The 112,828-nt window shown below is 39.6% G+C and overlaps 5 protein-coding genes and 1 long non-coding RNA gene across 8 annotated transcripts; 2 read left to right on the top strand and 4 right to left on the bottom strand.

The window, feature by feature from the left end:
- The first annotated feature begins 5,441 nt into the window (after positions 1-5,441).
- Positions 5,442-9,755, top strand: serp2 (stress-associated endoplasmic reticulum protein family member 2). The gene is made up of 3 exons (XM_036565459.1): positions 5,442-6,009; positions 9,131-9,203; positions 9,358-9,755. Exons 1-3 carry the CDS (start codon positions 5,926-5,928, stop codon positions 9,396-9,398), a joined length of 198 nt encoding a protein of 65 aa, XP_036421352.1. The 5' UTR covers positions 5,442-5,925; the 3' UTR covers positions 9,399-9,755.
- A 432-nt stretch (positions 9,756-10,187) lies between these two features.
- Positions 10,188-50,696, bottom strand: tsc22d1 (TSC22 domain family, member 1). Of its 3 annotated transcripts, none has more exons than XM_036565452.1 (3): positions 47,341-50,696; positions 12,913-12,964; positions 10,188-11,630 (listed from the first exon to the last, which is right to left on the bottom strand). In XM_036565452.1, the coding sequence occupies exons 1-3, from the start codon at positions 50,091-50,093 to the stop codon at positions 11,376-11,378; spliced, it is 3,060 nt and encodes a 1,019-aa protein (XP_036421345.1). In that variant the 5' UTR covers positions 50,094-50,696; the 3' UTR covers positions 10,188-11,375. The 3 variants fall into 3 exon arrangements, with proteins under 3 accessions (XP_036421345.1, XP_036421346.1, XP_036421348.1); XM_036565453.1 differs by lacking the exon at positions 47,341-50,696 and adding an exon at positions 18,655-18,953; XM_036565455.1 differs by lacking the exon at positions 47,341-50,696 and adding an exon at positions 13,508-13,830.
- Positions 50,697-55,958: 5,262 nt separating this feature from the next.
- Positions 55,959-75,320, top strand: gtf2f2b (general transcription factor IIF, polypeptide 2b). Its single transcript, XM_036565511.1, has 8 exons — positions 55,959-56,027; positions 56,166-56,239; positions 56,332-56,350; positions 57,056-57,200; positions 72,715-72,796; positions 72,883-72,982; positions 73,056-73,199; positions 75,139-75,320. The coding sequence occupies exons 1-8, from the start codon at positions 55,959-55,961 to the stop codon at positions 75,268-75,270; spliced, it is 765 nt and encodes a 254-aa protein (XP_036421404.1). The 3' UTR covers positions 75,271-75,320.
- kctd4 (potassium channel tetramerization domain containing 4) lies at positions 63,521-64,917 on the bottom strand. The gene has a single exon (XM_036565491.1). It carries the CDS (start codon positions 64,847-64,849, stop codon positions 64,073-64,075), a length of 777 nt encoding a protein of 258 aa, XP_036421384.1. The 5' UTR covers positions 64,850-64,917; the 3' UTR covers positions 63,521-64,072.
- Positions 75,321-75,646: 326 nt separating the features above from the next.
- Positions 75,647-78,503, bottom strand: LOC118804905. Its single transcript, XR_005007021.1, has 6 exons — positions 78,350-78,503; positions 77,565-77,667; positions 77,296-77,359; positions 76,495-76,533; positions 76,061-76,141; positions 75,647-75,936 (listed from the first exon to the last, which is right to left on the bottom strand). It is a non-coding gene; the product is annotated as an uncharacterized LOC118804905 (long non-coding RNA).
- Positions 78,504-103,240: 24,737 nt separating this feature from the next.
- On the bottom strand, positions 103,241-106,091 carry vgll3 (vestigial-like family member 3). The gene is made up of 4 exons (XM_036565468.1): positions 105,781-106,091; positions 104,787-105,108; positions 104,036-104,524; positions 103,241-103,925 (listed from the first exon to the last, which is right to left on the bottom strand). The coding sequence occupies exons 1-4, from the start codon at positions 105,904-105,906 to the stop codon at positions 103,885-103,887; spliced, it is 978 nt and encodes a 325-aa protein (XP_036421361.1). The 5' UTR covers positions 105,907-106,091; the 3' UTR covers positions 103,241-103,884.
- Positions 106,092-112,828: the final 6,737 nt, after the last annotated feature.

Genomic DNA, 112,828 nt, shown 5'->3' on the forward strand with positions numbered 1-112,828 from the left:
GCTGAGGGCTTCAGGCTATTTTGAAAGAACAGTGTGAACACCTTTGAACCCTAGATTTATTATTGTTTTTAATCTTAAAATATGATAATAAAGACTGAAGATGAATAAAACATGAATAAGATTTATTAGATAGTAATGTCTGTAATGTCAATACCTACTATAAAACGTGATTTGTGCAGTTTTGAGAGTGAAAAACTACAGTGTGGCCCCATATAGGGGTCCTTAGGGCCTAAGGGGTACATTAAAACAAAATAAGTTTACTTTCTGGAAATCTGATTTCTATGTAACTATGTAAGAGTCCCTTTGTGTAATTTTAACACAAGCAGAATAGAAGACTAAATTTAAATTAAAACAAGCTATGACATTCTACTAGCATGAAGTAACAGTATTAAAAGGAATATGGCTTTACTGACTTCATTAAAGTCAACCTGAAATCAAAATTGACTGGTTTATTTTGTTGGTTCATGTGCCTGGCATTTGCATGGTGTGGTTTTGCCAACTGGAGAGCAGTTCATTCATCGCTCTGACACAGCGGCCCAGTCTCATACCAAACTCTACTGCCTTGTCCTATTCATGCTGTCACTGAAGCTAACTTCCATTCTTCCATAGCACTCCTGCAGCTACATTCCCAGTAGTCATCCACAAGCCAGCCAATGAAACAAATATTCCTCATATCATAACCTTTGTTTCCACAGTTTTTATTTATGCAAGTCCTCCATTCTAATTGATGCACACAAAAGCCACTAACGCGAAAGTAGTTCTCCCTTGTGGAGAATGCTCAGCTTGCTAAACATGAGTAATCGTATGTTACAAGCCAGGTCCAGACAGCTGGACAATGCATATTACCGGCATTAAGCACATCATAAACAGCATTTTTTTCAAAATGAGTTCTCTCAAATGGAGTTTGAAATTTAGCGCCTCAGTTGTATTAGCATGCTGTGTTACGTTAGCCATGCTTACTAAACCTGGCAGTGATAAAACATCTTCTGAGTATCGATTACATCACCGTACACTAGTGGGCAGGGAAAAAATATTAACCAATAATATCATGTTTCATCTCCCGCTCTCACCAACCCTGCTTATCATTGTGCGAAACAATGACAGAGACCTTCCCTAATACCATATTTCATTTGTAAATATGTTGTTGTTTCTGATTCACGTTCACTTTAATGCAAAGTTAAACATCATCGGATACTGCAATAACATGACAGAGTTGGGAATAAAGATGATTTTGCTTTTTATTGATACCATCCAGCAGTAATATCATCACACACACCTGGAGTCAGTACCTGTAACACTGTCCACTTTCAGATGTTTTTGATGCCCTGATCTTATCCCGTTTAAATTCATGCAATAGCTCTTTTTTTTTTTATAAATCACAACTCTATAGCAATATCTGGATGTTTAGTTAGCAAACCATGCTGTACATCAGCAGACTTGCCTATTTACTTCTTAGTTTACTTATTATCCAGGCCAATCAGCATTCTACAAAGAAATCAGCCCGTCTTAGCCCTCTCAGACAGGCTACCTGTAATTTGACTGTCCCAGAGAGACAGAGGTGACACAATAGCTCCCAGACGGCCGTGTGGTGACAAAAGAGCCAGATGGTGCTGGGAACAGAGCTGTGAAAGATCTCTGAGCTTCAGCTTGTTCAGTGGGGAAAAGTGTACGGTATCCCCCCACAAAGTTCGTGCTGAAACAGTGCTGGGCTAACAAAGCACCTCCACTAGCCTCCAGAGAAAGAAAGAGTGAGGAGGTACACCAGAGCCCAGCGGAAGCACTTAACCCACTTTTCCATCATGACCTAAATATCTGCTGGAGCTTCACATGTCCAAATCCCAGCTGACTGTGTTGTACGTATGCTTGTGCTTAATTTGGCTGGTTTGAGGGAGGAACGTGGCTCACACAACCTGCTCTTGCCCACAAAAATACATGTTGACTACTTCTGTACTTCTCCTGGCACTGGCTGATGTAACTCCAGTGGAACAAAGGAGGATGTGCCAGGTCCAAACAAGAACAGACAGCTTCACCTTCGTTTGCTAACTTATCCTGACATTGGTTCATCCATTTGTTGCTGTTTGTATTCTTTGTATCTTCGTCTTGTCATGGTGATACACCTGGATTAGGAATGACTTGCTAAGTATGCATCTTAAAGTAATTCAGAGTATTTTGATGTGAAACGGTTCATTGTAGAAAAAAACGTATTGCTTTACACTGGGGGTGATAGGAACCAAGGGTCGTGGGTACTATTTTGCCTTACAACTCTCTGCATGTACCTCTCTGCCATGAATGGATTTAAAAGGCATGTTTTAGGGCACAATCATATCTCAAAACTATCATTAAACAATGTTTCAGACAATAGGCAGCATATACATAACCTTTTCTGTCTTAGGAATGACTTATTGCATGGTTGAAATGTTTCTCTTTCCCTTCATTACCATTACACCACCTAGACAGTTAACACAAGGCAGATTGGGTGCATGAGTTCATGCTGTTTTTGCCAAATTCTCACCCTACCATCTGAGTGCCTCAGCAGATATCAAGATTTATCAGACCAGGCAATGATTTTCCAGTCTTCCAATGTCTGGTTTTGGTGAACCTGTGCAGCTTTTCTTGGCTGACAAAAGTGGAACCCAACATGGTCTTCTGCTGTTGTACCCATTCTCCTTAAGGTCCGACATGCTGAGCATTCTGAGGTGCTTTTCTGCTTACCACAATTGTACAGAGTGGTTATCTGAGTTACCATAGCCTTTCTGTCAGCTCAAACCAGTATTGTCACTCTCCGTTGGCCTCTCTCATTAAAAAGGTGTTTCCGTATCTATGTGATTTTAAGCACTGCATTGCTGCCATACTATTAGCTGATTAGATAAAAAGATGAATGAGTAGGTGTACAGGTGTTCCTAATCAAGTGCACGGTATAGCCCACGGCAAATACTGTAATGCATTGGCAATGCATTCTTGATTACTCTGGAAAGGATATAGATTATCTCCTGTAATCAAATTTGCATAAAAGATGAAAGATATGAGAGTGGGGGGAATCTCCAAATCACTCTCTTCACATCAATCACTACCTTCACTCTGCTAGGCCATGACAGTTTCAGATAACTGCTAAAGGTCTTTTTTTTTTTAAACATTTTTTTGTATTTGGGCCTGTTTTGTATGATTTTAATTAGTACTATCATTATTCAGTTTAATATAAACTATCAGCTGAAAATATGAAAACATTAAATGCAAGTCATCTTTCAACACTGCTTTTTTTCCTGAAGTGATCAAATGCTGTTTGTTTCAGCATGATGCTCTCAATGACCGACCTGTTTTTGTTTGTTTGTGGGTGTGTATTTGTGAGTAAGCACAGCAGGTATGCTGTTTTTTGCACTCTGACATTTCTATCTGCTTCACATCTAACTATTCATGACATGTTGTCAGTTTTTTGACAGGCCTTAAGTTTCAAAGTTGCAATACCACTTTTTTGCTTGCTTGGATTAGCATGTTTTCCTTACCTGAACATTACTTGCAGAGGACACAGATGTATTTCTTTGAGATTAAGAGCATAATTATGGGGGGTAATTTGAGGGTAAACAGATCTGAATCTAGGTCAGACACTTCCTCCAATTTCAGCTCAAAAACAACATTCTTGAATATTCCATGGGTTTTTGCCACCCGGCCACAGTGGCGTACTTTCAGTCAGGCGACTGGATTGTGCTACAGGAGCCTGCCGGAGATAAATTCTTAGCCAGAGACAATTTTCACAAACACAATGATTGAAGACAAAATGAAATGTTCTCAAGAGAACTGAGAGTCTTTTGTTGAAACTTAATGGGGAATATTCCTGGGAAAGTACAAACAGATAGGGCAATGATCTTGTTTTGATGCCTGTGTTGTGTTCAGGGACTTGAGACAGAAGGCCATTGTGCTGAGGGCAGATGAGAGGGAAGAGAGGAGCAAAAGCAGAAGAAGGATGTGGATGCCCACCTGTTCACAGTGAGCTTCTGCATTCTGGGGAAAAATAATGCTTGTGGACGTGTGAAAAAGAAATCTGTGACAGCGAGAGAAAAACAGAATTTGTGGCTCCAACAGTGGATGAGTTACCAACTACTGAGTGACTTTTACTTGCTGACAGAAGGCATCGGACTGCCTACTCCTCTCCTTGTCTGATGCATCTGTTTTCTTGCTGGTTTTGTTTTTCTGTGTGAAGTAACGCGACCTAGAATTCAAACCATGTGCCATATCTTGAGACAAATAAACACAAAAACCAAGAGAATAACTCAGTGGTGAAAAGAAGAGGAAAATGTCTGACCTTATAATTAGTGTGATCCCAGTCTAGTGCTGCTATGTTGGCTGCTACATAAAAAGGGGAAAGGGGCAACCAGTCAGTATTATGAGACAGTGAATAAGCCTCTAACTTAATGCACTAGCATGAGACATAAAGGGGGACTGCCTTTGAAGCTGCAATTCTCTGAGGGCAGGGACCTCATTATAGACAGATATGTGTGTGTAAAGGATAACAAAGTCTATCATGTATAATCATGTCCAATCCTTCTTCTTTTTGGTTACACTGTAATGAGAATTCCATCTGCGAGTAGCCCTAGACCTGGCAGTACAGGCTTGCTGCTGCAATACACACTTTCTTTAGTATTTCTGCTTACTGGGGTACTCCACTTCAAAATTATTAAATCATTAACATGTAAACAAAGTCATTAAGAATATTTGATGTGAAATGCTCTGTTGTAGAGAAACTTACTGAGTCAGAATTGTTGACTTGTGGTGATAGGAAACGTGTGAAGTTGCCTTAAGATGCCTCTAAAAAGCTACCTCACTCAAGAAATGGGTACAAATACGCTGCCTGAGACAGTTTATGATAGTTTCAGATTTTCGCCTAAAAATGAAACTACAGGTCTTTTAGGGAAACTAATACTAATGCTGTCAGGGAGGCATATCTTAGCAGGAGAAACCATCACATGCGCCATTGTAAAGCTCAAAATATGCAATGTTCAGGCTAAATGCCAGCTGTGAAGACTAAAATCAGTGATGAACCACAATTTAAAGCTTTAAACAGCAAAGCTAATTGGTTAGCTGGGACAGGCTAGTCGTTTGTGAGTGTGATTCATTCAAAATGACACCATATTAGCTGTTTTATAGCTTTATAGCTGCTTTCCTCTAAGTGTGAGAGCATTGTGCTTGATTATGTGTGTGATAAAATGCAGTTTTTCTTTTTGGTGATGTTGTAATGTGCATTCCTTTGGCCAGTGAATTAGCTTCCTGCACTGTAAAGGCAGATGCTGCTCACACAGCCTCAATGCAGTTGCTAAGCAACCGTTCTTATCTCTTTAGAGCTCTGCTGCAGAAACACTATTCTCAACTGATTTATTTCACTCCTTCACAACAAGTGGAAATCTCCTTTCGGCGTGACGTATACCGATCACAGAGACAAGATAATCGAACATAAATCGTTTTCCCAACACATGGGGAAACTTCTGCCACAGGCACGCCACTGCTTATCCACAAGAGCAACGACACATTAAAGTAATAACGTCACCTCTGTGGTAAAATGTTGTAGGACAATGCCGGGCTAGCTAACTAAATTAGAGGGCTGGTGATTCATACAGCTGATGTGTCTCTATTTCAAGAGTGAAACTCCACCGGTTCAGAACAGCCCGTCTCTAAGAATTATAATAAGAACAGAACTGGTCAGCCAGGGTAATGAGCAGAAGGCTAGGAAGGCTAGAACCGAGAAATGAAGGAGAGCTTCAGTTAGTGTCTTGCTCGCCCCTTCACTCGTTTTTTTTATGGAGGCGCTCTTCCCTCTTCTATCTGGCTTTTCGGGGAGCAGGTGCTAGAAATAGAGGTTAAGCATCTCCACACATAAAGCTATACGGTGTGGTTTTTACGGTGTCGAGTTATTGATCCGCCTAATCGGAACGGAAGATGGTAGCCAAACAAAGGATTCGGATGGCCAACGAGAAGCACAGCAAAAACATCACTCAGAGGGGCAACGTTGCTAAGACGCTGGTAAGACGTGGATTTTAATGTGCTCTGTGATAATTCGTCGGTATTGAGCAGGATATCGTGCTCAGATGTCTGTTTTTGAAAGCGATAACGTTAGTCAGCTAGTGATTTGGCATTCATCTGTCATCACTCGTTTATCACGACGGCGTTAAACCGAGCTTACTATTAAGTCACTGTTCGTGCCTACAAAGCCTGTTTAGGTTTTCCAGATAGAAAGTTTTAATATCCATACAGCCTGATAGTCGTTTGAGGAGCCATTAGGAGTCCATCATAGTCTTCATCAGATTATTGACGTCTACATCAGGTTATTAGTCCTAGTGGTAGGTTACTCTATTCCAGATGATGTAGCCAGAGAATGGTTAAATTATGCAGTCGTTTCGCACAAACCTTATTGGCTTTTTGCTAAAGGCCTCTGTTCAGCTGTCAATGCAGTAGTGATACTAAACCTAAGCTGAAGGGCTGAAATAAATGCATTTGTACATAAGGCTTTTGTAAACTGCAGTGCAAGCCAGTGGTCACGCCCTCTCATATGTGGCAATACATATGGCCACGTTCAGCGTAATTAGGCCTACATAACTGTTTGGACATTACAGTGAGGGCTGACAATACAGTATGGCAACTAGTAAGAGGTGTACATAGTCAGAGACTTGTTGAAATGAAATATGTTGTCCATTAAGACACAGTGCAGGTGAACAGTGTTGTTTTATCCGTGTGGCAGGTGTTGTTGAATTTGCATGGTTACCATAGACTTTAGCCCAAAATCAAACAGGTCACAGATAGTTTTTACCTCTTAAAAAGACACATTTCATGGTGTAAGTGCAAGTGGCACTGCTGCCTTACTGTAAAGCTAAAGGCAAGAGAGGGGACTGAACACACTGTATGGTGCTTGCCTCAGTTCCTCGATTGCCAGCCAACGCTATCACCTGGACTCCATGTTCCACCCTATTAGAATCAATCTTTCTCGTTAAGAGAGAAGAGATGCCATTTCCAGTGGGATTGTCACACCATGGATGTCCAGTGTGTCTCAGCCATGTTATTAAAAAATTATTAAATACATAGACGCAGACAGTATCTTGTTAGACGGATATCACCCGGTTTACATTCAGTTTCCAGCTGTCTGCCCTCAGGCTGTCAGTTCAGGGTCCCTAATTACAAGAAATCCAGGTCCAGACAGTCCTTTGTCTCACAGGTATTTTCATTCTAAATATGAACAATAACCAGCAATGTTAGCACCGTTCAAGTACCAGCAGGCTGGTTCTATCTCTTATTGTCTTTGGCTGTGTTTTTATGGTGTCTGTGAAGTGCTGAGTAATGTTTGCTTGTAAGATAGTGCTGTATTTTAAGAGGTCCTTTCCTTTGTGTTGTGGCCTGAACTAAGGCTTCCTCTGTTTACATAAACTACCAGTCAAATGTTTGGACACACCCGATTGAATGTTATGCACGTGATTGTAAATACATTTTTATCTAAAGGTTTATTTAAACACATTTAATTTGTTTGTAAGCCAAATGCAAAATGTGAAGATGTTTGAATTTATTTCCAGAGCAAGTTTAAAAACTTATTATTTTTTTTAAAAACTCCACCAAGTGGATTTCAGGTAGCTAACCAGTGCTCAGCCTATTTTCAACATAAGGGTGTTCTTAAGGCCAAGTTTCCCAGATAATTCTTTTATAATTATTTTATAGTTTTGATTTATAAATTGTTATTCTAAAATGTGGAAAATATTTTTGTTCTTTTAGTTGGTGTATCTAAATGTTTTTACTGATAGTGTAATTTCAAAATGGTTTTCACATTTTTCATGCTGCATTCCATTTTCCTTCATGGGGAGCAATAAAGCAAGTAATAACTTGGAGCTGCCAGCGTATAACAGTTCATTATCATGTCATTGGGCACTTAAGTGTGTTTGAGTAAGTGAATAAGATGCTGGAGAGTAGCCAGTCATAACAGGCTGTTACAAAACATTGACTGCATTTAACTTCTTCAGAGTTCAGTCATCTTTATAGTTAACTGTGTGATGATCCTCCAAAATGTCAGTTTGTTATAATAAGGCAGGATGTAAATATCAATGTTTCATTTAACTAAAATTTTAGTTCAAAACGTTTTGTTGATTTTCTAAGTGAAAGTTAGTTCACATCCACTTCAGAGAACATACTGCTTCCCATTTTAATGCAGAATTCATGTTTGGATTTTCTGAATTTTGGAATATTTTGGAAAAAAATAAATAATGTGGCTTGTGCAAAAATGATGGGACATTTTATTCTGTTTTTTCCACAATGTTAAAATAAGCAAAAAATAGAAATTTTACACCAAATTTGTCATGAAAATGCCATATTTAATTGTGTTCCCTGAGGGTTGTGTCAACTTATTTTAATTTTTACAAAATATATAATTTGACAGTGGGTGTTCAGACCTTTGCCTATAACTGTTCAGTGGCTGAATGCTGTAGCATTGTAATGTCCACTGTTCTAGGGACAATTTCTCTGTTATTTTCAATGATGACACACTGAAAATGCATTAAATCCAAGGACATTGCAGAGGTCAAAGTCACTGGAAAGTAGCAGCCACATTTCAACCATACCACATAGTAGTTGTTTGGAGCCAGTGGACACATGGCAACAAGTGTCAGGGCCCATATTCATAAAGCTTTTCTGATCTAAGATCAGATCCCTCTCTTATTTACAATGACAGTAACAGGTCCTAGATCAGCACTCCCACTTTGAGAAGCTTGAATACTGGCCCAGGTGTGAATGCTACAGCTTTAAAACCTGAGTTGTTTAAAAGTGCACCTAAACTTGGGGGACTGATACAATTTAAGATGTTAAGTGCACAGGGCTTAGGAGGCATCTAAATTTTGTTTGAAAAAAATGTATAGATATCTAAGTGTGTAGCAAATACTTGCGTAATGTCTGTGAATTTAACACAAATTGACAGTTTCAAAATGAATGAAATTGAATAGAACTATGATAAAGCCAGATTTCTCAAATGAAATAATCACTGTTTGACAGATTGCGTACCTTTTTCAGATCCTAGGGGAAAATAACCCAATCCAGACATGCAGAAATCAAGTGTTCAGTAGTACTTCTGTTGTGCTGAAGGCCATTTTCTTGTTTTCTGATTACCTTGTAGCGACCACAAGAGGAGAAATATCCAGTGGGGCCGTGGCTTTTGGCACTCTTCGTATTTGTTGTTTGTGGTTCAGGTATAATTTAACACTCTTATTAATCGACTCGTATGCTGTTTAAACCTCCCAGTTAGGGCATCATGCATGCTGTGATGGAGACAAAATAATGCTGTAATTGAGTTGGAACTCTCCTGGATGTGAGTTATTCCTTACCTCTCTCGTTTCTTCTCAGCCATCTTTCAGATCATTCAGAGCATCCGGATGGGCATATGAGCTCCAGCACGGTCCGCGTCCTCTACCTTACACGCCCATGAGAGCCAAGGCTGTGATGCACAATCTGTGGGAAACCTGGAGGCTTTAGGATTCTGAATGTGAGCTGTATGCTAAGGAGCCAAGTCCTGTGTACAGTACAGAACATCGTCAATCACTTGTTTACAATGTACCAGGACCACAGGAACAAGTGCTTTTCTACAGAACCATTGTGGCTGGCGTTGCCCCCTTATGTCACATCATGGATCATATTTGTTTCTGCAATAGATAGCGTGCTTTTGTGATCATTAACTATGTGCCACAATCTGTTTCTATATTTGTCCTGTAAGAACTTTTTCAAATAAATTACACATTTGGGAAGTGTCTGGTATCACTTCTGCTTCTGCAAATACAGAAAACCCTCAGGTTTTTTGTTTCAAGAGAGCAGATCTGAGTTTTTCCAGAGGCTGCGGAAGTACAATATTAGGTAAACGAAACAAAAGAAATTGGAACGTGCCACCAAACAGCAAAACTGGCCGTTATTCAGAATTCACTGGATAAATCAAGCAAGAGCCGCCGACTGGGCAGCTCCAGTTGTTCACAGCAGGACCACAGCCTTTAAAACTGTTTTATGAAACTCTTGCTTTGCAACTGAAGTCATGAGCCAGTGCCAACAATAAATGAAATAGAAGTTTGTTGAGCTTACGTGATCATCTTTGATAACCATGGTGGTGCCAAATCTGTTGTTTCTGCTTACAGTTCTTAAAGATTCTGAAGAAACCCACAGCATAGCATTCATACATAAGCCTTATATTCTCAGTCATTGTTCCTTAAACATTTTATTGAAAGTTGTGAAGTGCAATTGAACTATTTTACACCTTATCTCCTAAGCATACAACTTATACATATAATGCAATAATAATAATGCATATCAGATTGTAATGATATTCAGAATAACTGTAAGTTAAAGGTTTGATCTCCAGATTACTTCACTGTCAAAATGGAAACAGAAATCACATGGGTGCAATATACTTCAAATAACTTCAAGTGAACAGTGGTTTACAGTAGGTATTAACACAGCCAAGAAGTTGAGTAGTTGTCTTTTTCATGTAAATATTCTAAGACTGTTACGTCCATTCATGTATAACAGCATAAAAAAGATGGTCAAATGTCTCAGGCAAGCCAACAACCTCATCTTTAGTTTGTACAACCTAAATAGCGTCTCTTAGTGTTTCTCGCAATATCACTATTTTACATATTACTTACACTAAATATACAAGAATATACAAGAGCCTTCCCCCTTTCACTCATTCAACTCATCTCATTGCCTTTTTCCTCTGATTCCTGCGAGTGCCACTGCACTGGTAAAGCAGCTGTGAAGCCACAATAGAGAGAAAGATGAATTCAGTCTTAAATACTGTAAATTATTATCTCCTCTTAGGCAACTTTACTCCCTTCATTCACCCAGGTATAATGATGACACTAATGCAAATATTGGGGTCAAAATCTCATTCACCTTCCTCATACGTGATGCTGCACTGATTAGTTGTTCATCAAAGACTTGTCACATTCGTCATCATTAAAGTGCTTGCTTTTTGCAGCCTAAAAAAATAAGACTGTGGTCAGCATTTCCACTACAAAAGTAAGCGAGGCATGGAAACACCCTTACAAAGCCAGATTTACCACTGAAAAACGACATCACTTAAAATCCTTTAGACACAGGCACAGTGATTCTTTTGAGTTGTGTCCATCTTGATTTTTCCTCCCAACTGACAGTCACAGTCCATGGAGTTTGGCAATATCCAACATGTTAACAACGTACTGGACTGTCAGTAAGTGTGTACAGCGTCTCATTGTAGCCTTTGTCAAGTTTTGAGACTTTAAATATGTGCAAATTTTTCTGAAAGAATCCTCCTGTGAGTGAGGCATACTTGATCTTTAACATCAGTCTGTTTCAGTTCGGTTAACCACTCAGTCCCCATCACAGGGAACACTTGTGTGCTATGCTGAGGGTCCAGAGTTCTGTGCAGAGAGCTGGGCCACGGCTGGCTGCTGCGCCCCCTGTGTGGATGATGGTGGTGAGCCACTTTGAACTTGTGCCTGGAACTGTGCAAGCTGCTCCGGACTGGCTAGGTTCTTCAGCAGGTTGTTTTCCTGCTCCAATTGAGAGTTTCTTTCTATTAGTTCTTTGATCTGTTCTTTCAAGACCTCCACCTCCTCCCGAACAGCATACATCAAGTGACTCTTCACTAGATCCTGAAATCAAAGAATAAACATTGGAGGATACAGAGTTCAGTACAATCAGAGATATGAACGATAGCAAACACATATCAAATACGTTTCACTGTTTCAAAACCGTGTACCTCAATTTTTGGTGTTTTTATTTATGCATCAAGAAAACAGTCCAAAATCACTTTGTATAATGTCATTACATGAACTTTGAATTACATTAACTTTTTTTGTGTGCGTGGGTGTCTGTGTGTGATAAGCACCTTAGAAAATGTGGAGATATATATATATATATACACACACACACACACACACACACACACACACACACATCACACATCACATATATATATATATATATATATATATATATATATATATATATAGAAAAAAAACAAAACATTCTTAACCTTTAATGTAAGATTTCATTCTAAGTTTGGTAATTTTGGACCTTTTTTTCTGACAGAATGTACATTGATCGTTTTATATCATCACTATTCCAGCTACTTCTCTACGTGCAGCATAGATAATGTGGACTGGAAACACTGTAATTATTACAACATATAAATAAATCAATCGCAGTGTGTGAGAAACTCTCAGAGTGAATCTGACCGGGCGCTCAGTGAAGTCAGAGAGGGGCCACCTGCACACCTCCACTGGGCTTCACTACAGCACAGCGTCATCGACATAACAAAATGGCCGGCCCACTCTGAGCCCAGCCAATCAGAGCCCGAGATATTTTTAACTGGGTGTAAAAGCTTCGAGCTTTGCCTAGCAACAGTAACGAAGCACAGAGTGGCGTGAGCGGAGTCCACACATTCAGACAGATTCAGACACAACTGAACTATTCTCTGTTTTCCCCACACATTTCAGCACATTAGTTTACTATCCGAGCAATATCAACCTGGAAAGCTAACTGCTAGCTCTAAACTGTTAACCACCACACGCGCGCGATCAAGAAGTGGTCGTTAAATTCCTGAAACGTGTGGAGTTAAACTGTATTCAAGGAGCTGCCGAGAAAATATCGGAGCTCCATCACTTCTAACGCCAGTATCCAGTTACAACACAACGACATGCCTGAATGAGACCAACTAAGACATTAGGAAGAACAGTGCAGCGTCAAAGCGCCGTGAGCAGAAGGCGATGTCTGCCTGAGCTCTGCTCTGGTGTGCCAATGTTGATTATGTAATTCATTCAGTTACCGCGGACGCTAAAACAAGACTGTAAGTATTACCAATCAAAATGTACCACCAGATTTAGCTGATAAAGCTGCTTTATTATGTGTAGTAAGAAATTAAAGCACACTTACCATTGCTTGTTCGATTTTGTTGTCTATGGCCACAACACTGGCACCCGAAGAACTGAAAAACAAATCCAACAAAGCAAATCATTAATCCCAGAGTAAAAACCCAAGGCCAAAAACACAGCAGCCCACTGTGTACAAATACTACACATTTAAGACAAAGATTTTCTCTTTGGTCGTGAGATGCTAACAGGACACTGCTATTAACTGACTGCTCTTTCTATTTACGAGAACAAAAAACGTGTCCAAGGGCATCTATCGTAAAATAGACAACTGGAGAAAAAGAACAAATTGCAAAACTATATTTGCATATTTTTAACCACATATATACATATACACGTAGCATCAAGAGGAAAGGCATCGAGTACAAGGGCAAGCAGTCTAGCCTACACTGATTTAGCATGGAAATGGACACGGAAACTCGATTAAAACAAAACCAGCAGGCTTCGATTAAAGTGATTAACCACGTTGTTGTATTATTTTAACCTTAGGACCAGGTGGACAATCACTGAAGGCTGCATACAGTGAATGTGGTGCATCTCTTGCTACACCACCTAGAGATTAAGGCATTCCCTCTTAAAACACACGTTTATTATTTTACCTATTGTCGAGCCTCACGGACGAAGTTTCGGTTCCCAGCAACGATGATAAAAACGATATTGAAAAATTTCTCAGCTGACATACACCAAGATCCATCGCCACCGAGTAGCACTGAGAATTCATGCTATTTCATCCATATATACCGACGCGGAGGCGAGAAAATAAAAGCTCTTTGGATTGAGCGAGTGTTACATAGCTCTGCCCCAGGTTTCAGCGGTCAAACGGCGTGAAAAGGGGACCTTCGTAAAGAAAGCCCTGCGTTTCAGGAGACCATACATCCACCACGGCTGCACAAAGAATCTCCAAGGTCAGCTCATCCCTGCTCTGGTGAAAATCTGCAGCCTGGGCTATTTGCATAATTTATCCAAGAAAAACAGCGCAGCTCAGCACCCTATTGGTAGAGGGAGAAACGGATTTGACTAATTTATGCGGTAACGCCTCCACTTCAAGCTCAGTCGACCCAACACGCATAATATATTCAGAACGCGGCTTCCTCATAAGGAGATTCCGGTTAGAGGAGGAACAATGCATTTCGCTCCGAGTGTAACACACAAAACTAAACAACCTCAATCTTCAGTGGGACATACAACTTATTTTAATATGTCAAGTCTTCATGAATAGCCTCATAAATACTGAAGACTTTCATAAAAATACATAGATCATTTTTCTGTAATTTGAACCCCAACCTGCAAGCGCACACATGCTTGAAATTTTAACATGAATATGCTGCCACCTGTTGGCAGTGAGTGGAACAACCGCAGGCTGTAAAATGACTGCTGTTATTTAAGATGCAAAACCATCACACGCACGCTTTCTAAAGTCAAAGTATTATTGAAAAGTGTACCATTAGTGAATTTGAGAAGCAAATTAGTGAACCAATGATGTGAGCTCTCACTTTCCAGTGGTGTGATTTACAGTATTCAAATTCGCACATGCTCTGAAGACCTAATAAGCCTGAAGCCAAGAAGAGGCCAAAATAAATTAGCAAGGACACCCTTGCAGTATTCAAAAAATGTGTATGTTCATTTATTAGACCAAATAGGATGCTCAAGAGAGTCCTGGCAACAAACAATAGACTTTTAGTCTTTCATCAACAACTTGATGTAAAGGCCCTGCCACGCTGGCCCACACAGACATTAGTCAATTATTAGTCACACACACACACACACATATACATATATATACACATATACATATACATACATACATACATACATATATACATATATATATATATATATATATATATATATATATATATATATATATATATATATATATGCACACACATAGATAGATTAGATAGATAGATAGATAGATAGATACACACACACGCTTTGACCAGAATGCCAAGAAATGAAATTATATCCAGGAGGAACTTCGAGTTGGCAGGATGCACTTAATTAAATGTTCCCTTGTAAAGTGTTCCTTGGATGTTAGCCAGAATTTTATGCCATGTCACATGACATGTCAAAATGATCTAGATGCATTCACAGCACAAACGGGCAATACTGTAATTACACAGCACACAAATATGCTCTGAGCATTAACTTGCTTTGTGAAAGCTGATCATATTTGCATAACTCTTATACTCTCAGTAAAGCCGCTGTAATTTTGTTGCATTTACTGCTCAAGTCTTTGATTTGTGCTTCTTGTATTAGAAAATTAGGGTATTTATGAAATATTCCAGGACAGGATTATGTTTATAAATTTGTTGTGCTTTTGTTCACTTTCTTTAGGGAACGTAATTGCACCAGTTTTTGTCTTGACTCCAGGCTTATTTTATTTTTCTACTTTAAAATGTACAGTTAGGAAAAGGTTCAAATATGCCCCTTTAGCATGAGAAAGGGAATGTAATGTAAGTTTAAAAGTTATTTCAGTATTAGACCTTAAGGACCACATTGTTCCTTTGAGGGTACGTTTACAGTGTTTGTACTGGGGCAAACACCACCTGTGAAGTAACCTTTCTTCTGACACAGGAGTATGTACAGGATTTGGGACAGTTGAATTTGATCCAAGATGAGCACGTCTGATTAGACCCTTTATAAAGATCAGACCTGAATTACAGTGTGACTGAATGAGAGACACATACTACAGCTAATCCTCACTATGCCAAACTATCTATAGTCTCAGTCTCAGAAGTTCTGCCCACAAAGGTACATAACTATGTCTATATCTACATGTCTGTTTGTACGCGCTTCCATGCACTGGCTCTCATCAATCTAATGGTTGACAAACTTTTGCTAGCAGCTGCCTGCTCTTCACACCATGACAGCAATGAGCTTTAGGAGCAAGATTTAGTTGCCACACAAACACGGTGAAGTTCATAGCATCGCATATTTAAAACTTATTCAGTATGCCTTCAGAAGCAAAAACAATAAATTAAATATTTTCAGGTTTGATGAAAGGCATCAGTCAGATCCCCTTTTCATATTAATGCTACAGGCAATTAGCCTCAAAGGCAACAAAACCCACCATACTCTTACAGCAGTTAGAAGTCTGGCTTATGAAACTACTGTGAATTTAATGCCGCCTCTCATACCTTTTAAATCAACCAGTAAACCGTCTGTTGAAAATAAAAACGTGAGTCACAGGGACCTGCATGTCAGCACATATGAGCCAAAAGGAGAGCTGCATTCTCTGTACCAAGCAAGTAGTATGAGTAGTAGGGGTGCGGGAAAAACTTGATTCTTAAATGCATCGCGATGCGGACGTGAATGATTCTGAATCGATTCATAAATGTCAAAAATCGATTTTCTAAATATTTAATTTAAAACGTAACGTTGACGGAACACAAAAGGCGGAACTTGGAAGTGCGGAAGTGCAGCGCCCGGACAGTCTGTGGCGGCACATAACAAAAACACAACTGGACGAGTGAGAAATCCGACCGGCACCCTGTGCATTAAAGCCAGGTTAGATCAGGAGTCACAACACAAATGATAAGAAGAGACATTTTGTCCTTTCAACAAAAATCAAACCACCTTGGGAGCCTCAACACTTAATGTCCAGCATGTCTTGGTATGGGATAATGTCCTAGTATAGGCTAAACAATATAAACGAGAGCGCAGATCTACTTTGCTCTGCTTTAAGCTTCGCCTACAGCCGCTTTCCTCCCATCTCCGCCAGAAAACTTCTCTTCAAAACTAGAAGAGTTTCTTGTAAAATGTCTCAGCATCCGGCTGTTTTACGAGGCTGAAGTCGCTTCTCATTGGCTTCTCGTTCTAATTTTCCTGTTCCAAGGTGGACCATTTAAGGTGGAACGGGAAAATTCGAAAGAGAAGCGACTTCATTTTCGCAACTTTTTAGAGAAAGACAGTCTCTCATTGCAGATTTAACCAACCGCGCTGCTTATAAATGCGAATAAGTCCTCCAAATGTTCGTCTTAATCTCTGTTTTTTCGTTCGCTACCGGCGAGGCCAGACCTCGGGGCTATGTGACCTGCTGTCTGCTGTCTGTTCGCAGTCAGCCGAGATTCAACGTCCAGTCTCGAAAATGGGGGGGGGGGCCACAACGAGACCAAAACCGAAGTTATAAGATCACTAAAGAAAACGGGAAGGATGGCTGTAACGTGCTGTGTGGACACCCATTACCACTGGATCTCAATTCACCCTAACAGCGCATTTTATCGCAGATGAGTGGCAGCAGCGTCTCTGAATGAGAGCCTTCTAGTTCACTTGCCACATCACCTCCATTTGATTTATTAATAAAATATATTTTAGATATTTAAAGCAAAGTATTTGTAATGATCCATAATGCATTTACAGTATGGATCATTACAAATACTTTGCTTTAAAACTACTAAGTTTTTAGACAGTAGGAAGATAGAAATCCTGTATAGAGAAAAAAAGATGCATCGAGATGCATCGATAATTGTTTTATAACCGCATCGCAGCCCTCTGAATCGTAATCGAATCGAATCGTGAGGTGCCTAAAGATTCCCTCCCCTAATGAGTAGTATGAATGGAAGATATACAGCCCACTCCAATAGGTCCAGAGTTAAAAAACATCTTAGCCATAAGTAAATAACATAATAGTCATTTCAGCTGCACCTTAGTTGGGTGGCACTTATAAGCCATCATCAGACAAACTGCATACCATACAACCTCTTGAAATATTTTAATTCTCACAGCTTCACTGGAGTTCACGATTATCAAGGTTTGTATACTATATACTGTAGTCTGTTTTGGTGTACAGTAAATATAGACCACTTATCCCAATTAAACGTAGCAGCACATCAAATGAGGACAAATTCCAAGCAGCTCATGGCTCGACAAGCTCTTCCGGGGTTCTTTGACTGGAATGAGATTTAAGCAATTACAGAGCCCAAATATACCTCTTCTCTCCATGGCCTGACCTCAGTGTGTAAATACCATTCTCAGACTACAGTCTTTCAAATGACTTACTGCATGCTGACGCTCAATCTTCCCATCACACAAACTCCAAAACCACCTTACTGTTTTAGGAGCAACCACAGTGCACCCACACAGACAATGTCTAAACAGACCATGACTCAAGCGACCCAATCTTAATTAGCATGCTACCCTCAGTGTTGTGTTGATGACAATGCAAACCGAACACAACACAACATGACAAACTGCAGCCAAAACAGTGCAGTTAATGATCAAAAAACACAGACTATAGATGATAAAGAGTCTGCTGACCAACTGTGGTGTGAGTAGAAAAATTGGGTTCCAGTGTCTCCACATAAAAATGTATAATGTGTATAATTATTTACTGAGAAATGCTCACTCAATTTGAGCTCAACTGTGTAAACATGTGCCAGATTAGGGGGAGTGGGGAGAGTTACACTAACAGACTGTACTGCCACCTGAAAGGCAAGGCAACTGCATCTTGAAAACTGTGGAATTAAATCTTACAATTTTTTTTTATTACAAGGTTTAAATGAAGAACAAAAGTGTCTGAAACAGTGATCTACTATTCAAAATGATTACTAATAAAGTCATGATATGTGATTACACATACCACGTTCAGTGAATGCAATTCAAATGTATAATTCTGTTTAAATTATTCTTCCATCACAGGACAAAAACTGTAAGCTTGCCACCTACAAGCTTAAACAGCTGCATTTGCTTCAAGTACTAAAAACAATGTTAAACATTTGCTCTTTTCAGCTGTAAGGAGGTTTACCTCTTCAAATGCTGTTCCAACTCCCAGAACAATAGCTTCATGGCCATTTCGTCCCGGCCCCGCACTTGGATAACTGTTTCTCTCATTGATTTGTCAGTCAGTGCGCCCCCAAAAACAGAATTTATTCCACCACTCTCCACAACGCTCAAACGCAAACACATCGGTGCATTGACCAGTATTTTCCACTTGGTATCTCAGAGAACTGGCAGAGAAATGCAGAAAGGCTGGGTGAGGGTTGCATGTGCCTCCTTCTGATTGTCTCCACTGTGCTGGCTTTGTACGTCTTACAGGCAGATTCGCGAGTGATTGATCGAAAACAAGAGCTAGGCGGCTGTGATGTCATGTCATGTGACTCGGTGTTACATAAACCTTCAGCAGAGATTAAGATCTTCCCAATGATCAGTATTTTTACAAGTTGATGCTTAGGAGGCTGCCGCCCACACTGCCTCAGCGGCCACCCAAATCTCACCTATCCTAGCCCTCTCTCTGCTCCTCCTCTTTTCCCTGCATGGCAGCGTGCAGTTCTACCCTTCTCTAACTGGCGCTGTGTGGAGAGACAGGCCCCTGCACTTCAGCCTGGACTTATCTTGTCACTTCTCATCAGTATTGTAGCCCAACGCAGGCTTAGAGTGCCCACGGCTAATGAAGCACGCACACGTCTCCCCAGGCTTAGGCCGCTCGCAGTGAAAAAAACAATACAGAGCTGAACAATAGGAGGGATTGTACCTGGTCAAAGAGCACTGAGTGGGGGCTCTGGATGGTGCAGAGATGCAGCTGTGCTTAGATGCTTCTTTATGAGCTTCAAACACATCATCAGCATGAACACAGTGACTGTAGATTTCTACTTTAGGCAAGCGCATCCAATACTGACAGCCTTGTGTGGCTGGCTATGGGGTACAGGATGCACCCTCTGCTTTGTGGAATTGTGACACAGACAAATGAGAGCCACATTGCCACTCTGCGTGAGAGTGTGTTTCATTTTGCCATTTGGGCTGACAGCAGCAGGTTGTACAACAGAGCTCCATCCTGTATTCTCCAGCTCCCACTCTCACAGTGCAGCACACACAGAAAAAACTGGACGGCCTCAGCACGTTTCACCCGATTAGCAAGAAAAGAAGCATGTGAGAACTGCTCTAATGTGAATCCCCACTGGACACGACTGTTGCTTAGTGCGAGTTCTACATAAATGGGTTTCTAAGAAGATGCTGGAAGCACAAGGGTGTGATGTACTTTTATTCAAGGTCACGCTTGTCAAATTCTGGAACACAGTAACCATGTTTATGAGACTTATATCTAGGTTATGGTCTTTTCCTTCATATACAGTTTATAAGTTCCACAAAGTTACTTTTCATTGTTGTGTACATGGATACTTAAATTTTCAATTTAAGGCTAATACACTGCATTTTGCACAGGTTTGACACCAGTCAAAACTCAATATGTAGTAAACATACACATTTGTGTTTCCTCCCTTAACACGAACACAAAATTTTATTTTGCTCACCCTTGAACCGCTTTGTTATTGCATGACCTGACAGCATCTCCCAGTGATACACCAAACATTGTGATATTTTTCATGTATCTGACAATGATGGACGATGATGCCATAAGTAACAAGCTATAAAATATAGAAACTGGGATAAACATTTACCTGGATAAGCATTACTAAGAAATCTAACATTTCTGTAGAGTTACAAATGCAGTAAAATTCTTCAAAAATGCAAACATTTTAGCACAGCAGCCCAGCATAGGCTAAACATTATACTCCTCTAGACTATAATAAATGCATCAAGGATGGGTTTGAAATATCGGTTAAATCTAAACATCTGTCTGATGCAGATAAATTTTTAATTGATTAACTGCCATTACAGATATGATTCTGATATTACTGCGCATCCCCAATAACTCCTATACAAATTCCAAGGGGCTAAACAGGTTTGCTCTTCAGAATAAGATGCTGACATGTTGCCACAAGCAGATAATTAGGTATTCTGTATAATACTGGGACTTGTACAGAAGAACGTAGTGTGAAGGATTATAAACAATAATAAGGAATTTGCTTTCAGTGGACATCAGAAGATACCAAGTGAATGTCCTATGATCATGTAATAGAGAAACAGAAAACACCTCCTTTATGTTGCGTGGGTATACAGTGTTTAAAGAAGTGTGAATGGCCACAGGCTTACTCACATGTTAGTAGTTATATAACTGCGCCAGTGTGCATACAGAGGCAGCAGGTATAAGTAATGTGGAATGAAACCTGGCATTAGCAGGATTAGCCCAAAGACAAAACAGCCCAGGAAGAAGACCCAAATCACTGAAGTGGACTCTTCTGCAAAAGGCATGAAGAAAGTGCCTGCAGTTACAACAGTAGAGGCTTTCTTGTCTCGCTGCTGTTGTAGCAGCACCAGCTCGCGCCTTCCCTCCCTTTGTCTGGAACCACTGTAGCCTTTATATAAAGTGACAGTTAAGGCACTGTTGTGATGTAAGATGTGGATATCATGAATGCAACTTCTGTGTCCTTCTCTATGGAATACAGTATTAATGATCCACAACTACATAAACATGCACTGTTCTAAATTCAAAACTCAAATACAGTAGTACAGTGAAGACTTTCTAGTGAAGCAGGCAGGCATTAAACATGGTGTAGACAAGCTCCAGTTAGCTGATCAAGTGAGACAATAGCTGCGACGTGACCGATTTGCGGGAACCATGAGGGGGTTGTTTACATTGTACACGATGTTCTTGATACAGACGGCCAGTCAAGCGCAAGCATTACTTCCACTCGAACTCCTAATGCGATTTGTCGACTTTGCTGTATGTTTGCCGACACAGTCAAGATGTGGAATTTCCTCATCTGGGGCTGCCCTTAAAAGAATAAGAATTTATAGCAATGAACTTACAAGTGTGTATTTTCAAATGCACCCCATCTTTGTAGTTTCATCCATTTTCAAATCCATCTGAAAGATGTTTAATAGTCTGCACCCCACATCAAAGCAAGTAAAGTAAATCTCTGCAAATCCAGGCTAGCCCAGACATTTGAAACTTGTAGATTTTCTATAGCTACAGCTCTCACTATGGCTCATAACAATATTGTGGTCTAAAATGCCACAGTCCAACAAAAGTCAGCAGTATAATGCTTAGATCCTTAACTATAAATCAGTTACTGTGAGAAAGCCCTCTAGAAAGCTTAATTGCATCTTTCGTTTCATGCCTTTTTCCTTTTGAAATTATTGTCTGCCATATGCTTTATTAGTTTGGATAAATGCAGCAGCTGACCAAAAGCTCCCAACAGCACAATCACTTGATTGGGAGCCAAGGCATGTGTGGAGGAGACATTTACATTCCCAGTGTTACCACATAAAACTAACAGGCATGTGACAAAAAGGAAAGCAGTTAACCATCCCACAAGGCAGATGGCTCTTATGTTTTAGGCTCGTGTGCAACCGCTGGGAACACTGTGTTTATCAGTATTGGCTAAGAATACTACGGCATCCTGAGATACAGCACAGAAAACAGCATTAAAATCGCCTCCTTACATACAATGTACCTCTAGCTATCCTATACAATGTACACTGCAGGTGAATAAAGTATTAAAATAGCACACAATGATTTCAGTTGTGGCACAAAGTACTGACTTAAAATAGTTATTACGAATTTTAAAAGTTACAATTCAAAATCAAGTAATCCTTTGAATTACCGATATTGTTAAACCCAAAAACAATTCTTGTATATATTTAGCCCAGTTAAACGTCATCGGCCTGACGTTTTTCTACACTACTTTTTTTGGTGCCTCTTTTCTACTATAGGGCGAGTTGTCCATTTTCCCAGACCCTCTGAGCTCACTACCCCGCCCTCCCTCTCTCTCTCCCCCCATCTGTCACGTCAGTCCGTGACGACTGTTTCTCTCCCTGCTGCTCTGTCCTAATTCCAAGAGGAACATTAACAGGCAACACCAACCGGCAGGATCCAGTCTGCTCACGACTGACAAGCCCTCCCTTCAAAACTCTAACAGAATCTGTGTATCGCCACTGCATCATAGTCTTGTGCTGGCTTGTGTGTGAACACAGACCTGCAGCACTGCAGCTGCTCTGTAGGCTAAACATCAAAAATGTAACAGTAGCCAATGCTGAGGTAGCGTCAAAAGTAGAGAACGAACTTTACAGCAGAGGAGAGTCAGTAGATCCCACCATAATAAGCCACTAAATATCATGTACATCACATTAATTATTATTACAATCAGTTCATATTGTTCTTCAAGGCCTGATTTCCAGTGTTCTGTTGTGGCACAAAGGAAAATGTGCCTCACATGAGATGTTACATGTATCGTTCACGAGTCCAAGGTGATTGCAAATGATCACTGAGAAGAGAGTAATATGACATAGTACGGTATGGTACATTCGCATGTTTGCAGACTGACACACTGAATCAAGTCAGCAATCCACAAAGACACATAGCAAAGCTAGGTGGGCAGTAAGAGCACTGAGAGTCAAAAGATGTTGCATCAAACCTCAGATGCTTCAAAAGACTGGTTTTGTTGAAACTTGCAAGGAATGGGCACAAAGCTTTCAAATGGAATTAATTAACCAATAAGCAAATACAACATTTACAATTATCAAACAAGCATCAGACAATGAGCATGTATTTATCTGGATGAATCTGCAGTTGAGGAATAACCTGGATGATGCAACAGACAGAGAAATAAACTACTAAAACATATCCACACCCCATTCCTGTGCATTTCCAGTGCACAAAAGCGGTGCATGAAAAGGATACTACACATGCCAATATATTTTATTAAACATGCTCAAAATTCTAAACCAATAAAAAAAAATATCTAGGTCACAATGGAGATGCTAATTAAGCAGCCAGGTGTGGGTGGAGGAGTGGAGAAGAAAGTTCTAGGTCGCTGAGCGATTCTGTCTATTAGGAGTCTGCAGGAATCTCTCCTTCCTCCCCTCAGCCTCACAGACAATAGCAATACCTAGCTATCCATCCTTCAGTTGTGGCTCAGGGTGACCTTTTAACCCTTTCCAAACTGGTAAGGGTTACATAAAGAAACCTCAAGCACAGCCTGTACCCACTGCGTTACATAACAGCTGTTCATTTGGTGAGGGACCCCCTGTTTGCACTAATCTCTCATAGCACAGGAACATGGAGCATGGCTGCACTCCCCTCTCTAGGCCCTCTCTTTTGTGCCCTTTTGTTAGAGCAGGAAGGGGGTGTGGGCACAGGGCGATCGGGCACACTGCCTCCTTCCGCAAGCCTGGCAGGAGAACAGAGGTGTGCTGTTTACTGAAGAGAGGGCTGTGGCCATGCAGGACTGAGGAATGCTTCAGTAAGAGAGCGTCAGTGTTCTGGGAAAAGATTGCAACTGTGGCCTGAGATCAAATGTTCAATACACTAATATAATGCATCACAATAGTAGGAACTACAGTTAAAACGCTTCAGCTAAAAAAGCTTCAGTTTAATATAAAGTTGTGAGAAAAGCAAAGTACCGAATTGCAGCGACACGGCTCATGACCTGGGTGACAGGGTGATTTAATCGGATATCGGAGATGACTGACAAGTAAGGCAATAATTGCTGTGCTAGGAAAGAGAGCTGATGAAGTAGAGAGGACCAATTTAAATTAATTTAACATGTTTACTGTTAGAAATATCACAGGGGATCTAGAGCCGAATTCCAGAGTTACTCCAACATAATTGTTTTTAATATGTAAAACACTTGGACATGACTTTGGTACTCACACATTTGGATTATGAGTCTAAAGCAAACAAGACGGCCTCAGAATCCTGTGCTTGTTCAAACTGTGTCAAAAAAGACCATCAACACTGTTACTCCTAACTTCTAAGAATGCTAAGGAATGTGTACTAGATACATGGTCTAAAGTAGATGTGTGGTTAAAGGAGGCTGACGCACTAATTCAAATTCAGGCACAACAAAAATGAACGCAAAGTAATCACAGTGTGCACTCAATCCCTTTTCTTTATCTCCAAAGGACTGTGTTTTTGTGGAGCCGAAATTACTCCATAAACCAAATGGTGAGGGCAAGTACTTAATGAATTCACTCCAGTTCATTTACAGTTTATTGCAGCTGGCATCCATCAAGATTTAAGATTTATTTAGCAATATGGCCTTGAGACCTAATCTCTTGCACTGAGGAATGTCATTACCAGACAAGAATCATGCCTGAGCAAGTTACAGTGCAACGTAAAAGAAAATTTAGGCAATCATTCATTGCAATAAAGAGGGTGTGTTACAATCAGTGAGCAATACACTACTCACATAAAAAACATACAACTTGACAGCATTAAATGCCTCAATATAGTATTCAGTCTACACAACAAGATTTGATCACAAAGCTGTGACAGTTGAAAATGTTAAGCCGTGAAGGTGCTTAACATTTTCACTGAAGATTAAATGTAGCTAGCAGGTAACCAAAGTAGCTACTTTTGTTAATGGACGGAAATGCACCTTCTGGAATAGACAGAAACGGAAGGTAAGTGGACTTTTCAGACCGCTGCAAAGTAATTTCCATGACATGCTTTAAAGCTTTTGTTGACCTGTCAACACATCATGTGAGTGTAGTGCTTTAACACTTGTGTGTCATATCCCTGATCACTACTCTATCTCATTTAACACAATGTCAAAGAGACCAGTATCCCTGATTACTGCAGGATTACATCAGACGTAAAGCTGTGACGCTCACATCTTTACCATAATCGGGACTTAATCCCTAAGCACTGTTCCAGGCATGGATGAATGTTTGCGCACTGATGTATAAAAAGACTGTGCACTTCTGACAAATGACACCAGACCAAGAAACACAATTCAACTAAAGTGATGGACTTTTCAGAATACAAGACAAAGTTTTTCATTTCTCCGGTAGTGTACTCTTCTCCTCCAGTGAGATTACAGATAAAAATATACTATTTCTCATCAGTAAAGAATACTAAAGCAAATGATGTTTGAATTAAAATTTAACTTGAAATTTAAACTAAAATATAAAATGACAAAAATAGCCATACAACACATACATGTTATATAGTCTGTGCTCAAAACTTATACCATGTAGAGCATTCAAAGTAGCTAAATGCTCTACAACACTCCAGCAATTCCCACCTTCAGGCAAAAGCATTTGGAGTATACTTTGAGTGGGCACTCTGAGCATAATGCTCTGAATTCTGGGGGAAAACACACACACAACAGGGGTTTGGATAGCGTGACCAGAGCATGCGCAAGGGCAGAGCAAATGTATGCACTATAAATCAGTAATGATCAACTAGTAACTCTGAGATCAAAATAAAACAGAAAAAGCCTAGCAAGCTGACCACACTCCAATGCAGTGTGTATTCATTTACTGTAAATGCTTTAGTCTATCCCTTTAAACTGCGGCATGCAGATTCACATATTAGGAGGAGTTATCATCCTCACTTACAGAGCATGCAGCAAGCAGAAAGAGAGAGACAGAGAGAGAGATAAGAGGAGCAGCAGTAGAGTCTAGCCAGTTGTATCTGGTTCATTGTGACCCTGAAGGTCCCTATAGTACAGCTACACAGGACTGCCAGGCATTTCACAGTGAACACATCCATCTTATAAAAAATAAACATAAAACAAAAACATCATTCTGCCAACGTTAAACACTGGACATAGTTGTATTTACACTGTATTATTCTTCCTTAATGTAACGATTTTCTGTGGAAATTTTTACGGGAAGGGATCTTATCTAACGGGTTTTGACTGGATTGTGACAAGCAGGCATTTCAAAATGAACATGCAGTCAGACCTGGATGCCAGTCTACAGTCAACTGTGGAAGACTACACACCCAACGTCTGCACTGGAGGAGGGGAACAAAATCAAAATGATGATGTGTCCAGCATGCCATGAGTCACGAGCTGCTTCCTCCTTCTGTTTCCAATCAAAATAAATGTTATATTTTCAACCTGCGATGCAAGATCTTAACATACTGCTTTAGTGAAACCAACTCCTGACCCTGAGTTTAAATAATGTGACTGCACTGGTAAATATTATTTAGGAATGTGTGAGAGCCTCCTGTGTCTGTCTAAGCTGTGCCTGTTCTCAGCAACATGTCTTTAGTGACTCTAAAGCAAATGTATGCCTGTTTTTCAAAGGCAGAGAAAAATTAAAAATGAGCCGGCGCAAAATGAAACTTTGAAACTTTAGTAAATCGAGCGGAATATATAATGTCAGGCACTTCCACTCTCCACCTCTTTTTTGCGCGATTTTCCTATGTTTTGGGTGGCCCTCCCACAAATGCATGAGGGGGAGAAGCGCAGTCTGCATTTTTCAATGCACACAATGCAGAGACTTTATAGGCTTTTGCACCAGTTTTGCAATACATACAGGCAGAATAGCATCTGAAAATGATGCAAAAGGCTTAGGACATTGGGCCCTGAATGTTTGCCATCTGAACAAATACGAAGAAAAAAATATATAACAGGCCTGAACTTTGATTTAAACTAAGTTTTTAAATTACACAAAAATATCTACTATGATGTTGTAGAGTAGTCTGTCAACCAAGACTGTATCTCCTCAGTATGAAAACAGCTTATGAACATATGAGGCTACAACAGCAAAGCAAAAACCCAAAACCTGTTTTGGCTAATCAATAACTCTGCTGAAAATATACCATACTCACATATAGCACAATTAGCTCCTTAACAACAGCTAATACAGCTACTTCTGTTAGACCATTTTAGACTGGATCTGAGTATTTGGATCTGAATATTTTGAACACTGACACTGAAACACTCCCATTTTACAGTACTTTTTGGAAACATCCTAAATAGCTGATTTAGTAATCAACATTACAAGCTTCACAAAAGCTTAATCATTGTTCAGGGACACATTTTCACTGCACTAAGTCTACGACAAATGTGTTATTCCCTGAGAAGGGTCTCTGCACAAACGTAAAAGTGGAGTAGTATTTCCCTGTCAAAAAGGACTGTCTATTTAAGAAACGCTTTACTCCTTAGGATTAATCTGAATTTGGTAAACTATCCATTAGAGTTCTCCCTGCTCACAAACACACACCTCCATCAGACAAGCTGAAGTGGAGGGTGTCAGAGAATCACCATAGCATGCAGGGCTTTGGTCCACAAGAACAGGCTTGACATACTACTGAAAATGACCTAAAATATGTAAGGTATGTGTTAAATGAAATTACATGCATTATTTTTATAGGTACCGTAACACTTGGGTAAAGTAAGCAAGTTCTAATTAAGTAATTATATTTTATTTACCATAATTTAAGACCTTTGGATACTGATTTCCAATTCATTATACATTCCTGATTAAAAAGACTCTTACTTTTAAATGCATAACAAAAACAATTAAAAAAAAAGAGAAAGACAAAGAGAAATTTCAATGCAGCAATTCTAAGAAACAAGTCTTCTAACATGTGACTAAGCCATAAACGTTTTCTTAGAACGATAACATTTGTATTGTATTGTATTTCTAGGAACTGTTCTAAGAACCTATATAAGTAATAAGATAACAGGCACAGTGGAATCTCTGTGGAATCATGCCAAATCTGTGACCAAGCGAAATAAAGAGAAAAGAAAGAAACATAGAGAACACTGGTTTTGTAATTTGAGATGCTGTGGAAATAGTAACCTTTTGTAGGAATAACTTTTCCCCTCACTGCCCTCTACTCTGCTACTGTAAACAGTCAAATGCCAAACAGAAAAGCTCTTCAGCTCCCATGTTGAAATGACCTTATAACTTTGATAGGTCAGGCAGTAGCCACTCTAACAGTAAATGTGTATAGTAATGAAAGGCATTTCATTTAGAGTATAAGGGTCAATGAACAGTGATTCAGAAAGGCACAGCTTATGACATAAGTAGGTGAAATGATGGGAATGCCATTTCAACTTAATTCAGTGGTGGAACAATGAGAGCTGTTTTGATTATCATAGTCTAAAGGCATATTTCTCCAGTCAAAATATATTTCCTAATTGTATTTCACTACATTCAAGTCAGTGATCTTTCACATCAACAGTTGATAAATTCAGTTTAGCTGACATTTCACCATGATATCACTGTCCAAGATTGTAAATCAAATAGTTGAGTCCATCGTAAGTGTGCAAATATACACACCTTTTCCCATGAACAGCACTAATCTCCTCTCTTACTTAACAAAAGTAAGATGATAATGACAGCATAGAGCTGTCTGAGTCATCACATTTGCACCTCCGTGGAAGTGATAATTTCACTGTACTAACCACTGTGCTCTCCTTCTGTATCAAGAGACTACCTTGGATGTCTTAGACAGTGTACGAAGGCTATGCCTGGATACTTTGTACCATGAAACTATAACTGTAAAAGAGGGAACTTGCTTACAAATGAGTAACTTTCCATTAGACAATGCTTTGGATAAGCAACAGAAATTTGGCAAAGGTGAAATCTCAGGAGATCCAACAGTAACAGTAAAGGTGAATTTGCTGGTGGTATCAGTCTGCCCTCTAGTGTACGTTAGAGGTATTGCCAAGCCTGGGAACAACCTACAACATGGTTCGCAAATAACTTCAGTTTAGGGGCTGTGTTAGTGTCCTGGACCAACAAAATCGACGTGTAATAGACTATTAACACATTAAAAACAGTTATATTTAAAATTGCATTCCTTAATTTATCTGAGAAACAGGAATATTCAAGGTACATTCTACTTGTACTAACAGATAATAAACCACCTATAGATGAAAACAGTGCAATGTCTAATGAAAAAGCTTGAATTTTCAAAGTAGTAATGGCTTCTCCCTTAAAACCCAACAAACACTTAGAAAAAAGAGATTGTTCTCATTAAAATATGAGATTATAATGCAAGATAAACAATTTCTGGTTAAAAATATATTTGTCCTATCAGCAATTCATTTATTTGATCTGTTCTCAGTCACCCTTTTCAGTCACTGTATTTTTCATCTTTGTGTGCCTGACAGTGTTGCTAAATATTACATTCCTTCAGCACTGTTGTTAGCTGTAAACAAATCAAGCACACTAGCTTTCCCTTATATTAATGAGAAAATATGAATCCTCCCTTTTTCACTTAAAATCCATCACTTTATGCACACTTTTCTTTTGCAAAGTAAATGCTTAGTTTGCTAATGAAGAATTCTTGATTCTTAGCACATTATGTTAAGAAGAGCCTGGTCCTGGGTCTACTGCTCTGTAGTGCGCCCCACAGTGGAAAAACTATGAACAGCAGTGTTTTTTTTTCCTTCTTAAACTAAAATGCAGGATTTTTCCAATTCATTGAGTTCATCACACAGGCTGCATTTAAGACTTACTTAGGTGGTGTCTAATAGTGACAAAACGTTCGCAAACAAGTCAGCTTTAGATATCTGTTTGTAAGAGAAAATAAATGTGTAAATCTTATAATACTGTGACCCCCTTGTTATCCCCAAAACGGTTGCAGGTTTGCCTCTAGTTTTGTTGGTGATTTCTGTGAATTAATTACAAGGCAGACCAATCTTGCTTGCTTTGAGAACATAAATGAATAAAGATCTGTTTGGGAGCCAGCTCTAATGGGTGAGCTGAGCTGATTTATCTGACTCACTGAAAAGAGCTGCAATGCCAATCATCAGGGCTGTGTACTGGCAAGAAACTGGCCAAACTATTTTTGTTAGGACATAGGAATGAATTTCCAAAAGCATTTAATGGTTGCATTTGCAAGGCAACATTTAATTTCTATTTACTTTCTGCATCATTCTTTTATGATCTCCCCTCTTCCCTGTGGATCCCTGTTAATTTTCTCTATATACTTCCGTGTTCTATCTCTTCTCCATTCCTTTCTCACCCTCAGTATTTCTGTCACACCGAAGGACAACAAAACTTAACGCTTTCAGTGGTCTGAAAAAAAAGTTAAATATATGAACAGTTCTGAGATAAGAAATGTACCACGTGCAAATGTCATGAGCTTCACAGGGGCTTTAGTAACGTAACCCTGAACTAAATAAAGTCGTCCATGGAATTGCCAGATTTAAAATCTGGATGTAGTGTCACACTAAATGACACGGTTTTCAGTAACAACATGTATTAGGTTCATATGCTTTTAGAAATATATGAATGAAAAAAATTGCCATGTACTACAACAGACACGTTATGCTTTTCCTTTTAATTTATAAACGTTATAATTTATTGTAACATGTCTGAGACAATCACACCAAAGGATAATTTTGAGATTTGCCTTAAAACCTAAAAGAAATCTAATAATAAAGCAGTTTTGACAACAACAGGTCCATGTAAAACAAAGACATGACTAACCATTTACTACTTTTCAAATGATATTTATACTAACTATATTCATTTTTATCTTGTGTCACAGTGAAAATGTAATGTCACGTCAACTAACTGGATATTTTCCAAATCTGTGCTGATACCTATTATATTATATCAGACTGGTGCATCACAAAATTAATGTCAATTTGAGGAGTTTAAATGAATAAGTGATTGGTTTTTGAACATCACTGTCTACCAGCTGATGTGAGATATCCTCCTTCTCAGGGCATTATATGTCTTATACACTTAATGAGCACTTTAAGGACACTATACTAATACTTTGCTCTCAAAAAAGCCTCAATTCTTCTTCGCATGGATTCCACAAGATGTTGTAAATATTCCTTTGAGATTCTAGTCCATGTTGACATGATTGCATCTTGCAATGCCTGCAGATTTTTCAGGTGCACTTCCATGCTGCAAATCTCTTGTTATGCTACATCTCAAATGTGTCCTATTGGATTCAGATGCAGTGACTGAATATTTGGAAGTGCGGAAGTGCAGCGCCCAGAGAGTCTGTGGCAGTACATAACAGAAACAACTGGATGAGCGAGAAATCCGACCAGCTCCCTCTGCATTAAAGCCAGGTTAGGTCAGGAGTCACAACCCAAATGTTAAGAAGAGACATTTTGTCCTTTCAACAAAAATCAAACCACCTTGGGAGCCACAACATTTTATGTCCAGTATGTCTCAGTATGTGATAATGTCCTAGTATAGACTAAACAATATAAACGAAAACGCAGATTTACTTCGCTCTGCTTTAAGTTTCGCCTACAGCTGCTTTCCTCCCATCTCCGCCAGGAAACTTTTCCTCAAAACTAGAGCAGTTTATTGTGAAATGTCTCTCTACGTTTGACTGTTTTACGAGGCTGAAGTCGCTTCTTATTCTCCAGCTTCTCGTTCGAATTTATCCGTCCTACTTTAAATTCTAACTGAGGCGCCGAATGTAAATGCGGTGGAATGGGACAATTCGAAAGAGAAGCGACTGCATCTTCGCCACTTTTTAGTGTGTGACAGCCTCTCGTTGCAGATTTAACGTACCAGGAAACCAACTGCGCTGCTTATAAATGCGAATAACGCATTGCTGCTATGTGACCTACAGTCTGCACGCCGGTTCTCAGTCATTGCGAAACAGGGCTTTCGTGCTGTTTCACACGTCCCGTCTCAAAGATACTTTACTGACACAGCGATCCCCCCCGTCTCTACAACGAGACCAAAACCGAAGTTATAAAATCACTAAAGAAAACGGGTAGAATAGCTGTAACGTGCTGCGTGGACATCCACTGACACTGGATCTTATTTCACCGTAACTGCATTTTATCGCAGATGAGTAGCAGCAGCTTCTCGTGCTCCAAACAAGAGCAGTGAAAGGCAGCCTTGTAGTTCACTTGCCACATCACTTCCATTTCTTTTATTAAAAAAGATATTGGAAGTAAATTCATTATGGATCATTACAAATACTTTGCTTTAAAAGTTCCAAGTCACTTTAAATAACAATAACACCAAGTTACTCAGTCACTTTAAAATGTATGTCTCTACATTCTGTATATATTTTGTGTATATTTAATATATTTCAGTTGGTTTTTCTTGTATTTTTATTTTTACTTATTTACTCTCTGTAGAGTGATTACCTGATCCTCACCATACGCACTTCAATGCATAAATGTCCTGACATGTTGTGCAAATGACAAATAAACTTGAAACTTGAACTCGAAACTTGAGCTCACACAGTGAGAAAATATAAATGCTATATAGGAAAAAAAGATGCATCGATAATCGTTTTATAATCGCATCGCAGCCCTCTGAAACGTAATCGAATCGAATCGTGAGGTGCCTAAAGATTCCCACCCCTAGTCAGCAACAATATTCAGATAGGCTGTGTCATTCAAATGATAATTGATTCGTATTAACAGGTCCAAAGTGCACCAAGAAAACATTCCCCATACCATTATACCACCTCCACGAGCCTGGACTGTTGACACAAGCCAGTCTGGGTCCATGGTAGAGATGAAACAGTTACCGGTTTCACGGTAAACCGTGGTAAAATTAATGACGGTTAGTAGTACCGTTTGAACTTTAAAGTATCGTTAAAACCGCAGTCGATTACCGCGGTGTGAAAACTCGGAGATTCGGAGATATTTCAGCCTTCTAAGAAGACCAAGTCTGACGTTTGGTCATATTTTGGGTTTTATAAGGATGCAGAAAGAAAGTTAATTGAAGATGACCACCCTGTCTGCAGAACAGGCCGAAAGAAAAATGCGGCGAAAGGGGGCAACACATCAAACTTTACGAGTCATTTCGCGACCACCACCCGCTGCTTTTTAGAGAATGCAAGGTTAACTTTAACGGAGAAGTCTGTGGGGACTTCGAAATAGAAGAAATGTCATGGTTTGTGTGGTTTAACTTATGCTTATGGTTCGTTAATCATATAAAATGAAGCTTTTAGCGTCAAAAAAAAAAAAGAAAAACAATCGGTGAATCAACTGTGAATCGAAACTAAAGCTTTTAACACATTTCTGTGGAGCAGAGTCACCAGAATGAGCTCTGAGTTAACAGTCACACGAGCTCTGGAACGAGACGCTGCAGAGGTTCAATCTGCACAGCTCCCCTTTCTTGTCTCGCTTGCAGTGTTTACTATCGGAGAGGACAGTAACACCGTCTCAAACCACTCAGTGTCCCTTACGTAGTGCGCTACTTTTCAAACAAACACGATCATCACTAACAAGCAGTTGAGTTTTAAATAGGGGATTTGTAACCTGTTGTTAATGTTGATTATAGATGACTTAGTCGACCGTTTCTTGCACTCTTTGGGTGAAGGATTTGCTATTTCATGATCCACGAAGTGCACTACATAGGGAAGATAGTGTGCTTTGAGACGGGACCTCGCACGAGTAAACGCTGTGTGCTGCTTTTGGGAAAAGCAGAGTTTCAGAGATTAAACTTCAGGAGTGTTTCTGCCGCAGCTCAGATGCATGTTAATTTGAAGTTATGTTTTAGTTTTAAAATGCTTTCAGAGAAGCAGCTCCGCAGGTGAAGACACACTGTGTGAGTTCTACACTGTCTGCAGCTCACAGCGCGGTCACGCAATTCCTCTGTGATTTTGGCTGTTTTTCCTGGTGCACTGTGTTGATTAGGGGTTCAGCGCCACAACGGCACAATAATGCTGCAGCTGCAGTTCGGACAGAAATCCCCCGAGTGCAACACTGCTTAGAAGTAGTCATTTTCCATTAAGACCCACCTCAGAATTGGTCGAGATTTAATTCTCTATGCAGGGAAATCCCTAGTTATTGTAATTAATAATAATAATAATAATAATAATAATAATAATAATAATGTTTATGCAAACAAAAAGTGCATATTGCTGCCAATTCTATTTGTGTTAATATAAAAGTTGGTGAAACGAGTTTGTTTGTGTCAGTATTTATTTTTTTATTTATTTTACTTTTCAAAACATTTGAACAATATCGCGATAATACCGATAATCGTGATAATTTTGGTCATGATAATCGTGATATGAAATTTTAATATCGTTTCATCTCTAGTCCATGGATTCAAATTGTTTGTTCAAAATCACTTAGAACACGTTCTTCCCACATTCTTGATGTGAACATTACCTGATGTTGTAGGCCTGTGTCTGCATGATTTTATGCACTGCAGCCACACAATTGGCTGATTAGATTAGTGCATGAACGAATAAGTGTACAGGTGTTCCTAATAAAGTGCTCAATTAGTGTACATGTCTTAAAGGGATAATGGGGTCGCATACATGTTACGCGTTTGTTGCTCATCTGGTTTTCCAAGACAGGTGAATATGAATTTTCTAATGTACTTCTTAAGATTGTATACAGTATTTCACATTTCTATTTTTTTTTGCAAAAGAAGGCATACTTGACACTTAAATAAACTATAGTTCAAGATACCAATCGTGCAAGATACCAACTTATTGGCTACATCTGTAAAATTAATTGTGCTCTTTACAATGACAAACAAACACTTAAGGCTACCTAATTCCTAACTGATCTGATTCAACATCTGCTTCAGTCCAGAGATCTAGACGACCAAAGTTTCTTCAGTGCACAAACATCTTTATTTCCTTACTTTCGTTAAGTATATAACGACAGGTACTCATCTTGGTATCACATGTTTTGGTAGGCAAACATATCTTAACCCTAAGAATAATGCCACATATCTAGCATAAGTTTTGCACCTCTTTCTATAGCACTCATTGAAGGCAAATATTGCAATCTCTACATCTCAAGCCTAAACTCTGGCATACTATCTATTAGGTACATTGCCATTTACCTGATAGTACTAATGGAGAACTACAACGTATTTGTACTTCTGCATAAACAATAAAAAACTCTGACATGTGAGCAAAGTCATTCAGAGTGGTCTGATGTTAAATGATTCACTGTAGAGAAACTTGTTGACTCTGGTCTTTACAGTGGCAGTGACAGGAACCAGGGGTCATGAGTTCTACCATGTTGTTAACTATCCAAAATGACCAGTGAACCTTCTGAGCTTTTATAGGTTTATAATATATATAGCTGAGCAAAAACTTGTATCTCCAAAATAAGAACTTTACAGGAGAACATACTTTACTTTTATTGTGAGTCACTGGAACCAGACTTTTTTCTCCAAGTAATTTTGGGATGTTTCTGTTGGTCCATTCATCATGAAATTTACATACAACGTAAAGGGCAGCAGACATTTTCAAATTATGTCAAAAACTGAAAAAAGCCAAAAACGGAGATACATGGTTTTGTTCTGACAGGAGGGATAATTTTATATATATTTTCTGGGAGGTAGCATTTAGAGGCATTAAATTCTGTGAACTGTGAACAATTCTGACTCAGGAAGTTCGTCTAGAGTGAAAGATTTTACACCAAACCACTTTGAAAAATCTAAGTCTATATGTTGCAAAGATTTATATGAATAAAGCCTCTACTCAAGCCCAGGTCAAAGAAATCAAAACTGATAGAGATATAGAAACACAGTAGAATTAACTATTCTAGCAACATTATGCTATCAATAGTTTCAAATTTTCATTGTTTGATAAGATTCAAATTCTCCACTTTGATAAATGTCAAATTTCAGTTTCTGTGTTGGACTCTTAATGCCCTCTAGATGGCTGCAGAGACAACCAAAACATTTCAGGAAGGTTATCAAGTAGTACCATGCTAAGACCACGGGATGGCGTCAAATAAAGACAGCCTAAAACTGCCCTAGATGCCAGATGATTCAGCTTTGCATTGGTCTATCTGCAGCTTTAGACTACTCAGTTATTTTAACCAACTCTTTCACAAAAAGACATAAAAAGACATGTCAGTACAGCTAATTAACCAATCAACATCAAAGAGGGGCAGGTTTAACAGCTTTGGAGGAGATGACTTAATGAAATGTGACAGCCACGTGTCATGTAAGGACACTATTCAGCAGTTTGTGCACTGTGATAAGCAGCAATTCACCACACACTGATGGGTGGATGTCTGTCGCTGTATGCCAGTTAAGTCCGAATTCGAGTCCTTTAACAACTCAGCAATGATCACACTCGGAGGCTATTAGTAATCGGTAGCACTGAAAGATCAGTCAAAACCCAGTGTCATCTGTCTTTGTTTGATGGATTGCTAGTAAATGTGTGATCCTGATCTTGCTGAGTGCAAGGCAGCAGTGCTTGGCTAAAGCCTGTTTCATGGTTTCAGTAGAGAACAAGATGAGTCATATTTTGTCATGTGAAAACTATGCTGCCTGCCACACAAGCATCCATTGAGCAATGATGTAACCTGAGTCATGATGCTACAGTGAGGCTTCATTTTCTTTAAAAGATTTCTCACTATCTATAGATCAATTCTGGCAATTGTTTTGCAAGTCTTAATGGCAAAATGAAATCTTAAAAAAAACTAAAAATAATAATAAAAAATTATATTACCCCTTTATGAATAAATGCTTACTTTTTCTTTCGATAAGTAACAATGTAATGCTAGGTTGTAAGGCTGTTTCAAAATCAAAAACGTGTTCAGTCATTTCACTTGTGCTTCAAATTAAACACTGTTAATTTGGAGCCAAAGAAATCAACATTATGAACAATATTAAGCTGACTAGGAACAACAAAATGTCTCTGATTGAGTGTCCTGACCAGGACATGTCCTCAGAGAGCCAGACCGTTACACTAACAGCTCACTGACATTTATGTAATAGACTGCTGCCTCCCTCTAGCAGCCTCTGTGCTTCTAATACCAGGACACCATAGTCAAGTGGGGTGACTTTACTCTGCTTCTAATATCAGGACATGACAGGCATGAGGGGACACATGGAAAAAGCAGATGGACACAGGCATTTTTTAGGACAAAGTTTAGTGAGCTATTGCTGACATGAATGAAGTGAGGACAATGCGAACAGACCAAACCAGAGTGTGTGCGTGTCTGCGTCTCTCATATTACCTGGCCCCACAGTGAATGAGCGGACTATGAGGGCTCAGGGAAAGTTCTCCATCAATACTGCATGAATGTCACTGGATCTATGCCTGCTGCTCTATACTACACAAAACACACACGACTATAAAAAACCAAATTAATCCAACCTGAAAATGTATGGTTGTTAGCATGTTGAAAAAGCCAAGAGAAAAATTCCATATCAAGACAATCAGATAAATACTCATACATCCTGCACATTCAACAGCTGCTGAGTAAACCATACAGGATAGCCTTCATTCCCTTTAACTCACTGCTATGACTCATGCCTCTATAAAGTATACTAGATATAATTCATCCACTGACAAAGCCTGAGCATAGGAGGAGTCCTACCTGCCTGCCTCATTTAGTTTCAAATGAATCATCTCAAGTTTTAAATGTCCAAAATAAAAACATTTAATAAAGTCACTAGCCTCATTTTAACATGACATTATTTATTAGTCCATAAGTAACGGCCACACCAAAAGCAAGGAAATAAGAACTGCCAATGACAAAACATGAAGAGGTTCATTCAACACAATAAAAAAAATCCTTTGTGTCCGTTTACAACAAAGGATGAAAATGTTACTCTCTAAGTGATATTAATCACTTGAATAAGCATGAATGCCTTTAAGAATCCAGAGAATTAATTGCAGCCTGCTGATGTTAGCAAAGTTTGTCTTGGGTGAATCATCTATCAGGAATGGGGACTTGGCTCAGTGTAATTTAAACAATAACTCACAGCACCTGTCACCCAACCACCTGCCTTACAGACACTCTCACAGAAGCCTTGGAAACAATCACAGTTCTCACATAAACAAATAAAATAATTACAGGGCTTCCATAATGTTGGGGGGAAAAATGTCTGGAGCTGTGCCAGTGGGGATAGTTGCTGCTGAGACTAGACAGTAAATGGCACCTGTCAGCAACTGAGCATGTACATGTATAATCTAAAAGCTTTAATCACATTGCAGAGTTTTAGGTGAGCAGTTCGGCGTTAGAAGGGTGAATCCTATCCTGGCATCCCTCAGCTCCAAAGAGAAAGAGGAGAAAAAGTTTCAGAGAGTGTGCGTGCAGGTAAATGGCCAGGAGGGACATAACTATGATTTACAGAGAACTAAACCCAGCTCAGTGAAGGAGCTCCAGGCACTTCAGACTCCAACAAGCTCAGGCAGAAACCTCAGTCAAGTTCAGTCTTCAGACGCCCCTCAAATAGAAGAAGGAAAGCTATTACCAGTTAGTCAACTATCAACAAACTGAGTGTGTCCTGAAGTCCCATTCTAGGAATATAATAAATCAACCAACAGACTAAAATGAAATATAACCAAATATCAATACTCTAGGGCTGCAGTCAAAACCATTAGATGCAACACTGAGTCAAAACCAGATGAAGATGCATCTGATCATCACAATAAAGCAAAACAAAGGACTGAAATGTGCTTGTAGTTAATGTAGGCCTATTCAAATGAAAACATTTAATGAATTATAAACTACGTGAGGAGAGCATTTTCCTTTAGAGAAGAAGAGAAAGGACTGTTTTTTTTCACTTTTGAAAGTGCTGATGTTCAATAATGATGGGGGAAAACAGTTGCCAATAACGTCAGGCAAGACTTAAACTCCACTGGTCTTAAGAAGAGTTTACAAATCCTTCTTACCCAAAGATAATGTAAAAGAGCATAAATAATGTAGTCCAAGACCAGATGTGAACACTAACCATAACATAACTATTCAGATATGCACCTAAAAATAAGCAAGTAAAAAATAAATAAATAAAATGAAATTAATTAATATTAATATATCAATATATTTCTATTAAAATAAATGTTCCGCATCAGACAGATGTTTAGGTTTGAGCAATATTTCAAACTGATACTTGATGTATTGCACTCTGGAAGAGCTGGGTTACTTGTATTTTATTAATTTTAATTTAAAATTTGTAAACCTCCACAAATTTCAGAAATATTATATGTATCAGCATCAATATCAACAAAAAAAAAAAATATTGGCAACAGCCAACAGTTCCCATATCAGTGCATCCCTTATCTAGACTTGTATTGGTCTGTATTGGCTGTATTGTTTAATTTACATTCTGCAAGCATGTAATTGCTTCTTGATTAATCTGCAATCGCATGCGGTCAGTAAATACAGCCACTTCCTGCATGTCTTTAAACCTCACCCACCTCTGGTTAGTAATTTTAAAGAATATAATGGTTAGTAATCAGTACTGAAGTATAGGTATCAGTATTACTATAAAAACTGTGTGAACGACACCCAGTTGTATTATATCTTAATTATATCTTGCTGAATAACTGATGGTCAAAATACACCAAATGACAGAAAACATGATGTTTGGAACAAATGAACCAGTCCCAGTCTGAGACTAGCTCTTCAGCAGATGGTCAGAGGGACTCGTGGGAGAGCGCTGTAAGGAGAAGGGGTCATTTGGGAACACCAGCAGTCAGCCACTGACCCAGACAGGAGCACTGCTTCCACAAGCTCCACCACCGCCTGAGACCTCCGGCACTGTTAGTGCGGATAAACATAAACATTCAGCCTTCACAAGTAGTTTTCCATTCCGTGTGAACCTAAGACAGAGGACAGGCATGGAACGCACAAGATCTAAAGCGGAGCTAGTCTCAAAGTTCTCTTTACAGCACTGTTTCTTGTTGCTGCCATGAAAACAATCAGGGCCTGGGTCTCAAACGTACTGCAGCAGAGGCCAGGATCATTATGGTAGAGAGTACGAACACTTTGCACCCCACAACAAAGATCGTTATAGTACAAAACTTCTCAAACTCAAAACTGCAACCTACAGCTAAATCTCAAACAATTAATCAATCAGTTCCAAGTTCAAGGCATCAAAAACCGACCAAGGCACATGACTAGGTATTAGAAACACCAAGAAACACTCCGTCTTCCTAAATGCAATAAGCTCATGGAGAAGTAGGGTGAGACCTGTGTTGGCTCTAGAATGGCTGTGTTTGGGGGTTTTAGGCTGTCGCTATAGCAGCTTGGTTGTGGCTCAGACAAGCGGGCAGACTGGCATAAAAGACAGGGCTGGCTAGCATGTGGGGCAGGAACGGAGAGCAGTGATATGGCTGGCGGCCAGGCGGCACTGGCATAGCTGCTGAAACAATGACTCAGTGCTAATGGCTCACACAGTGGCACGCTGGATGCTAAATACAGGGCCCAGCTCTCATTCAGCCTCCTCACACAGAGAGTGGGATTATTTTGGACAAAGTGAAGGGGAGAACAACTATAAAGCCCCACATTAGCAGGGAGCCAGAGGATACCTTACCACCCAGTAGGTTTGTTTCAAATAAAACAATTTAACCAGCTTTTCTAAGGGACATAAATAAAAGTATAAATGTGAATAATCAGTCTCCCCAGAATATCAGAATGTACTTAACTAATTTAAAATACACTGTATGTCCAAAGGTTTGTAGACACCTACTCATTCTGCATTTCAAGAGTGTTGTCTCAACTCTTCTGGGAAGCTTTACGTTATATGTTGGAGCATTGCTGTGAGGATCTGTTGTCATTCAGCCAAAACGCATTAATGAGACCAGGTACTGATGTTGGTTGATTAGTTCTGGATCACAAATGCCACTCCAACAAAATATATATGTCAGTTGACTCAGCTAGTAGATGTGATTTCTCACAATGACATCCAATTTGCTTTTCACCTGCAGGCCAAAGCTGTTAGCTGGTTAGGTAGAATTAGCATTTAGCATTGTGAGGGATCAAAACTTGACTGGCAGATAATCTGTAGCACACATGCTGCTGGAACAGGGATGGCTAGAAAGCCCTGATAGGGTGCAGATGGAGAAATCCCTTAGAGGTAGCAAGGTGGGGACAAAGAGAGATCCTTTGTTCTAGAAACCAGACCTGTCACAGCAATACTTTCACCTCCAACACCCAAGATGAACATGGTATTAAAGAAATGTGGTCAGGTAGAGCAAAACTTGTTGCACGACAGCTGCACTGAATGAACCCGTTTACTATTCTATCATTAAAAGGCTGGGCTGCTTACAGTGAAAATTAAGCAGCGCCCATGACGAACAGAAACTTAAACTATTTCTTTGAAAAAAGCCAAATATTCAAATAAAACCCTACTGGGTTGGAGGTGTCCTTTTGTGCAGCAGCCACCATTGTGTCCACACTGACCTCATTTCACACAGCTCAGCCCGATGCCACAAGGAGGGGAAATCTCATTGTGCATGTTTAACAGAGCACGAGCAGCGCATGGGCACATGCTCAAGGTTGCACGCTTGAGCCAGAGATTTCCTGCGCGGTCTAAAACCACAGCAAAAGACAGCATTCCAACTCTGCTGACTCACATGCAGATCACTTCAAAAAAGTCCAAAAGGAGTAAAAGCAGCAGAAAGGTACAGATGTGTTTCCAGTTACCTGAAATCAGTGCAAAAAAACAAAAAACAAAAAACAAAAAACAAAAAAAAACATAAAATAGGTATTATCGTCTAAAAATGGCAGCATCTACTGACAAATACCCACAAACAGTTGAGATGACAGTGCTGTTTGATGTCAGTCTTGTGGCTTACAAGCCCCTCTTCCTTGTGAAAATAATTCTGTCACATCAGTCTCTTTTTGCTGTACTGGCAATAACAAAGAATACTACATGAGAAGCTGCCTACTAACCAAATCCATGATGATTTTATTACTTTAGTGACTTCCTATCAGTTGTGATCACTGCATTTTCGAACTAAAGTACTGTGCGAAAGCCAGTGACCACCCTTCATTTATTTCCTTATTTCATCTCCTGTTAAATGGACATTGGATATAAGATAATCCATTTCCATGAAGAAGGATACAGTCAAAGGAAAATTGGAGCTCAAAAAAATACTCAAAGCTACACAGAAACGGGACTCCTAACAACCATTACAGAGAACAAGAAAGAGACTAAAAAGAAGAAATGGGTACATCAAACAAAAAAGCTGCTGATGTTCTCAGAACAATGCAGTGACCACCCTACGGTCCACCTCTCAACATCACTCAATGTGTTTAGGATTACTGGATCGTGAGAAGCTGAAAACGCAACCAACTTCTAAGACTGAACTTTGGAGGTGTGGAAAAACATCCCTGCAGATTTCTTTGAAAAACCAAAAGCAAGTGTTCTGAAAAGAACAGAAACTGTAATAAAGGCAAAGAGAGGACACTGTTAAATGTTATGATATTTAGCTGTTGAAGCTTCAGTGTAATTTTCTATTAAATATATATTTTCTAAATCCCCTGCCCCCAGACACTGAAAAATGAATAACTTCATAAACTGTACCAATAATAAACAGTTGTTTTGAATGGAAATTAAACATATGAAGGATGGTTTGCACAGTATGAAACATGAAAGAACTGATAAGTAAAGCTATTTTACTTGACTTTACCAAAAAGAAATCATTTTAGTCTGGGATGTTCTAAAAATAGACTTATTACAGGGCTCAATTTCTAAACTAATCAAATTTAATGTATGGTTGATTTATATTAAGTAAAAACAACTGTATCCAATATAAAGAGGTAGGCAGCATATTGCTTCATATAATACAAATGGAGACCTACTGCTGAGCCTTGTAATTAAAGTGAACAATGGCCATTCCCACTGGTATCCTAATACACACCACTAATTCCTTTCCAATCCTGGACAAACAACCAACCAATGAAAATTAAAAAATAGGCACTACAACATCTTGTATTACACAGATCAAAGCAGAGATTTAATTGACAATTAAGAAAAGAGTGATTCAATTAACCTTTGGCAACAGTGCAATGGCCTCTGTGGAGAGAAAGCAATGCAATTGTTGTTGTATCTACTAACCATTCTGCTGTTCAAACAGCATCTGAATGAGCTCGGCTAAATGGGCCAGATGAATACCCATATGCGTAATATAGTTTATGGGTACTGTGTTGCTGTTCTTTGGCACTCTCCAGTTTGCGATGTGCACAAAACACTATGCTTTACAATAATGAAATGCTGTTTACATATGAATGTTTCATAGCAACCCTCCAATTACACAAACGAAGCCTTGGCTGCATTAAAGGGAGAAAGAGACCATCCATTTAAATTTTCAAAAGATAAATAACAGAACGAAAGAATCAACACTGACTAGCTTGAAGAACAAACAGCAAGCTGAATCTATGACTCCTGTACTGTACAGAACGCGCACTCATGGTAAACAAGGCGCGCTTGCTTTTTAAAAATGAATATTTGGGATAAATGTTGACATTCCCGAGAATGAGTATGACTGGAGGTAAGGCAAGACCATCACTTTCAAAGCTGAGTAGAAATAAAACATTTCAAAGCTACAACAGAACCCAGGATTCACAGAGCTGCTCTTGCTACCACATGCTTAGTTGCTTAAGAAATCAACAATGAAGCAGTTGTTTCATAAACAAGCTAGTGGTTCAACACGCTTCTAACGTCCAACAATGTAAAAGGCATCTTTTGAAGGCTTTGGAACAAAATAACATCAGTTTAAAAAAGGCAGGGTAACCAGCTACAGTCCTTCTCTAAAAAGTTAAGATCATAAAAAATAAATCTCAATTCACTCAAAACAGAAAAGAAGCAGTTTAAACAAATATTTTATCCATTTGCTTGATGAAAAAGTTCAGCTGATCTGTTTTTGCCCTTATTAAGTTTCATTTTTCAAAGAGGTTTCATTTGTTGTCTTCTGAAGATATGGTGATCCAGTGACATCACTGTCTGAGAGAGACTTCAGCTTGTACAAAAGACCATCTTTGATGAAACACACTTCAAGGTATCATCATGGACATACATTACAGGTGACAGAACACATGTCTGGTGATCTAACATATTAAAACTACAACTAATACTCATTCATGGAAACTGAATCAGTATTGGAAAGTAATTTACAACATCTGGGGGAAATTACTGTGTTGGAAGGCCTGAGTAGAGCAGAGCAAAGCCCAGCACTGTCATTTGAAGAGCAGAAAGAAAGGTAGGCCAAACATGAGACCCAGCTGCATCATGGCATACCGTCATCCACCTTGTTATCTGTTCTGGCCTGAACTGGTGGAGTGAAAGCATTTCCTCTCCTCTCCCATTCCACAGGGCCCATTAATTGGAGAGATAATCTACTTGATCTCCACACAAAGAGCGATTCATTGAGACTCTCGTGTGCAGCTTATATCACTGCCAAGAGCAGATTACATTCAAAAAAGCAAACATGAGATAATCATCTTCCTAAACGGGTCTGCCAGTAGACACCATGACCTAAGAACGTTACAGAAAGACTAACATCATTTGTGCCGAGTCAGATCAAGGGGTATTGATGGGATTTGAGCAAAATGTGAAGCAAAAACTGAACAGAAGCTGAAAGCACTAGCCTAAAAACAAAACTACTCGATAAATGAAGTCAGAGAAAATCTAATGACTTCATCTCATGCAAACGACATGGAGCAATATTACCGATTAAGCAAAAAATGTTACAAAGTAATGAAAGGCATAACAAAGGCACTAATACTTCTGGTCAACAGACAGGACCAATGTCACAAAAATGGGGGATATTATGATCAACTGCAATTAGGAATAAGGGCTGATTTACTGAAGATTTGGCTCATGTTTTAGAAGTTCACTCAGCAATAAAAGTCAGCACTGAGAGCCTGTTTTCCCCTGGGCTAAATCTGTAGGCATGCATATTTGGTCTACATTTTCAGTTTACTGAAATCATTACTATATTAAAACACTGCACTGTGCAACTGTGAGTCATACAACAGCACACTGTACTGTCCAGAACATACATGAGATTCTTTGCATCAGTTATTTAAAGAAAATGTTTTTTTTAAAAAAAACTGACAGGAAATCTTTCTGGACAAATAAATTAGACGCTGTCTTGGACAATGTTAACTAGGTTAAAGATGATAAAGTACAACCATACTGACTACAAACAAAAGACTACAGTGTCTGGCACTAAAATTAATACAAACATTAACATTGAGAAACAGTTCCATAACACAGTTTGTGGCCATGTGATAATAACTTGTGGCCCTGAGTTAATACTGTGTCACTTCTCTCTCTGAGTTGATTTTGTTTGCATCAACCCCATGTCATTTCCAGGCTCCTTGCTCACTTACTCATCATCCGTATAGGCTGCCTCTCCAGAAGGCAATTTTTCACTTCCTCCTTATCTACACAATCACACCTAAAAATATGACTCATAAATTCTCTGCAGGTTTTCCCCCATGCTAAGCCCTATACAGAAACTTAATGAAGTGAGCCACCCTCCCCCACCAGGAAAATGTCATTTCTGAAATAAACCCTAATGAGACTAAAAGCACAAGTATTGGTTAACAATACATGGCCCATTTCTGGTGATTCAGTGTGTACTTGAAAATGAAGTCAAAAACATTTAATCTCAGAAGCAGTCACTAATTTCACAACTAAATAAAAACAGCAATGCAGCTGCACTGCATAAAGGACTGCCTCTTTACAGCCATTTTTAATTCATAATTTTATTTACTGAAACTATCTAACTATTTTTACGTCTTAAGTACATATACATTAGGACCTAAAGCCGAACACAGAGTCTGGCAGTGAGAGTTTAGTTTAATGTACCACAAAAAAAAACTGCATAAAATCCCTTATCATGTTATAATGTTTGGAGTTACACATATCGATTTAATTACAAGTAAATGCTTAAGTGTGGCATGATCCTTTAACAAAAAAACCAAAAACTCCTTTTCCACAGGGCATTATGAAAAATTTACCAATAGATGTGTATGGGATTAATTTAACGTAGTGTTATTTCTGAGGTTTGTTTTGTAGTGGGTAAAAGTTGGGGGGAATTTTCACTGGGTCAGGAGTGCAATCTGAAGAAATAATTAACACAGAAGTTTCAGACAGGACTAAAATCATAAGATACTCCGGTATTAATTACATTACCCCACCTCTCCACGTCAAACTAATCAAGTAATACTTTAATCGCAAAGCACTCCACATAAACTCTTATGAGTTGTGTTAAAGGGCAAAATAAACACACACATTCTTATATGCTATTGCTTATATAATTAATGTATAATAAGTAATAAGCAGCACTCTTAAAAACCGGAAATGTTTGACTACATCAGCAGGCAAACTACTAACTACTCATTATGATGTCTTAATTAAAAACGTGCAGTTTTGGCTTGGTATTTCTGATGACTTGTCTTTCCTAACGTGTACGCTCTATGACAGAACTGCCAGTTTCATTAAGGAGTGTCAGGTGACCAAGCAGTTCATCATCCCAGAAACATCTGTTAGCAAGCTCTGTCAGGCAGGGAGGAGTCATACATGCATCATGCTCTGTGTATTCACTGACCATAATGGACATGAATATAATTCTGACTTGTAATTCAGACTGAAAGTATACCTATAACTCATCACAGAGATACTTCCTGTGTCCAAGAGTTTAAATTTAGGTATGCTACTAATTTGAATGACAGGTGACAAGCACACATGCTTTGATTGTTGCCATCTTTTAAAAAAAAAAAAGAAACAGGTGCATTAGCAAAGCTTTCTTTCAACCAGTTCCTAAACAATGCACCTCATGGGGACCTAGATTCAAGTTTGTTTTTACAATATTGTTCTTGGGTTTGTTTCATTTGCCTATATGTTTTTTCCACAACCTATTCAATTTTACCAAAAAGTATCCGTTTCAGCGTCAATAGAACTACCAATCACTTGAATCTGTCAGAATACTAGTACAACTGATCTCATTAAATCTGAAGTTCCGCAACTTTTGCAAACTTCTGTAACAGAAAAGCTGCCTGTTGGCACCAGCAAAATAATAAGCTAAACCACATCTTTAATTAAGCAAATTTAAAATCATTCCCAGCTGCAGCTGCATTAAATAAGTCTTCTTGACATTAGGAAGACAAAAGTAGCAAAAGAAAAAAGAAGGAAATTAGCATTTTAATTGCTTGAAAAAAATGACACTTACCTATCTTCCTCTCCATCTACAGGCAAGCTCTTCAGCAGACTGGCTGAAGCAGTTAAGGCATTGACTCCACCACTCTCCTCAGGACCTAAGGAGGTGCCAGTTTGGGAGGCACATTCACCAGCTGCTAGCCTGGGAAGTGCGAGGACAGACTGGTGCTGAATGAGAAGGCGTTGGGCATCCTCCAGCTGTGTGGCCATCAATGAGGGCAGGGTGGCATGTAGGGCACTGACAGCAGGCTGGGCGCCGATATCCTTAGCGCCATTCTGGATCAAGTTGGACTGAGGATCACTCTGAGGATTGGGAGGCACATTTGATGCAGGCAGGCTTGATGTAACTGCAGGAACATATTGGGTTCCTAGTGCCTGACTGCTGAGCGGCCCCTGCTGCTCCATGGAGAGCTGAGAGGAAAGCTGCGGCCCTTGGGGCGGCTGAATGACGCCGGGCCCTGTAGACTGTACTGGCTTCTGCATGACTCCACCAGCAGGGGCATGGACCATCTGGGGGGAGGGCGTCTGCTGTGGTTGTATCAACCCTTGAGAAAGTGACTGAGCTACAGCAGTGGGCATGTTGCCCACAGGTGGCTGTGAGGCCGGAATCATCTGACCATTGCCTGCCACAGCAACAGGGGGGATGGAGCTGGACAGGTGGGGCAGGGCTTGTGCTGATCCTGGAGCTGCAGCCTGTATGATCTGCTGAGACTGAGTGAAGTCAGGTGGAAGGCTGCCTCCTTGGCTTAAAGCGTTGACGTGCGCTGGGGCTACCTGGGCTGGTGCCGCTGGCTGCTGTGCAGGAGGGTAAGCCATCTGCTGCTGAGTGACTCCAGACAGGCCCTGAGCTGGAGTCAGTTGTGCTGCTTGGGCATACGTCAGCTGCTGCGGGGCCACGGCAGGAGACGGATGCCCAGTGGTCGTCTGCAAGCCCCCCATGTTGACTGGAGTCTGCTGCTGCTGAGTGCAGGCTGGCAGTGTGGTGGGCACACTGGCCTTCAGGTGGGGATGCACCATGTCCTGGCGCTGCATTTGAGGTTTGGAGACATTAGCAGGGGTGGAGTAGTCTGGCATTTGTGTGGGTGGCTGTGGAAAGATCTGCTGCACAGCTGAGGAGCCTCCAATATCACCACTGCTCACACTCTCTGAGTAGTGGCTCAGAGTGCTGACTGAGCTGCTGACAGAGCTTGTGCTTATACTCTCTCTCTCTGCACCCACCACACTCTCATGTACAAACTGGCGGATGCTCTCCACTGTTCGGGTGCTAGGCGCATTTTCAGAGGATCCAGAACCCGGAGCCTCTTTGTCATAATACTCTGTGCATGTCCATCGGCCTTTCTTAAATGGCTCTGAACTAGAGTCCAATTTAACCACTCTGAAGCGGGAGCTGGTAGTAGCAGGAGGGGGCATTTGTGCCTGCTGAGGCTGAGTGTTGGAGCCAGGGATAGCAGTTGAAGGCTGGGTCATGTCAGCTGTCCCCACATGACTAACACTTGTGGACCCAATAACAGCAGAGGCAGTGGTGACAGATGTCATAGTGATGACACTACTTACTACACCACTTTGCTGTTGCATTAAGTTTACGTTTTGGTTATTAGTATTATTCAAACCAGAAGAAAAAACTACACTGCTACTGTTTGTACTTATGCCACCCAAACCAGGCACATTGGAGTTTAATATATTAACATTACTTACATTGCTTGTTAAAGGCTTAACAACACTAATTGCAGCACCTGCTGCAGAGACCATTCCAGCAGACGTTCCTGGGGCACCAGCAACCAAGGGCTGACCTATGACTGCGCTTGTGCCAACAGAGGCATTTTCCAGAATTCCACTCACATTTGAAGGCATTTTCTGGCCTATGATTGGTAAAGCTCCGGCGTTAGTTGTGGCGGTGGATGTCACTACACCACCAAGTGGAATGCCAGCTTGAGTCCCACCTGAACCTGACATAGTGGAATGAGTATTACCAGAGGCTGTGGAGTGAAACTGGTGGTGGTGGTGGTGATGAGCGTGGTGGGGATGTGCTGGATGGTGATGATGGTGAACTGAGCCATTAACCATCGTGCCGTGAGGCTGGGGGAGAATAGGTGGTTGATTTGGGGACACGGCTCCTGGGGTCTCTGCCTCATGAAAGTTGTTCAGGGTTTCTTCAGAGGAGCTCCTCTCAGGCCCCCCTGCATCATTAGCCCGTGACAAGGACACATCCAGGATCTCAGAAGAGGACAGGTCTTCTGTGTGGGACTCATCCAAGTCATCACAGCTCTCAGTGTCCTCCGTAATGCTGTTGTTCGTGCTGACAGAGATCTGGGCAGGTGTGACGCTGGTGATCTGAAAACCACTTTTCTTTTTAATCTGTGCCCCTGCTGGCACAGGCAGGTTTTGGGGCAACAGTGTGGGCTGAGAATGGATGCTGAGGCTTTGAGGAGGGTGCTGAGTCCCGAGAGAGGACGCGGCCGGGGCCATCGGCTGGATCAACGCTGAAGGCTTATAATCATCTGCCGGCATCAGGTTGTTGCTAAGGCTGGTAGTTCCCGAAGATGTCAATGAAGAGGCAGAAGCAGTAGCGGTGTTACTCGCACTCCGCCTGGGAAAACTCGCCGGTTGCGCCATTTTTCGGGCGCTCGCAGGATCTCCTACTGAGTCGGGGTGATGCATTTCTAGGGGGTGGTCTCTGGCAGAGTTGTAAATACAGGTTACTAGAACTGCCGTGTTGACAGGGTCTCTTTCAGCAGGAATTTCACCTTGCCCAAGTAGTTTCCACATAAAACTAATGGCCACGTTCCAATAACTACCAGGAGTCGATAATTCCACTTTTGTTCAAGGTATTTAAACAATGTCCCCGGCCGGGGTGCACGCTAGGATGCTAACTGGCTAGCTTAGCTAAGTTAAAAACAGTCGTCGTTGACTAATGCTAGCTCCCAGCCTAGCCAACGCTGGTTCGTTCAGTTATTTATAGGAGACGTTTCCCAGAACACTGCCAGCTACCATTAATTTAACATGTCATATCTGTCATTTTACCCAATTAATACGGATAACAACAAAATAAACACAGTAAGTCAATCAATATCCAATAGCGCTGGCCACAAGTGCATGCATCAGAGTTACAGCTAGACTAGACTGTAAGTCGCATTTTGGATCCAACGTTATATGTAGCATAAAATCATACAATCCATCGACGATGTCAGGCTGGCAGACTGTATCCAAACCGCTTAACGCTGCTGCAGTCCGTGTTTATTCCATTTGTTCGTATCCTTTGTTTTAATCCAGTGTTAGCTGCACCAGTAGCTATCTTTCCCACCAGCTCCCTCCTTGTAATGTAGCCTGTGCTATTGCTATCTGCCTGTGACGAGACCGAAAGGGGGAGGAGAAGCTGATAACATGGCGACAGCGCATGTCTGTTTACGCCGCCAACAGCCAGACATAAAGCCAGTCTGAGGGAAAGGCGGAGGAAAGGGGGGGTGGCCGAAATGAGCATAGAAACAAGGGAAGAGTCACAGGAGGGGGATACCGAGGTGGCCACGAGGTCTGGAAATCATCCGAGGCCAAAGTATCAGCCGAAAGAAGACGTGTACGCTCTGTAACCACTTTCTTCATGTTCATCCTTGACTTTGAGTGGCCTCATGTGCTTGTTTAGTCCATTCGTGAGTGATTGCGAGACCCAGCGAATGAGAAACTAACGTGAATGAAAGCTTTATCTCGGCTGGACCTTTGAGGGCTGTCAAGGTGATGATGGAGAATGGGCGTTGGCCTTGTGTCTCTCATGTCCTCTTGGCCCAGGCGGTGCTAATTAAAGAGACATTCTGGCCTAAACTAGCATTTAATATGTTGCTGTATGCCTCAGCCTCATCGGTTTCACAGAATTCACGATTTTGTGTCCTTTTTGTGTTTTTTCACTGCAATACCCAGCATGCTTTATGCAAATACGTCATACAATAATTAGAAGTCCACCCACAGCAATAAAGAAATCCTGACTGCTAGTCACAGAGGCTAATGAATATAGCTGTAATGTTTGGCTTTTTAGCAGTAATGTTAGCTATCTGGCTTCCTTCAGCCAGCTACTGGAAAAAACAATTCAAACAGTATCCAATAGCTTTTCACAGGTTCCTCCCACCTTCAGAGTACATCATCTGAAGGAGGTTTTCTTAGTCTTTAAACAGGAAAAGCTTGCTCTAGTAACTACCCTGGGGCTGCTGTAGAGAGAGAGAGTAGGCATGTTTACAACAAATGTTGTGATGGTTTAATTTTTAATTTTGGCCAGAGTGCCCCTTTAAAGAGTCCATTAAGGACTGCGTTCTAGTTTTAGCGTGCTCTGTGCACCTTTTTAAAGTCTTCAAAAGAAATGATGGTTTCATAAAATACTGGCTGATAATGACACTGATTAAGAATTAGATGCATTAATTAGGCTACATAATAAATTAAGCTTAAACAGTTTGGGGAACATTGAGTTTGTTTTATCTGGGTCAGCAACTTAACAAGATGTAAACAGATGTATGAGAAAACAGGCCTGTTAAAATGGTCCAGAAAATTGTCCTCTTTTCACAAAACAACTACACTGAAAGAGGTGCCAGATTTTTCCACAGACAGAACAGCACAAGCGAACACATGTGTTCACTGCACAATTATTTCACACACTGATTGTTGGTCGCCTCTGTTTGGAGTGGAACTGAAGAGCTAAAGTTCTAGGCTCAGTACTAGACTGTGTCAAAGTTTTCAAAATATGACATTCATATTGGGTAATGGACATTGCCTATAGTGACGTGTAGAACTATGGCATGAAGTGACAGGTAGCTATGCAGATCAAGCTATTTGTAAAGCAGAAGGCAACGTAACAGCAGTGAGTATCTTGGTTGGATGTTTACACAGAAGTCATGTCCAGTGTAGTCTCTTGAAAATGTGTAAAGTAGCTGTACCACTCATTTTTCTGGAGCTCTCTAGTTACTGTGGTGTTTGTTAGTGTGGTGTGTATTATGTAACCACTAGTACAAAAACAAGCACAAAAGGTGTGTGTGTGTGTGGGGGGGTAACGTGGGTTAGTCTGACAAATTCAGAATGAGTAATTGGTAATGCTCTTGAAAATTGTTGCTGGTAGTGTGATGATTAGTCAATGATATTTTGTTGCTAGGAGAATTATGTTGGTCATATTTTGATGCCATTTTGATAAAGTGAGATACTGGTGCTAATTATATCAGTGGTAGTTGTATGTGTGATGAGGACATTTTGAATGAGGACATTTGTATGTATGTATGTTAGTGCATGTTGGTGTTTAAATGTAGATTTTAGATATATGTCTTAAATGTTTGACAGATAACTGCCTCCACATTGCTGATGACAAGTGCTTTTCCTTCAGGGGCTCTTAGGTAACGCTCTGTGAAAGATGACTGTGAAAAGGTGTTACATTCTATAAGGCAAAGATCACTGCCAGTGATCTTTGTTGGTGAGTTGGTGAGTTATTTGTGTCAAAGATAATTGATGTGAGCTACAGTTGATACATTTCCTCTCTCTGGGCCTGAACCACAATCAGCCTGATATGATTGTATATTCCAGAACAGTAACTATGAGGAAAAGATATAAGATGCCCTTCCAAAATGAATGTGTGCCCTTTGTCACTGGCAGGCAATATTCAGAGCAGGCAGACAGGCTGCACCCATCCATACAAATGTCGGAGGGAGAGAGCCAGCGAGAGCTGATTGCAATGTAAGCGTCTGGTGCTGTCAGCAGCTTTAAATCACACTGGCACTCCACAACAAAAAAACACAGAGAGCTATTGTCCTCCCGAACAATTATGGTCAATTTAAACACTGCTGTCTACTTTTAGTTTGTAAACATTTATTAAAATGATATCTTTATGATTAGATAAAAGAATAGGACCCACTGTTGAGTCACTGTTTGTATGTAATCCAAGGCTTCAATTGAAAGCAAAACAACAAAATGGAGCATTCACAGTACTAGGCCTACTGTACTTTCAATGCTGTTCTCTGCTGCTGACATGTGAGCATTTGAACATGTTCAAAGATGTTTATGGGTTTTGAAGAATGTGGAGCCAGCTCATGAAGCTGCTGCTTTGACGCTGTAGTCCTGAAGCGAGGTGAAATTCCTGAAACAACAAAGGCTTATGGGAGAGGGAGGAGCAGGAACGTTTGCAGCTAAGCAGACTCTAAAGTCTCTCTCTTCTGATCTCAAGTCTGCCGTCTGGGCTTCGTGTTCACCTGATTTAAATGTGAGCCAATAAGAGGGGGTAATAAAGGCCTGTTTTGCTGTACAGTGCTCCCAACACACAAAAAATCTTTATATACCGGGGTCCCCCCATTTTGTTCATGAGTTTTTCTTCCCACATTGTTGTCGGCCTCAGTCCAGTCAGCTTCTGGTCCATCAGGATGGTGAATACTTGATGCCAATCAAAATTCTGAACCTTCAAGGGGTATACAGAGGTATACCATCTCTGTACAAATCTATACCTGACATGCTTTCAAATTGATAAAGTTGCCAAACAAAAAAAAGCTTGTTAAAGATAATAATGAAAATGACAATATGTTTATTTCTTGATTTATGTATAACATTTGGCTCTCAGTTATGACATTTACTTTGATAGTCCCTGCAACATTCAGAACAAGGTTTTAATAACACCAACATCAAGGAAAACTCTTATATGCTGTTTTGAAGTGGTTGATGCAGAATATTTGCATTTGTATCTTTTGTGCCACAGTGTTTTCTTCTTTCTCAAAAGGAATTCATAGAGGTGATTGAGACACTCAGTACAATAAAAATGTTAATCTGGTTTTATTTGCCAGTGCTGCTTAGTAAGTTCACTGGGTTTTGCCTTCACCATTCCACTTTACACCATTCTGTGACAACTCTGTTTACGTGAGTCTGTATTATTGTATCTTATATTGTATCTGTATCTTACTCTACACCGTTTTTTATTTCTAATTCGAGTTTTATTGTGTAAGGCAAGCAGTAGCAATTCTTCTCAGTGCACCTGATTTCTTCACTGTGTCCTTTAGAAAACCAGCAAGGGTAGCGCTTACAATATTTCATCACTCTGTCATTGGGTACGACCTCTGTCCTCGTTAAGGTGCTTGTTTCAGAGGTTTGATTTCATATGAAGATGTGATGAAAGATGCTTTCTGCCTCTGAAAGCTTGTCTTTATGTGCCGTGTGTAGTGTCCAGTCTTTGAGTGGAATATATTCTTTTTGTCATGTAAGAGTGGAAAACTAAACCACTCAGAAAAAAGTCAACTGATACTTGGTTTAACAGTCTTTTCACTCCAAGACAGAGGCTGTTTTCAAAACAGCTATCTATCTTAGTAAATTATATGTCAAAATAGTATTTTGAGGAGAACATTCATTAGCATAGTACATATAGTATGTATAGCATAGTTTTGGGCACAGCCTGTATTATTTCATGTCCAGAAAGCATATTAATGTGTAAAACCTGATTATTAGATGGAGTCCAAGCCTGCCACCTAGGGGATGCTTTAGTGAGAATTTAGTGAGAATACTTCCATTTAGAGTACATTGAAGTATTTCAAGTCAATATATATATATATATATATACACACACACACATACATACATAATCTAAACCACTTATCCTTCTGGGTCACGCTGGGGTGTTGGAGCCTATCCCAGCTGTCATTGGGCGGAAGGCAGGATACACCCTGGACAGGTTGCCAGTCCATCGCAGGGCAGACAGACAGACATACACAGTCACACACACCTAGGGGCAATTCAGCATGTCCAAGGACTGTGGGAGGAAACTGGAGTACCCAGAGGAAACCCACGCAGACACAGGGAGAACAGGCAAACTCCACACAGAAATGACCCTGGTCACCCAGCCGGGAATCGAACCCAGGCCATTCTTGCTGTGAGGCGACAGCGCAACCCCTGCCGCCCTATCTATCTATCTATCTATCTATATATATATATATATATATCTCTCTCTCTCTCTCTCTCTCTCTCTCTCTCTATATATATATATATATATATATATATATATATATACATATATATATATATAAAGAACCAGGGGCCGCAATGTCTACAACACTAATATAGCCATTTTATTTACTATCCAAAACCACCAGTGAAAGGTGCACCTACATTTGTCTTCTAAGTTTTTATATAAAATGGTCATGATGGTAAAATAGTGGTAAATCTAAAAACTAAAGACAATTTTGCCTTACAACACCCTGCATGTACCTCTAGGCCATGAATGGATTAAAATAAATGGATTAATGAGACGTTTTAGGCCAAAACTTTGTCATAAAACTTTCGTGAAACAATGTCTCAGCCATCAGGCAGCATATTCATAACCATTTTGCATAACAACGTTCTGTGAGGGAGCTTTTAGAGGCATTAAACTCTTCAGACGTTCGGTTTGTATCACCACAGTGAACAGTTCTGACTCAGTAAGTTTCTCTAGAAAGGATCATTTCACACCAAACCACTCTGAAAGGCTTTGTTTACCGCTTAACCAGTTAATTATGTAGAAATTGCGAAAAATTGGTGGAGTTCCCCTTCAAGTCAATATTTTGTAGTTCTCCAGCGTGGCCACTAGGTGGGAGTATATGCTGCACTTTGCCTTCACTCACATTGTTTGGCTTGAGGTGGAGGTGAGAGGCTGCAGCCATGTCTGACAAAGGCCAGGATGTCGATTTAACAAGAGCCAAACAAAATACTGGTGTTTGGCTGGTAAAGGTTCGTCATATATACAAAACGATAATTAGTTATGTAGTATAGATTTATTTTTATTTAATGTCTACCACGTTATGCAAAAAAGGCAGTTACAGAAGGTTTTATATGAATGAATATGTCAGGGCTACCATCTTTTCATAGGTTCCTAAGTATCTTTCCCTGCAGTGGGGGAAAGCATCTGGACAAGGAGAAGTTGGAAAGCTTAAAATAGCTAAGTAAGCCTTATCCCCACCATGGCAATCTATGTAATCCTGTATTCCTCTCAAAATGTTTTTAAAAGTCCTTTTCAACTTTTCATCTCTACAAGAAGCCAAGGAAAAACAATGGTAGGTGTTTCATCAATGATGAATAAAAGCCATGTTATTTAAAGGTGCACCTGATTACAGGACAAACTGTGATTGCTACATGCTTTTTTGAATATTCCCTCCTGAAAAAAATCATGGAAACCATTAACAGTTTCTGGTGATTGATGGAGGGCTTAGTGATAGGCCTATTTCGTGTTTTCCTGATGGGTTGATATCACAGTGTAAATGATGTACTGGTGTAACAGGTGTTCTGGGACTGATTCTAGATACATTTGACGATTTCCTAATGGGATCTAAATGTGTTCTTCAGAAAACTAGTGGTCTCTAATGGAAACCATAAAGCCAATTCCGATTAGAAAGCAAAAACCATCAGATTTTAATGTCATTTTTAATTTAGAAAAGTGTAATGTGCAATGGCTTGAGATCGAAGGTTGCTAGTAGCTGAAGGTATATCTGTGAAGAATTGTGTTGATGAACAAGTGCATTATATAACAAAGCTGAGGTAAACTAAATGGCTTTAGGTAGAAGAGCGGAAAAAAGGCAGCACATGGCTTTAGAGCACTTCAGTTTGCCACATGATGTCACTATTAATTTATTGCGTGGGAGTAGCCTATTGAAACAATATTTAAACACTTAATGCCTTGCAAAATGCGTTTGAGTGCACTGCACACACATATCCCAACCTAGATGGATAGCATTTGATGGACTCATGGGTTTGTTTTTAAGGTGTCATTCAGTCTGAACGAGGAGCTGACCGTGGTTGAGAGTTCAGGGGAGATAGCCTCATCAGTGCGAGCCCCAAGAGAACATCCCTTCTCCATGCAGTCTGTGGGGGGCCAGACTTTGGCTGTCTTTACAGAGAGCTCCTCAGGTGAGCCCTGAATATCAAACCCATCTGACGGAAATATATGCGCACACAGTACTGTGCTAAAACCTTAGGCTCCTGAGGAATTTATACTTAAAAAGCTGCTTGTCTAAGCAGTAGAAAGTGTTTGCTCAGAAAAACACTATTATTAGAATGAATACCAACAACACAATATAATAAGTAATGATTTTATATGTGTTATTGTTTTTGCTTAACCGTTTTCAAACTGCTCATCGAGAAAACCTAGTATTAGTTGTTATCCAGTATCTGGTTTGGCTCAATTACTTCTTTCAGTTGAATCATATGTGCTGGGGACAAATCCATGCAATAGCTGGAGGCATCAAAGAGAAACCTGTAACCAAAGTTCTGTTCTTTTTTTACTAGTTCACAAGATATTAAGTAATTTCTTTGAAAGCAAGAAAGTTTTGTTACATTTTAATGTATTTCTATTTATTTGCATTTGGTGTTATGGTGTTTGAACTGAAATAAGTTATGAAATAAATTATTTTAAACAATTTACTTTTACTTTTAGTGCCTAAGGCTTTTGCACAGCATTTCCTATTTTAATAGCTGTTAAATGCATGTATTTGTAAAGCGCAGAGAAGGCTGCATACACACAGAGTTTACCAGTAGTTTAAAAAACAAAAAAACACGTATTCCCTTGAAATTTCATACCTACCTCGCTACCTTGTAAGAGTAGCCTACACAATAGGTGAATCTTCTATCTTCAGCTTGCTGGCACTGAACAGTAGGGGAGCCTTTAAGGCACAAACTCGCATGTCAGTTGGCTGAAGCTCCACGTATTTGGCCTCCATTGTTCTGAACTCCAAGGACACCTAAAGCCCCAGGAATGCATCTCTTCATCTACTGTATGCTGTAACATGCAATATTTAGCACATCACTGTCCAACAAATATTAATCATCACAACTTATGCAGGAAACCCACACTTTTTAAAAAATTCAGTATCACTGAATCATTTGTTCATTGCCCAGTCTGTAGGGAGGTTTGACGTAGGTTTGATCGCTTCCTTTGTCGCTAGTTTTGTCCTTTTGAAGACAAAAGCGTGTCATACATGCGTGGTTAATGCAACATACTGGCCATTTCTGTTATTGTGCTTTGGCAAAAACGCCAAAGAAACTGTAATACACTGACGTATTAATGTGGGACTGAGAATTGGTGGAGGTCACATTTTAAGCACAAATCTTAAAAATCTCCATTAGTGTCTAAATTCAATGCCAGCGAAATGTTGCATTTCTGTTCTACTTTTTATGCTTTTGTTCCCATTGCTTATTATTTTTTTTCCCAACTGTCTGCCTCGCTCTTGCAAGCCGCAGGTATTGATTAAGTGGTTGCTAAGCAACAGGTTGGCCACAGAAGTTGGCAATGAATAGAGGCTCTACTGTGCAGTTAAAAGCTTTCTCTGGGCTATGGGGATAGAAAGGGAGGGAGGAGGGGGAGTCTTTTTCTAAGCGAGTTATGAATTGAGATAGTTCAGGGTGAAAAGCACTCTATCAGATGTTACAAAACGTAAACACTCAAAGTGGCAAAACACTTTGAGAATTTACCCCCGAAAATTCTCAGTAGAAGCCGATAAATGCTTCTTCAATGTAATGGAAGTAAACAGTTTGCAAGTTTTCTTTACAAACAAGAAGCTGTGCTAAATTATAATCCTCCAGACTGCAATGCAATTGAAAGGACTTGAATAGGCTTTATTATTGTCGCTTTACAATTGTCCTTGTTCAGTAGCAGTCAGTTTCCTAGCAGACTGTTCTTTGTGACTAATGTTACAATTGGGTAAATTGTGTTTGTAAGAGATGTAAAGGATGTAAAATACTTTATCATTTTTGTGCTCTCTTTTTATGATCAATAGCATTAGATATCTTTGGCAGGAAAAATGTTTCATTGCTCTGTCATCAGCTTGTACTGTTGCCATGTAGTCTCAGTTTACATAACCCCTTGGCCTGTACATAATAAGCATTTCAGTCTGTTTATTTCTAAAGATTATCTCTTGTCAGTGGATATAAAAAACAAATAAAAAGATACCACATTTCTTACTCTAGAAATTGACACCAGTGACCCATTGCCTCTTGCTACTTGTGGGTTTAATTTGTGTTTCTCTCGTCAATGTGTTCGGGAGATACCATTTTTACATAAAGTTCACTGCTCTCATACACTAGCCTTTGTGTGTTGGTCCTAAATGCAACTGGAAAACATTTTAGGTAGATGTTATGGACCACATGCAATGAATGTTTCTCTAACGGATATGATTCAGGCATGAAAGACTGATCCTGGACTTCACTCCAGATTAATTCAGCACTTTCCAAGCACTAAATGGAGTTTGAATTTGGACATGTATAGGTGTATTTTTGTGAGGCCATTTAAAAAGAGGCCGTAGAGTTTGAGCTGTTTTATGGAGGTTTTTTCTTTCTCTAAAGTGATCAGGCTGCGTGGTTTGTGCAGAGAGCGTGTGATAAGAGGGCGTTGGTGAATGGAGGTGCTGCAGAGACTTTAATAAGGTGTCAGGGTCAAATGTGAGATTCGCTCCTTGTTAACAGCGCTGCGCTCTCTTGCAGTGACAGGTAGGCTGGAGAGTCAACTTACCTTGACTCACGTAGGCGCGTACAGCCTGTTGCTAGGTCAGACTAGAGCGGAAAGCAGGATGTGGGAGCAAGCACGCACATCCACATAGCCTCAGAATTACAGTTTTTACTTGAAAGAACAAGTATTGAGAATGAGGCCTTTAAAAAAAAAGAAGCCATAAACGATGCTGCGCACAGTAACACACATTTTCATCTGTGGCCTGAAATAGAATGTCGCTTTTCAGATCATACAAAGGAGTCACATGACCAAGATAATCAGTGCTGAAGGTTTGGAGCTGCTTTAGCTGTTTTTTTTTCCTCTCTGTGATTTTTCTCAATTATTCTGTGAGAGAATTGGAGAACAGCATGAGCCTGAAGCATGTTTAGAGAGGTAAACATGAGTCATAGTAGCTGATCAGAGACATTGTACCAGCATGTAGCCATCCTCAGAGTCAGCTTTGTTGCTCCGTTCTCTCAGGTAGGGATTACATCTTCCCATCGTGTTACAGTGCTCAACCGCAGGCAAGAAGCGCAACAGTATCAGCTTTGTGGCTGCTGAATCACTGAATGTCTCGGTAATGATGTTAAGAATGGAAAGGTCAGATTCTGTGAGTGCAATATTGCATGTAACTGTGTAATTTAGTATCACCATTTGGTTAGAAATTAGGCTGAATCACCAATTTTAGTAGTATATTAAAATTTTATTGTACAATGATGATAGACAGCATTCTGTTTCTAGAAGTTGCTAAATGAATAATGCTGTGGAATCACTCTGGATTCTTTACTGAATTGAATTGCTGGTAAATCCAAGCAGAGCAACTTCAACGACTGTGAAGTAGGTAGTTTTGTTGGTTTTGAAATGCATTCCATTATCCTTGAGGGCTTGCAGGCTTCACACTAATCTCTTCCCACCCATCTACCACACATCTACACACTGCACATTATTCATGCAAAACTGTGATTGGCATCTGCTGCAGCCCCGTCTTTGTTTTCTACATCTTGTTAACATCACTGCATGTGATCTGTTTAAAATTCTGGTCCCGTTGGCATTAAGAAAGAAATATGTGATGCTTAAAAATAATCTGTTCTGTTGTGCTGAGCTTTGAACCATTTGAGAGTTGAGGGTAGGAGTGCATCATGAAATTTTATGGCTAATGGCCTTTTTTTTTAATATGGGCCAAATGAACACATGAAAACCACTAGCACATTTCTAGTACTTTGTATAAGCCAGAGTTGCAATAATATTTATTTGCTCTTTAATGGGCCAGACTGGCATTTTTGCTTTAAAATGAAAAATCAGTTGCCTGTTTAGATAATATAAAGCAAATAAAGTAAGACACAGCTGGCTATTTAGCACAATGAGTCATGCATAATTATGCTGTGACATTTTGGTACAGGTTTAGCAGCAGCATTCAAGTCCAGTTTCTGTTAAGTAAAATTACTTAAATAACACAGGTTGGCTTGGCCAAAATAATAAAAAAAAAAATCAGCCATCATGTGTTTGGAGCAAAATTTCCACATTCCAATCTTGGCTGATTCTCATTGTGCATTCCCAGTTTGGATAATATTTCCCAGCATGTTTAGTGTGGAAAAATAATTATTACTCTGTCACTTCTAAAGTGCAGAAATAAGAACGTATTTCATCTTCATCCAGGGATCTTAATGATTATACGGTGGTTTACAAGAAATGTAAACTATGATGTTTAATATAAATTACGCAGCATTTCTGTACTGATGGCAGAGATTTATTCCTGGAAAAGTTACAGAAAGACGTGATTCAAAAACCTTTAGAGACCTCATATTAGAGCTAATTATAGGGAAGCTTAAGCACTGTACATGCTAGTCTCCCAAGTGTTCTGACAACATTTCCATGAATGGAGCTCTAATTGAGTTTGGCCTTGTATAAATATATTACTTTACAAGACGCTATAGCAGACATTACTCCCCCATGTCTTGTATGTCCTAACAGGTAGGCATGTGCTTTCTCTCTTGTGGGCATTGCATTCAGGTCTAATGCATTACAATATATTTGAAATGAGTTTCAGAAATCCAGTCCAGCATGTTGCCAGTTTAAAGATGTTTTAAATACACAACTCTCTGTGCGCTGCTTGGTTGTATAATGTTGTCTGACTGTGTTTTGTCTGTCTATATGCTTGGTGTTAATGTCCCTTCATCAAATTTTTTGTGCTCTCATTTTATGATTGGATTTGTCTGTATGCAACTTTGATTAACAAGGGCCAATGCGTGGTTAACGATGGACTTCATATTTTGTGTTTTAGTGACGGAAACCTACTACAGATATAGACTGTTAAATTTCCTGTTTCTGTAAAGGAGTGAATATGCCTGACTTAATGAATTTCTTAGTTGATCTTATTTGCTAAGATGATAGACATTAAAGCAGGCTATCATGTAAATGCATGAAGAAGAATCTGGTCTGTTCTCATTCCTCACTCTGTCTTCATGAACAGACAGAAATGTGGTTGTGAAATTGGTCTCCCAAGGGCATGTGCCACCTTGATTTCACATGTTAGCTTGACCAATTAATTATTATATTGTAAAGGAGAGATATTAGTCATTCCTCCCCTGGAACACTTGAGAATCAGCAGGCTTTTGTTGTAATGTAGGAGTCTCGTTCGCCTGGCAGCAAATGGATGTGAGACTAATCCATGAATATTTGAGCAGATAATGGGCTCTTCCATTTGAATTAAATGTGCTCAACCCCCCACTCCACCCCACAAGGTGTTAGTTGCCCGCTGCCTGTGGGTTAGAGATACATCATCAGTCATGGATAAGGGCTAATAAGCCCCACAGTCTCTCATCAAAAATGAATGATCCTTATCTGCAATTAAAAATGGAACCAGTTTGATGTTCCCACAGCAAACTGTAAGGTTGGGTCTGATTCCTTTTCCTTGTGTCAAGTATTCATAATGACTCATTAGTGGGAGATGGCAGGACAGATTCTATGGAAACAGATGGATTTTGTGTGGACATGCAGTCTGCTCAATTTGTGGGTGTAACCATATGTCCAATGTTACTTCATTTAAAAATGACTGACTTTGGACTGTGACTGAGTTTAGCTATGTGCTGCAGACACTGGAACATTGATATTTGTCATTTGTGCATTGTAGCCACCTCTGCATGCAGGGTGTTCATGGATGTATTGATACAAATAATGGTGAAATCTATGTCCAGCATTAGTCAGCTTCTTGAGTTTCACAAATTGAAAATCAGTACCGATTTTATAAGCCATGGATGAGCGATGCTTATCTCACTTAACAGGTGAGGTATAGTTCCTGTTATAAACAGAAGTGTTTAAATTGATTTAGATTGATATCTGCCATAGAATGTGATCCATATATACACATTTCCTTTTTTAATATGTAGTGACCACACCCTTCTACATGGTTTTACAAACTAATAGCTTTGCTGTTTTAAATTAGGATCAATGCTTGGGGAGATATTTAACAATTATTGAATTGTGGCTCTCTGTTTTTAGGTCATGCAGAATATTGCAAAGGCTTATTTAGGGCATGATGTAGTCTCTGTTACAAGCTGCCTTCACTGTTACCAAGGAAATGAACCGTAGCCATGTGTATATTGGAGCCACTGTACTTCATCAAAGTATATTACACAATCTTCAACATTGCTAATGAGCGATACTGACATTCTGTCACTACTTAGCCTACTGACTAATCTTGCATAAACTATAGCAGCCTTAGGAAAACATCCTCAAATAAGTCATGTAGCAGAAGGTAGCATTTGTAATCTTTATTTTGGAAAACATTTACAGGTTCTGAATGACATTTTGCTGTCAGCTTCACTTTTCACAAGACCAGCAATCACAACATTTGCTCCCAAAGGTGAACAGAATTTGCACATGCATTAGGTAGTATTTCAGCCTGTTGATCAGAAATCACAGTAGTTGTAAGTATGTAGCCGGTTGCTATTTCCACTTATCTGAAGAGATTCTGTAAAGAAGTCAAAAGGTGGAATAAACTGCAGTTCAGAGGCCATGTCCATGTGCTATTCCTCTTCCTTAAAAAAAGCCAGCTTTTGAGGGACTATGCACAGTATACCAGAAGAAAACACAATACATAACACCTCTTTTACTTTTCAAGGCTGTTAGTAGGAGCTGGAGGAACGCAGAAGCAGAGTTACTTGCAGAATGTCCTTTTGTAATCCAACGTGGGTCCTGTGCAGAGTATGCTGATGCCAGGGGGATGTCAATGGGTGGTGGGATGGGTGGTGGTGCTAGGTCTCGGTGGGTCATGTGGTTTGTGGCGCCAGTTCTGGTTGGGTCACTTGACAAAGTGCAGAGCCTCACACTGCACCACCGATCCCCGGCTGCTGTCTAGGCAGGTGAGCAGGCGGAAGCCTCCTCGCAGAGCCATCATCACCGTCTCCAGCTTGAGCGTCTCCAGCGTGCACAGGAATGTGCTGTCCTCCTTCAGCACCAGCCGTGAGCCCTGCTCTGACTTGATGAAGTGGCGGAACTGAATGACATTGGATGACACCTCAAACTCTTCAGGGAAGCCGTCCAGCCGGCTTTTTGAGATCTGGACCAGGCGCCCCTTTACCTTCTCGATGAAGCCTGTGTCGCTGCAGTAGACCTTGAGACCCTGCGAGCGCTCATGGCTGTCTGTCACCTCCAGGAAGGCGGGCTCGCGGTGGGTGGCCTGCTGCTGCTCCCAGTCCTGCAGGGCTTGGGACAGCTCGCTGAGCCTGTAGTAGTCAGCCTCGCGGCGCAGGAGTGCCACCTCCTTGAAATCGTCTGGCAGGATCAGCTCACCTGTTCGTAGGAAGTTCAGCACGTGCCGGAAGATGGGGCCATCGCGGTCAATGAAGGTGTTGCCCATAGAGTCGATGTGCTGCACAGGTCTCTTGCCACTGACCATCTCTTCCAGCAGGGAGCCAGAGTACTTGGTCAGCGTCTGCCGCTGTGCTGCATACAGGTAGCCCCCCACGTTGATGGTGATGGTGCCTGAGGAAGGCTTCTTAAAGCTCTTGCTGGGCTGCAGCAAGTCTGGATTGATCTGCCTCAGTTCGCTCTCCATCCTTCTGAGATTCCATTCCATGCCGTTCCCTGAGCCCAGCCTGTCGGAGTGTGTGTGTGGGGGGTTGAGGGGTGGGGGGAGGGTGTGTGTGTGCAGGCGAGCAAGCGAATAGGAGCTCAGCTGAGCGACGCTGGCATTGAGCGCGGGAGCTGCCAGCAGTGCCGGAGCCTTTCACAGCCATACGCGCGCACTCGCACGCGCTCGCACGCTCTCAGGAGGAGGAGGCGGAGGTGGAGGAGGGGTGTTAGGGGTGGGCTCGCCTGCGTCAGTGGAGGGGGGCTGAAGAAGGAGAGAGAGTGCATCGCTCGCTGCCCTCCACTTTAAAGGATGGATTTAATCACCTCTCCACTCCAGCATGCTCCTCCGCTCTGCTTCAGCAATTAGCGCCGCTCTGCTCTGATGAAAGGGCCTCATCAGCTGGGCAGCAGCACGTGAGCTCACGGGAGTGGGCCAAATCGCAGGGACCCCACTTAATGCACTCTGCTTAAATGGAGCCAGCGGGAAAGAGGGGGGATGTTTTAGTGTTAATGTTAAAAGTCTGCGCATGTTGATGTTCTCTCATCAAAATCTTTGCTTCAGAGGTCCATCTGTCGCCGTTGTGTAGCATAGCGACAATTGGCAGATTTATTAATAAATGACGGCCAGATCGAGCACAGAGAATTGATGTGTTTATGTAAATGACTTGTTTCTCATCTTTCAGAAGGCATGAATGCAGTCAGTGCAGCTCTCCCTTTGAAAGGCTTTAAAAGAGAAAGGCTGTCTCTCCTTTGTGATGCTTGCATCAATCCTGGTAAGAAGTGACCTAATTACCACCAGTGGGAGCACACGTCAAGGCAGAGCTTTTGATTAGTGAGGATGGTTGGGGTGGAATGTAGTTGGTGCGCAATTGACCCCAAGTTGTGTCAGAATGTTGTAAAAGTAGTGGAGACATACAGAACTGTGTGACTGCATAAACCACTCAGAGTAAGGACTCAAAATCGATATTCTTAATATAGTGTCCTGTGAATGTGGGCTGACAGTGATGAGCAGCCTAAGCAGTGTCTCTGTTTGTCTCTAAGGAGACATGCCTGTACACGCACTGTTGTGCTAATGTGTCTTGGGCAGTGTTGGTCAGCCTCTCCAGTAGAATCATCTGAGACATCTCTGTGAGCTGTCAGCGATGACAACCTGCCAGTCATCCAGCATGATCGCCTCGCTCCAGGCCAGGAGGACTGAGCTTGTAGGCGTCAACATGGTAGCATCGTATAACAATAGCATCAGGGCTGAGATGGTAGTTTTAATTTCAGTGTTGCATTCATTGTTTTTGGTATCTGAAAACCACTGTATCATTTTAAGGCCAGTGTAAGATTTTTGTAGATTTTTGTAATAAGCTTGACACACTCCTTTTATTCTTTATTGCATAAGTCATTTTAAAATGTTTGATTCCCTGCTTTACAATGATATAACCACAAATGCAGTGCTGTGTAAAGTCAGAGACCCTTCATTCATTACATTTTCAGTCACAACTGCCATTAAGTACAAATTATTCTTTTTTTTTCCAGGAAATATTTTTGAGGAGATTATATATAAGAGAATCAAATTGCAGAAGGAAGGGGAAAATCAAAAGAAAAGTTTCCAAATCTGGAGTTAAAAAATTGATTGTTAGATATTAAAATGGGACTATTAACAACTGTGCGGGACTTGTTAGCACGCCAAAGCTCTTGTTATACTTAGAGCTTTCATAGGAGGAAATCTAGCTCCACTCTTGCTTCAGATCTGAACATTTACCAATCAAACAAAGGGGCTGCAGATTTTCTCAGAACAATGGACTGGCCATCCCTGAGTCCAGACCTCAACATCACTGAAAATGTCTGGGATTACTTGGATCGTGAAAAGCAAAAAATGCAACCAACTTGTAAGACTGAACTTTGGAGGTGTAGAAAATTCTTTCTGCAGATTGCTTTGAAAAACTGAAAGCGAGTCCCCCAAAAAGAATGGAAGGCAAAGAGTTGACACACTACATACTGAATAAAATGCTATTTTTAAATTAGGTTTCTGTGCAATTTTCTGTTAAAATTGTGTCCTACTTTTTAATGGTGCTGAAAAATGAGTAACTTGCACTTAATGGCAGTTTTGATTGGAAAGTAAATAAATAAAAGGTGGTCTCTGGCTTTTGTGCAACACTGAATGTACGGTCAAGGTTTTTTACTGTTAGACACCAATCATAAATTTGAGTGAGCAACATGTGTCCATTTCCCTCCAGCTTTGTTACAAATCAAGTAGCATAGTCACCGTGTTCTAAATACAGAATTGCTTAAAGATTTAAGTGATGTAGGCCTGATATGACAGTGCATTTATTAGCTTGTCTGGATGAGTCTATATGCTTATGACTGTTTGCTGAATGCTTTTTTTTTTAAACCACTAGTAAGAGAGAAACACCTGCTGTTGATTTTCACAGCAAATTTTATGTGCTCTATTATCATCTATGTTTAAGCTTAAATTAAATATATCTTATGTTAGCATTGGTAATGGAAGACATTGATGTATATGAATGTTGTCCTGGAATTTATTATAGTCAAATATTCATGAGTAAAAGCTCATCGGGATGAATCATGTTTGACGGAATATATCTGTCAGAAGAGACTATTTTTGATCAGCATGCCTTTAATCGTATTAGCATGCTACAAACATAAATTTACTGAAGGCAGACAAATGTGTCTGAGTTGAATTGGTTTCTTCTGTGCTTTAGTGAGTATACATACACTGAATTAGTGAGTGCATACACTGCCTATTGGCAAATGGTGCCTCGAGTTTGAAAGTCTTTAAGGGTAATCAGATGACAATTACAGTGCACAGCCATGATGTGCCATGCCAAGATTTTGTATAAATGGTAAAATCGCTAAATTATTCAGAGTTTGCTGAGGTGTTAGCTACATAATTTGATCGACAGTTGACAGGGGAAAGACTTTTTACATGAGACATTTGCCATTTGCAACTGCAAATTACAGTTGACCATCATTGCATAACAAATGGGTAGGTGGTGGCGATAAAAGTAAGGTATGCTAAATAGCAGGTAGCACAGAAAGATTTCCTCCACCTTTTCTATCTGAGACACCTTTGCCCATGGTGTCGCCTTTCACATTGCCTCTAGGTATCCAAAATCCTCTCTGTATTTTGAGTTTCCTGTGGAAGATTATGGTTGTCACTCTGTCTTTACAGTTCTTTTCAGCATCCAGACAGTTTTGACAGGCATACAGTACTGTGCAAAAAAACAGAGACCACCCTTCATTCATTTAATTTCCAGTCAAAGCTGCAATTAAGTACAAGTTATTTATTAAGGAGATATTTCTGAGGAGATTAGTTATAAAAAAGTCTACTTGTATAAGGAAGGGGGAAGTCAAAAGAAATAAGTGGAAAAACAGGAGTTTCCAAAACTGAATTTCACAAAATCATAGACCATTACAGAGACTGCTAGTTATAAAGAAGGCACCAGTCACTTGCAATCAGCTTGCTAGTTACACCATGAGTGGGAAAAGCTCCCCTCATTGTCAAGATCTTTGCAAGCGCAGTAGCCAGAACAACCCTAAAAACATGTTTTTTGTGCGTTACTGAGTGTTTATTCCAAATATAACCAATGACTTCAAATATGATCTAAAACAAAAACTGACCTTCAGTTTTGAGTATTTTTTGGCTGGAAATATTTTCATTTGAGGACTTTGACCATTCACACACTTCCGCGTTTGTTAATCCGGAAGCTTAAATAGTAGCATTAGACGACTTCCGGTAGTGTTGTAAATATGATCTATAACAAAAACTGACCTTCAGTTTTGAGTATTTTTTGGCTGGAAATACTTTCATTTGAGGACTTTGACCATTCACACACTTCCGCGTTTGTTAATCCGGAAGCTTAAATAGTAGCATTAGACGACTTCCGGTAGTGTTGTAAACAATGACCGAGACTACTGCCCGGAATAAATACTTCATACTAAATGCGCAAATTATACGAAACAGAGCTTTCTAGAGTTTCCACTTGATCAAGTTGAGAAATGCTCAACTTCTGCTGAACAGCTCCGCTTGTCATGTGTCAGTTTTCACAGAAAAAAAGCAGCGTAAAACTGAGCTAGACTAGAGAAACAGACCCCGTAGCTTGGTGAGTAGTTTACTTTGAAGCCGCAGTAAGTAGGATTGAGAAGAGAGTGGACTCAAAATTCGAACGAGTACAACTACCAGGTACCTCCCCCTTCTCCTGCACTCCAGCCCTACCTCCTAAGCCCCTCCCTACAGAGGAGGCAGCTGTGCATGCGCAGGCTAGCAACCATGGCAACTGAAGAGGCCTTGTAAACAGCATGGAGCACACACCAGTAGGAACATGAACTAAACTCCACACAGCTAGAGAGCACAGGCACACACAAATATCAGGACAGATGCCAAACCAATATGACTGCCTGGGCTTTTCACAAAGATATTTTCAACAACTTTTAAATAAAACAACGCTAACCAGTAGCCTTAGCATTGGAAACATGTTGATGCTAGCCCGACTGCAGCGCCGCAGTAGTATATACGCTACGGTGTGTTACTGTAACTGTTACTATCTTAGCTTTGTGGTTATTTAAATAAATAAAGCAGAGATGCGGGTAACTCTGCATCGGATTGTTTTATCCTGGGCTCTGTCCCTGTCGGTGTGAAGGGGAGGAGGACTGCCCGCAGCAGGTGCACAAGCACAATCCATCAGGCACTCCTGTCGGCTCTGATTGGTTGTCTTGATTCGAGCCCAGTGAATTCTTGCAAATAGTATTAGGAGCACTAGGCGTAGCCACAGGAGCCAGATTTTTTTCACAGATTATCGGTCTCATGTATTACTGTCAGGATAAGTGACAGTTTTAGCAAATATAACAGTAATTTTTACATGGGTTACTTACTGCAGCTTTAATATAGAAATATGATGCTGTGTTTTTGTTAGTTGTTGCGTTCAAGGCACTCACTAATGGTAATGTTCACATGAGTTGAGTGGGAAGATTTAAAATTGGTACACTTTTTCTCCTGCAGATTGGAGCACAATAAGTGCTTGTTTCTTTAGTCTGCCCATTTAGGGATGTGTGATGTAGTGTTGAACATTAAGATATGCTCTGCTCCTTAACTGCTTTGCAACGCTGTCAGACAGATTTGCTTCACTGTTTGAATGCAGCTGCTTTGACACTGACCGCGTAAAAAAAACACAATAGGATGTGCGCATAGATGTCTGCTACAGCATATACACCATTGCCGGTCTATTAAACATTGTGGGCTGAAGTTTTATAACGCTATTATTTACAGCCAGATGTGACAAAGCAGTGACTGTGAGAAAGGTCTATTAAGAAATAAAGAAAATGTGCCTCCTAACAACCATGCAGGACCTGGTAGACCACAACAACTGTCAACATTAGATAAACAGTTTAAACTTTGAGAGAAAATTAAGCTCTACTCTTTCTTCAGATCTGAAAAAATCCACAGGTGTTCCTGTCTGTCCTTCCACTGTAAGATGACAACTCAGTACTATGAGTCTTAAAGGATGTGTACCAGTCAAGAAGCCCTCAATGAGGGAAGAAATAGACAAAAAAGAAGAAAGTTTGCAAATCAAACAAAGAATCTGCTGGTGTTGTCAGAACAATGAAGTGACCAGTCCAGACCTCAACAACACTGAATGTGTTTGGGATTACTTGGATAATGAAAAGCAGAAAATGCAACCAACTTCTTAGACTGAACTTGGGAGGTATGGAAAAATATCCCTGCAGATTTCTTTAAAAAACCTGAATGCAAGTCTCCCCAAAAAAATGGAAGCTGTAAAAAGGCAAAGAGTGGACACACTAAATGCAGAAAATTTTGCTATTATATTTAGCCTAGTTATTTAGACTTCTGTATAATTTCCTGTTTCATTTTGTTTGCTTTTGTTCCTGATTGCAACATAAATCCACCCAAAAAAATCAGCAATGTTGAACCTTCTGCTCCACTGAATGCTGTTGTGGAATGCTTCAACAAGTGAATCATTTGACACATTTCTTATGTTTCGGTTTAAAATGCGTAGAAGCAACAGGGGTGACGGGAAGAGGCACAGAGCTGCTGTGAAGCGCTCGTTCTCAGCGGTCGTATGCGGATGAACTGAGACGTCTGGGAATTTGAGCTGCTGTTGTAAGTGGGTTGGTGAGAGTGGGGGTTGAGTGAGTGTGTCCTGTGGAGGGCTGGGGATGGTAGCGCTAGCATGTTTTGAGCCTAGGCAGAGCAGAACGGATGGGAACCTGTGAGGGGGCGGATGATTGACCTCTAACCCTGCCAACATCTCCGCAGCGGTTCAGCAGCCTACAGCCTGCCTGAACGGCTCACGCCACCCCCAACAGCTCCATTCAGCACGGATGTAAATACCTCTCCTACATAACTGACAGTTTTAGTGTGAGGTTTTTGTGATAATACTTATATAACATTAGCGAGCCCACAGCAGAAGCATGCACGTGTTGCTTGCGGATCCATGGAGAAGAAAACCAATGCTGAGAGAATCCATACTCCTCGCCCTCTGGTGCCCCGAACCCTGTGTATAGCCTCTGAGTAATTGCAAGAGAAACGGATGCTTTGGTGAAGTTGTGAAACACACGTGGGCGTATTTATCAAGTCACTCCAACAAGTGCTCCTGCACTCATCAGTCTGTAATTGCTAATAATTGAGTGCATTAGCAGAGCCCAGTGATGGATTTTGTGGATGAAATACTGCTTCCTTTGTAAAAGGTTTTCTGCCGGACATTAATCTGCAGACGGCACAGCATACAATGCTGAAGAAAAGGGTTTCACTGTAAGAAACCAAGAATATACATAAATGTAATATATAAATGTGTTTGTGTGGGTGTGAGTTTTGCAATAAGTGGAAATATGTGAAGCCTCAGAGGTCAGATAACCATCAGCCTTCTTCAGAATATGCCAACAAATGGGAGGCAGCAGACAGCCGAGCAGTGAAATGGATTTCTGTGGAGGGTTCAGCAAAGCTCAGGAGAGCGCGATAAAATTCACTACTGGTCGGCCAGACCACAGTTAATAAAAAAGCCAAGCACTTCAGCGCTTAGGAGCACAAACTACTCGGCTGAATCACAAGATTTCAAATGTCAAGTTGAATTTTGAAAAGGGGTTTTGTGCCAACAAATTTTGAGGGTGCTTAGTTCTGAAAAGCATTGTTCTGTATTGTTCAGTGCTTCTCTTGATTTTGCCAAGTGGCACAATTTATTTGTGGTGAATATTACTGATGAAAATGCAGACCATTCAGGCAACTCTCATCAGTGCATAAATAACTCGGATACAATAGTGTGTAGGCAAGCCTATATTCCATGAAAATACTAGTTTATTAGATGCACCCACCTCTACTTTCTGTCATTGGTCATTTTGTCAGGAACATCTACTATATAGGTGCACTTTGTAGGAATACAGTTACTGAGAGTAGCCCAATAGTCCATGCTGATCTATTACTATGCATAATTTGTCAGCCTGCCACTACCACTGCTAATACACCTACCACTGTCACCACCGCTAACAAGATGTTGGAGTATTGTACAGTATTGTGCATCAGGCACAGCAGCATAAACTGGCCACTTCATTAGACACACCTACCTTATTAGTACACCTTGGGCACAAGAACCTCTCTCCCTGACAAGGGTCAATATGCCACCATTGGCATATTGACTCAGAAATGTTATTTAGTTAAAATTTGCTCTTACAAGACTCAAAGGTGTTTGATATTTTTATCTAAACAACAAAAAAGATACTGTTCCAATTTATTTCCCATAACTGTTGGTTTATACAACGTTATCCTGTACATTGTGTAATTTTACAGAACATGAACACTGTTCTTAAGCGGGACATTATTCCAATCTTCCCCCACTTTTCGTTTCAAAGACCAGATTACTATTGAAGGCATGGTGGTACAGCGTGCTGAGTGCAGACCTGCAGTCCAAGAGAGCTATGTAAAATTAAAGAAGTGAGTATGTGCAGTAGTTTGGTTAGAAAACCAAACAATATACAAGTTGCTAAATAATAATATAAAAACACACATGCTGTCTGCAGACTGCAGATTGAGGAATCAACCAAGCCACTCCGACTGTCTCAGCGGCTGGACAAAGCAGTTACCACAAATTACAAACCTGTGTCCAATCACTCCTATAATGTAAGCGTATATTTGTGTGCATATTTGCCTGCACCCACACATATAACGCATTACTCAAGTTCTCTGTGTGCAGGTGGAATATGAAAAGAAAAAGAGAGAAGAAGGCAAGAGAGCCAGGGCTGACAAGGAGAAAGTTCTGGAAATGCTCTTCTCTGCTTTTGAGAAGCACCAGTACTACAACATTAAGAACCTGGTGGAGATCACTAAACAACCTGTGGTGAGTCACTTTGTTCATAAATCAACTTCTTTAATCATGAATTCCTCAGCAACACCTCTAGCTTAGCTAGTCACTGATGGGAATGTGTGTGTGTGTGTATGTATGTATATATATATATATATATATAATTTCTTTTTCTTTTTTCTCAATGGCTTTACAGCCTACCATGCACAAGTTTATACCACTTTGCCTTTACACACCCCACAGCTCCATATACAGCCATTAACAAGTCCTTCACATAGCGAGTTTTAAAAGGTGTCTAAACATAGCCCTGTGTTTTATAATGGAGGGTTTTTCACCGGTCTTTGCATATAACCTTTGGATCGAAATGTAGTCATTTATTTCATTTGTTTACCTGAATATTTTCTTTTTCTGAGTCACTCATTTTGTCATGTTTTATCAGGTTTTTGTTTTGATGCGTAAGAGCTTTCCATTTCCAAATCTAATCTAAACTCTCTGTGCTGAATATTAGTGCGTGGATGCAAAATAAAACCTGTGCACCTACAAAAAGCTGAGCACACTAAACTGAGCACACTGCCTTTTTTTGAAGGTCCATAACAATACCAAAATCTGTATCTGATATGTGAGCACGTATCAAACTGTGCTATTTTATTTGATTAGTTCTAACCCTAAACCAACACACCAGGCTTTTTATTTGGTGTTTATTTTGTGCAAAAAAACAATGTCAAATGAGAAAAGATGCTTTGTACCAAGGATAGCCAACTAGCTTTTTTCTTTTTGCTGTGCCTGGGTAGGTAAACGTATAATTAATACAAAAAATGATCAAAATTGTAATTGTAAATCTCAACATTTAGCCAACTCTTCCCAAATGCACGCACTCATCGTCACATACACTTTGTCTTCACTGTTAGGGGGTAAAAAATCCTCAATATATATATATTTTTTTAATTTCATAATTTGGAAATGCTAGCTACTCTTACATTGTGTTACAATTTTGTGAGGAATAAATCAGTAGAAATTGTCTAGAAGTATTTGGGAAAAAAATCTTGTTGCATTAACCTCCATCCAAAGTTGAGACATTTTTCTTCTCTTGTAAAGTTACCATTTTTGAAGTTTTGTTGCCACAGTGATAACAAAACCATAAAGGGAAAAGGCACAGATAATCTTGAGTGCAAATAAATTAATGCAGACATGATTGATGAATTAAGTTAAATTATTTAAATTTCAAAAATTGTACATGATTTCATGCTTTAATATTCATATGCTCCTAAAGACCTTTACTATTTGAGCAGTAATAGGATTGGCACTAAATGACATCTTCAGCTGTCTAAGCATTACCATTTAGTTTAAGGCACTGAAATATTCATACTTAATCATAAAATGATGCATGCTGGCTCTAGAAAAGTTTGTACTCAGGTAGGTTTTGTATCCCTCTCTGATTGCATTATCATTGGTAAGTGTGCTTGGTCTTCTTAAGGAGAGTGCCCACTTAAATGCTGTCTCGGTTTCTCTTGGCATTAGAGATGTAAATGCCATGAAGTTGTATGACTCATATCCATACAGCTGAATTATGAGACTAATCAAGACCTGAGAAAGATTAATATTTCAGCAACTAAAAACCATGCTAGCTATAGACACCTAGTGGTCACCCTCATTACTTACAACAAATTAGCCCAAGTATGATTATAAGGGTAGTGAATCTGGCTCCAACGTTAGTTGCATCAACTTCATGGTATTTATGTACATCACTGTTTAAATACTAGGAACATTTCCCTATAAATAAGCTATAATTGAGTATTTAATGAAAGTTAAAAGCCATGGGCTCCTGCAGACAAGTCATTGCTTGCGGTTACCATTCTACCAGCCCTTCAGCTTCACAGTAAAAGGGCATAATCACCATGTTGATAATTGTCATTAGGAAGTAGCTTGGATAATGTTTTGGGTGACTCAATCCCTAAACTGGCCCAAACATCCATAGATTTACCTGAAAGAAATTCTGCGCGAGATTGGAGTTTATAATTCCAGAGGACCTCACAAAAGCACCTGGGAACTCAAACCGGAATACCGCCACTACCAGGAAGGAGAGGAGGATGAAGGCAACATGGATTAAAGTGACATGGCTTCATTTCAGCACACATCCAGTACTGAAAAGTGGTTTGTTTGATTTCTAGCACTTTTTTTGGGTAAAGTAGCTTCATTTCCATGAAAAACTTTCCAGGTGGCAGATGTCATTAAGAGAAAGCATCTGTTCGTTTGTACGACTACTTTTCTGTTTATGCACGAAAGAAGCTGAAATAAATATTTATTTGCTTAAATTCATGGTACTGGTGTACTGCTTTTAAGCAGAATACTTTAACAGTCTAGCCGCAACTACAGTGTAGACCTAGCATTTTCTCTGGTAGCAAATAGCCCCATTAATTAAACAACCTATTGACAAATATGAATCTCACTAGGGGAAAGTACTAGTCACAAAAGCCCTGCACAGGTATGTTCAGACTGTTAAACCATCTTTAATGCAGTCATTATTTCCTTCATATACTATACAGTGTAGTTACCCCCAGTAAAACAAATATATATACACAACCAATTTAAACACAACATGCTTTCTTTGGCTTCATCAGCACACAACTAAAGCACTAGTAAAGCTGACCAGTTAATTTAACTATATAGCATTAGTCACTCCTTGGGAATCAAACTTGACTGTTTAGTCACTAGCCCCATTGCATGCATGAGAAATGGCATCCAGCAGGAAGTAAACCTGATGTTCCAGTATTACCTGCAAAAGTAAAATGCACGAGATTAACATGACATTGAACGAAAATTTATTAATATGAGGCTCTTACGTGAAAGCAAAATGTGTGCAGATCATTCATTTAAGCATCTGGAAAGTAACTACATACTTTTTCATCTCCAGGCCATCACTGGAGATACATATGGATGTTTGCTTATTTTCACAGTAGTTGGGCAAACCGCCTTTCAACCTTTCGAAATATGGAAGAACAACAAAAAAAACAAAAACATCCCATTAAAGATATTCACAAAAAGCCTTTTCTCTCTCTCTACAGAACCAGTATGTGCTCAGGTAATACATGCTGTAATGTTTCACTGGACATAGCCTCAGCAGAGTTTGGTCATCCTTGCACATATTTTATGCAGAGCATTACTTTGATATTAGTGAGTAATCAAGTTAAAGATGTTCAAAAATGATCTGGCCACTCATGGAATCTGTATATTATTCTGTTATATTAATTCAAAATATTACATCATCTAATAATTACACCTGATATTAGAGCATATTGTATATTCATTGTGTTAGTGAATACAAATTATATACCTCAGGACTAAGTAGATGAATATCCCACATCCTCTTCACCTACAGAAAACAGACAAAGCAAAGTCACAAAAGGTTGTTTGTTCTCCAAGGTAACGCCTACCGATAAAACAAACGTGCTCAGGTAATACATGCTATTAGGTTCACTGGTCACAACCTCAGCATAAAGTAGTCATCATAGCAAGCATTTCACACTTTACGTTGCAGTGTACAGTCTAAAAGCTCTAGCCTTATATACAATGTGGGCACAGCAAATGGTTTTATACAAGATGAGTCATCTTTTTTATACCTTACAAAAGCTCATTCTGAGTTTTCCTGAAATACAGACAAATGTCCAGATGGCTAGATCTACTGCCACTTTGGTATGGAATGAAAGTCTCCAAGTTAACAAAACTTGTACCATCATGTAGCCTTTGAGAAAGATCCTGTATGACTGCCTTGAAGGAAGCTGCCTTGGTAGATTGTACTTCAAGATGTGCATGTTATTCACAGCCTTCACCTTCCCTTCAGCAGTCACATGGCCACCAGCCAGGATATTGTCCTCTATATGTATCCTCTCCACTGCTCCCACTTACAGTGCAGCTTCATGATCAGTATTTGTCTCACTTTATAGATGAGAAATTTTGCCTAAATCCTATTACAGTACAAAACCTATGATAATATTTGTGTTGCATTTGTTACGGATTGTACCCCCCCCCCTTTTGTCTATTAGAAAAGTAGTCATGACATTAACATTTTTTAAATAAGATTTATCTAGGTGAACAGTTTCAGTATATGATGTAAACAGTATGCATTCAGACTAACCTTGAAAGTTGTTCAGATGAAGTGCTCCAAATTCCTCAGTGATGTCACAGCAGAGCAAGAACTGCTAAAGCACAAAATAGAGTAAAAAGAAGGGATTAGATACAGGATTCTTTTCACTGGGTGTCCATTTCACTCTACTGCGCACTGATGCTTTCAGCTTCTTTAAAGGCACGTTACACAACAAATGTTATTTTATTTATGTATGTATTTGTTACTTTCTATCTACTTTTATTGTATTATAGTATATTATGTATCATTGGCGACCTAACCTGCACATGGCTCAGTCACCTTCCAGGACAAGCTGCAAACTATGTAGAGCCGATGTTCTCTTCAGGGCAGCTGTGCAGAGGCGCTCATCCGCCTTTGGTGTTTCTGTGGAAAAAAGAAAGAGAAAAACTGAATCCCCGAAAACCCCGCTCTCCCACAGAGGCTCATCTCCAAAACCGACATGTGCTCAGGTAATACATGCTGTAGTGCATCATATATCATAACTTCCGCAATTAAAGTCATCATTGCCCATGATGTGTCTCTTTAGCCCAGTCTGCATAGTCAATGTTAAAGCTATCTGTTCTACAAACGAGTATGCTATATATATATATATATATATATATATATATATATATATATATATATATATATATATATATATATATACACACACCACACGTAAAAGAACAGAAGCGAAATGCGTCGCTCTGCACACCTCGAAAAGTGAGAATTTAACTTACATGCATTAGCGTTACATGTGAATCATGTGAGAAACCACGCTTTGTCTAAAGTCTGCGTCCATAAAAACGCCTACACTCACATGGCCACATGCTCAGTTTTGATCTGGGATCAACAACGAACGTTATTACACAATAGATCAATTAATTAAGGTGCAAAAACACATTGCTGCGCAGTTTGAGTGGTTGATCCAGCTTATCTAAAGCACTAGGCCATGCTCTCTCTTACCGTTAGACGCGTTTCGTTGGTCGAAGCCTGTAGGCCTTAATACTACATTCCTGCCTTTAGTTCCCCTGAAATATATTCAAGCCAAAAACTCACAGCCTACCTGCTGTATATTTGCTTGAGCTCATTGTGGCAGTTTACAGAAATGTATTCGCCACCACAGAGAGCCGAACACCGACACCTTAGCGAACTCGAACAGAAAGAAAGAAGCACGTTTCGGTCTCGTGTTGAAAGAGCACGATGGGTGACGTCATCGCATAGGCCACTCAGGGTTGCCAAGGTCTAAAAAACACCTCTTTAGAAACGTCTGAAAAAGAGTGGACGAGACAGTTCACAGTGCTATCTTTGGCGTCTTTATTGGACAGTCACCACACATTGTATAGGCCTAACAGTTCAGGATGGAAAAAAAAAATTCTGAAACTGAAAAAAAATCTTCGTCAGCTTCGAGGACTTGGCAACCCTGCGACCGTTTATCCCTTGAGCAAGGGAGCCCTCTTGTGGAAGAAAGCTTGGACATAAAATAAGCGCTTATAACAATTACATTATTTAAGAGTATGAATAAAACACGTCTAGTATCTATCTATCTATCTATCTATCTATCTATCTATCTATCTATCATCTTTATTTACGTGTTTAAAAATATAATATGTTGGCCAAACTAGACAAAAATCTAGGAATTCTTTGTTGCATTTAATGCAACATCCGTGCTCTGTTTTTGCAACCCTTTTTGGTGACACATAGAACCATATACTCCATGAATCTGAAGAACCATTTCACAATGCAAAGAACCATTTAAGGATGCAAATGGTTTTGAGTGTTCATGGTTTTATATAGAACCACTGTCTTTACTAAAGAACCCTTTTCTTTTTTTTTTTAAAGAGTGGATTAGACACAGCTGCAGTCTTTGTTTGAGGAGATGGATCATTTTGCCCAAAGGCTGAACCTAATGTTTTATACATCACTGCAATGTTCCAGATCTTAGGAGTTTCTCTCACTGTTATTTATCTCACGTTCACTAGATGGCGCTGTTAAACCAGGCACAAAAACATTCATTTTGAGTCGTATACACGTTTTCTGAGCAGTAAATCGGATGCATTAACAACTGCAGAGTCCATTAAATATCCACCAAAAGAAAAAAGAACAAAGACCCACAGACTCCTGTTTAAGACATTTCTGCAGGCCTATTCCATTACAGCCTCTGTCTCATTTGTACAGTTCTGATAATGATCACAATAGTGCTGAAACAATTTCCATACCACAGAAAAATGCAAGCCAGCCTAATGCAGGAACACTGTGCTTTGGGGGGTTTAAACCTTACATACATGATTGATGCTGTCCCTCTTTTGTCTAATTAGTGGCTATTCTACATTAAGCCATTTGCAACCAATTTCATTGTCCCCCAGGACATAAGATCGTTAAATAGGCCCTATGGTTTCTAGAAAGAGTCATCCATAGGAATTTTCCCTCTGTGCCAATTGAAGAGGTTTTTTTGTGCAAACAATACCAAACAGATGAGGGCAGCACTGCTGCACATGCATGAAGAGAGAGAGAAAATAACTACAAACATGTAAAGGAGTTGAAACTACATTTACGAATACCAACAGATATTTCAGAACATCACAAACCAATCAATGGGATAAGCATAGAAGATTTACCTTATAAAAACAACAAAGACTTATCAAGATTGCTCTGTCCATTGTCTGCAGTGCAGCTCTGCATGTTTAAAACAGATCGCAGGGATGTTTTAATGGGATGAATAGCAGACTTTGCAGAGCTTGGATTGATCACAGGCACAGAATTGCTCTGGTGGCTGTTGTCTGTTCACAATTGTAACTCATCACATTAACATAGGCCTATACACATCTTGAGATTATTTGGATCCAATAAAGTACTAATCCTTCCACTCTCAAACAGTACTTTCTGCTGTGATTTTTTTTATTACAATACTGTACAAAAGTCAGAGACCATCCCTCATTTATTTAATTTCCAGTCAAAATGGCAGTTATTCATTCAACAGTTATTCATTCAACAGTAATTCATTCAACAGTAATTCATTCAACAGTTATTCATTTTCAGTGTCAGAAAAAAAAAAACGTATATTTAACAGAAAATTAAACAAAAGCCTTAATATACTAAATATGATACACAAATGTTCAGTGTTTAGTGTGTCCTATCTTTGCTTTTATCACAGTTTCCACTGTTTTCTGGAGACCCGCATTCAGTTTTTCAAAGAAATCTGCAGGGATATTTTTCCACACCTCTGAAGTTCAGTCTTAGAAGTTGGTTGCATTTTCTGCTTCTCATGATCCAAGCAATCCCAAACACACTCAGCACTTTAAGTGCTGTTTATCTGATGGGGACAGTTAGGGTGGTCTACCAGGTCTTGCTTGGTTGTTAGGAGTTCCATTTTCTCTGTATCTCTTCATAGTTTTTCATCTCCAGTTTCATCCTGTTCCTCCTTGCTTATGCAAGTATATGATCTTCTCAGAAATATATTCTGAAAAATTAATAACATGTACTTAGTGACCATTTTGACTGGAAATGAAGTCAACAAAGGGCCTCTGACTTTTGCACAGTACTGCATTTGTAGAATTTAAGGTAAAACCTGAAACTGGCCGGATGAGTCTGGTTTTAATTGAATTGTCGAATCGTAACTGATTCTGCCATGTGCAGGCAGCAGTTCTGTGTTTGGTCTATTATTGGGCAATGATTATGTTTCATTTGTTTCATGACCACACCGCACACCCATACAGCCTAAGGAAATAACAGTAAAAGCAAATCAAATCTGCAGATTACTGACATCTTCCTGTGTTCAACAGCCGATCCAATTATCTGTTGCCTCTTGATACAGCACTTTATTGGCAGAGACCAGCAGTGGTTCAATTAAAATGAAAATGCTTAAACTCTGCTGTGAAAATGATTGGCCCTCAATTTCTGTTCATTTGCATGTCCTCAGAGATGTGTTGTGTATGCAAATAAGTAACTTAAGGAGACACAATGGGTCATGTGTGCCCAGTGCAATTAAACCACTGAAACTGAAGATGAGCTGCAGCGTTTGAGAGCTGTCTTTATAGTTTAGATCCATGGCTTAGAGTTGAACTTAAGTGTCAGGGTCTTTGAGCCTATGTATTAACCTCAGCAAAACTATAAAAGAGCAAGCAACAAGTCTTTAAGCTTGTGCCAGTGCTCACTTTTCTCTGTACGTTGTGCAAAGCTCTGAGAAATATTGCACTCACACATAGTTTGTGAAATATTAAAGACTTCAGAGACTTACTTTTACTTTTTTGTGTTTATGAACCATTTTAAAATTCTGTCAGGCAATATTTATGGAAGTAATTTTGCTATGTTTAATTGGAGCATGAATATTTTAATGCTGAATGTAATTTTAATGAAAAATGTCATTTTAATCTCAAAAGTAGCCTTAACCTCAAAATTGGCCTTTCAGCAAAATGTCAAAAATCTTTCCATTTTAAGATCATTTTGATTTACACAGTTTCAACTGTCCTGGATTTCCACTGAGAAAATTATAGAGACTAATAAAAAAATTAGTCATGTATGTGTTTTTGCTTGAGGGGGAGGATTTATGATAAAAGTGCAGTGGAGCCTTTCTAGACCTGCAGTTGATTGAATATTGAACTTCTCAAACTGATACTCATCCACCTGCTTTTGGAATCAGCATTTTATAGCCCTTATTATGGAAATCATGTGAACAGCAGGTGGTTTTCTTGTACTGGGGCCAAAATGGCCAGGAAGTTCTTTTTAAACTTTTAAATGTCCTCAGGTTCTTACTCTCTCTTTCTCTTTTGAGCTAATAGCCATAAGTTCTCTGGCTCCTGCTGCTGCTTCTTGTGCTTACAATAGTAAGGCATGATCAAATTTCATTGTTTTTACATAAGCGTCTGTGGAAATTAAGGATGAGTGATTTGTGTATCCATAAAGGGAGAATAGACCTCTCATTTGTTTTATCCATGCTTGGATGAACTGAATGTTGTGCAAGACTTGGTTGGGTTGGGCGAAACTGGTAGAGATCCTCATACAAACTCAGATACTCACAATTTGACTTGAGTGACCTCTCATTATAACTCTGGCTGTACATGATATTAGATTTTGAGGTCTATCTAAATGTCTGCTGGCAAAATAATTTAATTGCATTCTTGCTTGTGAAATAACTAACCCTCCACCCAACATAAATGCTTTGCATATGTTATGACCCCTCTGAATGTGCAAGATCAGCTCTTTAAATTTTAACCTTTCCCTTTCTTTAGCTCACATGGGGGTGCTTCCTATAGAGCATTCAATGGCTTCTAATTTGCTTCCATAATGAGTCCCGCAATGCACTGAACTATAGTAGCCTGTAAGCAGATGTACTTACTCAGACCCAGTACTGTGCAAGTCTGTGACAACCCTTAATTTATTTAATCGCCAGTCAAAACGACCATTAAGTAAAAGGTGATTATTTGTCAGCATCAAGAAAAAGCAGGAAACATATGTTTAACAGCACATTACACAGAAGCTTTAACAAAGAAATATAAAATCAAATTTTTTCAGTATTTAGTGTGTCCATTCATTGTGTTTATTACAGCTTCCATTCTTTTGTGGAGACCTGCTTTCAGTTTTTCAGATAATTCTGTACGTCTTACATAGCTCTAAACATAGCTAGTCTTAGAAGTTGGTTGCATTTTCTGCTTCTCGCTGATGTTGAGGTCTGGACTCTGGGCTGGTCAGTCTATTGTTCTGAGAACCCCAGCAGCTTCTTTCTTTGATTTGTAAATATTCTTCTTTTTTTTCTGTTCAATTTTCTCAGTAACAGCTTCTTGACAGCTACACATCCTTGCAGACTCATAGTGTTGAGTTGTCTTCTCACTGTGGAAGGATGGACAGAAACACCTGTGGATTTTTTCAGATCTAAAGCAAGAGTGGAGCTTGATTTTCTCCTCTCTCTCAAAGATGAAAGCACTGTTGGTGCTTTCTGATGTTGGCACTTTTGGTGGTCTGCCATGTCTTGTATGGTTGTTAGGAGTCCCATTTTCTCTAGATCCTTTAATAATATTTTGAAATACAGTTTTGTTTTCACTTTTTTCTTGGACTGCCCCCCTCCTTATGCAAGTGGATTATCTTAAATATCTCCTGAAAAATGAATAACTTGTGCTTAATGGGCATTTTGAAAAATAATATAAATGAAGAAAGGTCACTTACATTTGCTCAGTATTGTAAGCCCACTTGCCAAATATCAGTCAACAGATAAATGGCAAATTCATGTGTGTTTTGTGTTGGGGGCTTGTAGTGCAGTTGTCTTGGTGAGATATCCCTTTCTATTGCCTCATGGCAAAAGGCTTTATTATGTGGAACCAGTGTTGTGTCTGTGAACCACACTGTTTAGCTGAATGAAACACTGTCTTCTTCAGCTGCTGTGAGCAATCTACAATGTTGTAAATGCTCTGTGTGTTTCTATTGGCTTCCTCTGCTTCACAGATCCTCTTTTCTGAGGACTTGAGTCACCTTCCTCCACTGGCTTTGCTATACCTCATATTGTTTTAATTCCTAAATGGTTGAGTCATATAGAGCAATCAGGGCAGGCTCGGGCCGCAGTGCCTTTTTTGGGAATGTCATGTGAGGAGGCCGATGCCGTTTTGCCTGAAAATAAAGTCGGAGCTGTCTGGAAGTTGTGGAATGTGTAGCAGGCTCAGGGCCAGCGCTGTGTTTGGAGAGAACTGGGCCGATTAGCAGAGTTCTCAGGGCCACACTAACAGACACGAGGGCAGGTACTGCTAAGCTTTTTCTGTCTCTCTGCCCAGAGGCTTCTGACTCCCTCACTTCTGCTTCCTACTCCAGCACAGGCTACTCCTCCTACCCATTTCATAGTTGCATTTGCTCAGTTACATGTACACAAGTACTTTCGTGACTATTTTCAGTGCATAACACTTTTACTTCAACTGAAGAATATTTGTGAGAAATGTAATCCACTTTTCTTTTTACATTTTAGTTATTAACATTATGACTGATCATTTTTTTGTGTTTAATTTCAGTATGTTGAGTGACCGCTTCTGTGCAGCTTTGCAGTTGGTCACACTTCTGACTTTTGAGGTTTATGTGTCATTCTACAGAAATGTCCACTTTTTTATCTATCCATGGAAGTCCAAGATTGACAACATGTGGTTTGATGCTCTGTAGCAGCCATTTTGTTAAATTCCCTTTTTTATTCAAAAAGTCACTGGTGTTACTGTCTCTGGTGTTACTGTTCACACCAGAGATATCAGTAACACCAGTGACTTTTTGAATAAAAATGTAATCCGTTTGTATTCTATTTTTCACAATTACCTCAGAATAAAGTAGGTCACAGCAGCGACTTCAAGTAAAAGCTTCATATGAAATCATGAGCTAAATGAGAAAATTTCTGATAAGTGAAAGACACAGTGGACTTACCATGTGCTTGTCTTCATAGATCCTCAGAAAATAGGTAAAAGGAAGTCAAGTGATGTCATCAGTGTGATTTTTATTTCAAAATAAGAGATTTTTTGTTACGCAGTAACACCATTGACACCTCCTGGGGATCACACCTTTCATGATAAATATTTTATATTATTTATTTGACATTTGTTTTCTTTTTGTCATTTAAATTACATATTTCATAGTCATGTACAGATTATTGCAGTTAAAATAGCAGAAAAATGTGCTTTTTACCTCAAAGTATGGCACTCCCCTTTACACATGACTGTGAGGATGAGCACTTCTGTTGTGCCTGGAATTCTATATAATTGATTTAAAACCAATATTGCTAAATTGAGGCTCAAGAAGGTGTAATTGTTAAAATAGCGTTTTATTTTAAAATATAAATAAATTGTAACCCTAACATGTTTTTCAAGTGTAATATATCTGTAAGCGCTAGGGACACAAAAATGGACAATTCCATAGAATGACTCTTATCCTTGTATGTAGTTCTATAAAGTACTCAATACTTAAGTACATTTTCTGACCTGGTACTTTTGTACTTGTACTCAACTTGTGGGTTTTATAAAGGTATTTTTTTACTTTTACTTGAGTCATTACTTCACAAAATAAGACTTTGTACTGGTGGATGGATTTAGGCCTCCTTGCTGTGCTACTTTACCCTCTTATAAGCAATACGAAATAGATCGTTTTCACTAAATTTTCTGTTGATACTTTGAGAGATGTATGAGCTAGTAGTTTCAAAGGACACATGCCTATTTCTGAATATTTGGGGACTCTAAGCAACATCCTTATGGGGGCCTCGCACCCCACCCACCCTCATTTCTTCTTCTTTTATAAGCAAAAATAGAACAAGAATTAATATCTAATACTTAAAAATCTCTGGACTCACTGCTCTTTTCTGACAAATTACACTAAATAATATGTAAAAAGTACATTTTACATTTTTACGTTGTATAGCTCGAAATGGCACTGCACAGACGTGTGTGTTTCTTACATGCATGTTTCTTTTTAGTGAGTAGGTTTCATACTGACCCAGTTTTGAGCTTAGGGAGGATACTTGTTTGTTTGTTGTTGTTCTAGATCTGTGTTTTCAGATCCTTTGGCAAAAAGTCTAAATTGCTATATTGGGAGGGACAACATGGACAGGCCCATGATCTGCCTCCCCCACAGTGATCTTTACTATGTAGCAGTAAAACCCTTACATTCATCTCCCATCCTCACCAGTACAAGGCTTTACGACTGCGCAGATCACTCCGTTTACTGCCTTACAAGTCTTCCAGCAAATAAAAAGTCATCCATGCAGAAACAGACATTCTCTCTTATGAGCCAGTTCCCAGGTGGGCCACAATGCTTAATTCCTTTTGTTAATGTTATTCCCATTGCAGTGGGTGATAAATTTGATGAAGTGGTCTTGAACCTGCTCCAAAAGCTCCCCAGGATGCCCTAAGGTTTAATGGAGCGTACACATGTTCTTATCTTTCTTAATTAGCGCACCAGTCTAAGAATGGAGAACTGCAGAATGGCTAACAGGGATGTAACATGATCACAACAGCTCTGTTTTCTGGAGGCAGATTGTTCAGAACATGTGCTAGGAAGGCACACCCTCAAGGCCATTGCCTACTAGTGGGCAATTGTCACTCATATTTGTAAATTTATATTCACGCAAAAGTAAGTTGTACTGGTATATGTCTAATAAAACAAACATCAAAGTGAATACATTGGAACAAATGATAAATGCATATCTGGCATTCTGTATGCAACTTTAAATTGCCTCCTGTTGAAGCCAAAACAGCTGCAAGCATTCATGGTGAAAGATTTCATGATTTTAAAGGATAGAGTACAAGCATAGAGAAATGAGGACTCAGTTTAATGCATTCAATCTAATGCCACATTGCTTTTAATGTACAAACATATAAGACATTGGAAAAACCAGCAGAGAGTGAAAACAATGCTGTTTCCCATTTCTGATTATTTGAGGTTTTTTGGCATAGACGGAGGGTTTGGATTGTGTAAAGCCTTTGATGTGATTCGATGTCCCATCCATGCCATATGCCAGTGAACGCGTGTGAGAAAGACATAAACACACTAAATAAGTGCAGATTCATGTTACAGCTGCACAATCTAAAAGATCAAACAGAGGGCCTAACAGCAAGCTGGCATTGGGGCGGTGGTGCAACAGCTGGAGGTGTAGCTTTGCCAGACCTGAGGGGGTGTGTGAACTCAGGATTGTGCATTTGAAGCCTGATTTAGGCTTTTAAAGTACACAACATTGATTGCAGCACTCAAGCACATTATGTGAAGGGTGTAGATAAGGTACAAGTGGAAGAATTACACCTAGAAATAATTAATCAATGAGTTTATCATCATCAGTGAGGGTACTGAAAATGTGAAAAAAGCTGCTAGTGATATCTCTCTTCTCCAGCATTCTCACTATCTGTGTACCTTGTATATCAGTGAGCAAGCAAGAAAATGAGAGAGAGAGAGAGAGAGAAAGTGCACATGTGGATACCATATATGAGCAGCAGCCTGGCCCACATTGGTCTGTATCACAGCAGGGCAGTTGCGTGAGAAAGGGAGGGGCCCTGGAGTATGGCAAGGAATGATGTTTTCTCTTAATAAAATCCCTTGTTTTTCGTCGGATAGTGAAAGGACAGGAAACCGGCTCAATTCCAGCCTCATTACCATGCCCTTTTGGATTGGGTTCAGCTTGCCATAATGATGGCTGTGTTGGCTGCAGCTCACTTTGCACAGTATTCATCTTCCCCACTCACTTTGCACACTAGCTCTTGAAAGTCTTCACAGCAAAAGCGCAGGTAGAGACTACATTAAAGTGCAGCCAAGTCTAAAAGCATATTGTTACTGTTAGGGAAAAATTCTACCTCCTAAATGGTAACTTTGTAGAACAATGAAAAGGTTTTCTTAACTTTAATGTATGTTAATGTAATGAGATTTTATTAAGTACTCAATTTTGGACCATGTCTACTAGTGCTGTCATGAAATATTTACACAGTGTAAAGGACAGCTAGCATAAACAGTGTTAAAAAATAAAAAAATTAAGTTTTGTGGTTTTATATATGAGGTTTTATATTATTTTAGGTGTGTTTACTTCAGATAGCTTTAAAAGAGACATAATAGTGTTCCCTCTATTGCAGCATGTTTGTACCAGCCTTTTCCTACCAGCTTACCTGTTAAGATAGAATGAAAGGGGAATTCCATGGAGTTTCCAAAATGTCTGCATAATTCAGTCATTGAGACACAAATAAAGTCATTTAGAGTTTTTCAATGTGAAATGGTGCACTGTCATGAAACTTACTGATTGATTTCTTTACAGTGGTGGTGCCAGGGGTTGTCATGTTTACATCACAAATATATTTTATTAGATTTTGTCAACCCAAAATGACCAGTGAACCTACAAGTGTTGATGATGGTAAAATAGTGGTGAATAAAAATATGAAACTTTTGTTTAAAAAAGTGAGGAAAATTCTGTTTTCCATGATATAGGTCCTTTTAGTACATCACTTAACTTGCATGGCTTCTGTGTGTTCATACAGTTTATGCATATTCTTCTCCCTCTATGTACACTATTTCTGAAGTGTTGCTGCACAGATTTTGTGAACGTTCCCCAAGTGAGTCATGGCAGCACTTTTTTAAACTGGTGTATTTTTGCTTTATATTTTCATCTTACAGGGTATTCTCAGATCAATCATACCTAAGTTGATGAATATGCTGTAGCTCTTAGTAAGCTGTCAAGCAACTGCATGCAGATCCTATGGATGTAAAATTAATGCTTTTCCAGTAACTTTAAGATTCATGTGAGCATACTGAGCAATTACACTAAGATCATTTTTAATTTTGTTGTTTTCTTTTTTTTCTTCAGTGTCTCATCCCTGTCTCTCGACCATGTGCGTAATAAGGCCCAATTACTAAAAGACATGAGATGGAAACTCAATTAGCGTATCCCCTTGTGAGTGCACCAGGGCTCCTCTTCAAATAAGAGATGTTCTGAGATATTGTAAAAGCAAAATGAGAACACTGAAGTGTTTTCCTCTACCTGCTGAGGGTTATGCTTTGTGTTGTTGCTTTGGAAGATTCTCTTCAGCCTCTGTTCATTACTCATCTACTCTTTCCTGCTGGGCATCTGAGGACTGCAGATATATACATAGGAAGGACAATGAATCAGACATTCAGCTAATATTCTTTAAATGGAAAAAATAGAAGCCTCATCCTGGGAAGTTCTGGATGCTCTAGTGCAACATTGAAATAATAAAAAGAATATAAAAAAAAAATATAAATAGTCTAAATGTTTTGACAAAATTCATTTGGTTTGGTTTGTCTTAGTAGATATGTTGTAGATATATTGGACAAAATAAGTGGATCATAATGTATTATTCAGCTGTGTTTAAATGAAATGAATACACATTTAATACATTATTGAATACTGGTCTACAGTAAAGCCTTTTTATTGCATCATTCTGAGGGTTTGTATGTTTGAATGAGGTCATCGGCAGGAGCTGCTGGTGTTTAAAGGAAGCATTCTGTGAAGTACTTTGGCCTCAGCAGTAGTTGCCAATACAATGTGAAGCCACACAAAAAGAAGTGCGGGAGAGAAAAGAAGAAGGAATTTTTGATAAGCTCAGAAGACAGAAGAAGGCATGAGGCAGAATGCCAGCTATGTGGAGCATTCACAACAATGTGTAGTGTCACTGGCAGGGCTGCACAAAAGCGGCGTTCTCTCAGCTGTCAAAGACGCCATTGTGGCATCAGGCGAACAGAACCAACCCGCCACAGTCCATTATCACTCACACATTCCACTCATACTGCCCCCTGACGCACAAGGCAGCACGCTTCCCTCCATTCAGGCTCTGTCCTCTGCTCCACTCCCCCTCTTTCTGCTGCCTGACCAGTGCTCCTACCCCCGGCTGGTGTGGAGAAGTCAGACAGAAAGTGCCGGAAAGAGTCTGGAATGTCACATCCAAAGATCAGCCCTCAGCACCTGAGCTCTCACGGTGACGCGACACTTGATGTGTCCTGAAGGAATGACGCCTCCCGGGGCACGGTGTCAGTCAAGCGTGGGAAGTGCCGGCCGACATGCGAACGCCACCCAAAAGCCGCACCGTGGCAGAGATTGTAATCTCTTTGAGGGAAAAGTGGGATAACAAGGGCTTTATCCTGCTTATCCCTCTTCTGCCTCAAAGCAGGGGCTGTGTAGGCCAGCCGAGAGTTAGCTCCTAACAGGATAAGATGGTTCGGTCCTGAGGGGAAGTCATACAAATTGGCAGCTAATTCCATTGTCCCCCCATTGTCCCGCCATTCAGGTTGAGCCTTCGACAGCAGCAGGCTTGTTCCTTCTGAGGCTCAGCAGGCTTGCTTGTTTAGGCCCCGGCCGGCCCGCAGAGAGGCCTGTTGGAGTTGGGCAGGGTGTAGATCAGCTCCCCCGCTGGGTAAGGCTCAGGCTGAGCGACAGCAGCGCCGGCCCCACTCCTCACATGCCGGCCGCACCTACCCCAGCTTCCTCTGGCCTGATTGACAGGTATTTCAGGGGGCTGCCATGGAAGAGACATTTCACATATGTGAAGTGCCTCCCCCCTGTCATGTCTTCCCTCCCCTGATACTCAGTGTGATGCATGGTGCAGGTGGCAGTTTGGGACAGTGTGGCCATGCAAGTGAGAGACACTGTGCCACTGGCCTAAAGCTCAGCTCAGTTTTTGGGGTGGATAAGGGTCACCGCACCAGGAGTGGTGCCTCACATACCTCGTCCAGTCAGGGACAATCAGAGCAGGTAGGGGTTTAAGATTTAGCAAGGCTTGGAATGTGGAGCAGGTGGCAGAGGTGAATTCCTAACTGTATTAGTGTCAACCAAAGAAGTCCTCCAAGGACTCTTGTTTGGAGATGGATATTAAGTCTTTTAGTACGGACTCATCTGGTAGATAGGATTCATCTTATTGCTAGATTTTCAGATTGAAACCATGAAGACACATTTATATTGCAGCAGTAGATTTCAATGCATCTTGCAGTATACTCTGATGACTGTGTCTGACAAGGGCTCAAACAGTGCAAGTGTCACCTTTTGGCCTGCAGATGTTTTTGGGTATACTTACACTTACTTCCATAATGCAACAGCTGTGATGTGTTATACAAAGACAAACAGATGCCTTGCATTCTTATTCTCAATTGAGGGGATGTAGATTATCCGTAAGCAAAACTGATTCTTTTTATTATAGAATATTTTGCTTGAGAATATTTTTGTACACCTAGGAATAATAGTTCTTTATGTCTCTGTGAGGCCTGTGACATGTTCTCTGAGAAGGATGCTGTGGCATGAGAAGAAATTGTTTATGCCCATCTCCAATCTATCCTACCAGACGTGGCAGCGGCCTGTGGCAGGACTTGGAACTTGTAATTTCCATCATTATATAAGAGGGTGAAAGGTGAATATTTGGGAACCTTCGAGGCCTTTGGCCTGACTGAGAGCAACTCTTGCTAACGTCATTAAGAGCGACACTGTCTTTGTTAACTAAACCTAACAAATGATACTGTGTTCTGTTTTGTTTCTCAAGCAGTCCAATTCAGGCATTGTAATAGTTTTAATTTATAATGATGAATCAGCAATTGTATGTGTAGATTGTCTGGTTTACATATAATTTGCATAAAGATATAACTGCTTTGACCAAGACCTATTAGATTGGAAGACACCTGCAAGTGCTCTCAACCCCACCACTCTCTTTCACTCTCTCTCTCTCTCTCTCTCTGTCTTGACTCTGTCTTGATTTTGCTGATTTCTTGCATTAAGTCTTTGCTTTATTTAGGCCTTTGTGTGTGAGGTTATGTGTGAACATATTCACCACAGTATTTTTCTCTATTTCCATCCATTCTTTTAATTACTGTTCCTTTTTATGTTCCTGTAATCCTGAAAAACATTTTTCTAATTAAATTGTATAATCTCTTTTACTTTTGAAATTCAATGTGGGGTCTTCTCTTTTCAGTTTTGGGGTATATCGCATCACAGAAATTATGAATGGGTGTTTTTCATACATTTCTAAATTTGTATCTGAGTCATCCTGTGGTAAATTACCCAACACAATGCTTAGCTATTAATTATCAGCTAAATTTCTTATTTTCAACTTTATGTTAATTAAATGCACAATTCTGCCTGCCTTTTTACAATATAGTTAACAGTAGTTTGATGCTAAATACCTCATACAGTTTAAAGAAAGAAAGAAAGAAAGCCCTGAATTATTGAGGACTGGTCAAACTGATTAGTGTAATTGGAAACGTGACAAGATTTTTGACGGATCGCTTCCTGTATGAAGACTTAGGTCTGTTCTAACTCAATTAGTTGACAAAGGCTGTGTTTGAAGGGAGAGGGCCATCGGTGGTGCCACAGCGTGAGAGCTTTGCTGTTTGTGTGTTTAGGCTGATTCAACACAACAGAGTGCTGTCAGAAAGCAGCAGGTCAAAGGCACAGGAAGGAACAAGCCTCAGAGAAAACAGGCCTGCAGCCTTCTCCCAATAAATCTGAGCAAGTTTACAATAGAGTCTGGTGCAGGATAACAGTCTTCTTAAGTGTATCTGCCTCATGCCTTCTTCATTAACACATCTATATCTGAGTCTGTATTAGTATGGAAAAAGAGCAAAGTTTTATACAGACAGATGAGGTTTATGCATTTCCTCCTCATTCAGGGATTCTCACTGTGCAAGAGTTTTCAAAACAACAACCATGTAGCAGCTTATTTTTCCCTGTTGACTTTAACTAAACCTTCATGCTTTTGTTTTATTGCCAACATGGTGAAAATTGAGCTGTGATGACACAGTCCACCAGCAGGTGCGGCAACTCTGAGAATAATGCATGTAGTAGCTGAAGCTGTTATAAATCTCATTATAGCTAGTTATGTTTGTCACTGTATATGCCGTAAAGGAGTGATTCACCAAAATGTACTTTTTTGTAGTGCTTTTTGTAATGTTTTTGTATTGCATTTTTTCCCTTGATGACCACTTATAACATTTGTATATGTTTATGTACCAAAAATGCTCATAATTCATTTTTACATTACAATCTTCCAACCTCTCTTTTTCCCTTAGAACAAATCAGGTACTGTGCTTTTCAAGGTATATGTAAATGAGCTCTGTTCTGATCGGCTGCCCTTGCCTTATTGCTATAATTGCTATGTTCCTGCCTTATTGTTATAATTATATATAAGGTTTGTGAGTGGCATTCATAATATATAGTACAGATGTAAATGTACCCTGTAAAATGCTTCAATCAAAATGCACTCAGAGCTGAAACACTCTTTAGAACTTGAAGATGAATAGATGGAGCTAAACTACTGTAGGCTGAGTAGGTGGATTGATGTAAATGAGTTGGTTGTCATGACATCACAAAGACAATGAATTCAAAACGGGCTGTTTTTGCAGCTTAGTTTCCATATATGGACTGTATGAACTGGGTAGTGACATCTGGTACATTTGCGGTAAGGGAAAAACTGTAGTTTGAAATTTTTTTTGCAGAACAATCCCTTTAAGTCTGTATAATCCAACAAGGCCTTTTACCAGGGCAGCATTCATATGCGGCTCGTCGCAGAGGAACCTCGGAGCCATAATGATTTATCAAAGTGCATGCTGTGACAGTGCTGGGCTTTTCTGCCATGTACTCTGTTTACCTGTGTTAAGGATGTGTAAGGTTTATGTGGAACAGAGTATTCAACTATGCAGCCTTCATCTGGCTGTAGTATGCCTCAGCCAGAGCCTTTTTATGATTACAGATGCACGTCTGGCTCTTTCAGCCTTCAGGGATGTGCTCCGAGTTGGCACAGTGATCTGCTCTGCGTTGCACAGTGATTTAAAATGTACTATCTACAAATTATTGTCCATGGATAAACTATCTCAGCGGGATTCTGGTTGCAGAAATAACAGTCGCTCCCTACGAACCCGTCCCTTTGGCTATCATAAACCTTTAGAATTCTTTTCCTCCTTTTGGCCACTGGACTAATTGACCCTTTTAGATGGACTTCAAATAAATGATGCTGTTGTGAATTTACATTCCTCTCCAGCTGTTGACTTTGCAGTGGTGAAAATCAAGAGGCCGTGTAGATGAGGGCCCGGCCCAAGCAGAGCACACTAATCTCATTGTGAGCCCAGGAAGCCTGTGGCATGGCCAGCCTAGGCCACTGTGATTGAAAAGCACAACATGCCAAACAGATGTAAAGGCTGCGGTCTCGAGCCGAGGCCCACACGGATCGCTGCCAAACGCCTGAGCCACGGAAACAGGTGGAGGGTGCCCACTAATCTCTTATTAAAATGGAGAAGTATTCCAGCTATGCATGCGCCGAGCTGTGTTATTCTAGCCCTTGGCTAAGCACTGCCTCTCATTACCTAACCCGGCTCGTGTACAGCTCCTTCACTCTATTGCGAGCCTTTGGGTTTTGGGGGAGAAAAAACAAGCATAGAGCAAGCACATAGTGCTGTTCCATGAAGAACTTAGTAAACTTTTGGGAAAACATTGTTAAAGTAAATGTGTGAATCAATGGGATGTGAAAAAAAATGTAATTTTTGTTGTGAAGATTATTGTAGATATTAGTATACTCAATGTTGCTCATATACTTGTCATATTATTGTCACTGTCATATAAAAACCTCCTTTTTTAAATTACAGCTACCTTTTGTTGTATGTGGACCTATTGTGATGAACTCACCAATAAAAACAGTCCAAAATTACTTGGAATAAGATTTTGTTATACCTTACATATAAAGTTAAGAACATTTTGCTTCTTCTCCTGTTAAATTACCATTTTTTTCAACATCAATTGCCCACAAACTTTTCATTGTTTGAAAATTTCATGAAGAATGGGCCAATAGAAATGTCCCAAAATTACTTGGAAAAAATAATTTTACATTAACTTGCTCTGCCTTCTGCTGTGAAGTTACCATTTTGGATAGCGGTGATATGCGGAAAGCTGTGGGTTTTAAGCAGGACAAAGTGGGGACAGTACAGATGTTGGAATGTGAGTGTGGACTTGTCAGTGCTAATGGTCAATGTGAGAAAGTTTCTTGCTTGCTCCCACCTGCTCCTGGTGTAGCCCATCCATCAACAGGCCAGATTGTGTTTAGACATGACTAGTGGAAGCAGAGGTGCAGCCAGAGACAGGACTGCTAATGAATCCCTTCCTCTCATCAGATGACCACAAGCCACAGTGCTTAGCACCACTAATGAAAATATTTGGCATGCTCTGGCTTTATCCAGACCACTCTCACTCTGAGCAGTATCAGAGAGACAGCTTAGAAAATGAGTGGCCCTAAACTGCAAACCACAACACTGTAGTGCAAAATACACTGAGGACATCAGGAATCACTGGAATTCCTTTTGCGTTCTACTCAATGCAAAAAAATGTCATTATTATAATTTTAGTTATATTAAATATCTAAGCTTTGTGAGTGACATTCATAATATACAGTACAGATATAGAGTTCAAATACATTTAAGCTTAATCTTGCTGGAAGTAAATGCTCTCTGAAAATGCTGAATTCAAACCATAAAGTGTGAATGTCGTTCTATATTATAACCAGTCGGGTGGCTATGATTTTCTTCTGTGTACCCTGTGATCTTGAATTGCTTTAGCATATGTGAAATTATTAGAACAGTGGCATCGAATAGCCACCAAAGTATGTAAATTAACTCACATGATTGAAATGTTTATAATAGAAAGTCTAACACAAAAACTTTCTGGAATATCCCATCTAAATAATGTGTTTAAATGAACAAAATATGTTCACAAAATAGTGCAATTTTTAACTAGAGTAATTGCTGTCTGGCCTGTCAGTAATGTTGAAGCACAGTTTTGCTAGGCCAAGTGTAGCCAATTTATTTTCTCTTCCTCTGGCCAGAATAATACAGATGTAAGTGGAAGTAGATAGATGAGATTACAAATTAGAAAGAATGAGAGTGAAAAACTTTGAAATAAATCTGACCTATTGGTTTCTGATAGATAAATCTTTATCCTACCACAAGAAGACCAAAATAATTTAAGGGGAGGATAACACCAAAACTGTAAGCACATGCAGTATGGTCAAATAAGTGTAGCTATGACCTATGGGAAAAGCACTATTGTTAAAATAACTGTAAAAACACTGGATGTAAGATGAGCAAAAAAAAAGGCCAGTGTAAAACATAAACTTGGCAAATCTACACCAAAAGAAATGGTGCTCAGATTTTAACTGATTTTCCTAATTTTATTATATCAAATTCCCTCGTTTCTCTGTCTACACACATTAGCTGCACGTTTCTAATACATATTTGATAGAGTCATTAGGCTTTATTGCCTGGTGTAAAATAAGGGAAACTAAACTGTCAGTGAGTGCAAGGAATGCACTCTCATTACTTGGTGGGTGGGCAAGTGCTCTGCAGGTGGAGAGAGCTAAAACACTGATGCTGATTCCTGGGCCTGATTATAAACACTCATCAGTGTTGACCTAAGCTCATGCTATAAGCCATGTTTCACTTTGATTTACTGCCATGTCACGTGTCATCTTTTCCGCTGACCACATGCTTGCACCACTAATTTAATGGTGCTGTGCAAATATGCTTTTTCTTCATACAGCAGCCAATAACATATTGAAGTAATACAAGTGAATAGATTCTATAAAGTCCAGTGAGGCAGAAAACATAAGAGGAGCAAGCCAGTAACTGGAGAGTTGCTGGTGTGAATTCCAGGACTAATTGTGTGTTAATTATTGGGCTGTGAACTGGAAGGTTGATAGCATAAGTAAGTGAGATGACCAATTTGCTGTTGTGTTCTCTGGCAGGACCTTTAAACGTCATTGCCCCCAGAGGCTGCTCTGCCTGGCAGTGCAACTCTGTTCCCAGTCTGAGTATTGTCACACTGCAAAAGAAATTTGCATTATAAAAAGGATCACTAAAGAAATTACATCTTGATGCATCTTGTACTGCTGTTGCTAAATGTGATTTAATCCAGTCAATTGGTTACTGGAAAATTACTGGAGAATTGTGTGAATTGAGATTGACTGTGCAAAATGCACATCTTTTAGTATTTCTGTAGAAAACCTAATATTTTCACACAAAACAAAAAATGCTGTTGGTGTCACATCTCAAATTTTGGCAAATACTGCAGTTAGTGTGCTCCATTTGTGCAATTTGTACTGCTCTGCCACACAGTGTGTTTTAACTTAGTTAAGTAATGAGTGCTCAGGTTGTACTGAAAACAAGAGAGAGCTTCAATCAAAGGACATGTGCACTTTAATAAAACCCACCATGCTCCATTTAACACAACTTACAAGGGTGTTGACGTGTATTAGCTGAAGATAATGGACCCTGCCTTTAATATTTAAACAGAACCAGAGCGCACTGTTTCATCTTCAGCGGCTTGCATGAGGAAAGCAAATTAGTCAGAATTATTCCTTCAAATTGGAAGAGAAATTGGCATGTGGATGTTAGGGTCCAGATCAGGCTAGGCTGAGGCTAGCTTTATGACTGCCATATGCTCTTGTACATTGCTGAGAAAACAGAGGCGTGCCAAAGGAGTGTAATGAAATAGGGGCGGCTGTATTTATGCAGTTTCACATCCAGACAGCTGGCGTTGTGTTGGTGATTGTTAGACTAATCATCCGCTCAATTACGCAGGAATGGGCCTGACAGATGAGGGAGAGAGCTCTGCTCTGACATCTCAGGTCTCTCTTTTTCGATCTTGCTCTCTTTCTGAGCATCAACTCTTGCGCTAATCCAAGTTTAAATTCCACTCACATAGGAGAATGTAAATCTACAGGTTTATTCACATAGAAGTAATAAATGGATTTTTGAAACAACAATATTCACGCCAGTATAGCAGAAAATGCATGTAAATATCTTTTATTGAACTGAGGAGTCATATTTTATCTGTGATGCAGTGAAGGAAAGGTTTGAACAAACACTTAAATGTAAAGTTTAAATGATTCCAAAACGTTCAATCTGAAACTATGGCATGAGACACATTGAAACTTTGAGTATCATCTGATAATGATACAGATCTGATATTTTTCTTGAAGAACTACTAAGCTTTTAAATGAGCTATTTTTAATTGAAGCACTTCACTTAAGATAAGTAATCCAAATGTAGGGTATGATGCTGAAACTATTCAAAGACTCCACTAAGCCACAGGAAGAAATATAGCTAACAACATGACATTACATAATGTGACTGTGCTAAATTTGTTAAAGGCTTGAATTCATTAATTAATTAATTTGGATTTAATAGGATTAATTATTTTCCCCCTCTGATATCTGATTAAACATTTTCTGCTGATACTGACCCAATTACCATCGATACCGATATGTCATTTCTCCCCCTTAACATTCTTCCTTAACATTCCAGGTTTATTTTACACAGGTTTATTTCATACAAAGGCTTATTATTCAGTAACTACAGGGACTTCAACGCAAACTAATTGAGCCATTCTTAGGTTATAGAAGTGTGTAATAAAACGTTAGGGGGTTAAACATAATTGCAATGTGAAAATCTGAATTTTTCATATTTTCATGTATCTTTTATGTGCAATAAATGTTTAAATAAGCTCTGGTAAGACAATAAAGTATAAAAGTATGGATAATTTCAGTTAGTTGACTGCTTGCAATTACTTTTCATTGATTATCTCCTGAGTTATAATACTCAAATTCTTTATAGACTATAGAATTCCATCATTGGGAAAGCTTAATGACCCCTTAAAGGGCCCATATTCTACATTTTGTTTACATTTATTTTATACCCCTTTGCACTTTTAGCATTACGTGTGGTTTTATGCATAATTCTTTTTTATATGTTCATTTTCCAACCTGTATTTGTCCCTTAGAATTAAACAGGCTGGTTTTGTTATTGTGTGCTAAAACAGAAATTGGGTTCAGTGTCATTAACCAACATGTGTTACTTCATAACCTAATTTATTTGTAGTTTTTCAAAGGCTTTAGTAATTCAACTGCTGCAGCAGATACATCAGAATTTAATGAGAAATTGCAAGAACTATATCACATTCTCATTAACAATAATGAGTTATATGAATGTTATAAATAAATAAAAATATATTAAAAATTTTTTTACAAAACTTATGTTATAAATAAAGCTAGCTTTTTCTGAACTACATACACATGTAAGTGTTCTTCAGAGCTTATTGCTCTAGTGCTGGTCATTAGAAGAATTATATTCACTTTTACAGAGGAGGTAGTGGAACTGTTTTAGGCTATATCCTGCACCACACACTGTCAACTGACTAGTTTGGAAGTGCCTGTGGTGTGTCCAAAGGGTACCAGTAGGAGCCTTGAGTGAATTAGCATATAAGTGCATTACATGTTAATGCAGGGGCTACAAGCCGAGTGCTTTGATTCCTGTGCTCCAGGCAGGAGCTGTATGTTTCCAATGGCTGGTTTCCTGAAGGAGGGTCTGCGCCTGGAGAGCAGGCTGGGGGAGAAAGCTAGCTTCCTTCTACGCTACAGAGAATTCACTTGAGAAAGTGGAGCATCCTATCTCCTCTGCCTCTCTGGTAGAGGTAGAGCCTCTAATGATGACAAGCTGTCATTTAGTGTCAGCTCAAGGTTTCTTTATTTTGCTCTTAGCGAGTTTTTCCTTGCCACTGTCGCCATTGGTTTGCTTATAGGGGCTTGGACCCGGATTTTTCTGTAAACTTACTTAAGTAAAACTTGCTGTAAAGCTTTGTGACGGCACCTGTAAAAAGTGCTATATAAGTAAACTTTGACTTGACTTGACATTAAATGTTCATGCTGCAGCTGTTGTGACAAAAACAATATATCTGTGAAATGCTAACTTTTACAGGAGAAGGAAAAAAATCTGCTTAACTTAAATGGCTAGAATCCAAACTTTTATTACACAGTTCTGTAACATAATAAGACCTCAGCCAGTTTAAATTGCAGTCCATGTAATTGCTGAATAATAGGCTTTAGCATGTACTATGCCTGGGACTTTAAGGGGTTAATGTAAGTAAATGTAATGAGATTTTAAGACGAAGTAATTTAGGACTATTTCAATTGGTCTACTCATCATGAAATGTTCATACAGTGTAAAAGGCTATTTACGTTTTTTCAGAGCATATTTAGTTGTGTATTTTACATCATAAGCTTTTGTATATCATTTGTTGATATGGAAAACTACTGGTGCTTTGGACAATCCAGTGAGATGAAATTTAGCAGATTAGGTCTTGACTTAAAGCTCTGTCATTAAGCACAGTTTATGCAGAGGCCATATACAAAAAAGGCCAATACACTAGATTTGTACTTTCTTAGTACTAATATTAACTTGATAACTTCACTTTAGAATTGGGTGACAGTGCGTCTTCATTTAGAGCTAACTGGCGGATTTACAAGCCTCAGTTCCAAAATATATGTGAAATGCTAATAAAAACATAATGAAAACAGTGCTTAGTAAATGCACTTTGACTGATATGTTAATGAGAACAGTACAAAGACAAGATAACTAAGGTTTCACCTTATTAACTTCTGTTTTGTAAAGACAATGAAATAAATGAATAAATAAATAAATAAAAAACATAAAAAAAGAATCCTTTATTGGCAAGGATGGGTCAAGGCTTGCCGCTTTACCAAAAAATATGTTTAAGAACCAACTTCCTCAATGAGCGACTGCAAAGACTTTCACCCTCTTAAGGTTTCACTCTTTGCGATGAATAATATCATCAAAAGTTTCAGAGAGTCATGTACCTGTGCATAAAGGACAAGGGTGAGAACCACAAATGAATGCCATTTGATCTCTCACACAGCACTGCATTGAAAACCGGGATGCTTCTGTGACAGAGATCACCACATGGGCTCAGAATAAACACTATTTGTTGCTGCATGCACAAATGCAAGTTAAGATTGTACTATGCACAACAGAAGCCATATATCAACAATGGACAGAAAGAGGGAATGTATCGTCCTCTGATAAGTTAGTCCCTCAGATTGTGTATGAAACTAATGGGCGTCATGTTATCTGGGCCAAAGAACAAAAGGACCATCCACATTGTTACCGGCATAAAATTCAAAACCAGGGTCTGTTATGGTATAAGAGAGTATTAATTCCCACAATATGAGTAACTGTGAAGGCACCACCATTAACACTGAATCATATATACAAATTTTGGGGCAATGCATGTTACCTTCTAGACTATGTCTTTTTCAGGGATGTTCATGCATATTTGAAAATGACAATGGCAAACCACATTATGTATGTGTTAAAACAGCATAATCAGAGAGTGCAGGTGCTAGACTGGCCTGCCTGCAGTCCAGACCTGATAACATGCTCCTGTCACAACTTTTTAAAATGTGTTGCAGGAATCAACATAAACATGCTCTGGAAAATGCTTGATTCATCCTAGTTTTTGCTTAATAAGTAGGTAATGAACAACTAGCAACTTCTGTTATTAAAAAATAAATAAATAAATAAAATTATTTATTTATTTATTTATAATAATTAGTATAACAGGAGAGTGGCAAAAAGTTACTCTTTCAAAACATGCTCCTGTCACAACTTTTTAAAATGTGTTGCAGGAATCAACATCAACATGCTCTGGAAAATGCTTGATTCATCCTAGTTTTTGCTTAATAAGTAGGTAATGAACAACTAGTTAATTAGCAATTATTGGCTTCATATATATATATATATATATATATATATATATATATATATATATATATATAAGCACGTGTTGACGTCATTAGGCTTAAGAGCGTAATAATGGACTTCTGAAATGATTTGCAAATGATTGTGCTGTATAATGCATAGAAAAATGTTCTGGATAATGCTTAATTCACTGTAATTATTGATTGATTGATTAATTATTGATTTATTATCATGATTCTCTTGCATATCCCTCAAATTAAAACCTTTGACTACATTAACTATTAAGAACATTTATTCACTTTGGACATAATCTCTTTTAGAGAATGTTCGAAATAGATAAATAGCTAACAGTTTCCTCCAGTTGTACTCATATGTGCACATGCAGTGCCCCACATAGGAACACAGCCTAATTTTCATATTAGTATTGATCAGCCATCAAAAGCCACCCTTTCATAGAACCCAACAAGTGGGTCATGTATTGTCAGAAAGTACACCATGTACAGGGTCATGCATTTTCTGCTGTTTATTTCTCTCTCGTGGAGAGTGGCTAGATGTAGATGGCAGGTCCCTACACTCCTCATTTATCTTCTGTTTGGTCTCTGTTAGGGCCACTTGAGGAGCTCTCCTCCTGCTTTGGATCACAGACCTTCTGCTCTCAGCATCTCAAGATTTATATAATCGAGAGCAGCAATTAGTGAAGCATCAGTACTGTGTATGATTCTACTTTGAGTGGGCCTGTTCATCCACTAGAGCACAATTACAGCCATTATTCAACATGTGTCATTTTATTTAAATGATCAACATAGCAATATTTTTTAATGCTCAAAGCAGGCAATTAAGCATGAAGAGCATTGGTGAAACAATGAATAGTTCAATGCTAAACACAGGTGAAAGCTCTTAATATAGCAACAGGATCCTACAACACTGAACTCCATTTCTTTCTATATAGACTATATTACTCCTTAACTCTCTAATCAACCATGAGAGATGTTTATTTGAAAATACTGAATGGCATGGTTTCTGCTTGTGCTCTACCATGATGGATTCAATCCTGTAAGATGCTACAGGAATGTTAGGGGTCAGTCCGGACACCTGGTCAGAAATCTCACCCCCCAGACAATGCATTCTGTAGAGCAGCCCTTCCTCTTTCCCAACGTATCCAGAACTGACCCAACAGCTGTCGGTTAGGCTGAAAATAATACAGTTTCTGGCACCAGGCAAAATATTTAAAGCTGGAGTTCTCCAAAATAATGTCTAATTTCACACCAGAGCACATATTGTGCGCTCTTTGCATTCTTGGGCTGAATTTGGGTCGTTCCTCTGAGCAGAAGATCTCCACATTCCTCTGGTTTATCTAAGTCTACATTAGGACATGTTTGCAGTGGATGTGTAGAATCTGTTAAAACTGACATTTGCTCACAGCCATTGGAATTGGAGTTCTTAGCTAAACAGGAAACACATTCCAGGTTTGACATTTAAGGCCATATACATTATAATTTCTCTGCATATGTTGAACTGCGGGAAGCTTCTCAATGTTTGTGGCTTTGTGAAAAATGAGGTTGTCCTGCTGCATTTGAATGGAATGACAGTATTCCTTCTGGGATTCATCATGGTCTCAGTGTTTTCCCAAAATTGGTCAAAACTCTGTCAGACTTGGTCTAGAGTGAAACCCTTTTGGAGTGCATTTCTGAGTCATCAAAATGCCTTATAATTTGACCATGATTTATTCATTTAATATTACTGACATAAGTGTAAAATTACTTGGTGCAGCTAACATAATGAGAATGATATCAATTCTAACAGTCAGTCATTTAAATGTTTGGGGAGTACATTCAATACAGTCAACATAGTGTATTTGCCAAAAAAATGTATCAATTTATTTTAGCATTGCAAACACATTGTTTTATCCAACAGTCAAAACAATGTAACATAACAATTAACACTTTGGTAGAAACATCTCACACAAATTACTTACAGAATTCACATGCCTGTAAATTACAAGACTGCAGACAAAATATATTAAAGTAAAGCTTCTATTTGAACAAGTCTGCTACTCATTCATACTTTCTTAACCACATTAACACAGAACTGCCCTTCACTGTACCAACACAGGCAGTTCTTTCAACAGAACCAGTGGCAAGTACATAAACTCAAGGTTTTTGAACATCAACCACCAAATAGGAAAAGTTCAAGAAGGTTTACTAAAAAGTAGGAAAATATACCTCTTAGACTCTGATATATTTAAGTAGCGTCCTTCATTGCAGTTCCTCTCTGAGAGCTCTTTGTGCAGGTGGTAGAGCTCTCCAGCCAAATTCATTAATGATTCGCTCTCCGTGAGCACACACCAGACACACTGACTCAAAACAAGATGGTTTGCTTTTGCAGAAAGGCTGTTTTCCTCCAATTTCATTATTGTGCTTGTCTCGTGGAGGGAGACAAAGTTTCCTTTCCTGAGTCGCTTCCCAGGAAATTTGAAAGCTTTCCAGGGAAAGATTCCACAGTGGGACTGTGGGCCATCTCACATTGCTCTTGTGAGAGCTGCTCTAGTCCAAGACTGTGTGTCACAGGCAGGTACTCTCTATTTCAGAACCAGACACTGGCCTTTGCTTTGTCCTGTTCCAATGCTGTGGGGAGCAGAATAAGACATTTTAGTAGAGCTTGGATGCATATTCAAGAATAATAGCATTTAGGAAGCTGAGATATGTGCACAAACTATATCTGCTCCTCTTCTTACCTGTGTCATAGATATCCACAGAGCCATGGAAGGATGCTGGCCAGCTGGGTGCTGTTGAGCCACTGGGCTCCAGCTCTGTCTTGACTCCCTCTGCATTTAAGGAAGGGCTGCAGGATGGCCTCATGCCAGGCAGCAGAAGCGGACTAAAGCGGGGGTCCAGGGCTGTACTGTGGGCGTGATGGAGCATGGGGTGGGCGTGGCGCGGATGCATATGAGGGTACATCTCATGGACGTGAGGGTATCCAGCGCCACTTTGGCCGGCCAGGCCATAGGGCCAGGAGTCAGTGAGAGCTGATGGAGGGGGCAACCCAGGCTGGGTCAGGCTGTGGCCACTCCATAGGCCAGTGTCTGCTGTGTGAAAGGCCGCAGTGGCAGGGAAGTCACCATGAACAGAAGAGATGCAGGGGCTGGTGGTCTGTGATGGGTAACTGCTGCTCCACAGTGAGGAGGGCAAGGAGCCACACTGACCATCAGTGAGAGAGCCTCCATCTGAAAACCACAAGCAACAAGTTAGTCACTGAATATCAGTTTGTTATACAGAACATACAGAATAAAAACATAAGTACAAAGCATATATTACAGGTCACCTGTTAACCTCTTAACTCTTAATGGTCCACACATTAGTTCCCACTCCCATAACTACATAACTTACATAATAGTTACTGAATAATAAGCCTAGGATTCAATACAATGTCCGTGTGCATAATGTTAGCCTTCCACTGGCTCACACGTTTTTCAAGGGTTCTCTTACCTTTCCATGATACTCCAGACGCGTGCCTGTGGCTTTTGGTGTCGTTAGTGAAGGCACTAGGTTGACTGAGGGCGCGGGAGAAGTGCTCGTCCACCACATCCCCGATGTCCCCACGGAAATACGTGAAGAGCACACACCTGGCACTCAGGTACTCAGCCTCAGCAGGCTGCGCCTCCTTACACCTTGCCTCCTCCGCAGCAGTCTGCTCCTCTTCTCTCCGAAGGTCGGGCTCAGCCCTGGACTTCTCAGCCTGTTTACTCTGGCCACAGTGCACAGGCAAGTCAACAGAGCCTTGCATCTTGCTGTAGGTGCTGAACTTTTTCTGCAGACAGGCAAAGAAAAAAATGAATAAATGAGAATGAATAAAAAGTTGAGTTTTAAAAATTATGTTGCCTACACTTTTGGTTTCTAATGCTGAACTAAAATAGATCACTGCACATTTGAGAATCCTCTTTGAATCACTGGCCCGCTGCCTGCACTTGGCACATAAGTGGTATGCTGCCCACACTTTGTAACAGTGTTGTGCTGCTGCACTGCTGAACGCAAGCTTGTATTGCTCAGATAATGGCTTGAGGTGCTCTATGTGAGGGACTGCAGGAACACGGTCTGTTGTCATTCATTACTTGGATATTTGGTCTTTAATGTGCTGCATCCTTTGAATTCTTGTGCTGATAGAACATGATCATGCACGTAATAATGTGCAGAGTGTTTTATGAGGAACAGATAAAATATTTGTGATTCTTCATACTAGCTGTCTGTTTTAATCATACTAACTACATCATCTTGACTGATTTCTCTCCAGCTTGAAGGAAAGCTAATATAAACATATAAAAGCTAAATATAAAACTGCTGTCACCAGAAGTCTTTTACATAATATATTATAATTAAATCACCAAAGCATTTTCTTGTCTCAGTAAAAGGTGTCAAAAAAACTGAATTCTCAACTTTTTAGGTGCCATCTGTGTAGTTAAGCAGGAACTTAGAAGAGACCTACCTGCTGCTGGTGATGATGATGGTGATAGTAAGCTGCTTTGTAGGCTGCTGCCGCTGCCACCGATGTCGCTGGCAAGTAGTGATGAGCTCCATAATTCTGATGATACATAACATCCAGACAACTCATGGCAGAGGGCTGTAATGTGGAGGGATCTTCAGAAAGGGCTACGCTGGGCTTCTCTGCGAGGGTTAACGGCTAACGGCACCATTCCCCTCTTTATAAAGCCGAGCGTTGACAAAAGCACTGCAGTGTATAAAAGGAGAGATTAGCATAAAAAACGTGTCCCCATCGAGACTTCGTCCATCAAAATAAAGGAGCCAAGGCAGAGTGAGTCTCTCTAAAGAGTCTCCAAACTTACAGGAGCTCTCCGATTGGGTGGAAGTTTAGTGCGCGGCACGCTGATTGGATAGAGCTGAGAGGAAAAACCGCACACACCCATTTCATCAGGTTTGACAAACCGTGCAGCGAATTTTTCAGAATGAAACGATAAACACGAGATGGCTGATTTTGAGCAGTTATCGCTGTAATCAGTTACACCAGACCAGTCTGTATTTGTGTCACAATCGAAGATGGATTATTATAGTAACAACAACAACAACAACAACAACAACAATAATAATAATAATAATAATAATAATAATAATAATGGTTGTCTTCCATGGTACAGTGGTAAACCTGGACATGAGCAGCCTGGGTTTAGTAATACTTTCTCTCTTTATTTGCATTTATTCTGAGTGGATGATTAATGCTTACATTTTATTTGTCGTGCAGTTTCTTATTTTATTTATTTGTTCTTAGCTTTGTGAGTGCAGTTGGTTGCTGGTTGCAGCCACATACTTGATTAGTAATGTATTTTGTTTGTCCTTGTTTGTATATTAATTAGCAGTTTTGTGCTAAATCAGGATCAGGCATGTGCTGCCCCCTGCTGTAGGAATGGTGTAGTCTCCTGGCCAACAGCCCCTCAAACCTAAATACTTAGACTCAGTGCTTCCGAAGCCAGAAAACACAGAGTTCATTGTGCAAATTAGATAAAAGCTTATTTAAATCCGATATCACTCCAGGCTAAAAACAAAGTCGATATGTAATTGAGTGTAGATGTAAATGTCTGAGGTTCACAGTACAGTCATAATAATGTGTGGAAAAAATGAACAGCCCCGTGATTCTGTACAGTGGCACAGAATTTTGATGCCTCACTGTAATGGTATAGTCTGCCAGCAGTTATAGGCTCTCTGTTAGCACCACATCTGTCCTGTTAAGGGACAAGTGAATAATCAGCCTTACGTGTATTTTCAGACTTATGCGTTTATTATTTAGTTGTGTACAATAGCAAACTACATCTAATGTTTTCCTTTTATTCCTAAATCAAAGCAGATCACTGTCAATCATTACACTAATTGTAGAACCAAAACATTGAAGTTTTGTCAGGGGACTTACTGCTATCATAGCGTGATCTGTTGAGACACAGAGCTGTTCAGAAAAGAATGTGTGGTTCACATTATTATTCATTTTCCCTATCCAGCCCCAGTGGCTTGCATAGTTATCTCATCTGCTCTAGTGTTTATTACAAATGGTGCATTCACTTTAATGGCAGTGATCACAGATGGAGATGTGAATAATTTAGCTGTGTTGTGATACTGAGTATGTGGAAGATCTGGGGCACAGTGACTGGATGGGGACTAATAGTTTTCTCTCGCACGCACATGCTGACCCTGTAGGCTAATATCTGAGAATCTCACTACAGAGGCGCTGTCTCCCTGTACTCCTCTCTTCGCTCTTCCACAGATGATTACAATCATTTTCATAAAGGGAGTCTGACAAGAAAAGCAGGGGAAATAAAGGAGGATTTTTTTTAAGGGAGTTATTTTTTTCTCTTTTTCTGGCCCAACTACTCACAAAGGTGATTTCAGAGACTAAACACATCCAGTGGAATGGCATGCTTAATTATACTACACTGGCACATACATACCACAGTGCTGCATGGTGCCATTTTATTCAGAGAGAAAAGAAAAACCCAAGACTAAATAGCTGGATTTGGCCATACATTTTCAATTCTGTGCTTATGACAGGTAAAGAACAGAGTAGTTTGGCTTTTCACAGCCAGTTCAGTTCATGTTACACTAACAGAAGCTCACAGGTGTGCAGCAGTCAGACAAGTTGATGTATTATGTCATCTAAATGCCATCACATCAGCTTAGACCTTTGAGCTGGGAAATGTGCCTGCGGAAGTGGTTTGTTTTTAAGCAGAGCTGCTGACATTAACCCCCAATTAAATACAAATTAGTGCTTCTGCCTTTGGTTGTGCACATGCACTGAACTTTTAAGAAAGTGCAGATAACGGGCATTTTGTGTCTTGCATTATCGATATGTTCTCATATTTCATATGCCCAGACAATATTATTACATTCTTAACATATTGTATATAATGTATGTTATCATTACATTATCACCATTCCACTAACAGTGGCAGCAGTGCTGCATCCACACATTTCTTAATATATGTAAATATATGTAAAAATGCCAATATATGCACATATATATATACATACATATATATACGTAAGGGTGTCAATGTTTAATAATCACATATATGTCAAAGGTATATGTAAATATATGACAGAAATGATGCATACTTTGAAATATACTGTCATTTGCAAAGGTTTGAACAGTCCTGGTCTAAAGACATACTTTTTTGATTTCCTGAGTAAAAAGTACACAATAAAAGCATTAAAATTTAGACATTTAAATATGGCATTTTCTACAAGTTTTAGTGCACAATTACTATTTTTTTGCTGAGTTTAACATATTGGAAAAAATAAAACATTAAATATAAAGTGTGCCGTAACTTTTGTACGGACCACTTTTATGTATTTTTTCCCCAATATGTCAAATTCAGCAAATAAACATTAACTGTGCATTTACAAATGTGCAGAAGTGTATTTTCTGTAGTAGCGTGTGTTTTTATTTTCACTTCGAAGATCAACAAAACATGTCATTTAAATAGGGGTACCCAAACTTTTGAATAAGGCTGTATATGTAAATATATTTCCTTTGAGTATGGGTAAGATCATGACAAGAACAACATCTGTTAAGTATTAAATTAATAACATCATCAAATTACAACATATTCAATCCAAACAAATGAATAAATGGAATTGTTGCTGGTTTGAAAAGACAGTGAGTGTAATAAGAGTCTGAATGTGAGTGGGAGTGCAGTGATCTTTTCCCAGTCTTGGTTCTGGCTGAATGTGTCCTCTCTCTCTCCTCCAGATGGTGGGATAGAAGCGCAGCCCCCAGGACGTGATCGATCCCCAGAGATGTGGAGAGGAACACTAAACTGTTCATCCTCTGCTTTGCCTTCTCACTTACTCAAGCCCTCCTTTGGCCTGTCAGAGGAGAGGAATCAATGTGGATTTTTATCAGGACTGGCAAAAATAGATGCAAATAATACTGTGATTTCGTGAGACAAACAGCTTAGTCATCTCAACTGCTAATTAGAACATGCACATAATGTTCACACCTGCATGCTACTGTGCCACAAGGACTAATTATGCACCTGCTTTAATAAGCTTTCAGCTCACCACTTTAGTCATGATACCTGTGTGTCAGTGCAGCTGAACAGAGATCCAGTTGATCTTTTACCTGTAACAACCTATTGAAAGCATGTACAGAAGACTCACTGAACCATCAAACAGATGTATCAGACAGTAAAGTGTGGCAATGTAGAGATGTGCAATATGGCAAAAATATAATATCATGATGTTTGAAGACAGTTGCACTGTACACAATATGAAAAGTGGTTTGCAAAAGTCTTAAAATCTGTGATTTTTTCATTTAAACTTGGAAATAAACAATGGAATAACTTTAGATTAAAAATAAAATAAATGAAACAAAGTCATGACAAGGTAAATGAAGAGGAAATATTCAAAATTCTGCACTATACCTAGCTCAATATTCAAATTTGAGCAAATTTGTGACATTGAGCATGTCTTTTGTACAATAAGATCTTTTTTTTTATTCAAACCTCCATTGAAGCTTGTGTTCAAATGACTGTCAGATGGATTTGAACTACTGATCAGAAGCTTTTGCACAAACTTGTGGAGTCCATGCCAGCTCAAGTGCACGCTGTCATTAAAGTAAAAAAGGTCGCATACACAAATACTAAGAAATTGTGAAATCCATGTAAAATTTTTAAATATTCTACGTTTCCCTCAGATTATCTACCCCCAAGCTACCAGGGGCCCCCACACATATATTTCTAAAAGTATATTCCATGTCATTTGTAGAAAAAGCACAAGAGTTTAGAGAATTTCTTTTCTGATTAAAATTAAGTATTAATTAAATGAAGTATTAGTCATTTTCCTATTCTGTCATACAGGATATAACTGGGGTGGTTAGGGGACCCCAAGTATGCTGTTTTTATGGCCCTCAAATGTTCAGAAATGGCCCTGCATATCATTTTTGATGTGTCTGAGGATTTCTAAGTTGGAACAGACACAATGCCCCAGCAAAACAGTAGCAGTACATTTAAAAACCCATCAAAACTGTTGAGTACAATAATTTTTTTAATATATATGATATAATGTGCACCAATTAAATTTTGCACCTAATGAAACAGAGCCAGTTATGCACTCTTGGAGTCCCCAGTATTAAAATATAATATTATTAACAATAGAACCAAATCTCTTTTTAATTAATCAGTATAATTCAAATCCACCATGCTCAGAAATGCCTAATTTGATAGAATGTATCACAATAATGGTATTTTATCAATATATCGCCAACCCCTAGGTAGTAAATGGTATAAAAAAATGGGTTTTTATATTTTTTTTCTCATCAATTACACTATTATATAAAAATGAAAACAGTATTTTTGTATTTTTGTAGTAGGACAAGTGTTATGAACACAATAGTCAATATAGAGTGTGAACAATGCATCTACATAAATTTTGAATCTGAGCATATATCATATGCATGTCCTCCTACCCAGTTTCTGTGCTCACTGTCTGTTTGCTTAATGCCTGCTTTAAAAAGCTTTCTATTATCAAGTGTCATTTACCAAACCAGTAATTTCTGAAACCAGTTTGTCTGAAGACTTTAATCACATTTCCAGCAACCTTAATGGAGAAGCATCACACGACCCGATTATTTTTAAGCTTGCATTAAGGGTGATCGTGAAATATTTTGCTCTTCAAGCAATGCAATTTAGTGTGAGTATGAAGAATAAAATCACATCTTCTGCAGAAAGAAGCAATCATGTGCTCATCCATCTGTGGAGCTAAACGGGTGCAAAGTGTCAAGTGCCGACTCAAAGAATATAATGTGTTGTTGGGGATTAAAATCCCATTTCCAGGAAAAACGGACAAATGCATGTCCTTAATACAACAATCAACAAGCGTGTCCTCACCCAGGCGCCTTCTTCATATACTTAATTGTCCTACTGTTTCAGCAATTACACCATCATACCAACACTGTATCCTTAATGTGAGTTTTAATTGCATATGTAATGCTTAAAAAGAAGCTCATTTCAGTTGGTGTGACCACCATGGAGTCAATCCAGACACCAAAGCTCTTCATGTTAATTGTTCATCTCCATTACTTCTCGTTTAAATGAATTTACCACTATATCAGGACCATCTTGAGCACTGGGTCCATGCATGAACAGCAGATAATTAGGCGTTCCTGTTTCTGTAAATGTCATCATTTTGAAAATGTGAAGATAATGGAGAGGGCTGAAAGAGTGCATCCATCTCCAATAAATGAGCTGATAGGGGTTCAGAGACCCCATAGGTAGAGATAGGCAAACTCATCAGTTCTTTTGCATACCAAAGAAAATATGATTCGAGGTCAAACAAAGACTTCTCAGCTGGAGGAAAATATTAATTGCAAACTCTTTTGAACAGATTTCAACTCCTTGTCTTTAGTGCACTCATAAATGTATTCTATTGCAGGCTAGTAGTGTTATCTGATGTGAAATTTGCTGTTTTAATTGAGCACTGATTCTGCATGCTTTCAGTAGTTAGCTGTACTAAAAAGACAGTGCATGTCTATTGTTTTCTAGGAATTCCTGGAATTGTCTGGAACTGAGACTCCTAATCTTTTGAGGTTTGTGATAGAAGAGAAAAATGAAGACAAAGCATGTTTTTTTTCTGCTGCAACAGCATTATAAATAATCAGGAGAGGATGCAGCAATTTTTTTTTATGTGGTGAGTATTTAGGGCACATGCTGGTTGCAGGCAGGGTGCTCAGACACTAGCTAACTCTGTCTGGAATTTGCCCAGTGTCCCTCTCTGAAGGACTTCTCCTCCCTGTGCCCTTCTAACTTTAATGATTCTAATTCCCCATGCAAATACTATTCATTTGCTCCAGTTGAATAATTCTGGCTTCTGCTTAACCCTGAGGCTGTGCTTACCGAAGTACAGGGTGAAGACCTGGCAATTACACATTAATAACCTACTTTAGTGCATCTCACCTCACCTGGACTAGGCTGCAAGTTATGGAAAAGAGAGGGCAAACATTGCCTTTGGATGGTGTGCTGTCATTGAAGAAGCTACTGAATGTTACTAACTAAAATGTTTTATTAATTCACAGTGGCGATGTGTGTTATTCATGTGTGAGACATATTTGAACATGACTGATTAATTATTGGGTCATTAATGATGTGGCAGGCGGTGTGACCATCTTTTGTGTGTGTGTGTATGTGTGTGTCTCTACACAACTGCAGCTCAACAGGGGTGATAATCTCTCATTACCCACGGTCCCCGGGTGCTCTTGTGTGGCACAGTGCGGGACGCTCCTGAGCCGTATTCTTCCCAGGGGCAGATGGAGTGAAGTCACTCGATATATTAGCTCCCTGCCTCTGCTCCAGAGCACTCAAGCACAACACATTTATCACTGCAAAGATGTGGCCACTAAATCAGCGTGATAGAACCCAGATTCCTCTGTCCCTGTTTGCATGTTGTCAAGTCATGTCTTATATACTGAGGCCATAACACATGTAATAATTTTGTCTCCAGCAAGAGCTATGATGAAATAATAAAGCTATTTATTT

This window comes from Colossoma macropomum, unplaced genomic scaffold, assembly GCF_904425465.1.
Source record: "Colossoma macropomum unplaced genomic scaffold, Colossoma_macropomum, whole genome shotgun sequence".
Lineage (NCBI taxonomy): Eukaryota > Metazoa > Chordata > Actinopteri > Characiformes > Serrasalmidae > Colossoma > Colossoma macropomum.

Excerpts from the sequence above, each read along its gene's own strand:
- serp2 (XM_036565459.1), top strand. The coding sequence starts at position 5,926 with ATGGTAGCCAAACAAAGGATTCGGATGGCCAACGAGAAGCACAGCAAA. Across the intron at positions 6,010-9,130 it reads GCAACGTTGCTAAGACGCTG|CGACCACAAGAGGAGAAATA; the intron begins GTAAGACGTGGA and ends ATTACCTTGTAG. Across the intron at positions 9,204-9,357 it reads ATTTGTTGTTTGTGGTTCAG|CCATCTTTCAGATCATTCAG; the intron begins GTATAATTTAAC and ends GTTTCTTCTCAG.
- tsc22d1 (XM_036565452.1), bottom strand. The coding sequence starts at position 50,093 with ATGTGGAAACTACTTGGGCAAGGTGAAATTCCTGCTGAAAGAGACCCT. Across the intron at positions 12,965-47,340 it reads GTAGATGGAGAGGAAGATAG|TTCTTCGGGTGCCAGTGTTG; the intron begins GTAAGTGTCATT and ends TTTGTTTTTCAG. Across the intron at positions 11,631-12,912 it reads ACAAAATCGAACAAGCAATG|GATCTAGTGAAGAGTCACTT; the intron begins GTAAGTGTGCTT and ends CTTTGATTTCAG.
- gtf2f2b (XM_036565511.1), top strand. The coding sequence starts at position 55,959 with ATGTCTGACAAAGGCCAGGATGTCGATTTAACAAGAGCCAAACAAAAT. Across the intron at positions 56,028-56,165 it reads CTGGTGTTTGGCTGGTAAAG|GTTCCTAAGTATCTTTCCCT; the intron begins GTTCGTCATATA and ends ATCTTTTCATAG. Across the intron at positions 72,983-73,055 it reads TGTCCAATCACTCCTATAAT|GTGGAATATGAAAAGAAAAA; the intron begins GTAAGCGTATAT and ends CTCTGTGTGCAG.
- kctd4 (XM_036565491.1), bottom strand. The coding sequence starts at position 64,849 with ATGGAATGGAATCTCAGAAGGATGGAGAGCGAACTGAGGCAGATCAAT.
- vgll3 (XM_036565468.1), bottom strand. The coding sequence starts at position 105,906 with ATGAGTTGTCTGGATGTTATGTATCATCAGAATTATGGAGCTCATCAC. Across the intron at positions 105,109-105,780 it reads ATCATCATCACCAGCAGCAG|AAAAAGTTCAGCACCTACAG; the intron begins GTAGGTCTCTTC and ends GCCTGTCTGCAG. Across the intron at positions 103,926-104,035 it reads TGTGGATATCTATGACACAG|CATTGGAACAGGACAAAGCA; the intron begins GTAAGAAGAGGA and ends TGCTCCCCACAG.